The sequence below is a fragment of the Salvelinus namaycush genome, unplaced genomic scaffold, assembly GCF_016432855.1.
Source record: "Salvelinus namaycush isolate Seneca unplaced genomic scaffold, SaNama_1.0 Scaffold41, whole genome shotgun sequence".
Classification (NCBI taxonomy): Eukaryota; Metazoa; Chordata; class Actinopteri; order Salmoniformes; family Salmonidae; genus Salvelinus; species Salvelinus namaycush.
This window is the reverse complement of record NW_024061098.1, coordinates 76,998-216,063: the sequence shown is the minus strand read 5'-3', so window position 1 is coordinate 216,063 and position 139,066 is coordinate 76,998. Positions and strand designations below refer to the sequence as shown.

At 43.2% G+C, this 139,066-nt stretch overlaps 5 protein-coding genes across 6 annotated transcripts; 2 read left to right on the top strand and 3 right to left on the bottom strand.

The window, feature by feature from the left end:
• Positions 1 to 17,732: 17,732 nt before the first annotated feature.
• Positions 17,733 to 24,916, top strand: LOC120041140 (40S ribosomal protein S27). The gene is made up of 4 exons (XM_038986092.1): positions 17,733 to 17,782; positions 18,530 to 18,638; positions 22,243 to 22,353; positions 23,817 to 24,916. Exons 1-4 carry the CDS (start codon positions 17,777 to 17,779, stop codon positions 23,843 to 23,845), a joined length of 255 nt encoding a protein of 84 aa, XP_038842020.1. The 5' UTR covers positions 17,733 to 17,776; the 3' UTR covers positions 23,846 to 24,916.
• Positions 24,917 to 28,772: 3,856 nt separating this feature from the next.
• LOC120041138 (small conductance calcium-activated potassium channel protein 2-like) lies at positions 28,773 to 56,946 on the bottom strand. The gene is made up of 9 exons (XM_038986087.1): positions 56,116 to 56,946; positions 55,511 to 55,606; positions 54,927 to 55,208; positions 42,556 to 42,677; positions 37,980 to 38,121; positions 29,819 to 29,929; positions 29,452 to 29,579; positions 29,146 to 29,215; positions 28,773 to 28,997 (listed from the first exon to the last, which is right to left on the bottom strand). The coding sequence occupies exons 1-9, from the start codon at positions 56,944 to 56,946 to the stop codon at positions 28,773 to 28,775; spliced, it is 2,007 nt and encodes a 668-aa protein (XP_038842015.1).
• A 4,539-nt stretch (positions 56,947 to 61,485) lies between these two features.
• Positions 61,486 to 80,274, top strand: LOC120041151 (neuronal acetylcholine receptor subunit alpha-7-like). The gene is made up of 10 exons (XM_038986109.1): positions 61,486 to 61,537; positions 64,947 to 65,086; positions 65,308 to 65,352; positions 65,501 to 65,610; positions 65,720 to 65,799; positions 70,350 to 70,517; positions 70,662 to 70,856; positions 72,608 to 72,694; positions 73,697 to 73,806; positions 79,573 to 80,274. Exons 1-10 carry the CDS (start codon positions 61,486 to 61,488, stop codon positions 80,272 to 80,274), a joined length of 1,689 nt encoding a protein of 562 aa, XP_038842037.1.
• A 4,601-nt stretch (positions 80,275 to 84,875) lies between these two features.
• On the bottom strand, positions 84,876 to 127,316 carry LOC120041137 (sorting nexin-27-like). Of its 2 annotated transcripts, none has more exons than XM_038986085.1 (13): positions 126,973 to 127,316; positions 114,247 to 114,478; positions 109,125 to 109,317; positions 104,805 to 104,869; positions 104,618 to 104,722; positions 101,338 to 101,416; positions 100,850 to 101,016; positions 95,453 to 95,542; positions 94,978 to 95,127; positions 94,702 to 94,830; positions 94,396 to 94,455; positions 89,328 to 89,376; positions 84,876 to 88,722 (listed from the first exon to the last, which is right to left on the bottom strand). In XM_038986085.1, the coding sequence occupies exons 1-13, from the start codon at positions 127,281 to 127,283 to the stop codon at positions 88,655 to 88,657; spliced, it is 1,698 nt and encodes a 565-aa protein (XP_038842013.1). In that variant the 5' UTR covers positions 127,284 to 127,316; the 3' UTR covers positions 84,876 to 88,654. The 2 variants fall into 2 exon arrangements, with proteins under 2 accessions (XP_038842013.1, XP_038842014.1); XM_038986086.1 differs by having other exon boundaries at positions 88,702 to 88,782.
• Positions 127,317 to 134,484: 7,168 nt separating this feature from the next.
• Positions 134,485 to 136,693, bottom strand: LOC120041148 (ictacalcin-like). The gene is made up of 3 exons (XM_038986106.1): positions 136,626 to 136,693; positions 135,298 to 135,440; positions 134,485 to 134,853 (listed from the first exon to the last, which is right to left on the bottom strand). The coding sequence occupies exons 2-3, from the start codon at positions 135,433 to 135,435 to the stop codon at positions 134,713 to 134,715; spliced, it is 279 nt and encodes a 92-aa protein (XP_038842034.1). The 5' UTR covers positions 135,436 to 135,440; positions 136,626 to 136,693; the 3' UTR covers positions 134,485 to 134,712.
• Positions 136,694 to 139,066: the final 2,373 nt, after the last annotated feature.

The following is a 139,066-nucleotide window of genomic DNA, read 5'->3' as shown; positions in this document are numbered from 1 at the left end:
GAATTGGTCCACCCACACAAACAGCGTTGTGAAGAAGGCACAGCAGCGCCTCTCCAACCTCAGGAGGCTGAATAAATTCTTCTTGTCACCAAAAGCACTCACAAACTTCTACAGATGCACAATCGAGAGCATCCTGTCGGGGTGTATCACCGCCTGGTACGGCAACTGCTCCGCCCACAACCGTAAGGCTCTCCAGAGGGTAGTGAGGTCTGCACAACGCATCACCGGGGGCAAACTACCTGCCCTCCAGGACACCTACACCACCCGATGTCACAGGAAGGCCATAAAGATCATCAAGGACAACAACCACCCGAGCCACTGCCTGTTCACCCCGCTATCATCCAGAAGGCGAGGTCAGTACAGGTGCATCAAAGCAGGGACCGAGAGACTGAAAAACAGCTTCTATCTCAAGGCCATCAGACTGTTAAACAGCCACCACTAACAATTAGTGGCCGCTGCCAACATACTGACTCAACTCCAGCCACTTTAATAATGGGAATTGATGGAAATTATGTAAAAATCTATCACTAGCCACTTTAAACAATGCCACTTAATATAATGTTTACATACCCTACATTACTCATCTCATATGTATATGTATATACTGTACTCTATATCATCTACTGCATCTTGCCATCTTTATGTAATACATGTATCACTAGCCACTTTAAACTATGCCACTTTATGTTTATATACCCTACATTACTCATCTCATATGTATATACTGTACTCTATACCATCTACTGCATCTTGCCTATGCCGTTCTGTACCATCACTCATTCATATATCTTTATGTACATATTTTTTATCCCTTTACACTTGTGTGTATAAGGTAGTAGTTGTGGAATTGTTAGGTTAGATTACTTGTTGGTTATTACTGCATTGTCGGAACTAGAAGCACAAGCATTTCGCTACACTCGCATTAACATCTGCTAACCATGTGTATGTGACAAATAAAATTTGATTTGATTTGATTTGAAATAACTTCTATGCTCGCTTCGAGGCAAGTAACACTGAAACATGCATGAGAGCATCAGCTGTTCTGGACGACTGAGTGATAACGCTCTCCGCAGCCGATGTGAGTAAGACCTTTAAACAGGTCAAAATTCACAAGGCCGCAGGGCCAGATGAATTACCAGGACATGTACTCCGAGCATGCGCTGACCAACTGGCAAGTGTCTTCACTGAGATTTTCAACCTCTGTCTGAGTCTGTAATACCAACATGTTTCAAGTAGATCACCATAGTCCCTGTGCCCAAGAACACTAAGGTAACCTGCCTAAATGACTACCGACCCGTAGCACTCACGTCTGTAGCCATGAAATAATTTGAAAGGCTGGTCATGGTGCACATCAACACCATTATCCCAGAAACCCTAGACCCACTCCAATTTGCATACCACCCCAACAGATCCACAGATGATGCAATCTCTATTGGACTCCACACTGCCCTTTCCCACTTGGACAAAAGGAACACCTATGTGAGAATGTTATTCATTGACTACAGCTCAGTGCGTGTTCAGTCCCCTCCTGTACTCCCTGTTCACTCATAACTGCATGGCCAGGCACGACTCCAACAGCATCATTAAGTTTGCTGATGACACAACAGTGGTAGGCCTGATTACCGACAATGATGAGACAGCCTAGAGAGAGGAGGTCAGAGACCTGACAGTGTGGTGCAAGGACAATAACCTCTTCTTCAACGTGATCAAGACAAAGGAGATGATCGTGGACTACAGGAAAAGGAGGACCGAGCATGCCCCCATTCTCATCGACGGGGCTGTAGTGGAGCAGGTTGAGAGCTTCAAGTTCCTTGGTGTCCACATCACCAACAAACTAACATGGTCCATGCACGCCAAGACAGTCGTGAAGAGGTTACGACAAACCTATTCCCCCACAGGAGTCTGAAAAGATTTGGCATGGTTCTTCAGATCCTCAAAAGGTTTTACAGCTGCAACATCGAGAGCATCCTGACGGGTTGCATCACTGCCTGGTATGACAACTGCTCAGCCTCCGGCTACAGAGGGTAGTGCGTATGGCCCATTACATCACTGGGGACAAGCTTCCTGCCATCCAGGACCTCTATAACTCTAGGACCTCAATAACTCTACCTACATGTACATATTACCTCAATTACCTCGACACCGGTGCCCCCGCACATTGACTTTGTCCCGGTACCCCCGGTATATAGCCCCGCTATTGTTATTTACTGCTGCTCTTTAATTATTTATTATTATTATTATTCTTTTTTTTGTATTTTCTTAAAACTGCGTTATTGGTTAAGGGCTTGTAAGTAAGCATTTCACTATAAAGTCTACTACACCTGTTTTATTTGGCGCATGTGACAAATAAAATTTGATTTGATTTATGCAGAGGCTGCAAGGCAGATGGGTGGAACTATTAAGCAGATGGGTGGAACTATTAGGCAGAATGATGGAGATAATAGGGTCAGTCCTGGAATAAGTGGACCTACTGTAGGAAATGTTGCTGTGTTGGTCCAGATACGGATACGAGACCTGTTCAGAAATCTTGCTCTCACAAATGTCAGATTTTTTTTTATTGCCTTCATTGGAAAGGTTATCAACCTGACTGCGTTTGTGGAAAGAACTGCCAAGTGGAAGATCATTGTGGAAGCAGCAACAGACTTTTTATGAGTAACGGATGTTACTGTCGCCATGATTGTTGATATGTTGACAACTAATAATACTAATGATGGAATGTCTCAGTATGATGATAATTAGACTTAGGGTTTTTGTCATCCTTCAGTGGAACGCCAGAAGCATTACTGCTAACGGTCAGGAGTTTAAGAAATATGTAATAGATTTAGAGATCAAACCTGATGTGATATGTGTACAAGAAACATGGCTTAGACCACATCTTGATTGTATTATTCCTGGTTATTGTTCAATCAGATCTGATAGATCAATTGGACAGGGTGGTGGTTGTGCTGCATTCATAAGAGAAGGTCTTGTATAGCATAATATAACTGTCCCCTCTGAATATGAATGTGTGGTTGTGGAAATCTGTAGCGATGTTTGATGAAATATCAGGGGAATTGGGCTCTAGATGCTAATGGTACTATTGTGGAAGATATGATGGAAACAAAGAGCATTAGTATGTCTTAACGATGGATGTGGTACAAGAGTTGTTGTCACCGTTAGAGCCATCCGTCAGTCAGGAGCCGCCAGAGCCGCCCACCAGTCAGGAGCCGCCAGAGCCGCCCGTGTCGTGGAAAATCGTCTCAGAAATATAACACTCGTAAGAACTTGTGAAATCAAATAGACTTTTAATACAATGTATCACAAGCCGGAACGATCCGCGGATCCCACACCTTCCCAGAGCACTGGCTCGCTCTTTATACACATCCACACACATCAGATCATTACATACATTAATTAAATTACTTCTCCTATGGTCATCTGCCACCATTATCCTTCATTTCAGGCTTCCTGCTTGTTTACGCCCAATAACGCCTGTATCCGCTCTTGATTAGATTATAATGGAGGCAGGACCCTCTTGTCTCCTAAAATTAATAAATATCGATCTTACCCTAAGCACTTATGGCCTTTACCCTCCATTTTATCTCCATAATGGTGTCCTGGTCTTTCCATAAATGCACTGTAAAGCACGTATGACTTGGGCCATCTGTTAATCTTTGGTTTCCTGTATTTACCAGAATGGCAAATGCACTCATGTCTGCCTTCTCCTGTTTATATTCTAATGTACACTTTTATGTCTGTCCCTAAATGTATCATTCACTCCCACACCCGCCTGTCAGGAGCCGCCAGAGCCGCCCGCCAGTCAGGAGCCGCCAGAGCCGCCCGCCAGTCAGGAGCCGCCCGCCAGTCGGGAGCTACCAGAGCCGCCCGCCAGTCAGGAGCTGCCAGAGCCGCCTTTCAGTCCGGAGCTGCCCGTCAGTCCGGAGCTGCCCCTCAGTCCGCAGCTACCCCTCAGTCCTGAGCTACCCCTCAGTCCGGAGCTGCCCGTCAGTCCGGAGCTGCCCCACAGTCCGGAGCTGCCCCACAGTCCGGAGCTGCCCCTCAGTCCGGAGCTGCCCCTCAGTCCGGAGCTGCCCGTCAGTCCGGAGCTGCCCGTCAGTCCGGAGCTGCCCCTCAGTCCGGAGCTGCCCCACAGTCCGGAGCTGCCCCACAGTCCGGAGCTGCCCCTCAGTCCGGAGCTGCCCCACAGTCCGGAGCTGCCCCACAGTCCGGAGCTGCCCCTCAGTCCGGAGCTACCCCTCAGTCCGGAGCTGCCCCTCAGTCCGGAGCTGCCCCTCAGTCCGGAGCTGCCCCTCAGTCCGGAGCTGCCCCTCAGTCCGGAGCTGCCCCTCCGTCCAGTGGCGCCCTCTAGGATGGTCTTCAGTCCGGGACCCGCTGCAAGGGTCCCCGCTCCAGAGGCGCCACCAAAGCGGGTTATGACTAGGGTGGAGTGGGGTCCACGTCCCGCGCCGGAGCCGCCACCACGGACAGATGCCCACCCAGACCATCCCCTATAGGTTTAGGTTTGCGGCCGGAGTCCGCACCTTGAGGGGGGGGGGGGTACTGTCACGCCCTGACCATAGTTTGCTTTGTATGTTTTGTTTGGTCAGGGTGTGATCTGAGTGGGCATTCTATGTTGTATGTCTGGTTTGTCTATTTCTATGTGTTTGGCCTGATATGGTTCTCAATCAGAGACAGGTGTTTTGCGTTGTCTCTGATTGGGAACCATATTTAGGTAGCCTGTTTTGTATTGTGGGTTGTGGGTTATTGTCTATGTGTTAGTTGCTTGTGTCTGCACTATTATATATAGCGTCACGTTCGTTTTGTTGTTTTGTATTTGTCTATATTGTTTCTCTTCGTTTATTAAATAGAAGAATGTATTCACTTCACGCTGCGCCTTGGTCCTCCTCTATTTCTCCCGAAGACGATCGTGACAGAATAACCCACCATCAATGGACCAAGCAGCGTGAAATGGAGGAACAGCGCTTTGTGGAGAAATGGACTTGGGAGGAGATTCTGGACGGTAAGGGACCCTGGGCACAGGCTCGTGAATATCGCCGCCCAAAAGCTGAGCTGGAGGCAGCGAAAGCGGAGAGGCGGCGGTATGAGGAGGCTGCACGTAGCGCGGCTGGAAGCCAGAGAGGCAATCCCAAAAATTTCTTGAGTGGGGGCATACGGGGAGTGTGGCTAAGCCAGGTAGGAGACCTGAGCCAACTCCCCGTGCTTACCGTGGAGAGAGAGCGACCGGGCAGGCACCGTGTTATGCAGAGATGCGCACGGTGTCCCTGGTGTGCAGGCATAGCCCTGTGCAGTACATAACAGCACCTCGTATCGGCCGGGCTAGATTGGGCATCGAGCCAGGTGCCATGAAACCGGCTCTACGCATCTGGTCACCAGTGCGTCTCCTTGGGCCGGGGTACATGGCACAAGCCCTACGCATGGTGTCCCCGGTTCGCCAGGACAGCCCAGTGCGGGCTATTCCACCTCGCCGCACTGGCCTGGCTACGGGGAGCATTCAGCCAGGTAGGGTTGGGCAGGCTTGGTGCTCGAGACCTGTAGTGCGCCTCCACGGTCCGGTTTATCCGGTGCCACCTTCACGTACCAGTCCGCCTATGACAGTCCCTCGCACCAGCCCAGTACCACCAGTGCCTACACCACGCACCAGGCTTCCTGTGCGTCTCCAGAGCCCTGTACGCCCTGTTTCTCCTCCCCGCACTCGCCCGGAGGTGCGTGTCCCCAGCCCAGTACCACCAGTGCCGGCACCACGCACCAGGCTTATAGTGCGCCTCGGCAGTCCAGTACGCCCTGTTCCTTCTCCCCGCACTCGCCATGAGGTGCGTGTCCCCAGCCCGGTACCACCAGTTCCGGCACCACGCACCAGGCCTACAGTGCACCTCGGCACGCCTGAGCTGCCCGTCTGTCCAGCTCCGTCTGAGCTGCCCGTCTGTCCAGCGCCGCCTGAGCTGCCCGTCTGTCCAGCGCCGCCTGAGCTGCCCGTCTGTCCAGCGCCGTTAGAGCCATCCGTCAGTCAGGAGCCGCCAGAGCCGCCCGCCAGTCAGGAGCCGCCAGAGCCGCCCGCCAGTCAGGAGCCGCCAGAGCCGCCCGCCAGTCAGGAGCCGCCAGAGCCGCCCGCCAGTCGGGAGCTACCAGAGCCGCCCGCCAGTCAGGAGCTGCCAGAGCCGCCTTTCAGTCCGGAGCTGCCCGTCAGTCCGGAGCTGCCCCTCAGTCCAGAGCTACCCCTCAGTCAGGAGCTGCCAGAGCCGCCTTTCAGTCCGGAGCTGCCCGTCAGTCCGGAGCTGCCCCTCAGTCCGGAGCTACCCCTCAGTCCGGAGCTGCCCCTCAGTCCGGAGCTGCCCCTCCGTCCAGTGGCGCCCTCTAGGATGGTCTTCAGTCCGGGACCCGCTGCAAGGGTCCCCGCTCCAGAGGCGCCACCAAAGCGGGTTTTGACTATGGTGGAGTGGGGTCCACGTCCCGCGCCGGAGCCGCCACCGCGGACAGATGCCCACCCAGACCCTCCCCTATAGGTTTAGGTTTGCGGCCGGAGTCCGCACCTTGAGGGGGGGGGGGGGGGTACTGTCACGCCCTGACCATAGTTTGCTTTGTATGTTTTATGTTTTGTTTGGTCAGGGTGTGATCTGAGTGGGCATTCTATGTTGTATGTCTGGTTTGTCTATTTCTATGTGTTTGGCCTGATATGGTTCTCAATCAGAGACAGGTGTTTTGCGTTGTCTCTGATTGGGAACCATATTTAGGTAGCCTGTTTTGTATTGTGGGTTGTGGGTTATTGTCTATGTGTTAGTTGCTTGTGTCTGCACTATTATATATAGCGTCACGTTCGTTTTGTTGTTTTGTATTTGTCTATATTGTTTCTCTTCGTTTATTAAATAGAAGAATGTATTCACTTCACGCTGCGCCTTGGTCCTCCTCTCTTTCTCCCGAAGACGATCGTGACAGAGGGCTTCATTCAGTTCTTAATCTGTTACTTCATGTAACGGTGTTCCTCCTCCTCTTCATCCGAAGAGGAGGAGCATGGATTGAACCAAGGCGCAGCGTTGTGAAATGACATGATTTATTAAACAAGACGAAAAAACGAACTACACTTGAATAATTAACAAAACAAATAAACGATGTAGACAGACCTGGACGACGAACTTACATGAAACACGAAGAACGCAATAACAGGAAAACTGACTACACAAAACCCGAACGAACAAACATACCGAGAACAGTCCCGTGTGGCGTAACATACAGACACTGACACAGGAGACAACCACCCACAACAAACAGTGTGAAAACACCTACCTTAATATGACTCTCAATCAGAGGAAACGACACACACCTGCCTCTAATTGAGAGCCATATTAGGTACCCATAAACCAACATAGAAACAGAAAACATAGACTGCCCACCCAAACTCACGTCCTGACCAACATACAAAAACTAACAGAAAACAGGTCAGGAACGTGACACTTCAACAGACACATTACTCAGCACAACAGCATTGTGTGTAGCTACCTTATGCTCAGTGCAATCTCATCATTACAATCTCATCATCCTCCATGTTGTATACTCAATTAAGCAGGGAGGATTAGAAAACTAACAACTAGCAGTTTAGTACAGTGACTCAGAGTAAAAGCTTAGTATTTTTTATTAATATGCATGCAAAATGCACTGTATCATTCAAGGAAAACAAATAAAATAAAATAACATTCCGGACGAGCCCCTAAAATGTAACCCTCTCATCAAAGGCTCAGATAAATGCATACAGTAAGTATGATGAAAAGGACACTCAATATACAATAAAAATGGTATGACTTAACTCGCTAGTTTAAACCAAAGACCAGGGTTCTTACCTTCAGATAGAATGTTTAAATAGAAAATAATGAACGATAAATGATACACAAAATCTGCAATACACATGACACAATATAATTTTAAGACAGCCTAAACCTAAACCCGGGTGCTAAAATTAAAATGTTAATTGTTGTCGTTGGAGCTCAAAAACACATTAGGCTAACCCCACAGATACTCGCGGTTTTGTAGAAAAATCCCTTGAAAGCAACAGTTCCAAGGCCGTTACCTATTTATAATCCAATTGGCAGAAAGTGCCCTGCATGCATCCGAAAAACAATGTCCAGCGTCAACAAAGCCATCAAATTCCCTCAGACCAAGCCATTCTCTTCAGCTCTCGATCCAACAAACCCAAACTAGCTCCCGAAGCGTCTGGAACCTTTGTTTAGCCAGCCAAGCAGCAGGCGAACTGAGACAACTCTCTCTCTAAAATATTAAACTATACATCTTTTTTTTGTTAAGGTGAGTAAAGTAGAGCGCAGTTAAACCCAATTCACAAGAGCGCCTCTCATTTCTTTAAGCCCTCTGCACACCACCCATAGTCCATCTTGATTGGCCCAAAACGATCACACAACCTTCTGGTGAATAGAAACTGTCCGAACATATTTAAAGTAACAGTACATACAAATTTAACCAATATAGGTCCAACAGCGAAGGCTGAAGTAAAACGTAGAGCTTATGAAAATAAAACAAAACTTCTAATATATCAATCAGCTCCTGATCTGTCTTCCCCAGAATCTCTGCTCCGCTTTCCTTATCTTTTACATTGGGTTTTATACCCTTTAATTGCCCAAGCCCATGTCTCCTTTGACTATTCTTGGAATAGAAACACCATCATATTAATCAAATGAATTAAGCTAAATTCTTCTCAAAGATGCCCTCTGGTGGTCAAACTAGCACTAACTAGCATTAATGGCAACAGTGCCTGACACTTAAATAACGTGTCATAGAATTCTGCGGCAGCCCGCAAGCTTTGCTGCAGTATGACGCAACTTTTAAAGGAAGAACCACTGTACCATGCAACACTAGAGATGGGTCTAATGATGTCATAGCAGTGATAAATTATGATTCAGGCTGCGTTTGTTAATTCGCAGAATAACTGATGAATTTACGAACGCTCAAAACCCGTTGAATATGGCCGGTGTCAGTAAACCTCAGCAAAAAAGCGTAATTAAATGGTTGTCAGCAGCACAGTTATAGTCCCCAACTCTCTGTATAACATTAAAACAGCCTAACCAGCTCTGTTAGGGCGAGTAAAATGGTCAGAGTGAGGTGTTCTCTCATTTGTGTCTGGAAGTAGCTAGCAAGCTAGACAACATTAGCCAGTTAGCTTGGGTGCTTGACTGCCGTTGTGAGATCAGAACACTCGGATCAACCCTACTCCTCGGCCACTCTGAGAGTGAAACGCTCTGAATTTACAAATGGACAATCTGACAACGGTCTGAATTTACGAACGCCCAGAGCATACTCTGAGTGCACTCTGGCACTCCAGATCTGGGGACCCATGCCAAATCTTTTCAGTCTCCTGAGAGGGAAAAGGTTTTGTCGTGCCCTCTTCACAACTGTCTTGGTATGTTTGGACCATGATAGTTTGTTGGTAACACCAAGGACACCAAGGAACTTGAAACTCTTGACCCGCTCCACTACAGCCCCATCGAGGTTCCTTTTCCTGTAGTCCACGATCAGCTCCTTTGTCTTGCTCACATTGAGGGAGAGGTTGTTGTCCTGGCACCACACTGCCAGTTCTCTGACTTCCTCCCTATAGGCCGTCTCATCATTGTCGGTGATCAGGCCTACCACTGTTGTGTTGTTAGCAAACTTAATGATGGTGTTGAAGTCGTGTTTGGCCACGCAGTCGTGGGTGAACAGGGAGTACAGGAGGGGACTAAGTACACACCCCTGAGGGGCCCCAGTGTTAAAGAACAGCGTGGCAGACGTGCTGTTGCCTACTCTTACCACCTGGTGGTGGCCTGTCAGGAAGTCCAGGATCCAGTTGTAGAGGGAGGTGTTTAGTCCCAGAGTCCTTAGCTTAGTGATGAGCTTCGTGGACACTATGGTATTGAACACTGAGCTGTAGTCAATGAACAGCATTCTCACATAGGTGTTCTTTTTGTCCAGGTGGGAAAGGGCAGTGTGGAGTGCGATTGAGATTGCGTCATCTGTGGATCTGTTTGGGCGGTATGCAAATTGGAGTGGGTCTAGGGTGTCCGGGAGGATGCTGTTGATGTGAGCCATGACCAGCCTTTGAAAGCACTTCATGGCTACGGGGCGGCAACTTAAAATGTATCGTTTTGTTGCAATGTTTTCATAAACCATGTCCAATATTTGATTGGCAATACAAAAAGATGCTGTTGGTCACATTAATGCTAACAGTAACGCACACTGTGCAGTTCCAAAATAATCCAAATGGTGGCAGCCTAAACCACATTAATGTTTTTCATGAAAAAAAATGTATAGTTACGTGCAATTTAGCAGGATTGGGATTTTAGGCTGCCATTCTTGGGATTATGTTGGAACTTGTCGTGGAAATTCATGTACACTGAGAGAGACTTGGACAACTATTCAAACAATCAATCTTTATTTAACATTGATTAATTATTGCAAAAATGAAGCTGGTCGACAGCACACTCTGAAGTGCGTGTTGCCGAGAGCTTAACCTTTACAGAAATGCAGAGTTCTTTATATAGTAGATCTAAAAATGCTTAGTCTTGGCTGGTTCCACCCATCCCATGCAGATTGGGGCATCATAAGACACTCTGGGTTCATCCTGTCGTTATCTACACAGGGGGGTGTTGTTTTAAACCCCACCCAGTTTAGTCTCCCAGATGCAAGGATGATTTTGAGACTAAGGATTATGTTCTACTCCTCCAGGCTATCCCTATCCCGGTTACACCCACCACATTTTGTCTATGGAATGCAGTCTTTAACTCATTTGTCAGCTCAAGCCATCTGTAGTGACCATACACCCAGATTATCTGCAGGAAGCTAGAGTGAAAGCCATCCCTTTACAGAAACACAGCATTTAATAGAACAGAAATGTCTTACTATTTCTTAAGTATATAATTTAGAACAGAAATGTCTTACTATTTGTTAAGTATATAATTGTTAACTATTAATATCAAGCAAATCAGGTAAATATGTAATTTTTCGGTCACAAACTGCATGAACTCACATTAGCAATAGGCTTGTATTATAACTTAGAGTGGGGGCGGAGGGGACAACTTTTGCAGATAATATTTACAAACGCAGGCACCAAACAGGCTTGAAAATCATGATTTTATAGCATTTGTGGTAATAAATCACATATTCCAAGGTCAATTAGCTACAGGACAATATTTCTACCTAATTAATTACACAAAAACAAATACACACCCTCCAACACCCCTGTAGGAACAACACTTCACAATTTTACACACATGTACATACGAGCATGCAATCCTTTCTCCAACTAAATATTCACAATGTTTGTGAGTTATATTACACAGTACTAGGATGTTAGTCTATCCATCAAGATTAGAAATTAAACAAAATGAAACTGTAGGTGCAAACCTGTCTATGACTTCACTCTTTCCCCAGCGTGTAAGTATGTATATCATTGTCATGATGCATTCTATCTTGGGTCATTGGGCTCCTAAACCAGGTTTGTAGGCACTGAAAGATCTCTCACAGCTGCTAACTGGGATGGTCAGCGCGGCCTGTATGATTGCTTTCAGTGATAGGAACATATCAGGGTTTAACAATTTATATACACAGCACATGTCAGAAGTGGCATCTTTACTTTTTTTGAGAGGTAATGTTTAGCAAGGACTACTTCTTCTGGCTTGAGAGGAATATGCCATGTTTGTCTTGTGTGGGCCTCCCCTCTATCTTCTCCTGTGTTCTCACTCTGTCCTGTCTGCTCCCCTCTCTTCCTTGCTGTTTGATGTTCTGCTTTCCTGGATTTCCTATATTATTACAGAGACGACATAGTATCAGTATTGTAGCAATATGGAGTATTCTGAACAGACAAACACACACATAAGCAACATACGCACGCACACTTAGATTGTTGACATGAAAGCTATATTTCGTCCCCAATGTTTATTGAAAACAAATACATTTGCACAATGACCACTTGTGATTTCAAATACATTGTTTCAGTTGTCGGTTAGCTAGCTAGTGAATCTTAGCCATTTTAGCTAGTCAAAACACCTCAAAACAAGACATGTTATCAATAACATGATGAAACATGCTGAAATAAGCCACTTATGATTCCCACACATGGCAGTGTCATTCTTGCTAGCAATCTGACCATCCAGAATCACAACAGGCTGACTTATGACCCATGGAAGCGCGCACATCGTTTATGTGACGTTGTCAGCCAACCCATCTATGCAGCTAACGTTAGATGCTAAATAATTGTATATTGTAAACACACACATACACACACAATCTATTAATTTACTCCTGCAAATTTAACAACCGTCCCTGTGTTAGCTGAGCTGCATCTTCAATTCCGCATGTCCATCTTCTATAAATTAGAAAAAATGTTACCAGCTATCCAGCTTTGTTTTTTCAATAGATAGCGTAACGTTAGCTAGCTAATTGAGTTGACGTTACCAAAAGTAGCTAACGTCATGTAAGCCTTAAGTTAGCTAGCTATTTTTATTTGTAATTTTTAGCATATTTGGACAGTATTTGATTAGACAGTTATTGGTTAGTTAGTGATACTTTGAACAGAGCTCCAATAGTTGGATTCAGTGTCCAGATAGCTAATCGACAATAACTGTAACTTACTGTCAAAACCCTGCTCATAAAATTTGCTAGGTTTCTAATGAAGCAGCACTGCTAGCTAGACTGGGTAGTCCCTCACATTAGTTAGTTAGTTAGCTTAACGTTGTCTGTCAGTGCAGCTTTTGAGTCCACATCTTGAAATGTAAGTTACTCGAATCTGGCTTACTGTGAGGTCAATATCTCTGAATAATCATCAAATCAAAAATCAAATCAAATTTATTGATTATTGTTTAGCAGATATTATTGTGGGTGTAGCAAACTTGAAAATAAAGCCACACACTCTAGGAGCTCAGATGCAAAAATGTAATTACCAACGTTTCGACAGCCAAGCTGTCTTCATCAGGGTATAATCCTAGTGAAATGCTTGTGCTTCTAGCTCCGACAGTGCAATAATATCTAACACGTAATATCCAACAGTTTCACAACATATACCCAAAATACACATAAATCTAAGTAAGGAATGGATTTATATATATATACACATATATACATTATGTCAGAGTGGCATTGGACTAAGATAAAGTGGCATAGTATAGAATACAGTATATACATATGAGATGGGTGATTACACACAATTAAAGTGACTAAGATACCGTAGAATAGTATAGAGTACAGTTTATACATATGAGATGAGTAATGCAAGATACGGAGACATTATTCAAGTGGGTAGTGTTTCATTTCCTTAAAGTGGCAAGTGTTCCTAATCTATGTCTATAGGCAGCAGCCTCTGATGTGCTGGAGATGGCTGTTTAACAGTCAGTGGTGTAGTATAGAATACAATGCAGTATATACAGCTCTGGGAAAAATTACAAGCCCACTGCAAAATTTCTCTGGTTTTACTATTTCTAGGTATGTGTTTGGGTAAAATAAATTTTTTTGTTTTATTCTATAAACTACTGACAACATTTCTCCCAAATTCGAAATAAAAATATAGTCATTTAGAGCATTTATTTGCAGAAAATGACAACTAGTCAAAATAACAAAAAAGATGCAGTGTTGTCAGACCTCAAATAATACAAAGAAAATAAGTTAATATTCATTTTTAAACAACGCAATACTAATGTTTTAACTTATGAAGAGTTCAGAAATCAATATTTGGTGGAATAACCCAGATCTTCAATCACAGCTTTCATGCGTCTTTGCATGCTCTCCACCAGTCTTTCACATTGATGTTGGGTGACTTTATGCCACTCCTGGCACAAAAATTCAAGCAGCTCAGCTTTATTTGATGGCTTGTGACCATCCATTTTCCTCTTGATGACATTCCAGAGGTTTTCAATGGGGTTCCGGTCTGGAGATTGGGCTGGCCATGACAGGATCTTGATCTGGTGATCCTCCATCCACACCTTGATTGACCTGGCTGTGTGGCATGGAGCATTGTCCAGCTGGAAAAACCAATCCTCAGAGTTGGGGAACATTGTCAGAGCAGAAGGAAGCAAGTTTTCTTCCAGGACAACCTTGTACGTAGCTTGATTCATGCATCCTTCACAAAGACAAATCTGCCTGATTCCAGCCTTACTGAAGCACCCCCAGATCATCACCGATCCTCCACCAAATGGGTGCAAGACACTGTGGCTTGTAGGCCTCTCCAGGTCTTGCACCCACTGTGAAATTGTGTACACCAAGGAACTTGAAGCTTTCCACCTTCTCCACTGCGGTCCCATCAATGTGGATAGGGGTGTGCTCCCTCTGCTGTTTCCTGAAGTCCACGATCATCTCCTTAGTTTTGTTGACGTTGAGTGAGAGGTTATTTTCCTGGCATCACACTCCCAGAGCCCTCACCTCCTCCCTGTAGGCTGTCTCATCGTTGTTGGTAATCAAGCCTACTACTGTTGTGTCGTTTGCAAACTTGATGATTGAGTTGGAGGCATGCTTGGCCACACAGTCATGGGCGAACAGGGAGCACAGGAGGTGGCTGAGCACGCACCCTTGTGGGGCACCATTGTTGAGGATCAGCGGAGAGGAGGTGTTGTTTCCTACCTTTACCACCTGGGGGCGACCCATCAGGAAGTCCAGGACCCAGTTGCACAGGGCGGGGTTCAGACCCAGAGCCTCGAGCTTGATGATGAGCTTGGAGGGTATTATGGTGTTGAATGCTGAGCTATAGTCAATGAACAGCATTCTTACATAGGTATGCCTCTTGTCCAGATGGGACAGGGCAGTGTGCAGTGTGGTGGCGATTGCATCATCTGTGGATCTATTGGGGCGGTAAGCAAATTGAAGTGGGTCTAGGGTTGCAGGTAAGGTGGAGGTGATATGATCCTTGACTAGTCTCTCAAAGCACTTCATGATGACAGAGTTGAGTGCTACGGGCGATAGTTATTTAGTTCAATTACCTTTGCTTTCTTAGTGGCCATCTTTGTGGCCATCTTGAAGCATGTGGGGACAACAGACTGGGATAGGGAGAGATGTTTACAGAATATATCTGTAAACACACCAGCCAGCTGGTCTGCGAATGCTTTGAGGACATGGCTAGGGATACAATCTGGGCCGGCAGCCTTGTGAGGGTTAACACGCTTTAATGTCTTACTCACGTCGGCCACGGAGAAGGAGAGCCCACAGTCCTTGATAGCGGGCCGCGTCGGTGGCACTGTATTATCCTCAAAGCGAGCGAAGGTGTTCAGCCTGTCCGGAAGCAAGACATCGGTGCCCGCGACGTGGCTGGTTTTCCTTTTATAATTCGTGATTGTCTGTAGACCCTGCCACATACGTCTCGTGTCTGAGCCGTTGAACTGGGACTCAACTTTGTCCCTATACCGACGTTTAGCCTGCTTGATTGCTTTGCGGAGGGAATAACTACACTGTTTTTATTCTTCCATATTCCTAGTCTTCTTGTCCTGGTTAAATGCAGTGCGCTTTCAGTTTTGCACGAATGCTCCCATCTATCCACAATTTCTGGGTGGGGTAGGATTTAATAGTCACAGTGGGTACAACATCTCATATGCACTTCCTGATAAACTCATTCACCATATCGGTATATGTGTCGATATTATTTTCTGAAGCTTCTCTGAACATATCCCAGTCCACGTGATCAAAACAATCTAGAAGCGTGGATTCCGATTGGTCAGACCAGTGTTGAATAGTCCTCACCACGGGTGCTTCCTGTTTGAGTACCTGCCTATAGGAGGGGAGAAGAAAGATGGAATTGTGGTCCAATTTGTCGAATGGAGGGCGAGGGAGGGCCTTATATGCATTCTGGAAGGTAGTATAACAATGATTGAGAGTTTTAGCAGCGCGAGTACACCAATCAATATGTTGATAGAATTTTGGGAGCCTTTTCCTCAAATTTGCTTTATCAAAATGCCATCTTTCTAGAGCTCCGACTTTCTGACCTGAAGATTAATGATGTTATGATTTGACATTGCTTTTTCCAAGTTCCCAGCGGTCTTGAAAGCACCATAAATAGCTAAGGGCCAGCTGAAGTCTCCGCTCTGACAGGAGCCCATGCTGGGGATTAGCCTCCTCCTCCTTACCCCCAAGCAGCTTTGGGTAGAGTTGGAAGCAGGGACGTCACTAGACATTCCGAATATCCGAGGCTCAGCCCTGAAGACCTGGGGGGGGATTTGATCCCTGCGCAACCAATATGAAGCGCCCCGCACTCGTGGCCTCGCACTCTAGCAGTGAATATTTTGCAGAAACATAACGCTATGTTGCATATCTCACTGCTTTGTTCCATGCGCTGTGCTCTCCTGATGCCTAATAATTAACACCTTAATATTAATTCACTAGATTGTTGTCAGTAAACCCATGGAATATGGTGTCTATATATACATTTTAAATCTATTAGCAAGTACAAATTACAAATGCATTTTCCATTAAGAAAAATGATTGGAAAAAGCTGACCTAAGGTGACCTAAGGTGCAGTGGGCAGTTGTAGCCTATTACACTTAGTGTCGCCAGCGGTAGTTAATAACGTGGCCATTTTCCTCCCCTCACAAGGATTATATTTCAAGTAGGATAGCAGCGTACATAAGAAATAGCTAATATTGGTAGCGATCTAGATGTCACCGTGATATAGTCTACTACTCAACGGGGAGAGCATGAACGGCAACAACACCGGGACACAGTGAGTGTCCTCCTAGCTGTCACACAACCTTGTGTGATTCGGGTTCATTCTGCCCTCAGCTGCGACATAAGTCATTGTTTTGCAGGCCAGGAGTGTCCTTATAGCCTCTCCCCGCTAACCATTTGTTTAATTTAAACAACATTGTCCCATAATGTATTAGCTAAACCTGTTCACTTTACCAGTAGTATGCAAACATTTGGCGCCACAGAAAGAAAGGAAAAAGTTGAGTCTTGTAAAATTATCTGTGGTATTAGGCTATAGCAATGTTTTATTAGTTAGCTAATAAGGTCCCCTTGTCACCTGTCTTTTTACCTACAGAGTAACAGTCCTGGTGCTCTCTCTCTCTCATTCTATTCTTAATTTTTTAATGCTTATCCTAGGGGTGAGAAGAGATGACGAATCAGAACTGAGGATTGTTACGGAGCCCCATTAGGAACACCTGATGCTGCGCCGACTTTTCTCTCCTGGATGCTCTCCCTAACCCTAGCCTGTCTAGCTTCCGTAGACGCAGACTTCAATCCTACACTGTAAAACTTTCCCCTGTAAATGTACAGCATTCTACTGGCACCAGAGTTGCCAGTTTAATACTGATATTTTTCTTTACACCCGAGATGCTATAATATAATTTACAGTACTATTTTCCTTACTGTAAAACATTACAGCATCCCTGTACATTTACAGCAGGGATGCTGTAATATGTTTTACAGTAAGGAACATAGATTTTATTACTAAATCAATGTTCATATTTAGGGATGTAAACAGAACAGTCAGTGTCACAATCACTCATTGTGATGAGTGTAATCACTCACAATCATTATTTTGAATGTTATGTAGGGTAGGCCTATGGATTGTGACGTATTCTGTCATCCATGGGGCTGGGAATATGAAATTTCGAGAGAGGTCTGATCAATAAAATGCATCTGGTGGCTTAATATCTACCTTAATTGAAAACGTGTTATATCTGTCAATAAACTAGTTTTGACCTTACAAATATGTCCACCAACTTCATTCAATTCACTCACTTCCTGCCCGTGCACCAAAGTAGCGTCAATAGAAACCCCTTGTTTCCGATCATGCCTTCTTTCAGGCAACTGCTATTTCTTCGCAAACATGCCAGTGAGTACCGGAGCCTGACATAATCACACTTTTATCGTTAACATGGGTCTTTGAATGACAATCTTGGAGTCAGTCAATGCATAATTAATTCGTGTTTTGACTGTTGTGTGTTTGAGCTCTGTCGTTCCAGTCAGTGTCGAGGTATTATCATAATCTCTTATACGCGCTGATTAGTAGCGCAGTGTGATACAAGATGGCGGCGTACATATCGCAAACATGGAGATGAGTAACCTGAGAATGTAACACGAGCTACCATATGTCTGAATATACGTGCAATTGCATCCACTATATTGAATGATCTCGTAGAAAGTGTAGTGCAGATATAGCTCAAATAACAGGTGACGTGTATTTTATTTCCTCGGATAAGGAAAGGGAAGACCGTTGGTCAACGTTGACGATATCTAATCTAGTGAACAAGAAATCTAGGCAGTATGATAGGTTTTAGATTGCAAATTCATTGCAATTATCACTCGCAGGAAGGTCCCTGTTCTAATTACATTTTCTAGTTCGTGTGCAACTCATCTGGCTTTGAGCGAAACACTATCGCATGTGTTGTGTACCTATCTGACTGCATGTCGATATCATTCATAGTTTGCTCAGGATTAGGGTGTCAATTAATTGACTAAAATGTTAAATGCACTGCCTTATTGTCACTTGTAGGGCAACTGCTTACAAGTGACAATTGCTTATCTACTCAAACTAAATGTAATTTTCTAAGCAGTCTTGCTTGTCCACTCTATCCTGCAGCTCGCAAAAGACTTATTGCACCCATCCCCTGAGGAGGAGAAGAGGAGCCACAAGAAGAAGCGTCTTGTCCAGAGCCCGAACTCCTACTTCATGGATGTTAAGTGCCCAGGTAGGTCCCCATTGTTTCCTTCATTGCATTTATGCGTTTGAATCAGCCACCTTGTCTGTAGCATAATGAGTTCAGTACTTATGACTGTATTTACTGCGAAGCATATTTGCTGAAACGAGGGACCTAGTAGTATTTGTCCATTTAAGATAACCTTGTTTTTGGTCCTTTTGCTACTGTGTGCTGTCGTGAATACACCACAGGCACTAATGACTCTGGTTTCAGATGATGCAGTGTGGCATGTAATTGTACTACAAGTGTGCAGGACTCAACTGCGACCAGAACACTGGCATTTGGGACACTTTGACTTGGCAGTGCGACAAATCAATTTTGAATTGGCCGCTAGGGTGCCAGGGGAAAAATGTATCTGATCACGTTAGTTTTTGGTTCACAGTTAGCTTTTAAAAATATATATATATTATCAAGATTTATTCAATCAACAATGGGTATGCAGACCAAGTATTCAAAGTTTGGTCTGTAGTCTTGGTTTAATCTATGTGAAGCACAATTGTCGTCATGCGCTGTTTGAACATTTTGTAGAGGCTTTCCCAAAAAACCTTCCCAATAAATGTTGACTGCAAAGTAGGCCTCATGATGATCAAATTTGATTGGTTACATACACATGTTTAGCAGATGTTATTGCGGGTGTAGTGAAATGCTTGTGTTTTTAGCTCCAACAGTGCAGTAATATCAAAAAATGTCACAACAATACACACAAATCTAAAAGAATGGAATTAAGAATATATAAATATTTGGATGATGTCGGAGCGGCTTAGAATAGAATACAGTATATACATATGAGATGCAAAATGTGTTCCATTATTAAAGTGGCCAGTGATTTCAAGTATGTATATAGGGCAGCAGCCCCTAAGGTGCTAGTGATGGCTATTTAAGTCTGAAGAGGCGACTCCGCGATTCTGGCCTTCTAGGCAGAGTTCCAGTGTCTGTGTTCTTTTGCCCATCTTAATCTTTTCTTTTTATTGGCCCGTCTGAGATATGGCTTTTTCTTTGAAACTCTGCCTAGAAGGCCAACATCCCGGAGTCGCCTCTTCACTGTTGACGTTGAGACTGGTGTTTTGCGGGTACTACTTAATGAAGCTGCCAGTTGAGGACTTGTGAGCATCTGTTTCTCAAACTAGACACTCTAATGTACTTGTCCTCTTGCTCAGTTGTGCACCGGGGCCTCCCACTCTTTCTATTCTGGTTATAGCCAGTTTACACTGTTCTGTGAAGGGAGTAGTACACAGTGTTGTACAAGATCTTCAGTTTCTTGGCAATTTCTCGCATGGACTAGCCTTTATTTCTCAGAACAAGAATAGACTGACAAGTTTCAGAAGAAAGCTCTTTGTTTCTGGCCATTTTGAGCCTGTAATCAAACCCACAAATGCTGACGCTCCAAATACTCAACTAGTCTAAAAAAAGCCAGTTTTATTGCTTCTCTAATCAGGACAACAGTTTTCAGCTGTGCTAACAATTTCAAAAGGATTGTCTAATGATCAATTAGCCTTTTAAAATGATAAACTTGGATTGGCTAACACGACGTGCCATTGGAACACAGGAGTGATGGTTGCTGATAATGGGCCTCTGTACGTCTATGTAGATATTCCATTAAAAATCAGCTACAATAGTCATTTACAACATTAATGTCTACACTGATCAATTTGATGTTATTTTAATGGACAAAAATGTGCTTTTCTTTAAAAAACAAGGACATTTAAGTGACCCCAAACTTTTGAACGGTAGTGTAAGTATTCAGACCCTTTACATTGTTGAAGCACCTTTGGCAGCCATTACAGCCTTGAGTCTTCTTGGGTATGGCACTACAAGCTTGGCACATGTCTTTGGGGAGTTTCTCCCATTCTTCTCTGCAGATCCTCTCAAGCTCTGTCAGGTTGGATGTGGATCGTCGCTGCACAGCTATTTTCAGTTTTCTCCCGAAATGTTCGATCGGGTTCAAATCTGGGCTCTGGCTGGGCTACTCCTGCGTTGTGTGGTTAGGGTCGTTGTCCTGTTGAAAAGTGAACCTTTGCCCCAGTCTGAGTTCCTGAGTGCTCTGGAGCAGGGTTTCATCGAGGATCTCTCTACTTTGCTCCATTCATCTTTCCCTCGATCCTGACTAGTGTCCCAGTCCCTGCAGCTGAAAAACATCCCCACAGCATGATGCTGTCACTACCATGCTTCACCGTAGGGATGGGGCCAGGTTTCCTCCAGACGTGAAGCTTGGCATTCAGGCCAAAGAGTTCAATCTTGGTTTCATCAGACCAGAGAATCTTATTCTCATGGTCAGAGTCCTTTAGGTGCCTCTTGGCAAACTCCAAGTGGGCTGTTGTGCCTTTTTACTGAGGAGTGGCCAAGGCCTTCCTCTGCGGATTGCTCAGTTTGGCCTAGCGGCCAGCTCTAGGAAGAGTCTTGGTTGTTCCCAAATTCTTCCATTTTAAGAATGATGGAGATATCAAATGCGGCAGAACATTTTTGGTACCCTTCCGCAGATCTGTACCTCAACACAATCCTGTCTTGGAGCTCTACGGACAATTCCTTCGTCCTCATGGCTTGGTTTTTGCTCTGACATGCACTGTCAACTGTTGGACCTTACATAGACAGGTGTGTGCCTTTCCAAATCATGTCCAATCAATTGAATTTATCACAGGTGGACTCCAATCAAGTGGTAGAAACATCTCAAGGATGATCAATGGAAACAGGATGCACCTGAGCTCAATTTAGTCTCATAGCAAAGGGTTTGAATACTCAAAGAAGATATTTCAGTAAAAAAAAAAAAATACATTTGCAAAAATGTCAAGCTGTAGAAACATTTCAAGGATGATCAATGGAAACGGGAAGCACCTTTTCGAATCTCATAGCAAAGGGTCTGAATACTTTTGTAAATAAGGTATTTTTATTTAATACATTTGCAAAAATGTCTAAACCTGTTTTTGCTTTGTCATTATAGGATATTGTGTGTAGATTGATGAGGAACATTTTTTTTATTTAATCAATTTTAGAATAAGGCTCAAACTTTTTTTTTGATAAAAGGTTGAGGGGTCTGAATACTTTCCGAATGCACTGTAGGAGTACCTATTTCTTTAACTGCTCAACACAGAATAGCCTCATGTACGCACTCCCTCAAATCTTTTGGAGAAAATATCCTTTATTTTATTCAGCTTTGTTCAATTGTATTTTTCATACTATAAAATGCCACGGAATTCTAAACAAATAGTGTAGCCCACGGCCATATGGCATAGCCAGATTAGGACCTAACATAAGGACAACTCAGAGTATGCTATTCTGTTCATTTGAAATGGACTACTTTTGAAATGGGTCTAAATAAACATGAAAATGTAGTCTATCTAAAATAATGGATTTGTGAAGGTGTAGGCAATATTACAAGGATTTATTAGACTTCTTAAAATGTAAATGTTCCAAAGGTCTGCATCAGTGGCTTGTACGCTGCGTGTGGAAGCCAGGAGATTCTAAATGTGTTTGTTAATTAACGGTCAATTATCATGAGATGATAGTTATTTGCTTGACAATCACCGGCGGCTGATTGTGACCACCACAACCCTAGTCTAGAGCCCTGGTGTCTTAATGATTGTATTTTTGTTTCCCTCAGGATGCTACAAGATCACAACGGTGTTCAGCCACGCCCAGACGGTTGTGCTGTGTGTGGGTTGCTCCACAGTTCTGTGTCAGCCCACTGGAGGCAAAGCACGTCTCACAGAGGGTTAGTAGTCTCATCATTTTGTGTGGGTTCACCTGCACCCACTAGCAATTGCTAATAACCCGTCTGTAACTGCCTGATCTGTTAGAAAATCTGAAGCCCGCACCCAACCCTAACCCGCAAATATAGAAAATGCGCTGTACAGTTGGTTCCCTTGTGTTCTTTTTTTGCTTCGGTGGGTCGATTTGTAACTTTTTATTCCCATGTTTCAAAAAGCATTTGGCAAGTTGGAGCGTGTAAAATTAGGCCCTAAAGCTTAGGCTTATGCATTAATGCCAGATAAAAATATAGAAAAAAAAACTCTAGGTAGTCTATAGATATTAATCTCACAATTATACATTTATGGATTTTACTGCATTGTTTTCACTTCATTCAACCCGCCCGCCACCCATCTGCCTTTCATCCACACAATATTTCATGACCCTAAACCCGCGCGCCCCCCATATATAACCTAAGGGACTGCAGGTTGGGTAAATCCGCACATCACTAGTGTGTGTGCCCCCTTGTGTCTTTGGAGGGGTGGAGCGGTGTCTCCAGCAGTTTTAGGTACTGCAGCAATGTCTATTTATGTAGTTAAGGGCCTTCATGTGCAATCAGAGTTCCGACTGGAAAGTTACACTTGAGCGGTCCTCCAAGTCGTTATTACAAGTGGGAAACAGAGAAAATGTTACCTGAGTTGTGACGTTTCACCACTGACCTCGCACCCTTTAAACCAAAAGATGACAAAGTAGTTTTTGACAAACGTATTAATGTGGATAATGTAGCTAGTTTGAACATTGTCAATGTTAAGCAAGCTAGCTAACTGTATTATTAGCAACGTTAGCTAGCTTATCTTATCAAGCTAGCTTGAATTGTATTGGTTGAAGATTTTTTCTGACTTCAAAAGCACTTTAACACAATCATTTAAAAAATGTATATTAGATATAATTTTTTTTACTTGAATACCCCCTTTATTTCGTCATATCCAATTGGTGGTTACAGTTTTGTCCTATCGCTGCAACTTCACGGACTCGAGAGGCGAAGGTCGAGAGCCATGCGTCCTCCAAAACACAACCCTGCCAAGCCGCATTGCTTCTTGACACACTGCTCGCTTAACCCGGAAGCCAACCGCACCAACCCTCCCCTAACCCGGATGACGCTGGGCCAATTGTGCGCCGCATCGTGGGTCTCGGTTCACAGCCTGGGATCGAACGCGGGTCTGTAGTGACTCCTCAGACCGCTGCGCCACTCAGGAGGCCCAGCACCTGAACACAATCATGTCGGACAATTCCATTCAAACATTGCGTAACCTTACTATAGACTTAGAAGATTTTAAATGATTGTTTTGGCAGTGAAAGCTTTAGTGCCATTCAATCTGACAGTTTAGCACAAGGTGCTATAAATGTTCATTTGGTTTCACACTGCTCCCCGCAACTCTCTCCTCAGATTCTTAGTGGCCTGACTCTGTCATTTTCTCTTTCCATCAGGGTGCTCATTCAGGAGGAAGCAGCATTAGTTGTAAGAGAAGTGTAAGAGGAGGGGTTGGACATGTTGATCTCAGCGACTCCAGCCTCGATACAGAACCCACTGCATCCAAGAAAGACTGATCCAGAAGTGCTCATGATGCCTGGACACCAGATGGGATTACTCATTCAACAAAGTCCACTTTGTTGCAGTAACTGAACTCTTCAACCCAATCTCTTTTAATACAATTGTTTTGGCTAAAGAATTGGTGGTTTGTACTTTTTTGAATCCTTTTCAATATTTGTATAAATTGGGATTGAAATGTTTTAATCCACATCAGTTGGGTAATTCACATGAAACCAGTTTTTTTTATTTTTATTTTTTATAAATAAATATACATGTCTGTAGCAAATTGAGTTACAAAACCATGATGCGTTTGCAAAAATCAACTATCATTATGAGGACTAAGGTCAACATTTTTGTCAAAGTGTCTTATTTTGAATTGTACGTTCTCGCATGAATTCTGTACATTTTCAGTTTTCATTACCTTTTTCGGATTAAATTCTCGAGTCATTTAATACAATTTTACTTTAGAAAAACGTAATTTCTTTGAATAAAACTGCTGTAGTTTGTCCATAAATAACAAAACGATATACTAGTTTAAGTATACATTAAACGATAATATTATGTAGTGTCTGTCAACATGCATCTCACTTTGTGAGATCACACTTGTTTTTACAGGAACTTTAAAATCAGTTCAGGTTATTCACATATAATGCATGATCAAGAGGAGTAGTCCTTAGATGAACACAAGTAAATGTATTTGCTTATACGCCTTCAGAATGAGGTTCTTATTCTCAAACAACCCCTTTAACCAACTTGGTCTTCTCATTACTGAAACGGCAAGAAAAGCTCCAATTAGGAAAGTGATGTGAATTTTATTGTGTAATTAAAATTTCAATATTTGTATTTTCAGTTTAATTCTGGTCTTTTCACAAGGGGAACAATGTTCTATCCGAAGTTGATTTGTTTACTTTTATTGGACAAACTGTTGCGGTAATGAGAATGTTGTGGGAATTGTCAAATGCATAATCTGATTAAAGAAAGAAAAGGAAATGGATAAGTACGGATCCTAATCTCAGTGATCAATGAAAATTTGGTGAAATTACACTTGATCAATTTTGGGGTCAAATGTTAGTTTTGTGATAATTACCCAGTTGGGCTATTTGCATATGTTTTCATAGCCAGTTACAATTTGGTGAGTGCTTAATTTAAAGAAAATATCAAGTAACCATTTGTCATGGGCTACTTAAAGGGAAGCTTTTCAATTTCATTTTCATTATCCAGCACAAGTGTCAATGTGAAAATGGCACATTTCTAAGTTTTGTAGAAATAAATGCCAAGTTCTACCTGATGAAATCAAAAGTTAAGCCATTTTAAGAACTGATTTCCCAACTATGAGATTTGTGGTGAAGTGGGGAGCAAGAAAATACCCTCCATTGGCCTAGAAACTCATTGCAGGTTTTGAAAATAACTTTTTACTTTTAAGGTGTTTAAGACAACATGATGTCTGTGATCTCCAGGTCGGAAAGTCTGCGCTCTAGAAAGATGTCAGAGTTTCCGACTTGGAATTCTGAGTTTGCTGACCGTTCAAAACGATCCCCCCCAGATTTCCCAGTTCTTTTGAACACGGCATCTATCTTACCCCATTTTTTAAGACAAGAAATGCGCTGTTTTTACATATGTGGACACTGGTTTGGTGCTGGAGATGGAGTTTGAATACTGGTGGAATTGCCCTTTAAGTTGAACAATTTGACACCAAAATAGGACTTGTCTGACAAAGTGCATATAACTTAATTTAATGTTAGAAATAATTATAAAATTTTCAGTAAAAAGTATATATTTGGAGTTAATACGTAAACTTACCTTTCACTTACTGTGAAATTACAACTGAATACATTTTTCATAATTACAATTATGAAGCTCTGGAAAATATTCTATTTACAACCTATTAGTAGACACTCCGTGCACATGCTGGCTAACAAAACAATATACACTTGAGTTGTTATTCGGGTAATGTCAAGAGTAGTGTTTTTTTGTGGAAAGATTTCCAAAATGGGTGAAATATGTATTCTACAGTTAAATTCCATCCACTTACTGCTTTATTTAGTTACTCTTATGAAATTGCATAAAAATGTTCCACCTTTTAACATGTTACACCCATAAAATGGTATGTAGCCCAGGGATGCAAACTAGTCACCTTTTGACGAAATTCGCCGTTTTGAATAAAAAATAGGTGACCTACGTGGTTCGTGTAGATCCGACGAGAAAATGTTGGTCGTGGGGGGGCTTTAGATGACTACTGGCTGTAAGCGAACTAGTGATGTGCGTTTGGAGCAATACTGTCTGTATCCAAGGCTCAGCCAAGCGTTCACATAACAGAATGCAGCACGCGACTGAAGAGATTGGCTAGTTACAGCGCATCACCGCGCGCCGTGGAAAGACAGCGAGAGAGTTGAAAGGCAGTTAATTTACAACAGCCCGTCCCCTGAACGATAGCTAAGAGGTAGGTGAGAAGGTGATGAAGCATACTTCATGAGCTGTAACCGAAAAACAACTGGTATTTGGAAAGTTTGAGGTGAGGGAGAAAGTGTGGTGGAACAAGTATTGTTAACATTGTTAAGTATTTTGCTAGCTTCATGGTGTGAAAATAGTTAACGTTACATCAGATGAGCTAACGTTAGTAAACCAGACCAATTCGCTATAATATTAACTGGTAACATACGCCTCTTTGCCGTTCCTCAAGTTATAACGTGTTAGTTGCTGTGTGACATGTTAACTAGCTAACTACTAACGTTATCTGTGAACTAATGTTTTCCCTTTACAGTATGTGGTTAATTTTCAGAATGAGAATTAGGTGAAAATGAGACGTTGCTTGTTAAACAAGTGGAGCTGGAGCTGGGCCTGGCTTAAGCTGGATGCCACTAGGTGAAAGAAACACCACACACTTTCCCTCTTTCTCACTTTTTCAATACAGTGGATAAAAAGGGTTATGCCAGGTGTACTCTCTGCCTGAAAGAGATCAGTTATGCCAACAAAGGGTATCATGCTCTACTGGGACATTGTAGAAGAAACTTTCCACAGGCAGAAAGTGTACAATGCAGCAGTGGTGGGCCGTCAGGGCCAGCAAGGGCTTCTCTGCTAACCTAAACATCATCAGAATATATTTTTAAAATATATATATTTTCCCACATATATGTATTAAATTATTCGCCAGAGTAAGAGTTATACTCATCATTTCATAGCTTTCCTCTTGGTTGCACTGCTTCCAGCCCCAGGTTGAGATTTGGAGGGCTGGTCTTTATGTTAGATCTTTTATCCAATCATGTTCAGCCATCATGTGTTGCCAGGGGTCTAAAATCTGCCCTCAGGCCTTCAGAATCAACAGTGCGGGCGCTTGTAGCTTAAAGTGAATGGAAATGAAAATTTAGTGTCAACCAATCAGCTTCAGAGTTGGCTATTGTACGCCTGCTGGCTGGCTCCAGTGTTACACAGGAGCCAGCTAGCAGGTGTAGTGCGTGCACGTCTTTTGATTGGATTACCAATATTGAGAGGCAGGTCCTATGGGCAGGTCTATGCAGAACCTCTATGCAGAAACTGAATTTGATAAATGAATTAATTCGCGTACTACTAAGCTGTTTTTTCAACCCACAATGGCGGAAGGAGGAGAAGATATCGATTTGGTCGAGGATATAATTATAACGCCATTCTCAAGACGAACTTTTCAAGAAAAGTTAGACATTGTAAGGAGAGGTCGCCCGACGCCGACGCTACAAAGCCTGTCACAGGCGGGAAAGGGGTTCGTTCGCCACTTTCAAAGTTCCAACTACGAGCGCTATCAATGGCTCAGGCTCCGAGAAGCACTGCAAACTGTACTGCTGGGAATGCCTAGTCTAACCAAGGCAGCAACGAGACACCAAAGTACGGCTGGGCACTTACAAGCAATGGTGCTTTTGAAAACTTTTGGGGACACCCGAGTGGATCTACAGCTCAACGAACAAGCGAGCAGGGCAACGGAGCATCACAATGAAAAGGTGAAGGGAAATATTGAAAAGACTCATTGATTGTGTCATGTTTTTGGGTAAACACTGTTTTTAAAAAAAAATGTCAATTTTTGTCAATTTCAAGGTGACGCAACGCCTGGTTATACTGCGTTTCTGTCTAAATGTATAGTGTCTAGAGCCATGGCATCATAATGATGGTAATAAGAGGTGGATTAATTCGGGTGGGACTGTGTAGGACCTCACTGAAGGCCCCAGGCCCACGGCACGCCACTGCAATGCAGTGTAGCCCAAAGATATTGCTTTTGATGTGTTGGATTTGATAGTAGCACGTGTGAGGGGGGATTATTACATGTTTTACTCAGTGAATGTTATTTTTGCACACATATAGACTTGTGCCTGTTTGTTTCATTCTATTTCTACTTAAGATGTTTTTTTCCCCCCAAGTGAAAAATGTAGATGTGTGTTTGTGGTCACAAGCGTTCTGTTATAAAGGCTGTCATGGCTAACTGCAATATTAGTGTAATCTGTAATCTGCAGTAAAGTCTAGGCAACAAATAACATTGGATTGCTTTCTTTACATTTGTTTAGTTGTTAGGTTCACATTAACCACTATTTTACACACAGAGACCGATCATTTAGATCATATTCTTTGTTTAATTAGTTAAAACCTGCATTTTAACAAACATTTTTTTTTTTTTTTTACATGTTTCAGTGCAAAACAAAAGCGTTACCAATTTGTGCCCTCACCAGTTTGCATCCCTGATGTAGCCTTATTTCCTGCCTAAAATTAATCTAATTTCATTCTAGCCTGACCTAAATCCCATAATTATCCTGATCCCAACTGTTCCACATCACTCTCTACCTCTTCCCGTGATGATGCACAACCCATACCTGCCATCTGTCTTGCTATCTTACCTATCCTGCCCTCCCATTCTCCATGTCTGCCTGCTCTTCCCTCTCCCTTAGCAGGTGGCGGATGGAAGAGTTCTGTGTGGAGAGGGTGCTGGAGAGGAGGGGTATCAGAGTCCTGAAGCCTTCTCTCAGCTCCTCCACATTCTGCTGCAGACTGTTTATGTGTGTTTCCAGGTCCCCTCGTAATCCACTCACTTCTGACAGCATGTCATACATCAGATCCTGCATCTACATGGGAAAGAGGTGCAGAGTGGTCCAAGAATGAAGGGACAATGAGAAGATTTAGAAAGTTTATTGCTACTTTCTCTAGAATATTGGTCATATTTGGTTGATGCAACAGTAGCGGGTGAACCTATGGGGTGACTGCCCGTCTCACCTTGCAGAGATCCACAAGCGTGTTGGCCTGGTCAGCCAACTTCCTCCTCTCCATCTTCACATCACGCAGCCTGGGGAGAAGATATTTAACATTCGGAAATGATCACAGGACACGTACAACAAATTGAAAATACAATTCATGATGACCAGAGAATGACCATTTCTATATTACAGTTAGGGTTTCACAAGTTCTAGAGTTGTAACACCTGGGCATGTGATGTAATGTGTGACCTTATTGATATCTCAGGGGAATATCTAAGCTGATTGGTGGGTTACTTGGGAAAGTGTGTTCTGATTGGTGCCTTACTGGTGGATGGCGAGTAGCAGCTTCCTCTGGTGCATGCGTACTCTGCAGTGGTCTCTCTTCCTGGCAAGCTTGGTGTGTTTGTAGATCATCCAAGTCTCTCTCAGTACATTTGCAGCAGCAATTTTTATCTGGAAGAGAACAATTGTTTCCTCGTCCAACACTCAGTTTTCTATGCCTGCGTCCCAAATGGCTCCATATTCCCTACGTAGTGTATTACTTTAGATCGGTGCACTATTATATAGGGAACAGGGTGCCATGATTCATACAACTACAGGCCACCATTGACTGTATCTCACATCACATGTTAAGTCAAGGTTCCAAAGACCACTATTGAATACATTCACATGTTAAATCAGGTGAGTTTTACCCCTTTTGTAAAGTGGGAGTCCATCATGAAGTTGTGGACATGTTTCTCTGCCCTAGTCAGCTCCAGTTTCCTGGCAACCACGGCAACCACCAGCACTGTGCAACCAGCCCCCTGTGTATGTGTGTTTGTGCACGTGTGTGAAAGAGAAATAAACAAAGGTTAAAGGCCCAGTGCAGTCAAATATATTTCCATATTAGGAGGTTGGAATAATACTGTGAAATTATGACACTGCCCTCACTGGAGTAACACATTTTCTCTGGACCTCTGCAAGGTCTATGCGGCTGCATGCCTATTGAATCGATGATAGGCTTTCTGTGGTGCCAGGGCATGTATAGCATTGCTTTAGCTCATTGCTAAATGTTTATTGGTCGGCCTATTTGGTCATAATTTTCTCATGTTGAGCCTAACATTTCACAAAGCTATATATGGCGTCGCAATGCTGCCATTTTTAGACTGCTGGCTGATGGCAATAATGTAATTACTTATTCAGTAATTCAAGTTGTAAATTCAATATATTTTCGATGCAACAGTATACTAATCAGCTACCAATTAATTTTTTAAAAAATATACACCTACTGTCCTGTATAGGCTACCTGAACCTGCATGATATAAAGTTATTGTGTGTAAAACCAGTCTTAATGCCAAATAATAGTCAATCCACCTTCAAAACACTAGTTTACTAGGGATTGTTTAATTCTGCAGTGTAATAGCTATACCTATATACTGTATTTAGCGTCTGTTTATAAACTTTTTATAAGAATTACACATCAAATAGCCTAACAATGAGGAAAAAATTGCCCTGCACACAATTTAAACTTAGTCTTGAATGAGGCACGCCAAGATATATCAGACATAAGGGACTGTTGATATTGCAATCACACAACTCAACGCCGGTTCACCAGTATAAACAAAATCGCAAAACGCTTATTTTGTTCAAGCCCTCAAAAACCGCTCAAGATGATAATCTGTTTGAATATATCAATTTATTGGCTGTCCAGTATCCAGATGATCTGTCCCCAGAGCTTCCTATACAGTTATTCTCTTTCCGTAACGTGTTGAGGCCGGCAATTAAGGAGAATGAGAGGCTAAATTAAATATTTTGCAGAACTGCTGTATTTGAAGCGGCACTTGCTTTCTGCACAGTCCCTAATGTTGTTACGGCAATCAAGCTGTTATACCATCCCTGTAACTGTCGCTTCTAAACTAGAACTCTTAAAGAACTACCTAAGAAGCATTATGCTCTCGGTCTGACATGCGCTTTTGAATCAGAGTAAGCTCCCCTAACATGCTGACCAGACCGGACACGTCGCGTGTGCGAGCGTCGCAAAATAAATTTAGAAATCCATGTTATTCAATTATTGCACCCACACTGCTTGCGCGCGCCAACGAGCGTCTGCGACACCAAGGGCTAAAATAGATGTCGTTCCTATTTCTGACACAGATCGCGCTGCAAGTCCTGCCTCTCCCATCTCCTCATTGGTTTATAGAAGCAGGTACCCACGTGCCATCTCCTCATTGGTTATACCCACGTGGGTGATAGAAAGACGAACTGTTTTGCCGGTAGTCGTGGTAATACAATGAAAGTTTAGATGCGATCACCATATAATTTAAACGATGAAAAAGCCTGGAAGGAGGAGAGATGACCAGAAACGATTCGGTTGGCCGTGTTATGTGTGGATTAATTGTCGGAGTAGAGATCCTTGTGCATTTCAGGTAAAATAACAACTCAATGTTTATATCCCAGGACAAATTAGCTAGCAACAGCAAGCTAGCTAAATAGGACAAATTAACGTTAGCTAGCAAGTGCAAGCTAACTAGTTAAATTACCATACATGTTTAATGCTTTTCGACCTGTCCCCAAATTAATGTCATTGGTTCAGAGTTTGTTTTGATATTTTAACCTGTGTGTCGTGATCGCGTTTGGTGTGGGGGGGGCAAAATTAATTAATGCACGATAGCGCCTGATGGCGCACTGGCGCTGTCGTATCCTTGACCAAGGAATTTGTTCCTCTTTACTTTTTCAGGCATTAGGAACTTTTTCAGTCACATTCCTGAAGCCCAAGAATCAAACAATTAGCTTCCTCCTAGTACATATGGAAATTAAAAAGGTTTATGAATAACTTTTTGGAGGGTTACTGTCAAAATGATTTAAATAAAAAAGACTGATGACAGAGCTGTTTGAAAAGACCGCCTGAAATTTCAGCCTGCTTTGGTGGGATGGCGTTTTGGCCTGCCTGGTGAATTAGTTAATAGACCAATAAAAAAAGAGTTCCAAACCGCTCTGCCAATGACAGCTAGTTATCAGTTTTCCCCTCCCCTAAAAAGCTATTTTTGTTTATTTTTGACCATTTTAATTTAAAACAATCACAGTAAGGTACTTAATTGTGACACAGAAATTATTTGATATTGAGATAAAAACGGCTGCATTGGAAAAGAAGACTGTGCTAATGACCTCAATTACAGTGCTTTCAGAAAGTATTCACACCCCTTGATTTTTTTTCTCACATTTTGTTGTTACAGCCTGATTTTTTTCTCTCTTTTTAATTTTTTTTTTACCCCCCTTTTCGTGGTATCCAATCGCTAGTAATTACTATCTTGTCTCATCGCTACAACTCCCGTACGGGCTCGGGAGAGACGAAGGTTGAAAGCCATGCGTCCTCCGAAGCACAACCCAACCAAGCCGCACTGCTTCTTAACACAGCGCGCCTCCAACCCGGAAGCCAGCCGCACCAATGTGTCGGAGGAAACGCCGTGCACCTGGCCCCCTTGGTTAGCGCGCACTGCGCCCGGCCTGCCACAGGAGTCGCTGGAGCGCGATGAGACAAGGATATCCCTACCGGCCAAACCCTCCCTAACCCGGACGATGCTAGGCCAATTGTGCGTCGCCCCACGGACCTCCCGGTCGCGGCCGGCTGCGACAGAGCCTGGGCGCGAACCCAGAGACTCTGGTGGCGCAGCTGGCGCTGCGATGCAGTGCCCTAGACCACTGCGCCACCCGGGAGGCACAGCCTGAATTTTAAATGAAATAAATTGACATTTTGTATCACTGGCCTACACACAATACCCCATAATGTCAAAGTGGAATTATGTTTTTAGAAAGGTTTAAAAAGTAATACAAAATGAAAAGCTTTAATGTCTTGAGTCAACTTTGTTATGGCAAACCTAAATAAGTTCAGGAGTAAAAATGTGCTCATAGTGTTTTAATGACTACCTCATCTCTACCCCACACATACAAATATCTGTAAGGTCACTGAGTCGAGCAGTGAATTTCAAACACAGATTCAACCACAAAGACCAGGGAGGTTTTCCAGTGCTTCGCAAAGAAGGGCACCTATTAGTAGATGGGTAAAAAAGACAAAAGCAGACATTAAATATCGCTTTGAGCATGGTGAAATTATAAAATAAACTTTTGATGGTGTATCAATACACCCAGTCACTACAAAAATACTTCCTAACTCAATTGCCGGAGAGGAAGGAAACCGCTTAGGGATTTCACCATGAGGCCAATGGTGACTTTAAAACAGTTACAGAGGATGGATCAACAACATTGTACTTACTCCACAATACTAACCTAAATGACAGCATTAAAAGGAAGCCTGTACAGAATAAAAAATATTCCAAAACATGCATCCTGTTTGCAATAAGGCACTAAAGTAAAACAGCAAAATATGTGGCAAAAAAATGAACTTTATGTCCTGAATCCAAAGTGTTATGTTGGGGACAAATCGAACACAATACATCACTGAGTACCACTCTTCATATTTTCAAGCATGGTGGTGGCTGTATCATGTTATGGGTATGGTTGTCATCGGCAAGGACTAGGGAGTTTTTTTTAGGATAAAAATAAACGGAATAGAGCTAAGCAAAGGCAAAATCCTAGAGGGAAACCTGATTCAGTCTGCTTTCCAACAGACACTGGGAGACAGATGCACCTTTCAGCAGGACAATAACCTAAAACACATGGCCAAATATACACTGGAGTTGCATACCAATACAACATTGAATGTTCCTGAGTGGCCTAATTACAGGTTTGACTAAAATCGGCTTGACAATCTATGGCAAGACTTGAAAATGGCATGTAGCGATGATCAACAACCAACTTGGCCAGTGGCGACCTGTCATTCAGGGTACACCTGTTTAGCTACAGGTTTGTTGCCTGTTTTGCATGTTATATTGGCATTAATTTGTGTCACATGTTTGCAAACAATGTAAAAACACATTTATTGAGTGAATAAAGTCGCATACAAACATGGTTTCTTACTTGCTTTCTTGAGTAAGGCAGTTCCAAAATGCAGGTTTTTCAGCCTAGCTCAGTGCTTTCTGTGGTGGAGGGGCAGCCAGTGGAAAATAGGCGTTGGTAATCTTCTTTAGTTGTGCCGTGATTGGCTCAGTGTTTGGTAACTCATGGGGACACTACGTCACTGCAGAATCTACAGGGAGAGCTTGGCAGTTCAAGCCTCCTTGGGTGCTGCCATAGAAGTGTCTATCCAAGAACGCTAAAGGTTGTTGGCCACAGATAAAATTATGCAAAATCACGTTATGTCTACCGTAGCTTTGGACTGATCATGTCAATCATCATGAATCACGTCGACAATCTCCTGGCAAATCTTTTTCAATCCTTGTCATATGAAGAGACATTTTTAAACGTATCGGTGCTCAACTGCCATTGGACATAAACATTACACAACAATCATTATTTTGCTTCCCCTGCCTGCTATTCGGTTGAGAGGGTGTGTGGTCTGGGTTTTAAGGGTCTCTTTACCAAGCTTAAAAGGATAAACATTCACACGCAACACCATGGGCCAGAAAAGGTTGAATCCATTGGCCATGCTGTCAATCCAGCATGACTTCTGCCGCGTTCAAAACAACTGGAAACTTGGAACTAGGAAATCTCAGACTTATGAGTTTAAGATAACTGGGACTCTGAAAAAAATTAGCTCTGACTGGGAAAATACATTTTCAACGGTCATCCAACTCGGAATTCCAATTCTGGAACTCGGACCTCTTTCTAGTAAGATCACTGACGTCATGATTCAACCTTGTTTTTTTGCAGAGTTCCCAGTTGTCTTGAAAGCACAATAAATCCAGAGAATGACAGATTTTGATGACAAAATTTGCCCACAAGAAGGACCGCCGTGCCACCTTCCTGTTCAATTGAGCACACCACAACAATGGTGAGTCCAAAAATGTCTTGTATGCTGCTGCATAAACAATGTAATATGCCAGAGAGATATGTATAGCTAAGAAAGTAATACTAAGTGTGTGTTGTGTAGTAAGCTGTTAGTAGTCCATGTGCCTCACCCTAATAATTTGGTCCCTTTCCTTATTTAATTGTTTTGCTTACTTTGTGTATTATAATTAGCTCGTGCTTTTCTTGACGAGGAGGAGATAGTATATAATGTTGTTGGGTCTGTAACCATGTTTCCCATTCAAATACTTGTTTTCAACAAAAAGTTCAGTAATAGACCCATGTAATTCCATTGCAAGGGTTGTTTTGTTTGCACAATGCGCTGTCTGTGCATCGGTATATTGTATATAAAAGTGGATCTTCATGATTGTATTTTCCTTATCAACTTACACAAATCCACAAGGAGTCAGTAGTAACCACATTTGTTTAAGAACTAGGGGGCGACATTTTCACTTTTGGATGAATTGTTGCCCAAATTAAACGGCCTCGTACTCTGTCCTAGATCATATGATATGCATATTATTATTGCTATTGGATAGAAAACACTGAAGTTTCTAAAACTGTTTGAATTATATCTGTGAGTAAAACAGAACTCATATGGCAGGCAAAGTTCCAAACAGGAAGTGAAAATTCTGAAATGGGTCGCTGTGAAAGGCATCGCCTATTCAATTCTCCTATATTTATGGATCTGTATGCACTTCATACGCCTTCCACTAGATGTCAACAGGCAGTAGAACGTGGAATGAAGCATATAGCTTCATGTGGGACCGGATGAGAGCCTTTGGAGTGCGTGGTCAGGCAGATTTCCAGTTCTTGGCCACGCGCAGAGGGAATGTGATGTCTTTGTCTGCACTGCGTTATATAGACATGAAGAAATGCTCCGTTTGGGACGTTATTGGATATATATGAGAAAGACATCCTGAAGATTGATTCTCAACTGAGTTTGACCAGTTTATTCTATTTGTAATATCACTTTTTGAAGTTTTCGTTCATTCGCGTAAAGTTCTCTGGACACGTGAACGACACATGCTAGCCAAAGTTGCTAATTCGACAGAGGTAATGGACATTATAAAACAAAAAAACGATTTATTGTGGAACTAGGATTCCTGGCACTGCATTCTGATGAAAGTTCATCAAAGGTAAGGGAATATTTATGATGTTATTTCGTATTTCTGTTGACTCTGTTGACTCCAACATGGCGGAGAATGGCTGAGCGCTGTCTCAGATTATTGCATGCTGTGCTTTTTACTAAAGTTATTTTTTAAAATCTAACACAGCGGTTGCATTAAGAACCAGTGTATCTTTAATTATATGTTAAACATGTATCTTTCATCAAAGTTTATGAGGAGTATTTCTGTATTTCACGTTGCTATCTGTAATTACTTTCGCTATTTTGGAGCCATTTCTGAACATGGCGCCAATGTAAAACCACGATTTCTGGCTATAAATATGCACATAATCGAACAAAATATAAATGTATTGTATAACATGATGTCATATGACTGTCATCTGATGAAGTTGTTCAAAGGTTAGTGATTAATTTTATCTCTATTTGTGGGTTTTGTGAAAGCTATCTTTTCTGTGAAAAAAATGGCGGTGTGTTTTTGGATGTTGTGGCGAGCTAACATAAATATATGTTGTGTTTTCGCTATAAAACATTTTAAAAATCGGACATGTTGGCTGGATTCACAAGATGTTTATCTTTAATTATGTGTACAACATGTATTTTTTATCAAAGTTTTATGATGAGTATTTCTGTATTTCACGTTGCTCTCTGTAATTATTCTGGCTGTTTTGGAGCCATTTCTGAACATGGCGCCAATGTAAAACCACGATTTCTGGCTATAAATATGCACATAATCGAACAAAATCTAAATGTATTGTATAACATGATGTCATAAGACTGTCATTTGATGAAGTTGTTCAAAGGTTAGTGATTAATTTTATCTCTATTTGTGGGTTTTGTGAAAGCTATCTTTGCGGTGAAAAAATGGCAGTTTTTTTGGGGAAATGGTGGTGAGCTAACAAATATATGTTGTGTTTTCGCTGTAAAACATTTTAAAAATCGGACATGTTGGCTGGATTCACAAGATGTTTATCTTTCATTTGCTGTATTGGACTTGTGATTTCATGAAATTATATGATATCCCTGTGGCGCTAGGCTAGGCTATTCTAGTCAGCGTTTCTGATGAGAATGATCCGGGATGGGGGGTCCGTAGAGGTTTTAAGCAAGTCAGGCATATCAGCTATGATTTTAAAAAAATCCAGTAAATGAGGCTGATTGAACTGCTTCGCTGTCAGACAAGGCTCCACTGATAGCAAGGTGGTAAGGATTCAGTGCATGGTGTTGAAGAAAAGCTCTGCTGTTGGGACAGCTTTATGTAGGCCCTAACAGTTTGCGGGCACCGTTTGTCACCGTTATAGTGCAATTCATGTATTGTTTAGTGTTGTGTTGTGTAGTGGCTTTGCTGGCATGCATAAAAACAAATGGGGGGGGAGTGTGCCTCACCAAGATTGACATGCTAAAATCGCAACCGAACATGACAGAGCTTGAAGAATAAAAAAAAGTATAATTTGCAAATGTACAAGTGTGCAAAGCTCTTAAAGACTTACCCAAAGGTGATTCTATCATGTATTGACTCAGGGTTGTGAATACTTATGTAAATGAGATTTCTGTATTTCATTTTCAATAAATTTGCAAACATTTCTAAATTCTTTTTTCACTTTTTCATTATGGGGTATTGTGTGTAGATGGGGGAGATAAAAAAAAATATTTAATACATTTTGAATTCAGTCTGTAACATAACAAATGTGGAATAAGTCAATGGGTATGAATACTTTCTGAAGGCACTGTACCTGCCCATCCCTTTTTCTTCAATTTAAAAAAAAGATGTCATTGAATTATTCCCACGCACCTGCAACAAGTCGACTCAGCTGTGCGAGAGCTTTTCCTATTTTGCAGAAACTGCTTACCATGATGCCAGTGAGTAGACAGATGCTGCGGCCACAGTAGGTGTGGGGAACAACATCCCCGTAACCAATGGACAAGAAGGTGACCGAGACCATCCACAGGGCCTCCATGTAGTTACTGCTCAGGTCCTTATAGTTGTGGTGTCTATAGGACAGGGGAGGGATGATGGGTCAGCCTTTCCTCTGTCTTGTCCACTCATCATATTAACATTAACATTTAACAAATAAACTAGTTTCAGTCTAGGAGTATGATATTTGATTGTATTTGTTATATGATTGACAACTTATGATGGGCCCATCTTGTCAGACACAGCACAGATTGGTCCAAGTCATTATAGTCACCAAGGCCGGGATTCATTGAAAGGCGCGTTGCAGCATGGCCGCACTGTACTACCGACAATGCATCTTTTAAAGGTAATTTCCCAGACGTTTGCAGAGATTGCATTCACAGTAAACGTTGCGGATGTCGGCTGAAGTATAAATGACCTTTTAAAAGGTGCATTGTCTGTAGTGTAGTGTGCACTGCACCTTTGGAATCAGTGTTAATTTTGGCACTCTTTTTTTTAGATTTAGTCAAATTTTTACTAAAATATCATTAAGTCAAATTTTTGTCATTTGAATAATGATTAAGTCTAGTTATTGTAAAATGACAAAAACAGTGGGCAATTTTTCAACTAAATGCCCTTTCATTGTAGTCATTAACCTATAGTAAACATGAATCACTGAATTCCATGTGCACAAACATACATAGCCTTGTCCTACTACTTTTTTTTCTTCCTACATAACAACCCATTCTCCCCAACAGCAGAAATATGAAAAAACATAAGAATAATATTATATTCACCTATATAAGAATTATCTGGCCATGTAAATTCCTAATTCAGCCTACAGCACATTACATACAAAACAAACAGACACACACAAGCAGAGAGAGAGAAAGAGAGAGAATCACCAGAAGGTGCTGCAAAGTAGTATGGGTTTCACCTCCATCACTCGGTCGCGTCATTGCCATTGTTATCAACGTTCCACATGGATATCCAAAAGTAGAATGGGTGCTAATGACTTTGAACGGGAGCTAATGACTGTTTCGCCCAGTGATGTAGTCGAGTCACTGAACCTCAGGTCCCAAGTCCGAGTCACCAGTCCCTATGGCTAAAGTCTGACTCCCAGTGATCGAGTCCTGGTCCAAGTGCTCAAGTCTGAGTCACTGAGTCCACATTAAAGGTGGAATATACAGAAATCGCGCCGCCATTTCCTGGTTGCAAAAATTCAAATAGTTCGCCTAATTTCTGTTTATGTGACAAAACAAGCAGTCGTTATGTGGAAAATCATTGTACCATCTAAACCGCTGTGAAATATATTTTCTAGGGATGCACAATATATCGGTGAACATATCGAAATTGGCCAATATTAGCTAAAAATGCCAACATCGGTATCGGCCCGATGTCTAGTTTAACATGATGTTAAAAACCGATGTCAAAGCTGCCGTGCATACCTATATAACATACACTACACTTGCAACACAGCATCCCTAACCTAGCCCACAATGTCTGCTGTGTGGATCGAGCAGTCAACAAGTCGAGCAGTCATTTGAAAGAGTAAGAAAGCCAAGAAAATGGAATTCATTGCCCTTGACAATCAACCCTTCTCTGTCCTGGGTGATGTTGGCTTTCGCCGACTGGTCGAGCACCGGTACACACTACCAAGTGCGCTATTTTTCAGATGTTGCCCTACCAGAGTTGCACAGTAATAGCGTCACTGCTATTAGCTTCACGACATACATACTATGGAATGCCGTTTGGGTCAGTAGCACTGTCAAAGCTGTACACAAAAGTCTGCAAACACCAACAACGAACAATGTGTTTATAATACCGCGTTTGTAATAAAGCATAATTTGTTTGACCGCAACTTCTGGGGTAGCTAGCTTTAGCTTGGTACCTAGCTAGCACCAATACAACCAGCCTGAAAACAATGACCAGTAGAAACTGCAGTCATTTTCATTATTCTTAGCAATGATTTAGGAATCTTTGTGAGTAAGTATTAGCTAGGTTGCCACTTGTTGTTCGCCTATTGAAATTGAACTTCAGTTCATGAAAATAAATAGCTAGCCAGCTACTTAACCCTGTTGCCCAAAGCTAACGTTAAAATCAGCCTGCTAGCTTCATCTGGTTAGTGAGGAAATAGTAGAATTATGCCATACTTTTATTTTGAAGGCTAACCTCAGTCCACTATTGTGGCTAATCCATATTGTGGCTAGCTTCACATAGATGGGTCCGACCACCATTAATCAAATAAGAACTGGCTTATAAATTAGGGTTATTTTAGATGATGACACCTACATGATGATGACACCTACCTATACAGTTAGCTAGCTAACTATAGCTACTGAAACAGATCATGTCGTTTTGCTATGTTTTTGGGGAAGAACATTGTTTGCATCCGGGAGCTAGCTAGCTTTTTTTTATGACCAGCACTGTAGGTGCGCGAGACAATTTTACCAGCATCATAGCATACACAACGATTCATCGATACGTATGCTATGATGCTGGTAAAATTGTCTCGCGCACCTACAGTGCTGGTCATAAAAAAAAGCTAGCTAGCTCCCGGATGCAAACAATGTGAAATTGTTGAAATTGACATATGAAATACGAGTGATAGTGTAATCAATGTGTAATAACTACGCAAAAAATTTATGGATGCATTAAATTATTATGTGACTTGCAGTCATATTCAGGTCCTGATTGGTCAACAAGCTTATTTGGTGTATCGTTTTTGACACGCAAAAACCCAAATGGCCTTCCATAGAAATCCTGGTTGAGAATGAAACGACTGAAGAAATGAACAACGAAACAGCACAGCAAGTAAGTGAAAGAAATAGGTTTTGATTATGTTTTACTGGTAATGGGGACATACGTGAATGCCAACAAAAAATGTTTGGGGTCAGTGGTGTGTGTGTGTGTAACCTTTACTTAACTAGGCAAGTCAGTTAAATAACAAATTCTTATTTACAATGACGGCCTACCCCGGCCAAACCCGGACAACGCTGGGCCAATTGTGCGCCGCCCTATGGGACTCTCACTGCCGGTTATGATAGAGCCTGGATTCGAACCAGGGACTGTAGTGACGCCTCTTGTACTGAGATACAGTGCCTTAGAACGCTGCATCCATGTCTGTGTGTGTTAACTATTTAAATGTACTAGAATGCTTAAAAGACCGCAACAATTTTAAATATCGGTTATCGGTATAGTTTTGTTTTGCAAGGAAAATATTGGATATTGGTATCGGCCAAATATGTCATATCGGTGCATCACTAATATTTTCCATAACCAAAAAGATTGTATTTTCAGCTGTTTGGCGCTGGTATACAAAAACAACACTGAAGAACGGGAAGCATAGAAATAGCGCACATAGAACAGATCTTCCGCTTCTTAGACTTGATTTCAATGAGAATGACAGATCTATAACTCAACATTTCTATGTGCATTTAGTCGGGTCGCCCAAAGGGTTACATATCGCAGCTTTAACTCAAAATAAACTTATTTACCAATTCAGAAATAGCGTAGTGGTAAGATACATTTTGTCAATAAATTGTTTGCTATCCCTTTTCCTTTCTTTCTGTGCCACCAAAATGTTTGCATATAGGCTACTGGTAATGTTCCCACAGCCAGGTTCAGTTGAAAAGCGTTGTTGAACATTGCAGATAGAAATTCCATGAATAGAGCCGACATAGAGTATGTCTTTCTATTGTGCTGATGCACAATAGAAAGAAAAAAACGTAGCACCAGTATTATGAGTCATGTCTTTTCAGCAGTAGAATCAAACTGTTTTTTCTGAGTAAGAGTGAGACTTGGCAACATAATCTATATATGAAATGCAGTGGAAAAAGTGGGATGGTTGAGAGAGAGACAGACTACTTTTCTATAGTCTACTAAAGAGAAAGGAAAACATAGCTTGACTGTTATTTTACAATTAAACTCAATGCAGCTATTGCTTTTGATTTCGTAAAGCAGCTTGTGTTTCTTAACCAGGCCAAGGCTTGCTAATTAGAAGGCTGGTGGTGAAGCAAGAGAGTCGCCTGCGCAATGTGTAGGCAGGCTATAATCGGAGGCCGAGCCAGAGCAGAGCCTGGCTGGCTGCCTGTCTGTCCACAGTGATTGCTTCCCTGCAGCTCACCACTGAAGTAGCCTGTGTTTGCTGGTTGAGTCCATCCCACTGCTGAACAGAACTGCACTGTGCATCTGTCCTGTTATTTGAGCTTATCACCGAAAAGCTCTCAATCTCTCCAAAATCTCTTGCCCAGTCCATTTAGTAGTCAGATTTTAGTCACAGAGATAATTTTGTCTTGTCTCATTTTAGTCAACTGAAATTAAAAATAATTTTTGTTTAGTTATTTTTTTTCTAGGTCTATTTATTCAGTCATCAATTGCCACTGAAAAATAGGTGTTTGACGAATATTGTAGAGTACTATTTTAGTTGACGAAATTAACACTGCTTTTAATGAATCCTGGCAAAATCTGATACCAATTTCCCTATTTTCCTCCTTCCTCTCTCTACTCCCTTTCCCTTCTTAGTCACTTACCTCTCACAGACATGTAGGCCCCAGGCAGCAACTAGCCACAGAGAGACGCTGAAGATCATCAACACAGTGCCAGGGTAGATAGTCATCAGGGTTTTGACCACAAAACGGCTGTTGAAGTGGATCTGGATACAAGTCAAAATAATAATAATATTAATATCCACAGTGGTAGGGTTAGGGGGAAATAATAAAAAATAAAAATATATATACCCCTAAAAATATATTAAAAATAATATATTTATAAAAAATATATATATATGGGGGATTGGAAATGATGCAGACAATTACATTGATAGAAGTCACAATTTATTTGCAATATTAAAGCTGATCCACCCTTACATAAAAAAAGACTTACTACTTATGCAAGGGTTTTTCTTTATTTTTACTATTTTCTACATTGTAGAATAACAGTGATGACATCAAAACTATAAAATAGCACATGGAATTATGTAGTAACCAAAAAAGTGTTAAACAAATCAAAATATATTTTATATTTGATATTCTTCAAATAGCCACCCTTTGCCTTGATGACAGCTTTGCACACTCTTGGCATTCTCTCAACCAGCTTCATGAAGTATTCAACTGGAATGCACTGGTATGCATGTGTCTGTGCCTATGATTGTGTTTCTTCACAGTCCCTGCTGTTCCTTATTTTTATCTGTTTTTAAATATGATTCTACTGCTTGCATCAGTTACCTGATGTGGAATAGAGTTCCATGTAGTCATGGCTCTATGTAGTACTGTGTGTCTCATATAGTCTGTTCTGGACTTGGGGACTCTGGTGGCATGTCTTGTAGGGTATGCATGGGTGTCTGAGCTGTGTGCTAGACCGCTGCACCACTACTACATCTCAGTGCTTGAGGCGTCACTACAGACACCCTGGTTTGAATCCAGGCTGTAACACAATCGGCCATGATTGGGAGTCCCATAGGGCGGTGCAAAATTGGCTCAGCATCGTCCGGGTTTGGCCGGTGTAGGCCATCATTGTAAATAAGAATTTGTTCTTAACTGAGTTGCCTAGTAAAATAAAGGTTACATTTAATTACATTAAAAAAAAACAGACAGCTCGGTGCTTTCAACATGTCAATACCTCTAATAAATACAAGTAGTGATGAAGTCAATCTCTTCTCCACTTTGAGCCAGGAGAGATTGACATGCATATTATTAATGTTTGCTCTCTGTGTACATTCAAGGGCCAGCCATGCTGCCCTATTCTGAGCCAATTGCAATTTTACTAAGTCCCTCTTTGTGGCACCTGACCACACGACTGAACAGTAGTCTAGGTGCGACAAAACTAGAGCCTGTAGAACCTGCCTTGTTTATAGTGCTGTTAAGAAGATAGAGAAGCGCTTTATTATGGACAGACTTCTCCCCATCTTAGCTACTACTGTATGTTTTGACCATGACTGTTTACAATCCAGGCTTACTCCAAGCAGTTTAGTCACCTCAACTTGCTCAGTTTCCACATTATTTATTACAAGATTTACTTGAGGTTTAGGATTTAGTAAAGGATTTGTCCCAAATACAATGCTTTTAGTTTTTTTATATTTAGGACTAACTCATTGCTTGCCACCCATTATGAAACTAACTGCAGCTCAATGTTAAGTGTTGCAGTCATTTCAGTCTGTCACGTTCCTGACCTATTGTTCCTTTTTCTTTTATTTATTTAGTTGGTCAGGGCGTGAGTTGGGGTGGGTTGTCTTTGTGTGTTTTTGTATTGTCTAGGGTGTTGTATGGTTTAGGGGGTTAAGTAGAGTAGATGGTTTAGTGTTCAGTGTAGGTGTCTAGGAAAGTCTATGGTTGCCTGAATTGGTTCTCAATTAGAGACAGCTGGTTATTGTTGTCTCTGATTGGGAGCCATATTTAAGGCAGCCATAGGCTTTAGCTGTTGTGGGTAATTGTCTATGTGTAGTGTTTGTGTCAGCACTATTTATATGTATAGCTTCACGGTCGTCAGTTTGTTATTTTGTTAGTTTGTGTATAGTTGTTCGTTTCTTGTTTTTTCTCTCTTCTTTAATAAAAGAAGATGTATTTTGCACACGCTGCGCCTTGGTCCACTCTCTCACAAGAAGACGATCGTGACAGAATTACCCACCAATCTAGGACCAAGCGGCGTGTCAAGCGGCAACAGGACCCACCTACACAGGATTCATGGACATGGGAGGAGATACTGGATGGTAAGGGACCTTGGGCACAACCGGGAGAATATCGCCTCCCTCGTGAAGAGCTGGAGGCAGCTAAAGCCGAGAGGAGGCGATATGAGGAGGCAGCACGGAAGCAAGGCTGGAAGCCCGTGAGTACAACCCAAAAATTTCTTGGGGGGGGCCTTAAAGGGAGTGTGGCGAAGTCAGGTAGGAGACCTGCGCCTACTCCCTGTACTTACCGTGGAGAGCGAGAGTACGGGCAGACACCGTGTTACGCAGTAGAGCGCATGGTGTCTCCTGTACGCGTGCATAGCCCGGTTCGGTACATTCCAGCTCCACGTATCGGCCGGGCTAGATTGAGCGTTGAGCCGGATGTCATGAAGCCGGCCCAACGCATCTGGCCACCAGTGCGTCTCCTCGGGCCGGCTTACATGGCACCAGCCTTACGCATGGTGTCCCCGGTTCGCCTACATAGCCCGGTGCGGGTTATTCCACCTCCCCGCACTGGTCGGGCGACGGGGAGCATACAACCAGGTAAGGTTGGACAGGCTCAGTGCTCAAGGGAGCCAGTACGCCTGCACGGTCCGGTATTTCCGGCGCCACCTTCCCGCTCCAGCACCGTGCCACCAGTGCCTACACCACGCACCAGGCTTCCTGTGCGTCTTCAGAGCCCTGTGCCTCCTCCACGCACTAGCTCTATGGTGCGTGTCTCCAGCCCTTTACCACCAGTGCCTACACCACGCACCAAGCCTCCTGTGTGTCCCCAGAGTCCTGTGCGTCCTGTTGCTGCTCCCCGCACTAGCCCTGAGATGCGTGTCCTCAGCCCGGTACCACCAGTTCCGGCACCACGCACTAGGCCTAATGTGCGTCCCCAGGGTCCAGTATGCCCTGTTCCTTCTCCCCGCACTAGCCCTGAGATGCGTGTCCTCAGCCCGGTACCTCCAGTTCCGGCACCACGCACCAGGCCTACAGTGCGTCTCAGCCGGCCAGAGTCTGCCGTCTGCCCAACGGCGCCTGAACTGCCCGTCTGCCCAACGGCGCCTGAACTGCCCGTCTGCCCAACGGCGCCTGAACTGCCCGTCTGCCCAACGCCGTCTGAACTGTCCGTCTGCCAAGCGCCGCATGAACTGCCCGTCTGTACTGAGTATTCAAAGCCGCCCTTCTGTACTGAGCCTGCAAAGCCGCCCGTCTGCCATGAGCCTTCAGAGCCTTCCGCCAGACAGGAGCCGCTAGAGCCTTCCGCCAGACAGGAGCCGCCAGAGCCTTCCGCCAGACAGGAGCCGCCAGAGCCTTCCGCCAGACAGGATCAGCCAGAGCCTTCCGCCAGACCGGATCAGCCAGAGCCTTCCGCCAGACCGGATCAGCCAGAGCCTTCCGCCAGCCATGAGCAGCCAGATCCGTCAGCCAGCCATGAGCAGCCAGATCCGTCAGCCAGCCATGAGCAGCCAGATCCGTCAGCCAGCCATGAGCAGCCAGATCCGTCAGCCAGCCATGAGCAGCCAGACCCGTCAGCCAGCCATGAGCAGCCAGATCCGTCAGCCAGCCATGAGCAGCCAGATCCGTCAGCCAGCTATGAGCAGCCAGATCCGTCAGCCAGCCATGAGCAGCCAGATCCGTCAGCCAGCCATAAGCCGTCCAGCCAGGATCCGCCAGAGCCGTCATCCAGCCAGGATCCGCCAGAGCCGTCATCCAGCCAGGATCCGCCAGAGCCGTCATCCAGCCAGGATCCGCCAGAGCCAGCCAGCCAGGATCCGCCAGCCAGCCAGGATCCGCCAGAGCCAGCCAGCTAGGATCCGCCATCCAGCCAGGATCCGTCCCTCAGTCCGGAGCTGCCGTCCCTCAGTCCGGAGCTGCCGTCCCTCATTCCGGAGCTGCCGTCCCTCAGTCCGGAGCTGCCCCTTATCCTGGTGCTGCCCCTTATCCTGGTGCTGCCCCTTATCCTGGTGCTGCCCCTTATCCTGGTGCTGCCCCTTAGTCCGGTGCTGCCCCTTAGTCCGGTGCTGCCCCTTAGTCCGGTGCTACCCCTTAGTCCGGTGCTGCCCCTTAGTCCGGTGCTGCCCCTTAATCCAGTGGGGTTAATGTGGAGGGTGGTCATTTGGAGGAGGCTACGAAAGCGGGTAGTGACTATGGTGGGGTGGGGACCACGACCAGTGCCAGAGCCGCCACCGTGGACAGACGCCCACCCAGACCCTCCCCTAGACTTTATGCTGGTGCGCCCGGAGTTCGCACCTTAAGGGGGGGGTTATGTCACGTTCCTGACCTATTGTTCCTTTTTCTTTTATTTATTTAGTTGGTCAGGGCGTGAGTTGGGGTGGGTTGTCTTTGTGTGTTTTTGTATTGTCTAGGGTGTTGTATGGTTTAGGGGGTTAAGTAGTGTAGATGGTTTAGTGTTCAGTGTAGGTGTCTAGGAAAGTCTATGGTTGCCTGAATTGGTTCTCAATTAGAGACAGCTGGTTATTGTTGTCTCTGATTGGGAGCCATATTTAAGGCAGCCATAGGCTTTAGCTGTTGTGGGTAATTGTCTATGTGTAGTGTTTGTGTCAGCACTATTTATATGTATAGCTTCACGGTCGTCAGTTTGTTATTTTGTTAGTTTGTGTATAGTTGTTCGTTTCTTGTTTTTTCTCTCTTCTTTAATAAAAGAAGATGTATTTTGCACACGCTGCGCCTTGGTCCACTCTCTCACAAGAAGACGATCGTGACACAGTCGCTATAGTGTTGAGTCATCTGCCAGTGGCATGTCGTTAGTAAAGATTTTAAAAAGCAAGGGGCCTAGACAGCTGCCCTGGGGAATTCCTGATTCTTTCTGGATTATGTTGGAGAGGCTACCATTAAAGAACACCCTCTGTGTTCTGTTAGACAGGTGACTCTCTATCCACAATATAGCAGGGGGTGTAAAGCCATAACACATACGTTTTTCCAGCAACAGACTATGATCGATCATGTCAAAAGCCTCACTGAAGTCTAACAAAACAGCCCCCACAATCTTTTTTTATCATACATTTCTCTCAGACAATCCTCAGTCATTTGTATAAGTGCTGTGCTTGTTGAATGTCCTTCCCTATAAGCGTGCTGAAAGTCTGTTGTCAATTTGTTTACTGTAAAATAGCATTGTATTTGGTCAACACAAATTTTTCCAAAACTTTACTCAGGGTTGGTAATAGGCTGATTGGTCGGCTATTTGAGCCAGTAAAGGGGGCTTTACTATTCTTAGGTAGCTGAATGACTTTTGCATCCCTCCAGGCCTGAGGGCACACACTTTCTATTAGGCTTAAAGTGAAGATATGGCAATATCATCCACTATTATCCTCAGTAATTTTCTATCCAAGTTGTCATTGGCTTGTCATTCTTGATAGACAACAATAATTTTTTACCAAAATGTAATTGAAGGTGCTCCAAAGCTTTTTACTATAATTCTTTATGTAATTTATCTTTGTTTCATAGTGTAGTTTATTCTTCTTTTTATTCAGTTTAGTCACATGATTTCTCATTTGCAGTACGTTTGACAATCGGTTGTGCAGCCAGACTTATTTGCCATTCCTATTGCCTTATCACTCTCAACCATACAATTGTTCAAATCCTCATCAATCCACGGGGATTTAACAGTTTTTACAGTCATTTTCTTAATGGGTGCATGCTTATTAGTAACTGGGATAAGCAATGTGTCATGTGCAGCGTCTGTTTGCTCCTCATTACTCACCACGGACCAACACATATTCTTTACATCAGCAACATAGGAATCACTACAAAACGTATTGTATGACCTCTTATACAGGCCCAGCCTTTGGAACTTTGATTTTCCTAGATATGGCTACTATATTGTGATCACTACAGCCGATCTGTATACTGGATACTGCTTTCAAGCACATTTCTGCAGTATTAGTAACGACGTGATCAATACATGTTGATGGTTTCATTCCTATGCTGTTTGTAACTACCCTGGTAGGTTGACTGATAACCTGAACCAGGTTGCAGGCACTGGTTACAGTTTTAAGCTTTTTCTTGAGTGGGCAGCTTGATGAAAGCCAGTCAATATTTAAATCACCCAGAAAATATACTAGTGTATCAAGCATTTCACACATGTTATCCAGATACTGACTGTTAACACTTGGTGGTCTATAGCAGCTTCCCACAAGAATGGGCTTTATGTGAGGCAGATGAACCTGTAGCCATATTACTTCTACAGTATTTCACATTAGATCTTCTCTAATCTTTACAGGAATGTGGTTATGAATATAAACAGCAACACCTCCACCACTGGCATTTATGTATTTTCTGTAAATATTATAACCATGTATTGCTACCACTGTATCATCAAAGGTATTGTCTAAGTGAGTTTCAGAGATAGTCATATGAATGTCATCTGTTACTACCAAGTTATTAATTTCATGAACTTTGTTTCTTGAGCTACATATGTTAACGTGGGCTATTTTGAGCACTTTTCTGGGATGCTTGCTTGTTTTCATTACTTTATTGGGTAGCTTAGCAGAAGTAGATATTCTCATGTTATTTATGTTAGTGCAGGGTGAGCCGCACACAGTGGACTTCCTACTAGGGCACACCGCCTCAGTGCTAACAGAATAAATCTGGTTCATAGGCACATGATTGCTGCATACAATAGCTGTATGATCAGCAGAGGCATTCAGGGCAGTTAGGGGGACATAAATTAGGTTAATTACATTGTGTCTATCAATGCCCCTGGTGTAATGTACATTTGCTAAAGCATTATGATGACTCAGCGACACAATGGTAGCGATTAACTGAACTGGGCTTGGGCCATTGATAAGTCATTGTCTCAATGCAGCCTTATAATGCTGTGAAAGGATCCAGAAAAACAAAACACGTTTTATGAGGAGAATGGGATCCACCCAAATCAAGGAGCACAGCATCCCATTCTCCTTATAAAACATGTTTTGTTTCCAAAAGGTATCAAAATTGTCAACAGAAGTTAAGCTAATTCAGCTGCAATAATCACGTAGCCAGTTGTGAAGAGAAAGAATCATGCTAAAGCATTCAATGACATGATTCAGAGAGGGCACAGGGTCAGATAAGATGGGTCTTCTATTAGTGTCTAGCAGAGAGTCAATCAGCTCTTTGAAATCCAGTTTCAACTGTTCAGCGCTGCCCTTTATAATGTCATTAAAACCCACATGTACTGCAATAGAATCGATGTCCATGTCCTGGTGTAGTACATTCGGGTACAGCTTAGTAATGTCATTTACTCGAGCTCAGGGATAGGACATTGTTTTTGCACTGAGAACAGTCACATTTCTTACCATGGAGCTTCCCAAAATCACGGCTGGCAAGAAGGACGGGGAAATCCGCCCTCTCCCACGCTTCACAGGATGGTGTAGGCTTCCGGCAGATCGAGAAGCCCTGCTCGATCCAGAGCAGAGCAGAGCAGGGCTGGCAACACCGGCCAGTCGGATAACGACAAACGACAAGCCAGAGATGCGTCCAACATGCGCGAGCACTGTCCAGCGACCGGGATAGAAAAGATAAACATTCCACTCTGCTTTTCCCCCAGTTTCTTACATAGGCTGGCGACCTGCGTGATCAAGGAAGCCACCTCAAGCCTATAATCCTTGGCAAGCAAACAATTGCCGCATTGGAACTCTGAGTGATCCAGTTTGTCCTGAAACAAAGCATAGTAGATACAGTTCCTACAGCGCTGGAACCATTCATGTACTTCTCCAGACAGAGGGCTCCACTGGAAAACTCATCTGGGACTAACTTCGTTAGCTTGATGGCTAATGTTAGCATCTTAGCTAGGTTAGTGTCTCTTTCAAGTAGATTTTAACCTGTCAGTTAAGCGGGATTCTGGGACAATAAATAGCGATCCTAGCTGTTAAACGCAGAATCCATGCAAAAACAAGTTTGGTATTTATGTTTAACTTCATACGGCTGAAATCCCGTTAACGGGATCGATATGACAACAGCCAGTGAAAGTCCAGGGCGCCAAATTCAAACAACAGAAATCTCATAATTAAAATTCCTCAAACATACAAGTATTATACACTATTTTAAAGATAAACTTGTTGTTAATCTCACCACAGTGTCCGATTTCAAAAAGGCTTTATGACGAAAGCATACCATGCGATTATGTTAGGTCAGCACCTAGTCACAGAAAAACACAGCCATTTTTCCAGCCAAAGAGAGGAGTCACAAAAAGCAGAAATAGAGATAAAATTAATCACTAACCTTTGATGATCTTCATGAGATGACACTCATAGGACTTCATGTTACACAATACATGTATGTTCTGTTCGATAAAGTTCATAGACTGCCAAGATGGCCAGCATCCCGGAGTCACCTCTTCACTGTTGACGTTGAGACGGGTGTTTTGCAGGTACTATTTAATGAACCGGCCAGTAGAGGACTTGTGAGCGTCTGTTTCTCAAATTAGACACTCTAATGTACTTGTCCTCTTGCTCAGTTGTGCACCGGGGCCTCCCACTCTTTCTATTCTGGTTAGAGCCAGTTTGCGCTGTTCTGTGAAGGGAGTAGTACACAGCGTTGTACGAGATCTTCAGTTTTTTGGCAATTTCTCGCATGGAATAGCCTTCATTTCTCAGAACAAGAATAGACTGACGAGTTTCAGAAGAAAGTTCTTTGTTTCTGGCCATTTTGAGCCTGTAATCAAACCCACAAATGCTGATGCTCCAGATACTCAACTAGTCTAAAGAAGGCCAGTTTTATTGCTTCTTTAATAATCAGAACAACAGTTTTCAGCTGTGCTATCATAATTGCAAAAGGGTTTTCTAATGATCAATTAGCATTTTAAAATGATAAACTTGGATTAGATAACACAACGTGCCATTGGAACACAGGAGTGATGGTTGCTGATAATGGGCCTATGTAGATATTCCATAGAAAATCTGCTGTTTCCAGCTACAATAGTCACTTACAACATTAACAATGTCTACACTGTATTTCTGATTCATTTGATGTTTTTTCTTTCAAAAACAAGGGCATTTCTAAGTGACGCCAAACTTTTGAACGGTAGTGTTGTCACACCCTGATCAGTTTCACCTGTCCTCGTTATTGTCTCCACCCCCTCCAGGTGTCGCTTGTTTTCCCCAGTGTATTTATCCCTGTGTTTCCTGTCTCTCTGTGCCAGTTCGTCTTGTATGTTTCCAAGTCAATCAGCGGTTTTCCCGTTCTCCTGCTTTTTGCATTCTCCTTTTTCTAGTGCTCCCTATTTTGACCCTTGCCTGTTTCTGGACTTTGTACCCACCTGCCTGACCATTCTGCCTGCCTTGACCATGAGTCTGTCTGACACTCTGTACCTCCTGGACTCTGATTTGGTTTGGACCTTTTTGCCTGTCCATGACCATTCTCTTGCCTGCCCCTTTGGATTAATAAATATTGTAAGACGCCAACCATCTGCCTCCTGTGTCTGTATTTGGGTCTCGCCTTGTGCCTTGATAAGTGTATATTCCAATTATCTGATGGTCCGACCGCATTCTATCCCCTATCAACACTTTTTTCACTTTTGGTGCCAACGAGAATGGCATAAGAAAGAAGTCAAGATGACTAGCTTGATTGAGCCTCCTCCAGGTATATCTCACTAGGTCAGGATATTTAAGCCTCCATATATCGACTAGTTCCAATATGAAGGTTAATGAGCCATATCTGTTTATGGTCCAATAACATATTTAAAATCATCCATCTACCTTGCAGATCTGTTTGGACAATTTGCACATTCGGATCAAAATTACTGTTAATTAATGTCATCCCCCCTTTTGAGTTTCTTTGCCCATGAGAGAAGTATATTTTGCCCCCCCCAAGTCCATTTTCCACTCACCTTCATCTAAAATTGTTGAATGAGTTTCCTGTAAACAATATACACTGCTCAAAAAAATAAAGGGAACACTTAAACAACACAATGTAACTCCAAGTCAATCACACTTCTGTGAAATCAAACTGTCCACTTAGGAAGCAACACTGATTGACAATAAATTTCACATGCTGTTGTGCAAATGGAATAGACAAAAGGTGGAAATTATAGGCAATTAGCAAGACACCCCCAAAAAAGGAGTGATTCTGCAGGTGGTGATCACAGACCACTTCTCAGTTCCTATGCTTCCTGGCTGATGTTTTGGTCACTTTTGAATGCTGGCGGTGCTCTCACTCTAGTGGTAGCATGAGACGGAGTCTACAACCCACACAAGTGGCTCAGGTAGTGCAGTTCATCCAGGATGGCACATCAATGCGAGCTGTGGCAAAAAGGTTTGCTGTGTCTGTCAGCGTAGTGTCCAGAGCATGGAGGCGCTACCAGGAGACAGGCCAGTACATCAGGAGACGTGGAGGAGGCCGTAGGAGGGCAACAACCCAGCAGCAGGACCGCTACCTCCGCCTTTGTGCAAGGAGGTGCACTGCCAGCGCCCTGCAAAATGACCTCCAGCAGGCCACAAATGTGCATGTGTCTGCTCAAACAGTCAGAAACAGACTCCATGAGGGTGGTATGAGGGCCCGACGTCCACAGGTGGGGGTTGTGCTTACAGCCCAACACCGTGCAGGACGTTTGGCATTTGCCAGAGAACACCAAGATTGGCAAATTTGCCACTGGCGCCCTGTGCTCTTCACAGATGAAAGCAGGTTCACACTGAGCACATGAGCACATGTGACAGACGTGACAGAGTCTGGAGACGCCGTGGAGAACGTTCTGCTGCCTGCAACATCCTCCAGCATGACCGGTTTGGCGATGGGTCAGTCATGGTGTGGGGTGGCATTTCTTTGTGGGGCCGCACAGCCCTCCATGTGCTCGCCAGAGGTAGCCTGACTGCCAATAGGTACCGAGATGAGATCCTCAGACCCCTTGTGAGACCATATGCTGACACATGCACATTTGTGGCCTGCTGGAGGTCATTTTGCAGGGCTCTGGCAGTGCACCTCCTTGCACAAAGGCGGAGGTAGCGGTCCTGCTGCTGGGTTGTTGCCCTCCTACGGCCTCCTCCACGTCTCCTGATGTACTGGCCTGTCTCCTGGTAGCGCCTCCATGCTCTGGACACTACGCTGACAGACACAGCAAACCTTTTTGCCACAGCTCGCATTGATGTGCCATCCTGGATGAACTGCACTACCTGAGCCACTTGTGTGGGTTGTAGACTCCGTCTCATGCTACCACTAGAGTGAGAGCACTGCCAGCATTCAAAAGTGACCAAAACATCAGCCAGGAAGCATAGGAACTGAGAAGTGGTCTGTGGTCACCACCTGCAGAATCACTCCTTTTTTGGGGGTGTCTTGCTAATTGCCTATAATTTCCACCTTTTGTCTATTCCATTTGCACAACAGCATGTGAAATTTATTGTCAATCAGTGTTGCTTCCTAAGTGGACAGTTTGATTTCACAGAAGTGTGATTGACTTGGAGTTACATTGTGTTGTTTAAGTGTTCCCTTTATTTTTTTGAGCAGTGTATATTATATTCCTTCTCTTTGAGCCAGGTAAATATTGTTCTTCTTTTCTTATCTGCTAAGCCATTACAATTATAACTGGCTATATTTATTTCACCATTTACCATAATGAGATACAAGTTTCAAATCCATTCATCATATGTTTGTAAATTTACCATTAAAAAGTACCATAGTGATTGAGTGTCAATATACCGTAGCTGTACCATGATATTTGCATTGCTAATAAGTAACCCTCCAATTGTTCTCCACTACTCCACCCGCCAAAGCCCCTCCCAAGTTGGGTTGTCATCCCAGTGACCGGCAGACCACCCCCGTCCCCCTGGATCCCTAGGTCCCCCGAAAGGCCAGGACCCATCCTTTGAAAAGAGCACACAGTGCCACCCACAGAGTAGAAGCAGATCAACCGTTAAAAGTATTTCCAATGCTCTCACCTCAATTTGCAACCCATTTCCCCCACACTCAACCATAAGCTCAAATGCTCAACGGTTGTTACATCCTAGAGCCCAACTCAAGAAAGGACTACTTATTTTTTCGTCAGCATGCTCGGCTAGCCAATGCTAAAGCAGCACATTGAATTTCATGAATATGCAACACCTAGCGTTGGTGTGAGTATCTGCTGGAAGTGTTGTGGAATCCAATGGGCTGCTTTAGCATCGTTTCGACATGATGGAGAAGGTACTTACTACTGAATTTCAAGTCAAAACCATTCTGTTTATTGTACAACCTGAGTATGTACAGGTCCATTAAAGCAAGTAACTAAGATTTGAGGGAGAGGTTGCATAACTTGCATGGTGACAAATGTTGACCTCTGACCTTGTTGAGGGCGCCAATGCTGCGCGAGGCGGTGTCTGTGTAGAGTCGGCTGTGCAGCATCAAGGCACGACCCAGGAGGTAGAGTCGCAGGAACATGGGTAGAGCCAGCACGATCTCCAGCTCCGTCTCTGACAGCGTGGGGGACATGGCTTGCCATGACAATGGGAGACCCACTGGGAACGGGTGCACCGCCGCAACAAACAGCTCAAGGGCGATCAGGCTCACACGCTCCGTTGTCATGGCAATTTGCCAGTCCTCTGATCCGTTATCATGGATGTAGAGCTAACAGTGATGGGAGTATGGGTACACAACCATGTCAGAGTTAGAGCATATACGAAGTACAGTTCAATGAGAGTGTAGTCAAAGTGTAATAAATTATATAATGAGAAGTACCAGACAAGGTTGCCCTCTGTCACCATCTACTTTCCCCATTGGCAATAGAATCTCTACTATAGTCTGGTATATAACAAAATGTATTGTAGAGTAGAATGACTTCAAAGAATCTAAGCTGAGGGATCACATAAGCTAGTTTAAGATAGTGAGAGTATGGGCAGTGTAGTAAGTAGTCAGAGAGGTGAAATTACCTGCACCTCACAGATGTGGTAGGCAATGACCAGACACAGCAGGATGAGAGAGGACAGGCTGATAACAGACTTCATAGCCATAGAGTATATAGAGATCTGTAGGGGAAACATGTAGTGGACACACTTATCTTAACGTACAGTAAGCTTCATTGTGGCAAATATACCTTCTTTTAACATACAGTTGGGATTCAATTCAAGGCACATTATAGCACGCTTGACATTTAAAGGTAATTTCCGATTTATACGATCTCCGCGAACACATGAACATTTCCTTTAAAAGGCGCATTGTCCACAGCGCTCTACAATGTGCCTCTATTTGATTCCTGGCCACAGTAACCTTAAGTCAGCAACAAATACTGAAGGCCTTCAAATAATGTTCTGTAAGTTTGAACTCACTAATCACCCAGGTGTCCCCAGCAGACCTGGGTTTCAAATACTTGAAAAAGCATTTCAAATACTTGATCTGTGCCTGGTTGAACTTGCATGGCTTAATAAAGCCATAGAAAAGTCCCAAAACTGCAAACCCTGCCAATTTGGCACTCCAGGCAGACTCAGGCAACACTCAAAGTATATATTTGAAAAAATGTCTAGTCCCCAGTGCTGACCTTACTGTAGACGCTCCAGGAGAGCTCTATCTCGGTGATCATGACCACCACTCCAAACATCCCCACAGCGAGTGCACAGTCATTCAGCCTCTGCCTCCTCTCAAACAGCGCCCTTCGGCGGACCAGCCTACGACCGATGCTCTGGGTCTTCTTGTGAGGGCAGTCATGGACACCATCCTTGGGATGCGCACCACTGGTCTCCTCACCTCCACCATAGGCGCCCTTGGCCTCAGACTTCGGGTGATTCTTGTCAGAGCTGGGTGTTTGGTTGGGGGAATGTGGCTGGTAGTCATCTTTGGTTGTAATGATGATCTCAGGTAGACTCTGGCGGTCCTGCATCTTCATTGATGGGGCCTCTAGCCTTTGACCTCCTTCACTGGGTGGCCCACTTTCTGTCTCCCTTAAGTCCATTTGAGACATGCAGAGTCCTTTGTAGGGTGACTGAGTGGATGTCATGTCCTGCTGGTGCCTCTGTGGGCTTGCCTTTTTGGTTTTACTCCCCCAAATCTGATCCTTGTGCCCTGCATTCTGTTCATTCCCTGCTGGCTTCTTGCCTCTCTTTTCCTTGTGGACCTCCTTCCCCCTAACCTTTTCCTCATTGTCTCCCCTTCGGGGTGAGGAGCGGGGTGAGGGTGACACATATTGGCAGCCGTTGTAATATGAGAGGGTGGGTGATGACTGGGTTCCATCGAGCCACACTGAGTGATCTCCCCCTTTTTGACATGAGTAGTTTCTTCCGCACTGGTTGCCAAAAGCAGGAGGGGGAGGGACCACTTTTGATGGAAGGAGGGGATGTTGCTCCTCCTCCTCCTCCTCATCCCCATGCTGCATTGTCAAGTTCATAGAGGGAGAGGGCTCAATCTAGAGATTGTTACAGGTGTTGAGTTATTATGTTTGAATGATTTTATGGGGTTTGGAAAGAGACAACTGTGAGAGAGTGCAGCCAGTTTATGGAGTGAAAACAATAAAAATGTATGAGGGAAGCATATAAAAACACAAACTCTATTGTAAAAGAGGGGACGTTGATATGCCTGTGGAATGCTGATAGTTCACAGTAAACATGAACACAAACCCACTGGGCAAAAACAGGTTGAATCAATGTTGTTTCGATGTAATTTCAACCCCCAAAAACTGTGATGACATTGAATCAATGTGGAAAACTGATTGGATTTGCAAAAAGTCGTCAAAGGCATTTAGTATTTTTTTCACCCAACTTTTAACCTAAATACAATGACATAAACGTTGAACTGATGCCTGTGCCCAGTGGGAATGTTCCTCTGTGATAATGGTTGACATTATATAGAAATTTCCCTATGGGTTTTCCATCCAAGATAATATGATAAGACAATGGAAACCTGTTGGAAAAAAACAACGACATTCTGTCAGAAACATTGATCTAGAAACATTGTAGAATTATTGTATAAAACCCTCATTTAAGTTATTGCAACACCGGGTAATCTTCCAGTCATAAATATTCTTGCCAAATTTGCCAAATTACTGTTAAAACCTAATTGATTCTGCTCAGTCTTACCTCTCCACGTATTTCAGTTACTTCCAATTAAGTTTTCAATTCCACTGTTGTTGGTTAAGAACTCTTAAATGCCCCTGTTCCTTTTAACTTCCTCAGATTGTCCTTTAGTCCATCTCCTTAAAGTCAACACAAATTAAATGAAGCATCAGTTAAATAGATAATGGTTATTACCTTAGGATAATTAGGTGACAAAACTACTTGTATTCAGATCAAAATATATTCAGTCTCTCTAGTCTCTCAGAAATAACTTTATAACAATCCAGCTCCCTTCCAGTAGACATAAGTAAGGGTTATGAACTATAATCCACATAGCAGCATATAAACCATATGTCCATGGATATCAATTGTATTATGACTCGTTTATTAAATTATTTTCCAGTATTAAGTTGTCCATCATGACGTCTTTGTTTAAGCTGGGTTTATTACTGTAAGATCCACAGCTTCAGTTGTCTCTGGTTACATGGCAAAGTTTCATCTGACATCATTTTTCATCAAGTTGGACAGCTCTTTTGCCTCTCTCTCCTTTTGCATGTGTGTGTGTGTGTGTGTGTTGAAGAATAGTTGACATTTTGTTTTATTGTTTTATTGAGGGATAGGCATTACTATTTTATTGGGTTTTATTTTTATCCAAGGGAGCTCTCCAAGCTGGCAATTTGGATCTTTTCCCATTTAATCTAAGAGAGTGAGTGATGGTCCTGCATATCAATGCAGGGGAGGAGATTATAGAAATATGGCAGATTAATCAAGTTGGTTTGAGAGTCAGATATCTGATACTTAGTGGCTTATGAAATATTAAATATGTCACCCTTTAGCCTGACAATGTGGAGAGGGAAATGGTTTTGGAATTAAAGTCATAACAATGACATTCACCAACATTTATCTCTATCTTTTAATATTTGACAGATGGGGCTCCAGTTAACAGAGGAAGTCAAGGAGGAGGGGTAGAGTGAGGAGGATAAAGACAGGTATTGTGTAATTAAAATACAACACATACTCAGAGAGAGAGAGAGAGAGAGATGCACACAGAGGTCTAATCATCTAGCCCGTATTACAGTTACACAGCTGGGTGTAAAATAGATGAATTAGGGTAAGTACTCTGTTCAAGGGTACACGGCCAGGGTATGCAATCTGGGACTGGGAGCTGAACCCCAAAACACTACAGTTCACTTCCCATCGCTCCATGCTATGCTGTGACTAAAGAACAGGAATCCAACAGCCACACCAAAGCAAAAGACTCAACCTCACTTATTATAGCCATCCTTAGTGAAGAAGATAGGAAACATGTCACGCCCTGACCTTAGAGAGACTTTTTATGTCTCTATTTGGTTAGGTCAGGGTGTGATTTGGGTGGGCATTCTAGTTTTTCTATTTCTTTGTTGGCTGGGTATGGTTCCCAATCAGAGGCAGCTGTTTATCGTTGTCTCTGATTGGGGATCATACTTAGGCAGCCTTTTTTCCACCTTTAGTTGTGGGATCATGTTTGTGTGTAGTTGCTTTCTGCACTGCATGTAGCTGTACGTTCGTTTTGTATTTTGTTGTTTTTTCGGTGTCAAAGAAAGATCTACGCCTACCACGCTGCACCTTGGTCCAATCCATCTCTAAACGAACGTGACAAAACATTAGAACAGGAACCTCTCAAATGTAGATAGTAGCCTACCAGAAGAATGCAATGGGACAGGTGAAAGGCATTCATCGAGAGATAATCCATCGGGAAAAGGCTACTTTGAAGTGAGAGGTCAAGGCCACAGATACATGATAATATACTTGTTGCTGATAATACCCTATTAGGTGGGTGAGGTGTTAGCGTAGTATAACGCCCTAATCCAATCAAGAGAGTAATTAAAAACCCAAAGCACAGCACAATGACTAATGGTGTGGCGCTGGAAGTAGGGGTGCTGAGGGTACTGCAGCATCCCCTGAAAAATCTGAATAGAGAAAAAAGTTATTTAAGTAAATGTCTGACAAAAGCAGTGCACTGGGCCTTTACTAGTCCTGTATTAGTAGACCGATATGTTTTTCTTAGCCCCCCCCTATGCCCTATTCCCTATAGTGCACTACTTTTGACCAGAGCCTCCTCTCCTTTACCCTCACCTCATCACAGGTCGATCAGAAATAGTTATCTTGAATGTAGTTTTTGTACAAACCACCAGATGTCAGCCACACCCCAGTGGCTGCCATGCATATTTTTTTATAGCTAAGGTGTTATGGTTTTGATTTTGGCACAATATAATAGTACGTAATAGGACAGACACCATATTTTAATCAGACTTTAGTTAATTTTGTACACATTCAAATGATGGAGGTATGTAGTTTCAACAGGATTCATCTAACATTATCTATTACAGGTAACTGACAAAATAAAGGAAATACTTAAGTAAATTCGGGATTTAAAGTACATTGAATGAAGGTGCTTCCACACAGGTGTGGTTCCCGAGTGAATTAAGCAATTTCAATTAAAACATCCCCATCATGCTTAGGGTCATGTATAAAAATGCGGGGCTCAAAGGAGCATAGGGGGTTTAAAGGGTGTGTGTGTGTCTCAGCCACCAGACTCAACCCAATTGAACACTTATGGGAGATTCTGAAGGGGCGCCCTAGACAGCGTTTTCCACCGCCGTCAACAAAACCCGTGGAAGAATGGTGTTGCATCCCTCCAATAGAGTTCTAGACACTTGTAGAATCTATGCCAAGGCGCATTGAAGCTGTTCTGGCGGCTCGTCGTGGCCCAACGGCCTATTAAGAAACTTTATGTTGGTGTTTCCTTTATTTTGGCAGTTACCTGTATATCCTTGTTGTTTCATGCTTGGTGCAGTTTTCTTTACTTCACCGATACCGATGCTTTCTCCCCCCATTCCACAGGCCATTCTTCATTGTGTGCACCCATGAGTCATGAGTGAATCTGTGCCTCTAGGGCACACGGGATGTCTGACAACCCCCCATGGGCCGTGGATAGCAAAGGGCAGCAGAAGTAATAGTGTAATCTATTATACGGTCCCTCTCTTTCTCTCCCTGTCTCAGTTTCTCTCCTCTCCCCTTCCCTGCATCAGCACTTCATGAGAACGAATGAGGAGTGGAGTTTAACTATGCACATTCCTGGGCCCCCATGCAGAGCCCAGCACTTTCTCAATTAGACGAGAGACCATCTGTCCTGCTGATTCAAACCCCCCCCCCCCCCCAACGGAGCTACTTCCCCACCACACACATCCCAGCCAAAACCAACCTCACCTATCTATCACCTCGCTCGCTCACTCACACACAGACTAGTTCTCCCCTCCATCAACTCTCTGCTCCAGTAGACTGTGTATATCACTGTGCGGCACAGACAAATCCGGAGATTGGACCCAAGAGGCATATTTTTATGCACGCACGCACACACACACACTTTGTCAATTAAGATGTTTACACAAATCAATCAGGTGGGGCTATTTTTCTTAAAAAGGTCCCCATCCCTTTTTGTCCTCTCATGCTTTCCTCCTTGGCTCCACCTCCCAGGGAAGCAGAGGGACACGATTAGGGAGGGGGATAAGGAGAGAGAGAGAGCAAAAGAGAGTGGGGGAGAGCTGACTTGTGTCTAGAATCAATCAGTTGTTTTTTTTCTTCCACTCACTCACTGCATTTTTCCAGACGGCATGTGCGAGCTTAGGCTCTGGACCTCATTTCCTACCCCCTATCTCTCTGTCCTGCTCTTTCTGACTAACTCATTCATACCTTCTCATGCTTTGTGGATGTGAATCAGGGGAATTCCTGCCTCTGAATCCAATCTTCCTGTCCGTGCTGCCTCTCCTCTTATCCCTATATCCAGGACCCTCCAAAGCCGGTCTGTCTCAGCTCCATTAGAAATGTGGTGCTCTGTGGCACTGGTTGTCTGTGGATTCTCTGCTTTGGTCCAGGGTAGGTCTGCCTCTCTATTTACTCTCTCTGACTACATTGCAAGATTAGAGTTACAAAGCCAGAGGGAAAGACTAGGAAAGGATCACTGGAAAGGAGGAGAGGAGGATTGAGAAGTGTCTGTGTATTTTTGTGTTCTCTCAGTATTTGTGCTCTTGTTTTATGTTGGTCTGTGTGTATATGCCTACCTGTGTGCCTAGTGAATACAGAAGTCTACAGTTATTCAGAACCTGATGTGATGTGGTCCTCAACGTAAAATACATGTCTGTTGCAGGGACGGACAGAAAAAGAAAGAGAGAGAGTTGGTATATAAAGCGAGAGAGATGGGGAGACTTGCTTTATTAGAGAAAACGCTGCAATCATAAATGTCACAACCTCCCTCACTCTTTCACCCTCTATTTTCTCCAAAATCTCTGTGGACAGAGTGCAGTATCAATGGGATTGAACCAGCAGGGAACAGACAATTATCAATGGTGGCACGTCAATTGAACACCATTATAGATCTGGTTCGATCTTGCTTCCTTGTTATGTATGGACATGTTGCTGCAACAAAGAGAGCAGAGTAGCTGTAAGCAGCAGGATAGATAGCTTGCTAAGGGAGAGGAGAGTTATTACTACATATCAGAGGCTGCCTGCCCTGCAACTATGTAAAGAGCTACTGAACTTTCCTCAACGCAAAATCGTGAATCATTTCCTGACCGTAACCTTTTGTAGAGATTCTTGTTACTTTCCCGGTGAAAAATGGTTAAAGTCCTCTTGACACACAGTGGTAAAGGATAATAAAACAGCTAGAAGTACACAGACCACTGACAGAGCGCTTAATATCTGTTTGTACACCAAATGGATCTGAAATGACACGCAACAACTAAACACATATAGGGCAAAATAGTAGGACTAAAGTTATGGGCTAGGTGGTTAAAAGACAAAAGCAAATACACTAGACAAGACAATACCCGAATGGAGCAGCGGTCTAAGGCACTGCATCTCAGTGCTAGTAGGCGTCACTACAGACCCGGTTTTGATTCCAGGCTGTATCACTAGCCGTCATTGGGAGTTCCATAGGGCGGCGCACAATTGGCCCAGCGTTGTCTGGGTTAGGGTTTGGCCGGGGTAGGCCGTCATTGTAAATAAAAATGTGTTCTTAACTGACTCGCCTAGTTAAATAAAATAAAAATGTAATATATAAAAGATGCTGACAAGAATATGCTAAGTCACATCTAAAATATTTAAAATCCACTGACTTTATAGCTGACACACCGGATTGTCAAACGTTTGCCTGCCGACAGTACTTACTTTAGCACCTCTGAACAGTGTCGACAGTCAATCTCTTTTGTGTTCACACAGCATAGACCTTGACGTCGTCAGCCACTCAGCCTCGTTAAAATACTCCAAACCAGAAGGTGCTGCTTAGTTTATGGTCTAGATTTCAATGTTAGCTAGCTAGCTGCACTAATGTTACTATTTTGTAGAAAGCCCTTGTTGATACTAGCCATATGGTCACAGCTAGGTAACTACCTAGCAAGATGGCGAAGAAACTATTTAATTCACTCTCCATAATCCCATACTGCCAGTGCTAACCCATAGCCAAATGTTTAACTAGCTAGCTAAGGACACTGCTCTAACTCGGAAGCCAACACAGGCAGCTGTTTCATGGAAACTAATCCATTGGGATTTAATTATAATGTCAATACTAGCTAGAGTTGGAGATTGGAGAACACATCGGGAGGGATCTTAGACCATTCCTCCATACAGAATATTTCCAGATCCTTGATATCCTTCATTTGCATTTATGGACTGCCACCTTCAATTCAAACCACAGGTTTGTTCGGAGACTGTTGATTTTGTGGCCAATTAATACTTTTTTTTGTGGGTTTTGATGTCTGTTTAGTGTCAGTGTCTTGCTGGCAGAAGCAACCAGGACCTGGCAGAAGCAACCAGGGTTTTGACAAAAATATCCTGGTAATGTGTAAAGTTCACGATGCTGTTGACCTTAACAATGGCCCCAGGACCAGTGGATGCAAAATAGCCACATAACATTAAAGGTCCATCCAATTTGACAGTAGGTATAGGGTTAGTTTCTGCATATTAACCTTTCTTTGGACACAAAACCTATCACTGGTGTGTGTGGCTAAAGAGCTCTATTTCCATGTCATCCAACAAATGTAAATGCCTGGAGTATGCTAAATGGCATTGGAACTTGGATTGGAACTGGTGCTGTGGTCAGATGACATGAAAATAGAGCTCTTTGGAAAGATTCTGAATGGAGGAATGGTCTAAGATCTCTCTAAGATGTGTTCTCCAATCGAATGAAACATTTTAGAAAAAGGCTCATTGCCGATATCCTCGCAAGTTGAGCTATTGAAAGGTATTGAAAACAGGGGTGCTAATAACTATGACCCCTATCTTTTTGAGAATTGTTTTTATTACTTGTTAAACAAAATGTCCCAATTTTTGGGAGAATACAATATATCTCAGTATTTGTATTATGTATTTTATACATTCTTTTTTGTTATTTTTTTTATCAAGGGTGCCAATAATTTGACCTGACTCTTATCTAAATGAGTCTCCACAACACTATTATGAAGCAGATCCTTTGAACATCATGCCTTATTTAATGATTCACCCACGCTTACTTAAATTTGTAGTGCTTCACGGGTTTTACACTTACGAAACTGCTTGATTATTCATTAGTTAAGCATTGATAAGGTGTGCCTACAACTTTCGCTGAGGTTCCTCTCATCCTCCACTAATTTCCCCGATTCCTCCTCCGCTATTCTTCTTCATCTTTACTTAACCCACATACTTTCCTCTCCTGTCCATGCCCCCTCTTTTGTATATCACCTCGCTTCTGAAATCTTCTACTCTCCTTCTCCCTCTTTCCTTCCATCTCTCTCTGCTCCATTCTTCTCTGTCCATTTTCCTTTCTCCTCCCGCGGGGCAAAAACTGGTTGCATCAACGTTGTCTTCACATAACTTCAACAAAAACATTTAATGTGATGACGGTGAATCAATGTGGAGAATTGATTGGATTTGCAGAAAGTCATCAACGTAAGGGGATTTCGCATTTTGTTCACCCAACTTTTAACCTAAATTCAATCAATGACATGGTGACATTTTTTGTTGATTTCCCGTTGCATTCACGTTAGTTGATAACTCAATCAAATGTAAATCAAAACTAGACGTTGAAATTACGTCTGTGCCCAGTGGGCGGTCCTCTTCACGCACCCTTTTTTTTCTCTTCTATATCGCCTTTTCTGAAATATTTTCTTAAATCTTCTCTCTCTGCTCCCTTCTTCTCCGTACATTTTCCCCTTTCCATGGCCCCTCTTGTCTTCATCACCTCTATTCTGAAATCTCCTACTCTCCTTTTCTCTCTTTCTTTCCATCTCCCTCTCCTCCCTTCCACTCTCAGTGTCGGTTCAGGGCCCTCACCAGAGGACCTTGTTGAAGAACCTTCTGAAGGACTACAATCGAATGGAGAGGCCGGTGGGCAATGATTCACACTCCCTCACAGTCTTCTTCACTATCAGTCTGATGCAGATCATGGATGTGGTAGGGACCAATGTTCATATTACATTTATGTTATTTTATCCGTCTGCTTGTCAGTACGTCGACCTGTCTGTTGGTGTCTTCGTCTATACCTGTGCAAACTCTGCTCTGTTAAAGTAAATATTCCACTGCAACTTCAAAAATGACACAGAATTCTTTGAGGCATGTCTCTCAATATAGCTCCTTGGAATAAGAATTGACTCAAAATGATTTACATATTATAGGATGAGAAGAATCAGGTCCTCACCACTAACATCTGGCTTCGGATGGTAAGCACAGCACAGCTTCAAGTGAACAGCTGTCGGAGTGAGAGTGAATGTATTGTATCCTTCTCAGTGGACCTTCTTAGTTATATATTCAGTTGAAGTTGAATTCAATTGCCATGTCCAATATATCCAGTCTGAGTCTGTCTTCCAGAGCTGGTTTGATCATTATCTTCAGTGGAACCAGACTGAATACCCTGGAGTGAAAAACCTTCGGTTCACAACTGACCAGGTGTGGACGCCAGACGTCCTCCTCTACAACAGGTATACCTATGGTCCTATTCATATCGTCATGCAACACATGCATGTGTTTTATGGTTTTAAAACACTACTGTCCAGAGTTTGATCCACCCGTTCCTTTCTCTATCCTCAGTGCAGACGATGACTTTGACTCCTCCTTCAAGACCAACGTGTTGGTCAACTCCAGTGGCTTCGCGGAGTATCTCCCTCCAGGTGAGTCCCTTTCTATCTTTCCTACTCTGTTGATGTTACATACAGTATCAGTCAAAAGTTTGGACACACCTACTCATTCAAGGGATTTTCTTTACTTTGACTATTTTCTACATTGTAGAATAATAGTGAAGACATCAACACTATGAAATAACACATATGGAATCATGTGGTAGCCAAAAAAGTATTAAACAAATCAATATATTTGACATTCTTCAAAGTAGCCACCCTTTGCCTTGATGACAGCTTTGCACACTCTTGGCATTCTCTCAACCAGCTTCATGAGGAATGCTTTTCCAACATTCTTGAAGGAGTTCCCACATATGCTGAGCACTTGTTGGCTGCTTTTCTTCACTCTGCGGTCCAACTCATCCCAAACTATCTCAAATGGGTTGAGGTCGGGTGATTGTGGAGGCCAGGTCATCTGATGCAGCACCATCACTCTCCTTCTTTGTCAAATAGCCCTTACACAGCCTGGAGGTGTGTTGGGTCATTGTCCTGTTGAAAAACAAATTATAGTACCACTAAGCGCAAACCAGATGGGATGGCGTATCACTGCAGAATGCTGTGGTAGCCATGCTGGTTAAGTGTGCCTGGAATTCTAAATAAATCACCAACAGTGTCACCAGCAAAGCAGCCCCACACCATCACACCTCCTCCTCAATGCTTCACAATGGGAACCACACATGTGGAGATCATCCGTTCACTTACTCTACTCTCTGGTTTCTTTGCAGCAATTCGACCATGAAGGCCTGATTCACGCAGTCTCCTCTGAACAGTTGATGTTGATATGTGTCTGTTACTAGAATTCTGTGTAGCATTTATTTTGCCTGCAATCTGAGGTGCAGGTAACTCTAATGAACTTTTCCTCTGCAGCAGAGGTAGCTCTGGGTCTTATTTTCCTGTGGCGGTCCTCATGAGAGCCAGTTTCATCATAGCGCTGGATGGTTTTTGCGACTGAACTTGAAGAAACTTTCAAAGTTCTTGAAATTTTCCTGATTGACTGATCTTCATGTCTTAAAGTAATGATGGACTGTCGTTTCTCTTTGCTTATTTGAGCTGTTCTTTCCATAATATGGACTTGGTATTTTACCAAATAGGGCTATCTTCTGTATACCACCCCTACCTTGTCACAACACAACTGATTGTCTCAAACGCATTAAGGAAAGAAATTCCACAAATTAACTTAAAGACACACCTGTTAATTGAAATACATTCCAGGTGACGACCTCATGAAGCTGGTTGAGAGAATGCCAAGAGTGTGCAAAGCTGTCATCAAGTGTTTAACACTTCTTTGGTTACTACATGATTCCATATATGTTATTTCATAGTTGTGATGTCTTCACTATTATTCTACACTGTAGAAAATAGCAAAAATAAAGTAGGTGTGTCCAAACTTTTGGCTGGTACTGTATATATATATTTTTTTTTTTTAAACTTTGGTAGTGTCCTTTTCTGTATCAGTGGGTATGTGTGTCTCCCTATCTGTTTTGTATAATCTCTCGTGGACAGGCGCACGTAACATAAATGGTATCATAGTGTCTGTCAACAGACTGTGGAATCACACAACTAACGGAGAACTTTGTTCCGGTGCGCAGATTTTGTCACTGATCATTTGGAAAAATCCCGATTTCGCAGGTGTTTGCATCTTTTGAATTTCTGAAGGGGAGGGGACATTTGGCCCATAGACTTGTCCATAACTTGCAGACGGAGAGGAGTGGAGCTACCGATCTGCTTCTGCTGTTCGTTCTAATATCTTTTCTAACACATCTGCACCAAGAACTTAATTTAGCATCTGACGCAATTACGCAAGATTTTAGTTCTGGGTTTCCGATTATTCTTAATTATGACATCAATATTTGAAGGAGCATCCTCAGCTACTGTAGCAACAAATCCCAATGTGCAGTGTTTCTTCTATATGGAAGATATTTACCCCTCTCATATTTTAAGACCACATTGGTTGAATCCTCTCAGACCTCCCCCAACCCCACATTAAAGACTTCTGGGATCCAGTCCCTTGTGCCAGACTAAACCAAAATGGCCTTTTGAAGTCAAGTCAAGGAATGGGTGCAAAGAAATTCCATAATTTCTTATTCAGTGGATATGTTTATTTATAAGGTGTTGTATGTAAACATAGTTGGCTAATTAAATGTTGTCAGAAGGGGTGATATGGGGCTGTGTCCCAAATTGCACCCTATTCCCTATATAGTGCGCACATTTTAACCAGGTCCCATAGGGCGCTGGTCGAAGTAGCGCACTACGTAGGGAATAGGGTGCCATTTGGGATGAAATCATGATGATGATGTGCATGGAGAATTGGGACTGCGACACACACAGGAATGCTATACTGTACAGAATATCAAAGATCTGATCTGGCCTCTCATCATAAAAGTAATTACTGGGGTCCATTTGGCCTCCATTTGGTCTGGAGATAAAAGACTATGGGCTCTGTATGCCAGGGAGGGTTTGGGAGCTTGACTCCTGGGTAAATAATTAAAAAGCAGCAACCCTCTGGAGCTCTCGTGGTTTTTAAAATGTTTAGAAATTGTTTTCATAGCTCAGATGAGATATATGATATAGAACTTTAGGTGGATGGTAACGTTTGGAAATAGTTTTCATATATAGCTCCGATATGATGCGTGGTGTATTGGCAGGATGGTGTCTTAGGCTTGTTCCCAAATGGCACCCTATATAGGGAATACGGTGCCGTTTGGGACAAACACTAAGGGAACGAAAATAGATTTTGAATGCTGAGGTGATCCATCTTGTTTCCTGTGCAGAGGTTGTTTTTCAGGGAATTCTCCAGAGATTTAAGATATACTGTATTTTTTTAAGTAAAGAATCTTGAGATATTGGTTGCTGTTTTAGAGGACATTTTGGTCAACGATTGTTGCTTGTCGGATCAGCTTTTAGAGTAACCTAATTATTAGCTTAGAGGATCTGTTACAGAGCTGCAGGAGAGCAGTGAATTACAAATGGAAGTAAATGTAGCTTTTAGCTAATCAGTTTAGTTTTAGGTTTAATGAATCTAGAGAAAACAATAAGTTATTACAGAGCCCTTACCACAGCACAAAGAGGTGAATTGTATATTGGACTGTTCATTGTTGACAATTTCACGGCTCAGAGACTATAAAGCAATGCCATTATGAGCGGGAAAAAAACAACTATTGAATGAAACTACATTTGAAATCTTGCATTGTGAATTTGATATGTGAAGTGACTAAGTTTTATAATTAATGCTGGATTTAATTTGGTTTGATTGTCAACTTCTAAACCATTAAAATAGCTTTTCAGACCCTTCTCTGTTTTTCTAAAGCTTAATTTGCATGTCTTGTGACTCATAATGAATATTTTTGTGTGCTGTTTGGAAGACTACTTTGGCATTTTGGTTGTGTGCACTACTGGAAAACTCTACAGGCTTGATTTGTTCATTTCAGTTTTTACTTTGCCAGCGATCTCTCTGTGCATCGATTGTGTAGTACTTTGTGTGTCTGTGTGTGTGTGGTTCTGTATAATGAAAAAGTTGATCTGATTATAGTCTGAATAAGCTGTCTGCAGAGTCGAGATCAGTGTCACTTTCTATATGGCACTCTCTGGGTACGTCCCACCAATATATCTCCTTTCTCCTGAAGTGTAGACTCATTCACTACTTCCCATAAATCTAAAAGCATTGGATTGGTGGAGGCAGGGGCCAGGCTAGAGGGAATTTACACAAGTAATTTCCTTTAAAATCAGTGAAGGGAAGTGAACAATTGCAATATGGTAAGAGGGAGAGATAATTGGGACGTAGTCATTCACTCTTGTACTGTTGTCATGTTTAACTGTTGTCATGCTTAACTGTTGTCATGTTTAACTGTTTAACTGCACTCCTCCAGAGTGCTTAAAAATAGGTGCCAGAACAAGAAGATACAGTATGTGCAAAGTAACATTTTTAAAAGTGTAAGTGAACAACAAGTAAAATGGCTATAATTTGCTCTCACAATCTCCCACTGTATGGATGTCTACACAGTGTGCGAAACATTAGGAACACCTTCCTAATATTGCCCTCAGAACAGCCTCAATTTGTTGGGGCATGTACTCTACATGGTGTCGAAAGCATTCCGCAGGGACGCTTCCCACAGTTGTGTCAAGTTGGCCGGATGTCCTGTCCGGGTGGTGAACCATTCTTGATACACATGGGAAACTGTTGAGCGTGAAAAACCCATCAGCGTTGCAGTTCTTGACACACTCAAACCGGTACTACCATAACCCATTCAAAGGCACTTCAGTCTTTTGTCTTGCCTATTCACTCTCTGAATGACACGCATACACAATCCGTATCTCAATTGTCTCAAAGCTTAAAAATCCCTCTTTAACCTGTCTCCTCCCCTTCATCTACACTGATTGTAGTGGATTTAACAAGTGACATCAATAAGGGATCATAGCTTTCACATGGATTCACCTGGTCAGTCTATGTCATTAAAAGAGCTTCTTAATGTTTTGTACACTCAGTGTATATCTCCTACATGTCACTCTTTGCATCCCTTTTATCAATCTCTTTCCCTGTACGTCAGGGATTTTCATGAGCACATGTAACGTGGACGTACGTTGGTTCCCCTTCGACATCCAAAAGTGTGAGATGAAGTTTGGCTCGTGGACGTACGATGGCTGGCTGATGGACCTACAAATGAACGAGGCCGACATCTCCGGGTACATGTCCAACGGGGAATGGGACCTAGTGGGTGAGTGGGATTGGACTGCCCTCCTACATTTCTGTTATCAATTGCTCAATTTAAATTGTCAACTAAGCTAGAACTTTTATGAAAATTCCCACTTTATTCTGTCCCTTACTTTTTTCTCTTTTTTTCTCACCTCACTCACTCAAGGAGTGCCAGGCACTCGTAGCGAGGTGTTCTATGACTGCTGTAAGGAGCCCTACCCCGATGTGACGTTCGTTGTGACCATCCGCCGGCGCACTCTCTACTACGCTCTAAACTTGCTCATCCCCTGTGTGCTGCTGTCCTCCATGACCCTGCTTATCTTCCTACTGCCTGCCGACTCTGGGGAGAAGATCTCTCTGGGTGAGCAGAGAGGATAGGGTGGATGATCCAAGAGTGATAGATATTTTTCTAAAAGAAACAGAGACGAGAGGATGGAGGACAGCAGCATAGAGAGGAGGAGAAGGGGAAAGGCATTAGAGAGTGAAGGGGAATAAGAAGAGGATGGGAGGGGAATAATGGTGATGGGGAAGAAAGGATGACAGGGGAGAGAGAGTAGATTGATTCTAGTAAAGGGTGAAAACTAAAGAGTGGAGGAAAACAAAGAAGACCTAGAAGAGTTTTGGGGATGTGTAAAACGTTTAACCTGATTTGAGGATGCATTATAGTGCATTGTATTACTGGAAAAGATGCATAATCCCTCACACACCACAGCCAATTAACCTATTGATGTAATTAAGCCCAGGAATCGATTAGGGAGAGAGAGCTTACATACACAGCCTTCCAGGAATTCAGCTTGACGCCATGGTTGATGAACAGGTTTTAAGGAATTCGGTGCCAAGATACAGCCTGGCTGATACCCGGTTATGTTGTACAACACAAGCTATGTACCCAATACCCACCGTGGTGTGGAGAGGCAGTTTTCTTTTAAACTCTCATCGAATCTCAATGTTAAGGGTAGAAATGCACCCAGTTTTGCCTTGGCGCTGATTGATTATCACCCCAAAAAATATTCCCCCAGGGAAGTTGAGACCTCTTTCTGTTTAGATTTGAAAACTAACAGTTGTAAAGCAAGAGGGCAGCGCTCACAGGCTATTTGTATGTGTGGGTGTTTCAGCGAGACAGACGTAGAGGGGAACCAACCAGTGTAAAAGCACAGCCCCCTTCATTATTGAGGCACTATCTGCGGCCCAAATGGCACCTTATTCCCTTTATAGTCTACTACTTTTGACAAGGGCTCTGGTCAAAAGTAGTGCACTACATGGGGAATAGGGTGCCAACATCAAAGGAGCCTCTCCAGATGCTGAAGTCAGGAGGACTTAGAGTTTGGTATCAACCAGGCTTGCCAAGATAAGCATATGGCCTTAAATGAGAGCCACTGTCCATCTCTTCTGTGACATTCTTTAAAGTTAAATTCTACATTTCCTCTCGACCCTTGAAGTGACACTTGTTTAATCTATTGAGCGAACAGGGCCGACTCACTTGAAAGATGTTTGTTTTATCGGCTTGCTTCTGCACGGTACCAGTTATGCCAAGAAAGCACTTGGAAAATGTGGGGGGAAAAAAGAAAGTGGGACAGAGGTAATGGGAGGAGATGAAGATTAGATCTGGTGAATGAAGAGTGAGATGGGGAAGAGAGAGGGAGCATAGACAGCCGGGGTAGATGGATTGCTAATATAGGGTAAGCATATGTGTGGGTTAGAAGTAAGGCTCTACTAAGGGCAATTGAAGAAGAGGAATGGTCCAAAAGTAATTCACTTTGAGTATATTACTCTGTCACACTTTGCAATTTGCATCAGATCGAACCAAATCTACTCATATGAAGTTGAAATCAATTACGTTGGCTTGACTGGCAAAGAACATAAAATATTTGCCAAGCGAGATGCCTATAAGGTTTATCTTTTCAAATGTGGATTTCTGGAGGCTCGCCCGGGATCAAACCTGATTGAGGCACAGATGTTAATAAATGTGTGATAAGTGTGAAGAGTGGTGTGTGTTATAGTTGTACTGAGTAGCACACAGATTTTATTACCCCATGTCAGTTAAAATGGAGATTGTGCTCAGCAGCCACTCACGGTTTTATACATTTTCAATATCTTCCTCTCTCTGTTCAGGTATCACTGTGCTGCTCTCGCTCACGGTCTTCATGTTGCTGGTGGCAGAGATCATGCCAGCCACTTCAGATTCCATCCCTCTCATAGGTGTGTTCTCATACAGTTTGTTGTTTTGACTCTGTACTCCAGCACTTTGGATTTGAAATGATACAATGACTATGGGGTTAAAGTGCAGACTGTCAGCTTTCATTTGAGTGTATTTTTATCTATTTCGAAATTACAGCACTTTTTGTGCATAGTCCGCCCATTTTAAGTGGACCAATACACTTATATATGTATTAAAGAAGAAAGAAATTTGTTGGATGCATTTGCTGTTTGTTTCAGATTATTTTGTGCCTAATAGAAATTAATTCTAAATAATGTATTGTGTCATTTTGGAGTCACTTTTGTCAATAAGAATAGAATATGTTTCTAAATACTTCTACATTAATGTGAATGCTACCATGCTTACAGATAATCGTGAATGAATCATGAATAATGATGAGTGAGAATGTTAGAGGCACAAATATCTTATCCCCAAGACATGCTAACCTCTCACCCTTACAATAACATGGGAGGTTAGCATTTTATGGGGGTATGATATTTGTGCGTCTGTAACGTTCTCACATCATTATTCACGATTCATTCAGGATTATCCGTAATCATGATAGCATCCACATTAATGTCGAAGTAAATCCAAAGTGCTGGAGTATATAGCCAAAACAACATGTAACTGTCATAATACTTTTGGAGCTCACTGTATGTGTGTTAGAGTGTAGTGTGTGTGTGTGTGTGTTTGAAATAATTGTCTCAAATGTTGGTTAGGCACTGGTGATCTAACCATCTGTTTGTCCTTAATTGTAATTGACTAAATAAATCGTAAAGATTCAATGCTGGAAATGATGTACGGTGAGCTCACTGCACGGTGAGCTCACTGCAGCCAGACAGATGAGTTGCACCCCTTTGACTACTAAAACACAAATCCAGCCCATTAAAGCCCAAGAAAAATGTCATGATCAGCAAGAAAACCACTGTTAGCATTATTGTTATTACAAATGGCTTCCTCTCTCTACTCTTAATTGTTTTCTCTCTTTCCTGCCCCCCTTTCAGGACAGTACTTTGCCAGTACTATGATCATTGTTGGGATGTCAGTCATAGCTACAACAGTGGTGCTGCAGTATCATCACCACGACCCAAACGGAGGCCAGATGCCCAAATGGGTAAGGCCAGACCTCATACTGTCCAAAGACAGTTATATTTGACATTTTAGTCATTAAGCAGACGCTCTTATCCAGAACAATTTTGGTGGGGCTTTACCTAGCAAAGACTTGTAGATGACCTGGAGACAGTGGGTTTGGCGACGAATATGTAGTGAGGGCCAGCCAACGAGAGCATACAGGTCGTAGTGGTGGGTAGTATATGGGGCTTTGGTGACAAAACGGATGGCACTGTGATAGACTGCATCCAGTGGGCTGAGTAGTGTTGGAGGCTATTTTGTAAATGACATCGCCGAAGTCAAGGATCGATAGGATAGTCAGTTTTACGAGGGTATGTTTGGCAGCATGAGTAAAGGAGGGTTTGTTTACAAAATAGTAAGCCGATTCTAGATTTAATTTTGCATTAGAGATGCTTAATGTGAGTCTGGAAGGAGAGTTTACAGTCTAACCAGACACCTAGGTATTTGTAGTTGTCCACATATTCTAAGTCAGAACTGTCCAAAGTAGTGATGCTAGTCGTGCGGGAGGGTGTGGGCAACAATCAGTTGAAGAGCATGCATTTAGTTTTACTAGCATTGAAAAGCAGTTGGAGGCCATGGAAGGAGTGTTGTATGGCATTGAAGCTTGTTTGGAGGTTTGTTAACGCGGTGTCCAAAGAAGGGCCAGATGTATATAGAATCTTGTCATCTGCGTAGAGTTGGATCAGAGAAACACCAGCAGCAAGAGCGACATCATTGATGTACACAGAGAAAAGAGTCGGCCCGAGAATTGAACCCTGTGGCACCCCCATAGAGACTGCCAGAGGTCCGGACAACAGGCCCTCCGATTTGACACACTGAACTCTATCTGAGAAGTAGTTGGTGAACCAGGCGAGGCAATCATTTGAGAAACCAAGGCTATTGAGTCTGCCGATAAGAATGCGGGGATTGACAGAGTCGAAAGCCTTGGCCAGGTCGATAAAGACGGCTGCATAGTACTGTTTTTTATCGATGGCGGTTATGATATCATTTAGGACCTTGAGCGTGGCTGAGGTGCACCCATGACCAGCTCGGAAACCAGATTGCATAGTGGAGAAGGTACGGTGGGATTCGAAATGGTCGGTGATCTGTTTGTTAACTTGGCTATCGAAGATTTTAGAATGGCAGGGCAGGGCAGGATGGATATAGGTCTATAACAGTTTGGGTCTAGAGTGTCTCCCCCTTTGAAGAGAGGGATGACCGCGGCAGCTTTCCAATCTTTGGGGATCTCAGACGATACGAAAGAGAGATTGAACAGGCTAGTAATAGGGGTTGCAACAATTTCGGCAGATAATTTTAGAAAGAGAGGGTCCAGATTGTCTAGCCCAGCTGATTTGTAGGAATCCAGATTTTGCAGCTCTTTCAGAACATCAGCTGTCTGGATTTGGGTGAAGGAGAAGGGGGGGGGCTTGGGCAAGTTGCTGCAGAGGTTGCTGAGCTGTTGGCCGGGGTAGGGATAGCCAGGTGGAACGCATGGCCAGCCGTAGAAAAATGTTTATTGAAATTATCGATTATCGTTGATTTATCGGTGGTGACAGTGTTTCCTAGCCTCAGTGCAGTGGGCAGCTGGAAGGAGGTGCTCTTATTCTCCATGTACTTTTGGAATTAGTGCAAATTTCTGTTTGAAAAAGCTAGCCTTAGCTTTCCTAACTGACTGAGTATATTGGTTCCTGACTTCCCTGAAAAGTTGCATATCGTGGGGGCTATTCGATGCTAATGCAGAACGCCACAGGATGTTTTTGTGCTGGTCAAGGGCAGTCAAGTCTGGGGTGAAGCAAGGGCTATATCTGTTCTTAGTTCTATATTTTGAATGGGGCAATGCTTATTCAAGATGGCGAGGAAAACACTTTTAAAAGAGCAACCCGGCATCCTCTACTGACGGGATTAGGTCAATATCCTTCCAGGATACCCGGGCCAGGTCGATTAGAAAGAACTGCTCGCTGAAGTGTTTTAGGGAGCGTTTGACAGTGATGAGGGGTGGTCGTTTGACCACGGACCCATCATGCATGCAGGCAATGAGGCAGTGATCGCTGAGATCCTGGTTGAAGACAGCATAGGTGTATTTATAGGGAAAGTTGGTCAGGATGATATCTAAGAGGGTGCCCATGGTTACGGATTTAGGGTTGTACCTGGTAGGTTCCTTAATAATTTGTGTGAGATTGAGGGCATCTAGCTTAGATTGTAGGACGGCTGGGGTGTTAAGCATATCCCAGTTTAGGTCACCTAACAGCACGAACTCTGAAGATAGATGGAGGGCAATCAATTCACATATGGTATCCAGGGCACAGCTGGGGGCTGACTTGTTTCTGGAAAGGTGGATTTTTAAAAGTAGAAGCTTGAATTGTTTGGGCACAGACCTGGATAGTATGACAGAACTCTGCAGGCTCTCTGGAGTAGATTGCAACTCCGCCCCCTTTGGCAGTTCTATCTTGCCGGAAGATGTTATAGTTAGGGATGGAAAATTCAGGATTTTTGGTGGTCTTCCTAAGCCATGATTCAGACACGGCTAGGATATCACGGTTGGCGGATAAATGGACAGTTAATTGGATAATCACAGCTGAGTGAAATAGCACAGAATTGCAAACATTGTTAATCTCCAATCAACATTTAACCTGTTTGGCGTGCAAGCCCGACGTCGGTACACTTATGACAACAGCCACTTCAAGTGCAGGGCGCGAAATTCAAAAGATATTTTTTTTTAAATATTTAACTTTCACACATTAACAAGTCCAATACAGCATATGAAAGGTACACATCTCGTGAATCCAGCCAACATGTCCGATTTTTAAAATGTTTTACAGGGAAGACAAAATATGTAAATCTATTAGCTAACCACGTTAGCAAAAGACTCCACTTTTATTACTCCATCAGTTTTTGACTCCATCAGTAGCTATCACAAATTCGGCCAAATAAAGATATAAATAGCCACTAACCAAGAAACAACCTCATCAGATGACAGTCTGATAACATATTTATTGTATAGCATATGTTTTTTTCGGAAAATTTGCATATTTCAGGTATAAATCATAGTTTACATTGCAGCTACATTCAGAAATTGCACCGAAAGCAGCCATAATATTTACAGACACCAACGTCAAATACCTAATTACTCATCATAAAACATTTCTGAAAAATATATAGTGTACAGCAAATGAAAGACAGGCATCTTGTGATGCCAGACAATATTTCCGATTTATTAAGTGTTTTACAGCGAAAACAAAATGTAGCGTTATATTAGCTTAGCACAATAGCCAGAAACACTTGGGCGCCGGCGACTACGACAGATATATGAAACAACATTATAAAATGGGTCTTACTTTTGCTGATCTTTCATCAGAATGTTGAACAAGGTGTCCTTTGTCCAGATGAGTCGTTGTTTGGATTCAGAATGGCAACTTTCTCTCTCCATTTAGCAAGCGCGCTAGCCGGGTTGCACGGATCTCTCCATGTAAACAAACGGAAGAGAACGGAACACGGCAAAACTCCCGAAAAAAATTCAATAATCTGATGAAACTATATTGAAAAAACATACTTTACGATGATATGGTGACATGTATCAAATAAAATCAAAGCCGGAAATAATAGTCGCCTATAACGTCAGCAAAACAAAAGGCAACCCCACTGTCCAAATCGCGTTCAGAGTACCGGAAATGGGGTACACGTCATTCCAAGAGGATTTATTCCATCCCAGATCGAGATAATCACCTCATTTCTTCTCTCACAGCCTTCTTGACACCCAGAGGAAGGTGTATGACGTGCATGTATACTAATAGCTCTTGTGCCCATTTATAGGCAGGAAGAGGAAGAGAGCATCGATTTCAGACTTTGAACTTCCGGGTCAGGAAAAGTGCTGCAGAATGAGTTCTGTTTCACTCAGAGAAATAATTCAAACGGTTTTAGAAACTAGAGAGTGTTTTCTATCCAATAGTAATAATAATATGCATATTGTACGAGCAAGAATTGAGTACGAGGCCGTTTGAAATGGACACATTTTATCAGGCTACTCAATACTGCCCCTTGCAGCCATAAGAAGTTAATAACCCTAAACCGAGGAACTGTCTCTCTCGCCATCTCTCTAATAGGAGTACAATCTCCATAACTTCACCTACTCAGTGTATAAATTCCACCGGCATAACCCTCTAATTCAATTAGGCACACCCATTTAGTAACGGGTCGGACCCCCCCCCCCCCCCCTTTGCATCCTGAACAGCCTGAATTCTCCTGGTTATGGAAACATTGCTCAATAGGTATCATGGGACCTAATGTGTGCCAGGAAAACATTCCATATACACCTGTATCGTTGACACCAGGCAGGATGGGGACATGTTGCTTACGCCAAATCCTGACTCTGCCATCAGCATGATGCAACAGGAACCGGGATTCGTTGGACAAGGGGATGTTTTTCCATTCATCAATTTTCCAGTGTTGGTGATCGTGTGGCCACTGGAGCTAAAAACAAGCTTCTTGTTTTTAGCTGACAAGCGTGGAACCCGGTGTGGACGAGTTGTGCGTTCCGAGACGCCGTTCTGCACCCCACTGTTGTACTACGCCGTTTTTTTGCCTGTTTGTGGCCCGCCTGTTCGCTAGCACGATTCTTGCCATTCTCCTTCGAACTCTCATCAACAAGCTGTTTTTGCCCACAGGACTGCCGCTGACTGGATGTTTTTTGTTTGTCGCACCATTCTCGGTAAACCTTAGAAACTGTTGTGAGTGAAAAGCCTAGGAGGCCGGCTGTTTCTGAGATACTGAAACCGAAGCGCCTACCACATGCTCAGTCACTTAGGTTACTAGTTTTGCCCATTCTAACGTTCAATCGAACAGTAACTGAATGCCTCGATGCCTGCTTTATATAGCAAGCCACGTGACTGTCTGTAGGAGCGCGCCACTGAGTGTATATAAATCAAGGAAGCAGCGGAATTGTCTGTGTTCTCAAAACTTGCATTCAGAATGCAGATCGGCATTTCATATTTTTTTCCTAGCCGCTCTCCACTTTAAATATATTATGCACATTGATAATGGCCGACCAGATAATGCTAGAAAACGTCTTCGCCAACTAATGTATAATAGTAGCAGCAGACAGTAGCAATTGGAGCAAAACATGCAAGAAGAAATTATCAAGCGATAAAAAGCAAGTGAACCGAGAGAATACATGTCAAAGTATTACTGTGAAGCTTTGTGATGGGTTCACCCAGGTGAGCGTCGTCCCAAAGCTGGGACTTGTTGCACGGCTGGCTCGGTTTTCACAGAGCCATAGGCAGAATTTAAGAAAATACCACAGCAATGACTAGTTCTCGAGGACGGTTTTAATGTACCACGTTTTTTACCCCATAGCCCTTTCAGATATAAAAAGAAAAGACGGTATGTAAGACTGGTTTTGGTTAAAAGGATAAAAGATATGTAAGGAGGAGACAGATGCCGGTGTCTAACTTTAATTCCGTGGTTAGAATTTAAATAAAGCTTTATATCCCCCAAAAGGTAATTGAAAAATTCCTGCCTTAGGCAATTTTCTCATTCTTGTGCTCATGAAAGTAGCGTTGAATACTAAAGGTCAAGTTGAATATACCAGCATCCGCACACACAATCCACTGTGTCAAGCTTTAACTGGCTGAAAGGTTTTCCCCCAAGTGTATTACCAAGTGCACTACTCTTTGTAAGTGTAGGTGTATTCCTCACTAGATGCGTTTTCCTCCCTTGCTATGTATCTATATTATAACATCCTTCTCTGATTGATTCTCCCTTTTCTTCCTTTCAGGTTAATGTGGTCCTACTGCAGTGGGTAGCATGGTTCCTACGTATGAAGCGCCCAGGGGAGAGTGATGACCCAGAGCGACCACCCTGCACCCCCCACCTACGGCGCTGCTCTTCAAGCTCCCAGAGCGGTAGCATCCCTAACCCTCCAGACCCCACGCTCAACCCACTGCACCCCCAGAACCTGGCCCCTCTCCAGGCTGGCCGCCTGCACACGGGTCAACCCCACCTTCACGCCCAGTCCAGCGCCAACAACAACGGAAACCTGCTCTACATTGGCTTCCAAAACCTGGACGACCCCCCACTGCTCCCAGACCACATCCAGAGTTACAGCATCTCAGCCGGGCCTCCTCGAGTTGCAGGCAGCCCCCCTCCACCACCCCCCACCCCCAACGAGGACACTGTGGGCTGCCCTAGCACCATTTCCAGTGGCGGTACCTTTGGAATAGGGGTTGGAGGACAGTACTCGGGAGGGGGTATAGGTGACCCCCAGCTCCAGGCTATTCTGGAGGAGGTGCGTTACATGGCGGACCGCTTCCGTGAACAGGATGAGACAGAGAGCGTGGCCGACCAGTGGAAGTTTGCGGCAGCTGTCATTGACCGGCTCTGCCTGGTGGCCTTCAGTATGTTCAACATCATCTGCACCATCGCCATCCTCATGTCCGCTCCCAACTTTGTCGAGGCTGCCTCCAAGGACTTCTTCTGAGGAAGAAGAGGATGGGGCAGAGGAGAAGAGAAAGAATGAGGGAGAAGAGATGTAGGGGAGAAAGAGCAGGATGTGGAATGATTTTGGGCTTAGTCCAAGAGGGCTATTGCCTGTCAAGATGAGGGGGGTTCTTTGGAGATGCCTATAGAACATCTCAAGACGTTCTCTTGAAGTCTATCAATGACCTCTGATGAAATGGAACAGGATGGGGTGCGATGAGTTTATGGGCGAAGAATCCAAAAAGGCATGGTTCAACGACTGTACAGGGTGAAGTAAATTGTACTGAATTATGAGGCTTTTTCAAAGACCTTTAAGAAGTGAAGGTGAACAGGAAGGGCAATAAGAAAAGTGGAGCATGGGATAATTCAACCTGAGATTGGGAAGATTGCAGTACTTACAGAAAGAGAGAGAGGGAAATAGACAGATGGATAGGGCTGTTTTATTTGATGTCAAATCCCAGAAAAGAAAAAAAGGCAAAGAAAGACTGCATCATTTACTGAAACGGGACCAGGAGGGAGGGGGAGAGACCGACTTTTACAAGGAATGAGTGTGTGAACAGACAGAGGTTTTCCCTGGTGACAGTGAAGGCGGGAGGGTCAAACAAACTGAACTTGGCCTTGTCTCTGAGATAGACAGAGGAACAAAACGGATTAGAGGAATGAAAATAATCTCTAATCTTTCATTCTGTCATTTGTTTCATGGGCATCAAATTGAAAGGCCTTAAATATAAAAACATGCAGCCGATTTCCGATCAGTTGAGGCACTAAATGAATTCCCATTTAACAGCCCCATTTCCTTCCCCAGGCCTTATCTTATCAGTGGGTTGCTAGTGTATACCAATCTCCACTTTTTGTCCTACGGTCTGTAGCGCTACTTGTGATTGGGCAACTGCATTAGTGTGTAATCAGTGTAATTGCCAGTAATTGTGTTACAGTGGAGGGTCGATCCAATAATGACCCATCAAACAGTCACCTAATAGAATTTGGCAGGTCCTAATAGAGAAGGCTGATCTCATTGAGCTCCAAAGTGAAATCTTAATATACTGTATGTGAGGTCAGCAACTTTAAGAGGAACGTGAAGGAAAGTGATCCTCAAACCTCAAGATGAACACACAAATGACTTGGATGATTGGAATGACACTCATTTTTATATTGCACAATATGGTTGACAATTGATGGGAGTTTTATTTTTCGATATTTTCATATTTTCCAAATTCAACATATACTTACTAAAATATATTTCCTATCGTTATTTTAAAGACCTGAGACAGCTCCCTGGAAGATCTCACATCTCTCGCTCGCTCTATAAACTTGACGCATCACCTCCCTTCAGTGGAAACCTCAAGCTGGGAGTAGGACCGACTCTCTGGCACACACATGTATAGAAACATTTCCCATCCCGAAATAAAGTATTATTTTTTTACCATCCTTGCCTTCCTCAACGGACACTGGTGCTGATATACGCAAGAGAAAAATGACAGGGGGGCAGAGAAAGTGCTGACATGCAGCGCGCGCCGGACAGGGTTTTAATTGATTACTCCTTCAGGAAGAGAGGAGGGAGGAAGGAAGGAGGGGGTAGACAGGCCATGCTCGGTAATTCAATGGATTTATAAGAGAGGACCAGGGAAATAGCCGCTCGACAAAGCATAACTCAGTCACACAATAACGCAAAATATGTAGTATATTAATAGTACATTTTGGTAAATGCACATTTTCAATGTCAAATGGGTTAGCATCTATTGACTGGGATGCTCATTATGTGTCTCTGACATTGTGTAAGTTTCAGGCATATGTGGTTCTCTCTCCAGTCCATACAGTATCTGTTTTTTTCTGTCAGTATAATCAACACTCTTGTTCTCTTTCACTCACTCTATTCATCTCTTTCCCCCTCCCATACATCTCTATTTTTCTTTCTTTATCTCTCCCTCTGTGTGTGTAGTCAGTGTTTGAGTTTTAGCATGTTACTCAGTGTCAGACGGATGGAGAGGCTATATTTATCGAGGCAGTTCTCCTACTGCAGGTTGTCTGACTGGGTAATTCTCCCTTTCTATCCTCTTTCCGAGGCACTGGGGTCGGCAAATGTGCAGCGTTGGCACTCTGAGCTCTCAGATTTACTGGGTTCACTCAGATGGAAAAAGAAGAGAGTAGATGAGGGGAGAATGTGTGTGTGTGTGTGTGTATCCGTGCTGTTTGTGTGTAGAGGAATGTGTGCTTGCATGTGTAAGCTTCGAATCAGTTGTTTTTTCTGTCTCTCAGTTAATGAGCAGTTGGAGCCAAGGCCCTCTCCGCGGCGAGAGATTTTTCTCAAGGCGGCCAATAGAAGTGTACACGCCTGGAAAGATTGTTTTGAGTATGTGTGAATGGGCGCTGCAATTTCACATTAAAAAGGCACATTACTGCAGTGCACGGGCGGAATGAAAACCTACAGCTTGAATAGAGACCTAAAACACATGCCTGTGGCAGGCACACTTTGATAAACACCAGTCACACACAACTGTTAATACTGCACACACCATTTACATAGCACACAAACACATCCATTACACACACACACTGAATACACAGGGCTTGTAGGTCAACAACCTTATAAATTGCACCCTCTCAGCACCCCCCACCATTTGCTCAGTTTCCCTAAGACAGTTCTGTATAATACGGCCATATTCTCAATGTTGTGCGGCTGATCAATGCCTTTTCATTACCGGCCGGACGGAAGCGCTGACGTGAGGTAGAGAGCAGCAGACCTGCTCAGGACCGTGATTAATGCTTGTACCCGCCCAGTCCCACCTGGGGATGCATCGTTAACCTTGATTAAATATGCGTCCCAAATTTCAGCCTACACCCTCTTTGGGCCCATATGGCTCTGGTCAAAAGTGGTGAACCATATAAGGAAAAGGGTGCCATTTGGAATACAACCTAAGCCTGCCAAGCCACATTCACTCACCGAGCTGACTGTCATTCAGCTGTCCCAGACCTCTGCGGTCACAAGGTTAAGTGGCCAGCTGGTCGCGGGCGATTAGTGAGCCAACGAAGGGACTGTAGTCTGGCCGTAAGTCAAAATTGGGCAGTTTCCGAGGTGGACTGAAACATGGGTCAGTTGATTTTTATACTGTGTCTTTGTTGATTAAGTCCGGAACATTATTCTTTAGGTAGAAATGGACTTGCAGATGGAGAGAATCTCACCTGGAACAGCTAGGTTGGTCAGGGTTTCAAAGTGTACGTGGGTTGAATTCAATTGTAGCTCAGACTTCCATGATCAATGTGAAATAAATAAAACAGAAATCAAGAGAATCAAATGAAAATTGTTCATGAACTAATGAAATGTTGAACTCCAACTGAAGACAAAAGTACCTGCTTTATCACCGATAACCTAAAATGTACTGTCAGGTAAAAACATAATTCCCTATATAGTGTACTACTTTTGACCAGGGCCCATTGGCCTAAAAAGTACTGCAAAATGGTTTGCCGTTTAGACAGGCAGCCCAATATTTTGCCCAATTATTGGCAAAAGACCAGAATTGGCCTGCCTGAGAATGCAGCTTTTGTAGTGAATAGTGCCATTTGGGACTCAGTCGGGGACTTCATTGGTGTCCATTACCACTGGGGTGCCAGGTTTGACATACAGCTGCAACCTCTCGATTAGAGCCGCACTGTGGGCTGTTGTAATCTCCTAAATAATGTCCCGAGCCCTATATGAATCTACCTGAACAAACCAAATTCCTCTACCATAATGACAAATTCAAATAAGCCATTTGTTAAGGCTAAAGGGGAGCGATCAAGGATAAATTCCAGATAATTTATGTAACCTTTTATTTTGCTCAGGTAAGAGTCCATTTCACCTTTGCTTGTGCTAGCAGACTGACTGACAGCACAATAAAGACCTTTGCATGGAGTGCCCATTGGACCTTTATTATTTGTCAGTGCTCTTTAACTATAAGTCTTTTTGCCTCTTCAGTCCAGGGTGCATTGCATGGTGCCGTTGCGAATGTCAGGCTCCACTCTGAGAGGCACATCGATCTGCAGGTTGAACATGGTGAGATTGTAGACTCCTAAATTGATAATTCAGTTTTAGGCGATATTACAGTTAACTAGTCCCTTCACATGGTGATATTGACTTTGGTATTATTGTGTGTAGCTACATTTGCCCATAAAGAGAGCATTGCATTGTGGGTTTTGTAGTGGACTTGAGCTGCAACAGATTTTCACATTGCTACCAACCTTATAAACAACAAATTTAAACATTTGTTCACAAATATTGTTCTCACATAGGAATAGGTTATTTTGGGTGGATTTTACCTTTAACATTCAGTGTGCGTGCACGTGTTTAACCATACTTGTGGGGACCACAAGTACCCACAAGAATAGTAAACGAACAAATATTAGACCAACTGGGAAAATGTTGTCGGTCCCCAAGGAAAACTACTATTTCTATGGGGTTTAAGGGTTAGAATTAGTGTGGAGTAAGAATTTCGGCTAAGTTTAGGAAAAATAGGATTTTGAATGTTCCCACAAGGTTAGTAAAACAAGACTGAGTGTGTGTGTGACCACAATCAATTAGTATTTCCCCTAGGGATGAACAGGAAGTACAGTAAACAAAACATTTGGAACACTTTTCTTCAATATATCATTTATTTAAAATAACGTTACAATTTATTACTCTACATTACATTTTCAAACCAGTTTTTCCTTTTTTACATTGGTTAGTAAACCTTCATATATTGTGAGATATATAAAAAAACTTCCCATTTGAGTTTCAGTATCAGTTGTTAATTCATGTCTTTAGTTTGAGTAAATGCAACACTGCTTTACTTCCAGAACTTGACTTAATGTATATTTAAGTTAGCTCTTGCTTCGCCAAATACCCTACACAAAATAACTGACCAACAGTGGTGCTAGCACACAACACTATGATTTCCCACAACTTTAGTAATTTGCTGAAATAAATTATACGTTTTCAATCAAGAGAAAGTGCATTTTTATCCAAATTACAATTTTGCAATAATTTACAAGTTATGCTGAAGAAGAAACAAGTCTCGGTTTTAATGTGCCTATACTTGCCATCGAACAAAAGCCCTGCTCACCTGAAGCGTAAGGTACAGAAATAAAATGTTTTAACTACATAAAGGCCTACCATGTTATTCTTTTAGAACGTCTAGCAGATATGGAAAGAAGTGTGTGATGTCCTTTATCGCTGGGGTGCGTTCAGCAGGGCAGAACATTTTGGAACGTTCAGATAGAAATACAGCATGTAGAACAAACACCCCTCTCTGACATGCAGAATAAGGAGTCATACCAGCTCAATTCATGACTTTTCTATCCTCAAAGTTTGACATGGTTTGGCTACTGAAAGTAGCCCCGGAGTGGCGTTGTTCCGTTCAGAAGGGTGGTGTAACTGGACTACATCAGTGTCAAGCTGCTATCAGAGGAGGACACTGACCTTTTAATAATACCGCAACAAAAAAGGTACAGGGGTGACTGACCTTTGAAATCCATTCGATAGGGGAGACATGATAATTCTCTTAAAACGGACATTATAGAGATAAAGCAAAGTATGTGCAGGTGACTAGCGTTATTGTCGCTCGGAGCAAATTAGACAAAGACATCTTCTTAGTATCACTGGCATCTTGCCGGCTCCTGCTCCCTGTTACCATGACGATGGACCACTGATGACAAGGACACCCCACTCTACATACAAGTGTGCACCTGTGTATTTGTATGCGTGTCTGTGCCTCTGTATTCCCAGGGTATAAAAGCTAAGAGAGCACCTGCTACAGCCTAGGGACGTACACCGAAGTCTGTCAAATGCTTTATCTCAAGGACACATACCATTATGATGACAAACATTAAAGAACATTAACATGAATACGTTATAAGTGTGAGTGAGTCAGTTACGTGGTCTGGGGCGATGTTAGACTGGGCATGCTCAGACAGCGTAGTGCTGCCAAGGCAACCACATCTAGTCTGATGGCAGACCAACCTGGAGTGGAGGAATGGAACACTGGCACACTGAAAGGAGGCGCGCGCACGCGCTAGTTGTCGCTCTCCCCTCTCTCAAAACCACACACACGTTCTGGTAGAGCATCTGCTATCTTTATGTCATCCATCTCTAAATTGGCTATTACTCTGCCTGTCAAAACGAATAGGCAGCACCTCAATTGCACATCTTCAGCACTCCTTTCAGAATGCAGCAGTGGCATTTATAACGGACATGCTAGTGTTACGTTCTGTCATTGCCAATTCTCCTTTCGGGAGGCAAGAGTGCAGAACCATGCAATTAAGAATGGTACAATTTTACACCTGTCAAACCTCAGTAATAGCCTTCATTTCAACAAAGTTGAGGCATGGAAGGGATGTGGGCTAACCTTACACAGCCTGAAGACGCTGCAAGGCATAGCTCGCTAGGGGAGGGGAAATGCCACCCATCCATCTCTATCTGCACAGCTGTCACCCTGCATAACCCTCTCTGGGTTGCATCCCAAATGGCACCCTATTACCTATGTAGCCCTATGGGCCCCGGTCAAGAGAAGTGCACTACCTCGGGAATAGGGTGCCATTTGGGATGCCGCCTTGAGTCTTTATCTGCTGCCTCAAAACCTAAACCCCCATGGCCACGCCCCAATCGGGCCTACCGCCTTAACAATACTGAGGAAAGACTGGAGACGCATGCTCACACCAGCCTAATACTATAACCATTTGGTTAGGCAAGGTGCAATGAGGGGCAACAGAGAGACAACCTGCATCATAACTGTACCTGCTCGGGCTGCTGTGGCCACGCTCCTACTTGTTAATGCACTTACTTCTACGCAGGAACACACGCAGACACAGGTGCACACACACGCACCATTTGTCCTCCTGACACAGTTAAACAAACTGCAGAGCAGTACTCAGTGGTGAGTTACAGAGCCCAGGGAAGCAATCTCTACGGAAGGTCCTGAAAGACCTTTCCCTCGCTTGGTCCGCTCAACACTGACTCAGTAGTACTGAGTGGTACTTTAGTAGTACTCTACTGCTCTCTGCTGGTTGCGCTAAGCACTGCACCCGAACACAAACACAATACACTACTTCCATCCCTTTCTCCCAGTCTGTATGCGTAGATCAATACTCAGAGTGGGGGGAAATATTCACTTCGTTTGTAGTTTCTCTGAACGTTAAGTTCAAGGTCAAGCCCTGACTTCACTGAGTAGATGCAAACACCACTGATGAAAAACCACATTTTATCTCTGAACTTGGAGATTCTACTGAATTACCACAACAATTTTAAAGGGATAAATGTGCACACTTTCAGTGGTAGTGAACTGCCAACAGACATTCTAAACAAGAGTGTATTAGATAGGTTGGAAAATGTGAAAAATAGAGCAAGGATGAGAAGCCAAGGAGGAAGCTCCACTGTCAACTTTCTACACGGTTAGAATAAGAAAGTCATTTCTTGAGCTCTTATATTAAATCAATCACTAAAGCAGGTTTTCCTAAAACATAAGTGTACTGTTTTTATGAACATAACCCCTTGCATCGGTTACTTTTGTCTCCTAATCTTTTGAAAAGCAATGAGCTGGCGCACACCCCAAAAAAGTTAGAGGTGCTGACTAATGCCGAGTAAACTGTAGACTATAAAAATAGAGTTGCATACACACACTCCCAGTAATTGATTGGGTAAACCACCCAATTCATTACTGGGAGCTTATATACAGATTGTGTGACTATTTTTGTAGCCTACAGCCTCCTTGGCTTTTGACAGATAACCTTTTGTTTCTTACCCCCCTTGTCCAAAAAACATAATCTGATAATGTCCTGCGTCAGTGAAAACAATGCTATATCCCGTTTAGCATTGCCAGTGACAATGGTGTCCCGCCCACCCTCTATCATGTTTCCCAGCATGTCATCTTGTAGTTCAGCAGACCAGAGGCACATTGAAAGCATTGGCCCGGACCAAACGTGTTGCAGAACTGGCCTTCACAATCACATCGCAGATGCCGGCTGGCTTCCTGGCTGGCGTGTGTCATCTGTTGATCACGTCAAGGTGTTCCCTTCGTCCAATGGTGTCGCAGGCTGCTGTGAACATTGACCAATCGCACTGTACTGTTCGGTTTCCTCAACCAGTGGGGTGGAAGAACTCAGCTAGTGTCCCGCCCCATGTCAGGGGTGATGCACGGAGGGAAAAGTATATGCTGTTCTATGAACATCTAGTAATGACATGTTTTTTTCCCCCTTCATTGCTCGTCGTCTATCTGCGAATTCCTGGGTTTGTGTGATACATTAAAAAACAAAAATAAATATAATTGGTTTCCAGTTTCTGGAGTGAATCGCCTCAGTTGTCTTTTGTTGTTTCTTTTGCAGATGGCGTTCTCGGCTGTGACGGCGTGAGTGGACCGATTCTGGTGGGGTATTTAGGATGTGGCGATCTCGCCCCCTAGATGGCGCCACCCCTTCTGTGTCTCCAGAGCAGGGAGATATTCTAGAACAGAGAGAAGGTTCAAGAAACCATACTCAACCGCTCACTTCCTGACCAGTAAAGCTGCAGATAGAAATGGAACAATCAGAGCAGACGGTGTCCAATGTTCACTCTACACTTTCTGCCTTTGCTGTTCATTTGCCTTTGATGCACTTTACCTTTACTGTTCATTTGTCTTTACTGGTCACTTTGCATCTGGCATTCATATTCCCTTGCTCTTCATTTGCCTTTGCTGTATCAGACTCTCCCACAGGGTAAATACCTATCAGTCTGTGTCTATTCATCTTTGTGAAGTGACCTTGATGTGGATCACATGGCTGCTGTTCTTTTATGCCCATAAGCATACACCTGTATTTGTGCTCCTGTACACCTCACCCCAGAAGATGATTAACTTTGTTCTGTTCTCACTCATTCTTACCTACTGGGAGTGTTGGACTTGGGTGCTTTAAGCTTTTATGTCACTGAGTATAGTGGACTGTTAAAACTCATAAAATCTTTATCTCTCTCACTTCCTCTCATATCCAACATGTACTTACTGGAAACTGCAGCATTGTGAAGGGTTCATGTGGTTTATGTTGGACAACAAGATCTTCCCAGACCACACTTACCATTGTTACTGCAGTTCTGGTTGTCTTTGTCAGAGGCCTCTTTTTCAACCTAAAATGTGGATAGGGAAAGGAGAAAAGTGTGAGACAAGAACCATCGGCAGAGAGAGGGGTTAAATTAACATTTAGACAGCCTAATGTCGTAAATTGTCTAAAACTCTTGGGCCAGTAACTGAAAGGTCGCTGGTTCGAATACCTGAACCAACAAGGTGAACAATCTGTCTATGTGCCCTTAAGCAAAACACTTAACCCCGATTTTCTCCAGGGATGCCGTACTACTATGGCTGACCCTGTAACACATTTCACTGCACCTATCCAGTGTATGTGACAATAAAACATGTATATTTATATAACATTGTAAGACAATGGCTGTGTCCCAAATGGCATCCTGTTCAGGGATTTTGCATAATTTAGTGAGTTTAATTGGTGCATGGGTATTCGTTAGTTGTTATGTATCGTATTTATCACACGCACAGCATACAGAGCCTAATTCGAGAAGCGGGAAAATAGCCTATCACCTGTCAGACAACGTGAGAGCGCCTAAAAAAAGACAGTACTGGAGTGAAACGTGCTTTTATAAGCCTAACAATTCTAAATGCAGTCGCGTGTTGAAAACGTTGATGGCCACGATTAAAAAGGACTACAATTTTTATGTCTCAATCTCAAAGATAGGCACCACTGTGAAATGTGAACTTGACGCAGTATAATAATTTAAACCCTGAACGTTTTACTTTACTTAATGAGGTATGTCTTACCTTGCTTCAAAGTAGCCTAGCAAAAACGTGGAGGCAATTCTTTTATAAAAACTTCCTTATGCCATTAACCATAATTTGTCTACTGTTCTATTGGTTTTCATATCAACTTTCTCTCGTTGTCCAGAAGCCAAAGGCACAATCCTAGTCATATTAGCAACCAATCCTAGTTGTTACATATTTAGATTCCCCCTTTTTCTGAGTTTAACAGATTTTCATCTGTCACATTTTTTCAATTTAATTGAACCTTTATTTACACATATGGAACCTCTCGCATTAGGTGCGCTGAATAAAACAGCGCTGTCCCACGAATCGCATTTTGGCAAATGACGTTTAATTAGCTGCTTCATTACAGGAGTTGCATGTACAACAATGTTCCCTCTAAACTGCGTGCGGTTCCACCTCGGACTGCCTCGTAGAAGAAATATGAGCCCGCGCAGAGAAGCACGAGATTGAACTTCACTCAACTTTTCAACAGTTTTCCCCTTTAGTTAACAATCAACGTTTCGCTCTTCTGTGGCAATTGTGAGCGAATCAACGCAATATTAGCCCGTTTCAATGTAACATACTGAAACAAAACGAACTACGCAAGATTTAGGATGCAAAACTAACTGCAAGAGATTTTCTTGTAGGCAGAGCACATTGGAGTACTCTACACAGACCTGTGTGCCATAACCAATCAGAGCTGCAGTAGGCCTCTATATGCAAATAGCCATGTCCATATATGAATCTGTGCCATTCACATTGAACTGGACTGTGTTTAGGCTACAGTATGAGTGATCTCGAGTAGATGCCTTGTTTCGAGATCAAAGCGAGAGCTGCATGTAGCCACCTGTGCAAATTTGTTCATATTCTTTGCTAGTTAGTGAGTTATTAGCCCAGTTATAGTTCATTTCTAGTCAACAATGGTGGAGTGGTTGCTTCCAACAAGAGCACAAAATGTGTGCATTTCTAGACATCTTAGAAAGCCAGTCAGGTAAAGAGCTTTTTTATGTCTTAAAAGGGAAGTGTTGTATTTCAGACGGTCTTGAATAAGCTAAGCAGCCAACAGGCAGAGGGTAGCATCATTTGATTTTCTGTAATAATGGTATGGAAATAATAATAAATGGTATTTTGTAAAGTGGTTTCTTGCATCAAACAACATTTTCAGTCACCTTGTCTGAAGAACAAGTGGATAAACAAGATAATGTCAAGCCCTGCATGTTTTTTTTCTCTCAAAAAATTCTGATGGAATGTAGGCACTGAACACCACATATTGGCTGCTACTGTAGGCTGAATGATAGAACAGCTATTTCCAAGTTAAAATGTAATGGGATGCATTTTTCTCCATTGGTTTTTATGGTACGCCACTCCGGTAGGCCGACATTATGATCAAATAGCCACAGTAGCATAGTTGGCCACTGTTAAAACTAACTTAAACAATAAACGCAAGCCGGAAGTGGCACAGAATTTTCACAACGTTCAAGTTTTCGCTCAGCAGACTGTGCCTCTTTTTTGCCTCTTTTTTTGAGTTAACATTTATGTTCAATAATAGGCTATAGCCTTTTTGACTGTAAGACTTGCTATTGTTGCATGTTTCCATTAAGCTCGTAATGAAAAATGGCCATTCCTTGTATGAATAGTATTTTCCCGACTGTGCTCATTGCCACACCCCCTGCCTAAACCCCTTTTTGATGCAGAAAAAAACCCTGTTATTCCCTATTTTAGTGCACTACTTTTGACCAGGGGCCTCACTTATAAACCGTACAAAATATACCCCAAAATGTGCATGCGCCAGTTCACACACAAGTTGACATTTTAACTTTACGTATGTGCTCACCTCCCTGCAAACTTTAGACCATGCGTACGCACATTTGCTAGTGGTTGAAATATTGCATTGCAAGCTGGCAAGTAAGTATTCTGTGCAAATGGAGGATATGATGAAAACGTTATCCATAAAAAAATAAAACATGAACAAGAATGCAACCATTTGCCATAAGAGCAAAAATCTGTGTTTTTATATGTAGAATCAACAGAAGATCTCGATATATTTTGATTCGTTTAAGACGTGATTCCATAAGTGTTATTTCACGTCTTCGCTATTCTACAATGCAGAAAATAGCATAAATGAAAACCCTGGAATGAGTAGATGTGTTCAAACCTTTTATAATTCATATTCTCGGGCCGTAATGGGTTCATATTTCCGAAGGAGACATACAACAAATCACCACGCACATCTTATTTAATTGTAAATAGATAGAGTAAATAGATAGGCTATATATATTTCAACTTTTGCGTGGTTTATAATACCAGTATACATTCGAATTTAACAGCTGATCTTTCACATTAAAGTAAGTTTTTAATAGTACTTTTCCAGATACAGCATAAATTACTGCTAAAGATTAGAACTTTCTGCCAACACAGTCAATAGACCAGTAGCTTATATAAAATATTTGACCGTACTGGTAGGCAGTATTGCTGTTCGATAGGAGCGCGACATCATTGCCCAATTCATCTCAGAGCCTAGACCAAGGCAGGACATATCAACCCAATAATAATCTATTGATAAACTAAATTTTGAACCACAATTCGTTTTTTTGCACACAGCAAATAAAGGGCGTTATTGTCACCGCGAAAGGTGAACGGAGGCGTTTTCCAGGCGGAGTTTTAATGCTCGTTCACAGTTTCACGACAATGCTGATTTAGAACGGGAAACATGCGCATGTATGGCATGCAGCAAGTTTCTAAATGTAAATTGTGAAATTCACGCAACAGTTATGAGGCCCTGTAGCCCTTACGGGCCCTTGTCAAATGTGGTGCACAATAAAAAGTATAGGGTGCCATTTGGGATTGTCATGACGTCGCCTGCTTGGGTATTGCAAACCCCATCCCCCTCTCCCTGCCCCTTCAACCCATGCTGTGGTCACAGAGAGACGTCGTAAATTCCTGAGAATCTCCTCATGGCCCAACAGTATTAGACAGAGGGTAAACTTTCAGGACAAAGGAATTTTCTCCCACCTCACAGAACTTGAGGTACGAACATATTTCATGTTCCTGCAAAAGTATAAAAGATCGGTGGAGAGTCCAGCTATTAACATGCCCATTGGTCACCATGTGGGAAACTCATGAGAGACTGTGGGACTACATTACCATACCGCTGTTTATATATTAACCTCAGATATGAGGTTTACATCTGTTTGTTGTATAAAATGAAAGAGTGAGTATGATACTGTTTGTATAATTGTGTAATATGATTTTGGACTGTTTAATTAAGAAAAATACAAATCCCTTTTTGATTTGAACTAAACCCGAGGACCCGCCCCTGAGCCAGTTGGGTCAGACATCCAAGGACATCCAAGGACATCCAAGGACATCCAAGGCTATCTGAATAAAAGTCAACTCTGAGAAATTACCATTAGACCATGTTTTCTCTCCATGGGGAGAACGAAGGTTAAGTACAATTGCTGAATCTTTAACCATACCACGTGGTTAAACTCTTAGCCGAATAAGAACAAGTCTTTGATATTGACTACTAATCTGCAGCTAGGAATTCGGTATCATTGAACGCGAAGAAAGACAACTGCCGAAACATCCATTCTATAACGAATGTCACTGAACTATCCACAATAACCGAGACAGAAGGAACTCCAACAGAAACTAACTTTACTCCAACAGAAACTAACTTCTCTCCAACGATCAAGACGACACACACTGAGCGTAAATATATATATATTGATTGCAATTGTTCCCGAATGAGTGAGCGTTCATGTGTAAGGATTAGCATGTCAATTGTTATAAAGAGTATACTCTGTAGTGACTTCTGAATCGACCCCCCATTCTCCCTTTTGTCTAACGAGCCGCCATGCCGGTTCAGCCACTAGGGCATATTTCTCCCATTTCATGTAACCCTTTTTAAGTTTGTTTGTTTGTTTATGAATTTCTGTGAATTAATTAGTTAGTAATAAATAAAGGATTTAAGACAATTGATGTATGGATGACTCATAGTGAAGACTGGGTTCGTGCAGATAATCAACAATTTACGACGTTTGGAATGAGACTAACGTGAGGTAAAAATAAATAAATCATTAATCAGAAGACTATTGATCAGATATGAAAATATCTGAAAGGTTATATTGGGAAATTATAACTTTGTAATCTAATAACTTTCCCTGGTGCCCTCGAATTCATAGTTAATTAGTTACGTTATTTCTCAAGTGATCGCGTAATCCCTAATTACAGGAATCTTTGATAAAACTATAAGTCTTCAATTTAATGATAGCAAAGACACGACACATACAATTAGTTGTGTATTGGAGGAGAAGGAAGGGTGTGACTCGTACCTGTTTCCTCCACTTGAGCTCACAGAAGACCCTCTCGAAGCACTCGTGCATGTAGTTGAACTGGGGAGAGACGACACTCACTTTGTTAGAAGAAACTGATCCAAATATATATTTTTTATCAACAATGTCTACGTCCCAAAAATTGCACCCTATTCCCAGAGCCCTTGTCAAAAGTAGTATGCCATTTGGGACAGACAACACTCAATTTCTATATCCTGTTGTATTCCATTAATAGCGGGCTATCTTAACCCAGCGTTATATGTGAGCTGTCCGAGTGTGTTTGTCTGTTGCGTTTTGTAGACTCACGTATGGTGTGAAGATCTTGACCCAGCGAGGTTTCTTCTCCCCCCTGGCGTACTCAAAGCAGAACGCCATGCCCTCCTCGTCGGTGTCCCAGCGCTGCATCTCCGCCCACTCAAACGATATCACCTGGTTCTGATAAGACAGAAGAGAGAATGGTAAGTACACACACAGTATGAGCCAGCGTGTACACACTCAAATGTTTTTGCTTTTGTTCTGTGTGTGATATAGTGTGTGTGCGGCGCTTCTAAGTCAGTGTACTCATACTCCAATCTCACTCACCTCAAGCGTGCCGTCCTCTGTGCAGGCGTGCAGTTTGAAGTGGTGCATGCTGATGGCCGTGATGACGTGGCCCTTCCTCCGGGAGTCACAGGAGCAGTGGGGGAACATGACCTCATTGTATCCCTCACAGGAGCGCAGCAGACTCAGATACTGACAGACAAGATAGACCGCCATCAACCACACAGGTAGGCACCAAACAGGAACGTACACGTACAATATACACATTAATACACCTACACATTATGTCAGCAATGGACAGATAACAGCGAAAAGGAAGGCACACTCACACTGTACGTTATGAGATGCTTTTATCGAAAGCGACTTAGTCATCTGTGCATACATTTTACGTACGGGTGGTCCCAGGAATCGAACCCACTATCCTGTGTTGCGAGCGCCATGCTCTACCAACTAAGCTACAGAGGACCACTTGCAATGGGAAGAGAAGAGGAACAAGAGATTAGAAAAAGGGACTAACCATGGCCATCTTGCGCTGCTCTGCCAGTTTCGTCAGCTGGTACGACTTGTCTTCAGTTTTGATGAATCCCTTCTTCACGTCATCCAATGCCTTAGCAGACAGAGAAAGGGGCTTTTGTTAGAGACCACGTTTCATCTAAACTAGCAAAGAGCAGGGGCACGCAGATGTAATCTCATTCAAACTGACCACAGATCAGTATTGACACAGTAGGCTACCACTGACTCAGGACCAGTAAGAGTCACCCAGAAATGTTTCAGCTACAGACAGAAGAATCTTAAAGCTACTGAGTGCAAACCTGAACTATGTGAAAATTCTGTGCAACTTCTGGCACGCATTTACTGTGAACACCAGAGGCTGTACCCGCTTTAAGTTATAGTTAAGTTGGCTACGGTGGATATTTAATCAATGTAGATCTACCAGTGGCCTACCATCAAAAACAATGGAGAAAAATGCATCCCATAACATTATAACATGGAAATAGCTGTTCTATCATTCAGCCTACAGTAGCACCAAATGCGTGGTGTTCAATGTAGGCCTATATTCCATGCAACTTTTGAAAAAAATGACCATGCACATCTCAATTAATTGGACCTAGTGTATATATATATATATATTTTTTTTTAGTTTTGCAATATCATAGACAGTGTGGTTTATAATACCGGTATAAATTCAAATTTAACAGCTGAGCCTTTACATTGAATTAGGCCTATGTATCAAGTTTTTAATTGTCATGTAACCTACAGTGAAATGCCTTTGCTTGCCCTATCCCAACAATGCAGTAATGAATATCAGTAGTACTATAAAAAAAATGCATACAAATGTCAAGTAGAACAAAAACACAAGAAATAGAACTGTAACTAATACATATAAACTCATCAAAAAAAGAAATGTCATCTCACTGTCAACTGCGTTTATTTTCAGCAAACTTAACATGTGTAAATACTTGTATGAACATAACAAGATTCAACAACTGAGACAAACTGAACAAGTTCCACAGCCATGTGACTAACAGAATTGGAATAATGTGTCCCTGAACAAAGGGGGGATCAAAATCAAAAGTAACAGTCAGTATCTGGTGTGGCCACCAGCTGCATTAAGTACTGCAGTGCATCTCCTCCTCATGGACTGCACCAGATTTGCCAGTTCTTGCTGTGAGATGTTACCCCACTCTTCTATCAAGGCACCTGCAAGTTCCCGGACATTTCAGGGGGGAATGGCCCTAGGCCTCACCCTCCGATCCAACAAGGCCCAGACTTTTCAATGTGGGATTGAGATCCGGGCTCTTCGCTGGCCATGGCAGAACACTGAAATTCCTGTCTTGCAGGAAATCACGCACAGAACGAGCAGTATGGCTGGTGGCATTGTCATGTTGGAGGGTCATGTCAGGATGAGCCTGCAGGAAGGGTACCACATGGAGGAGGATGTCTTCCCTGTAACGCAGTGTTGAGATTGCTTGCAATAACAACAAGCTCAGTCCGATGATGCTGTGACACACCGCCCCAGACCATGACGGACCCTTCACCTCCAAATCGATCCCGCTCCAGAGTACAGGCCTCGGTGTAACGCTCATTCCTTCGACGATAAACGCGAATCCGACCATCACCCCTGCTGAGACAAAACCGCGACTCGTCAGCGCAGAGCACTTTTTGCCAGTCCTGTCTGGTCCAGCGACGGTGGGTTTGTGCCCATAGGCGACGTTGTAGCCGGTGATGTCTGGATAGGACCTGCATTACAACGGGCCTACAAGCCCTCAGTCCAGCCTCTCTCAGCCCATTGCGGACAGTCTGAGCACTGATGGAGGGATTGTGCGTTCCTGGTGTAACTCGGGCAGTTGTTGTTGCCATCCTGTACCTGTCCCGCAGGTGTGATGTTCGGATGTACCGATCCTGTGCAGGTGTTGTTACACATGGTCTGCCACTGCCACTGCGAGGACGATCAGCTGTCCGTCCTGTCTCCCTGCAGCGCTGTCTTAGGCGTCTCACAGTACGGACATTGCAATTTATTGCCCTGGCCACATCTGCAGTCCTCATGCCTCCTTGCAGCATGCCTAAGGCACGTTCACGCAGATGAGCAGGGACCCTGGGCATCTTTCTTTTGGTGTTTTTCAGAGTCAGTAGAAAGGCCTCTTTAGTGTCCTACGTTTTCATAACTGTGACCTTAATTGCCTACCGTCTGTAAGCTGTTAGGGTCTTAACGACCGTTCCACAGGTGCATGTTCATTAATTGTTTATGGTTCATTGAACAAGTAGTGTTTAACTTCTTCTCAATAGGGGGTGCTGTTTGCACTTTGTAATAATTTCGTTCCCAAATTAAACTGCCTCGTACTCAATTCTTGCTCGTACAATATGCATATTATTATTACTATTGGATAGAAAACCCTCTCTAGTTTCTAAAACCATTTGAATTATATCTGTGAGTAAAACAGAACTCGAGTTAGAGCATTTTTCCTATGAGGATGTGAGAATGCAGAATTATGCAAGCTGTTCCCAGGTCAGTTTATTAATTTGCCTGTCTTCTATTGGTTGAGATGCACTGCATACGCCTTCCCCTGGATGTCAGCGAATAGTGAGATTTGAAATGGAGTCTCTAGGCAGATCTGAGAGGTTATAAATCGCTTGGGAACGAAGAGTCTTTGTTCACTTCGCTCTGACGCAGGAAGGACCTTGGCATGTCGTAGTAGAAAGCTCCGGTTATAGCTCTTAGATATATCCGGCTCTGTTTTTATTCGATATAGCTGTTAAAGACATCATAATGTTGTTATTTTAAACCGAGTTATATCAGTTTATGTCAGTATATTGCGATTTTCAGATATTTATTAGTGTTGCGTTCTAGGGAGTTGGTGATGTCTGGCCCACATGGCTAATGTTTACTGCTAATTGCAACGTTGAAGACTACATTCTACAACCGAGCAACGATTCTTTTGGACAAAGGACAACTTTCCCAAGATTCTGATGGAAGCACATCAAAAAGTAAGAACTATTTATGCTATTAATTCGTTGTTCTGTTGAAAAATGTAAAATGCATAATCCGCCATTAATTTCCGTGCGGTCTCGCTTTAACGCACGCTGTATGTCGTAGTAACGTTCATTTTAAAAATGTGACACAGCGATTGCATTAAGAACTAATGTATCTTTCATTTGCTGTCCAACCTGTATTTTTTAGTCAAGTTTATGATTAGTTATCGATTAGAATAGGTGCCTCTCCCAAGATTTCTCCTGACATTTTCTTTGCAGCTTGGCTACTTTTCTCATTGTATAACCACGATTTGTGCCGCTAAATATGCACATTTTCGAACAAACTCTATATGTATTGTGTAATATGATGTTATAGGACTGTCATCTGAAGGATTCTGAGCAGGTCAGTGAAAAAATTAATATATTTTGCTGGGTTATACGTTATCGCTATTTTTGGCTTGAATCAATGCTGTTGTGTGGTTTGCTATTGTGGTAAGCTAATATAATGCTATATTGTGTTTTCGCTGTAAAACACTTAAAAAATCTGAAATATTGGCTGGATTCACAAGATCTTTGTCTTTCATTTGCTGTATGCTGTGTATTTTTCAGAAATGTTTTATGATGAGTATTTAGGTAATTCACGTTGCTCTCTGTAGTTATTCTAGTCGCTTTGGTGAGAGTTGTGATGGTGGCTGCAATGGTAAACTATGATTTATACCTGAAATATGCACATTTTTCTAACAAAACATATGCTATACAATAAATATGTTATCAGACTGTCATCTGATGAAGTTGTTTCTTGGTTAGTGGCTATTTATATCTTTATTTGGTCGAATTTGTGATAGCTACCTATGCAGGAAAAAAATTGTGGAGTAAAAAAAGTGGTGTCTTTTGCTAACGTGGTTAGCTAATAGATTTACATAGTGTCTTCCCTGTAAAACATTTTAAAAATCAGAAATGATGGCTGGATTCACAAGATGTGTATCTTTCATCTGGTGTCTTGGACTTGTGATTTAATGATATTTAGATGCTAGTATTTACTTGTGACGCTATGCTAGGCTATGCTAGTCAGCTTTTTTACTGATGGGGGTGCTCCCGGATCCGGGATTGGGAGGAATTAGAGGTTAAACCCTTTACAATGAAGATCTGTGAAGTTATTTGGATTTTTACAAATTATCTTTGAAAGACAGGGTCCTAAAAAATGGACGTTTCTTTTTTTGCTGAGTTAAATATATATATATGCGTCTCCTTCCTGAGCGGTATGACGGCTGCTTGGTCCCATGGTGTTTATAATTGAGTACTATTGTTTGTACAGATGAACATGGTACCTTCAGGCGTTTGGAAATTGCTCCCAAGGATGAACCAGACTTGTGGAGGTCTACAATTTTTTTTCCTGAGGTCTTGGCTGATTTCTTTTGATTTTCCCATGATGTCAAGCAAAGATGCACTAAGTTTGAAGGTAGGCCTTGAAATACATCCACAGGTACACCTCCAATTGACTCAGATGATGCCAATTAGCCTATCAGAAGCTTCTAAAGCTATGTCATTGTTTTCTGGAATTTTCCAAGCTGTTTAAAGACACAGTCAACTTAGTGTATGTAAACTTCTAACCCACTGGAATTGTGGTACAGTGAATTATAAGTGAAATAATCTGTCTGTAAACAATTGTTGGAAAAATTACTTGTGTCATGCACAAAGTAGATGTCTTAACCGACTTGCAAAAATTATAGTTTGTTAACAAGAAATTTGTGGAGTGGTTGAAAAACGTGTTTTTGTGTATGTAAATTTCCAACTTCAACTGTACAATGACGGCCTTCCCCAGCCAATCCCGGACAACGCTGGGCCAATTTTGCGCCACCCAATGGGACTCCCAATCACGGCCAGATGTGATGCAGCCTGGATTCCAACCAGGGACTGTAGTGATGCTTCTTGCACTGAGATGCAGCGACTTAGACCGCTGCGCCACTCAAACAGGCCTACTGCAACTCTGATTGGTTATGGCGCACCAGTCTGTGTAGAGTACGGGCCTGAGTCATGCCTGTCAATGCAATAGAATTTTACTCCAATGCGCTCTGCTGACAAGAACATCTCTTGCAGTTAGTCTTGCATACTAAGGCTTGCATACTTCGTTTTGTTTCGGTATGTTACATTGAGAGTGGCTAATATTGCATTGATTCGAGCACAATTCCCACAGTAGAGCAACATGTTGATAGTGTTAACTAAAGGAGAAAACTCTAGAAAGTTGAGTGAAGTTCAATCTCATGCTTCTCTGAACGCGCTCATATTTCTTCTGCACGGCAGTATGAAGGGGAGCTGCGCGAAAGCGCACAGCTTAGAGGGAACATTGGTCTGGACTACAACAATTGCCAGCCAGATTTGAAAGTTTAAAGTATTTTAAGCCTCCAACAGATAGTTGGAACGACAGTCAAGAGAGAGCTCTTACCTGGTGGAAGCAGTAGTGAACGGCCAGAGGTTTGTCCCTGAGCAGCTCCTCCTCCTGATGAGAGGTGAAGAGCCACTTGCGGAGGGCCAGACAGGTACCCGGCACGGCCGATGTGTAGTTCTGCACATACAACTTGTGGGGGAACTCGTTGGGGGCCAGTTTTCTCACTAGGGAAAGGGGGAGAGGAGGTTAAGGGCGCGTCTCAATAGACTAGAGGTTTCACCTTCCTGTCATCAGCACAGATCTGGAGAAACACAGGCTGTGAAGAGACGGCATGGCGGAAACATGTTTCGGTGGCTACTTTCATTTCAATTTCTCTGTGTTTGAAGATCAATGCAGTTGAAGGGAAGGAGACATGGAGAGGAAGCCACTTTAGACTACTTGAGATGCAACTGTACTGATCAGAAGAGTAAAGGTGAAAGGGGTCGGTACATGGACTAGCTGTGGACTCCAGAGGAATGAATGAATAAACAGATGAATGGTCTTACCAAAGGAGTGGTTGATGACTTCAAAGAGGGCAAAGTAGCTGGCCATGATGCTGTCCATACCAACCTTCATCACTAAAGCCTGGGGGATGGAGAGAGGGAAAGTACAGTGGCGGCCCATCAGTTATTGATAGTCAAGCACCATTCAGTCACATAAGAGCTATGCATGCATTGATATTGATCTAGTGTTATACACTCTGGTCCTATGAGTGCAAACTTTGTCCCAGCATTAACCCACCAGATGATTCAACTAGCCAGGGTCTTGATGATTTCATTAATATCTCCATTGTTCGTCTGTCCTTATGTTTAGTGTACTTCTATGTACACTTATTTTAATGTGAGATTTAATTATTTTTATCCTGCAGATTTTCTTGTGCATATAAAGTGACTTTGGGTGTCTTGAAAAGCGCTTGAAATAAAATGCATTATTAACATAGAAGTTGATTGGTTGAATCAGGGGTGTATTCAGTGGTGTACTGACGTTTAAAATTAGAAATAGAATGAAGAGCTGACGAGTCCCCATCATATCTGACACAGCAATCATATCAACATTTCTATCTGAAAGTTCTGTAATGTTACGGTCACCTGAACACGGCCCAAGTGTCTCAGCGTAGGAGCGCTGATCACGGATCAGTTATGACTTTCATATCATAATAAGACAGGTAAGGACGTGATCCTAGATCAGCACACCTACTTTTCGATGCTTTGTGAATACAGGCCACGCAGGCCCCAGGTATTGCAGTGCTGGGCTGTAAAGAAAGCCAGTACACACTGTTGCCCTCTAGGCAGGACTTTCCTTCTTTTTTCTTTCTCAATGTCATTGGTAGCACAGGTGCTCACGACTTAAAAAAAAAAAAGCTAGGAGCACAACATAAAATGTACAAGCACCAGAAAATATATATTTTTAATTGACATCATAGCCTATATGAATTCTAAATACTTCTGGACCACGTTGTACACTAGAAACTAATACGTAACCTGTAAAGACATTTGATTATTATAAAAAGCTAAAATGTTGATACAAAAACCTGTCATTGAAATTACAAAGTCCTTGGTGGAATACTAGTTTCTACATTGTGTAAAAGCACTATTTAACTATCGAGTTGAATCACATTGAAAATGATACACTCTTTAAAAGGGTGTATATATAAACGGTTTGTAAAGTACTGCAGCATATTACTGTAGCAGAGGCCATAGAAATAGCCAAGAAAAGGAGAAATATTTTGTATGAAACCGATAGCCCATTGCATAATACCAGATTTAAGATGGACCTGCTTATTCATTAATATAGGTATCTGCTTCAAAAATAAAAATAAACATTTTTTGAGCATCCACATGTGATAGGCCTGTATGATCAATGGCTTGTGCTTCACATTTCCATGCACAGTGGGGGCTAAATTGGTGGCTAGAACCTTACCTACTTTGTTGGATAATAATCCCAGTTGAAAAAAGCAATCATAATCCAATTTAATGGAACATGACAGCCAGCCAAAGGTAGGCTACTTCATTTTAAACTACTTATTGCTGGTTATTGATTCATTTAAATGACTGTAGCATTTCTGTTGTCAACACTGCCGACCACAATAGTCTAGCCCAGTAGTTGAAGTTTGGCTGTGGCACTGAAAATGCGGAGATGAGGGCTCGCAAGTCTATTACAAGCAGCACCAGCCCATCAATCAAGAGAATGGCGTATAACATATTTACCAGCATTGCAGTTTCTGTAATCGTCATCATTGCATCTACAGTGCCTTCAGAAAGTATTCATACCCCTCAACTTATTCCACATTGTTAGCCTGAATTCAATTGGATTAAATATATATTTTCCCCCTCACCCATCTATACAAAAGACCCCATAATGACAAAGTGAAAAGTTTTGAAATGTATGAAACATTTTCAGAAAGAAATCTAAATTGATATAAGCATCACAACTCTTTGTTTTGACATGACACATATTGCTCAGGTGCATCCAATTTCATTTGATCATACTTGACATGTCGCTACAACTTGATTGGAGTCCACCTGTGGCCAATTCAATTGTTTAGACATGATTTAGAAAGAAACAGCGGTCTATATAAGGTCCCACAGTTGACAGTGCATGTCAGAGCAGAAACTAGACCATGAAGTCCAAAGAACTGTATACAACTATTTCTAAAAAGTCTTGAAAGTTTCCAGAAGCACAGTGGTCTCCATCATTGTGAAATTGAAAAAAATATGGAACTACCCAGACTGCCAGTCCAACCAAACTGAGCAACCAGGCAAGAAGGACCTTGGTCAGAGAGGTGACCAAGAACCCAATGACCACTGACAGAACAACATAGTTCATTTACTGAGATGGGAGAATATGCCAGAAGGACAACAGTCTCTACAGCACTTCGCCAATCTGGGCTTTATGGGAGTGGCCAGACAGAAGCCATCCTGAGAAAAAGGCAAATAACAGCACGCCTGTAGTTTGCAAAAAGTGACGTGAAAAACTCAGAACATAAGGCAAAAGATTATGTGGTCTGATGAGAAAAACTTAACTCTTCGGCCTGAATGCAAAGCGCTATGTCTGGAGAAAACCAGGCACACCTCATCACCTGTCTAACACCATCCCTACTGTGAAGAATGGTGGTGGCAGCATCATGCTATGGGAATGCTATTCAGCAGCAGGGACTGGGAGACTGGTAAGGATAGAGGAACGACGAATGGAGCCAAATACTGGGAAATCCTTGTTGAGAACCTGCTTCAGAGTGCACTCCAGACTTGAATCCCATTGAAAATCTGTGGAAGACTGCTGTTCACCGCTGCTCCCCATCTAACGTAACAGAGCTTGAGAAAATCTGTACAAAGCTGATAGACAAACCCAAGACGACTCAAAGCTGGAATCGCCACCAACGATGCATCTACAAAGTATTGACACGGGTGTGAATTATGTAAATGAGATATTGCTGTATTTCATTTGGCCCCCAAAAATCGAATGTTTTCACCTTGTCATTAAGGGGTATTGTGTGTAGATGGGTGAGAAATCAATTTAATCAATTTTGAATTCAAGCTGTAACAAAATGTGTCAAAATAAGTCAAGGGGTATGAACACTTTCTGAAGGCACTGTAGCTAGCTAGCTAAACTAGCAAGGGCTTTGTTAACTTTATTAGCACCATGTTTTGAGAGGTGGAAAATGCACACACCATAGCCATCTGGGGCTGCCAAATCCTCTCCCTCTCTGCCTTATTCGTGCTTTGTGCTGTCACACTTTAGAGCCCTGCCTCTAGGACTAGAAGTGAGGAACACAGCACTGCTCTATACCTGGTAGACTTGGTCAGTCGTGCTGTTCTTGCGCACCCTGACCGAGATGGTTGTCTTGTCTGGCAGAGATATCCGCAGCTCCACGTCTGACACACCATTGTCATTCTGACAAACAGAGAAAGGAAGGGTGAGCATCAGTGTGTGTGTGTGTCACACACAGCTATGGAAACTGCCTGCACAAACATACCTCATCTGATTCAGACAGGAATTCCTGCATGATGTCACTCTCCCCAATCACCCGCACAGAACAAACTGCAGAAGGAGAAGAGAGCAAAAGGTCATCTTAACATATTGCATTCACATGCACACTTTGAACATACACATACATACAGTTGAAGTCGGAAGTTTACATACACCTTAGCCAAATACATTTAAACTCAGTTTTTCACAATTCCTGACATTTAATCCAAGTAAAAATACCCTGTCTTAGGTCAGTTAGGATCACCACTGTATTTTAAGAATGTGAAATGTCAGAATAATAGTAAAGAGAATTATTTATTTCAGCTTTTATTTCTTTCATCATATTCCCAGTGGGTCAGAAGTTTACATACACTCAATTAGTATTTTGTAGCATTGCCTTTAAATTGTTTAACTTGAGTCAAACGTTTTGGGTAGCCTTCCCACAATAAGTTGGGTGAATTTTGGCCCATTCCTCCTGACCGAGCTGGTTCAGTTCTGCCCACAAATTTTCTGTAGGGGGATCTTTGTCCCCATGTGCAGTTGCAAACCGTAGTCTGGCTTTTTTATGGCGGTTTTGGAGCAGTGGCTTCTTCATGCGGCCTTTCAGGTTATGTCGATATAGGACTCGTTTTACTGTGGATATACATACTTTTGTACCCGTTTCCTCCAGCATCTTGACAAGGTCCTTTGCTGTTGTTCTGGGATTGATTCGCACTTTTCGCACCAAAGTACGTTCATCTCTAGAAGACAGAATGCGTCTCCTTCCTGAGCGGTATGACGGCTGCGTGGTCCCATGGTGTTTATACTTGCGTACTATTGTTTGTACAGATGAACGTTTGGAAATTGCTCCCAAGGATGAACCAGACTTGTGGAGGTCTACAATTTTTCTTCTGAGGTCTTGGCTGATTTCTTTAGATTTTCCCATGATTTTCCCATGATGCCAAGCAACACATAATTAAATAGACAATAATAATAATAGCCACCGGATATACAAAACATTAAGAACACCTGCTCTTTCCATGACAAAGACTGACCAGGTGAAAGCTATGATCCCTTATTGATGTCACTTGTTAAATCCATTTCAAATCAGTGCAGATGAAGGGGAGGATACAGGTTAAAGAAGGATTAATAAGCCTTGAGACAATTGAGACAGGGATTGTGTATGTGTACCATTCAAAGTGTAAATGTAATTGTCTCTGGTAGTAGGTGCCAGGCACACTGGTTTCTGACCATAAATCTATCCTCCTGATTCCTGCTTACAAGCAAAAACTAAAGCAGGAAGTACCAGTGACTCGCTCAATAAGGAGGTGGTCAGAGGACGCAGATGCTAAGCTACAGGACTGTTTTGCTAGCACAGACTGGAATATGTTCCGGGATTCTTCCGATGGCATTGAGGAGTACACCACATCAGTCACTGGTTTCATCAATAAATGCATCGATGACATCGTCCCCACATAGACCATACGTACATACCCCAACCAAAAGCCATGATTACAGGCAACATCCACACTAAGCTAAAGGGTAGAGCTGCCGCTTTCAAGGAGCGGGACTCTAACCCGGAAGCTTATAAGAAATCCCACTATGCCCTCCGACAAACTATCAAACAGGCAAAGCGACAGTAACAGAACTAAGATTGAATTGTACTACACCAGCTACGAAGCTCGTCGGATGTGACAGGGCTTGCAAACTATTATGGACTACAAAGGGAAGCACAGCCGCGAGCTGCCCAGTGACATGAGCCTCCCAGACGAGCTAAATAACTTCTATGCTCACTTCGAGGCAAGCAACACTGATGCATGCATGAGAACATCAGCTGTTCTGGACGACTGTGTGATCACGCTCTCCGTAGCCGATGTGAGTAAGACCTTTAAACAGGTCAACATTCACAAGGCCGCAGGGCCAGACGGATTACCAGGACGTGTGCTCGGAGTACACGCTCTCGGAGTGTCTTGACTGACATTGTCAACCTGTCCCTGCCCCTGACCGAGTCCGTAATACCAACATGTTTCAAGCAGACCACCATATTCCCTGTGTCCAAGAACACCAAGGTAACCTGACTATATGACTGCTGACCCGTAGCACTCAAGTCTGTAGCCATGAAGTGCTTTGAAAGGCTGGTCAAGGCTCACATCAACACCATTATCCCAGAAACCCTAGACCCACTCCAATTTGCATACCGCCCCAACAGACCCACAGATGATGCAATCTCTACTGCACTCCACACTGCCCATTCCCACCTGGACAAAAGGAACACTTACGTGAGAATGCTATTCATTGACTACAGCTCAGCGTTCAACACCATAGTGCCCTCACAGCTCATCACTAAGCTAATGACCCTGAGACTAAACACCTCCCTCTGCAACTGGATCCTGGACTTCCTGACGGGCCACCCCCAGGTGGTAAGGGTAGGTAACAACATCTGCCACGCTGGTCCTCAACCCAGGGGCCCCTCAGGGTGCGTGCTCAGTCCCCTCCTGTACTCCCTGTTCACCCATGACTGCACGGCCAAGCACGACTCCAACACCATCATTAAGTTTGCCGATGACACAACAGTGGTAGGCCTGATCACTGACGATGAGACAGTCTATAGGGAGGTCAGAGACAGTGTGGTGCCAGGATAACAACCTCTCCCTGAACGTGATCAAGACAAAGGAGATGATTGTGGACTACAGAAAAAGAAGGACCGAGCACGCCCCCATTCTCATCGACAGGGCTGTAGTGGAGCAGGTTGAGAACTTCAAGTTCCTTAGTGTCCACATAGCCAACAAACTATCATGATCCAAACACACCAAGACAGTCATGAAGAGGCCACGACAACACTTATTCCCCCTCAGGAGACTGAAAAGATTTGGCATGGGTCCTCAGATCCTCAAAAGGTTCTACAACTGCACCATCGAGAGCATCCTGACTGGTTGCATCACCGCCTGGTACGGCAACTGCACGGCCTCCGACCGCAAGGCACTACAGAGGGTAGTGTGTACGGCCCAGTACATCACTGGGGCCAAGCTTCCTGCCACCCAGGACCTCTATGCCAGGCGGTGTCAGAGGAAGGCCCAAAAAATTGCCAAGGACTCCAGCCACCCTATTCATAGACGTTCCTCTCTGCTACCGCACGGCTAGCGGTACCGGAGCACCAAGTCTAGGTCAAAAAGGCTTCTTAACAGCTTCTACCCCCAAGCAATAACTCTTGAAAAGTTAATCAAATTGCTACCCGGACTACTTGCATTGTCCCCACCACAGATTGTCATGCTGCTGCTACTCTGTTTATTATTCATGCATTGTCACTTTACCCCACTTTACCACTGTTCAAAAGTTTGGGGTCACTTAGAAATGTCCTTGGTGTTTGAAAGAAAAGCAAATTTTTTGTCCATTAAAATATCAAATTAATCAGAAATACAGTGTAGACATTGTTAACGTTATAAATGACTATTGTAGCTGGAAACGGCTGATGTTTAATGGAATATCTACATAGCCGTACAGAGGCCCATTATCAGCAACAATCAGCTCCTGTGTTCCAATGGCACGTTGTGTTAGCTAATCCAAGTTTATAATTTTAAAAGGCTAATTGATTATTAGAAAACCCTTTTGCAATTATGTTAGCACAGCTGAAAACTGTTGTACTGATTAAAGAAGCAATAAAACTGGCCTTCTTTAGACTTGTTGAGTACCTGGGGCATCAGCATTTGTGAGTTTAATTACAGGCTCAAAATGGCCAGAAACAAAGAACTTTCTTCTGAAACTCGTCAGTCTATTCTAGTTCTGAGAAATTAAGGCTATTCCATGCGAGAAATTGCCAAGAAACGGAAGATCTCGTACAACGCTGTGTACTACTACTCCCTTCACAGAACAGTGCAAACTGGCTCTAATCAGAATAGAAAGAGGTGTGGGAGGCCCCGATGCACAACTGAGCAAGAGGACAAGTACATTAGAGTGTCTAGATTGAGAAACAGACGCCTCACAAGTCCTCAACTGGCAGCTGTAATAAATAGTACCCGCAAAACACCAGTCTCAACGTCAACAGTGAAGAGGAGACTCCGGGATGCTGGCCTTCTGTTCTGAGGGCAAAATTGGGGGGGTGCAAGTCAATATTAGGAAGGTGTTCTTAATGTTTGGTATACTCAGTATATATGTGAAATATACGTCTGCGTAATATGATGCCTGTGGTGCTGGATCTATAGGCACTATCCGCATGTCAGCGTTACAACATTATTGAATGGAATTAAGTTGCCATCCTGAACCTTGAGTATTTTCCTTATTTACCTCTCCTCAATTCTCTACAATACCTCCTTCACTACCTTTGCTCCCTTATTCTCCTCGAACACCTCACCTCTCTCCAGATACTCCTCCAGGCCCCTGCGGCGTGCGTCCAGCTGCTGCTCAGACAGGGAGAAGGGCCACTTCCCGGGGATCTTGGGGAAGGTGTAGCTGGCAAACTCCCTCTTTAGGTTCTGGTTCAGGATAGCAAACTCTCGGTAACGCTTGGCGCACAGCTGCCTGCCCGACATGTACACGTTGTACACCTGTAGGGGACAGACCGAGGTGAGCTGGAAGGCATCATATGACAGAGCACTGGGGAAATGATGCACCGTATTCACTTGTAAAAGATTGGACATGTACACAGGACTCTTAAGTGCGACCATTTTGGTTACATATGCTCCTACATTTTTTGCCGTGCGACATGAGCTGTGTTCGAATACTCATACTAACCGCACGAATCATACTATTTGTGTCGTAAATTGAGTATATATTATGCTTATTTGTCACGGTATGGATATAGTTAGTATGCCAAAAGTTCCCTGATGTCGTACTACATTCGTCAAAATACGAAGTATACAATCATTATTTCCATGCTTTTAGGGCCAACAATGCAATTCTTCAAAAAGTGGGCGTGGCTTCACATCGTTTTCAGATTTTAATAAAATCCCACGAGAGCGGATACAAATGCAATGCTTTAACTAATTATGACAATGTTAAGAAAATGTTGAGCAATGTAATAAAGTAATTACTTTTCAAATAAGTTACCTTACACGTTATGTTGGCTGACAATTTGTTAGCTACGCTATCCTTACAAACCACATAGCATATCATTACAGCAGTATGTACCGGTTTGTAAGCTAGCTACCTAACGTTAGTTGCCTACTAATACATTGAACTTGCCAGTATATTAACTATGCTATCTAACTGCCCAACGTTTATTGACTTGATTATTCCCGTCATTCTTAGCTTAGCTGTATAGTCGCGCGTTCTCAATGGTCATTTGGGTGCTTTCTTAAATTTGCTCTGGCTATCTACTCCGATTTCAGAGCACTCTCGTCTGAGTGTACCAGAGCGGAGAATAACTGCTGAATTTATAAACGCTCAACACCCTTGAAAATGGTGTAATGAAATTGTTTCCAGCAGCACAGTTGCAGTCACCAACACTCTGGATAACATGAAAACAGCCTAACCAGCTCTGTTAGGGCGAGTAAAATGGTCAGAGTGAGGTGTTCTCTCATTTGTGTCTGGAAGTAGCTAGCAAGCTAGCTAATGTTAGCCAGTTTGCTTGACGACACAATCACAATTGCACTGCCCTCACCCACCTGGACAGAAATAATGAATATGTGAGGATGCTATTCATCAACTACAGCTCGGCCTTCAACGGGCCGCCCCCCTGGTGGTGAAGGTAGGCAACATTACCTCCTCCACACTGATTCTCAACACGGGGTCCCACAAGGGTGCGTCCTCAGTCCCCTCCTGTACATCCACAACTGCGTGGCCTTACAGTTCCAACGCTATCATCAAGTTCATCTGACGACGCGAAAGTAGTAGACCTGATTACAAACAACGATGAGACGGCCTATAGGGAGGAGGTACGCACTGACGGCGGTGGCAGGTAAACAACCTCTCCCTCAACAAAACAAAGGAGCCGTTTGTGGACTTCAGGAGGAACCAGGCTGGGCACGCCCCCATCCTCATCAACGGGCCGACGTGGAGGCGGTCCAAAACGTCAAGTTCCTTGGCGTGCACATCTCCGAGAAGCTGAAATGGTCAAACCACACGGACACCGTGGTGAAGAAAGCACGTCAGCGACTCTTCAACCTCAGGATGCTGAAAGAATTCGGCCTATCCTACTGGGACCTCAGAATTCTACAGGAGCACTATAGAGACCATACTGTCAGGCTGCATCACTGTCCTGCCCATCAGGACACCTACAACACCAGATGTCGAAGGTAGGCCAAAAAGATAAATCATGGACCCCAGCCACCCAAGCCATGGCCTGTTCGCCCATCTTCCTTCACTCAGATGTGGGCAGGGCAGAAGCATGCGGGCTGCTACAAGCAAAAACTAAAGCAGGAAGTACCAGTGACTCGCTCAATACGGAAGTGGTCTGATGACGCGGATGCTACACTACAGGACTGTTTTGCTAGCACAGACTGGAATATGTCCCGGGATTCATCCAATGGCATTGAGGAGTACAACACCTCAGTCATCGGCTTCATCAATAAGTGCAACGATGACGTCGTCTCCACAGTGACCGTACATACATATCCCAACCAGAAGCCACGGATTACAGGCAACATCCGCATCGAACTAAAGGCTAGAGCTGCCCCTTTCAAGGAGTGGGAGACTAATCCGGATGCTTATAAGAAATCCCGCTATGCCCTCAGACAAACCACCAAACAAGCAAAGCGTCAATACTGAATTAAGATTGAATCGTCCGATGTGGTAGGGCTTGAAAACTATTACGGACTACAAAGGGAAACCCAGACACGAGCTTCCCAGTGACGCGAGCCTACCAGATGAGCTAAATGCCTTTTATGCTCGCATCGAGGCAAGCAACACTGAAGCATGCACGTGAGCACCAGATGTTCTGGAGCACTGTGATAACGCTCTCGGTAGCCGATGTGAACAAAACCTTTAAACAGGTCAACATTAACAAAGCTGCTGGGCCAGACGGATTACCAGGACGTGTAATTAAAGCATGCACGGACCAACTGTCATGTCTTCACTGACATTTTCAACCTCTCCCTGACCGAGTCTGTAATACCTACATGTTTCAAGCAGATCACCATAGTCCCTGTGCCCAAGGAAGCGAAGGTAACCTGCCTAAATGATTACCTTCCCGTGGCACTCACGTCAGTAGCCATGGAGTGCTTTGAAAGGCTGGTCATAGCTCACATCAACAGCATCCTCCCAGACTCCCTAGACCCAGTCCAATTCGCATACCGTCCCAACAGATCCACAGATGATGCAATCTCCATTGCACTCAGCACTGCCCTTCCCACCTGCACAAAAGGAACACCTATGTGAGAATGATGTTCATTGACTACAGCTCAGCGTTCAACACCATAGTGCCCACAAAGCTCATCACTAAGCTAAGGACTCTGGGGCTAAACACCTCCCTCTGCAACTGGATCCTGAACTTCCTGACAGGCCGCCCCCAGGTGGTAAGAGTAGAAAATAACACGTCTGTCAAGCTGATCCATAACACTGGGGCCACTCAGGGGTGTGTACTTAGTCCCCTCCTGTACTCCCTGTTCACCCACAACTGCGTGGCGAAACACGACTCCAACACCATCATTAAGTTTGCTGACGACACAACGGTGGTAGGCTTGATCACCGACAATGATGAGACGGCCTATAGGGAGTAGGTCAGAGAACTGGCAGTGTGGTGCCAGGATAACAACCTCTCCCTCAATGTGAGCAAGACAAAGGAGCCGACTGTGGACTACAGGAAAAGGCAGGCCGAACAGGCCCCCATTAACATCGACGGGGCTGTAGTGGAGCGGGTCGAGTTTCAAGTTCCTTGGTGTCCACATCACCAACAAACTATCATGGTCCAAACATACCAAGACAGTCGTGAAGAGGGCATGACAAAACCGCAGATCCTCAAAAGGTTCTACAGCTGCACCATCGAGAGCATCCTGACTGGTTGCATCACCGCCTGGTATAGCAACTGCTCAGCATCTGACCGTAAGGCGCTACAGAGGGAAGTGCATACGGCCCCGTACATCACTGGGGCCAAGCTTCCTGCCATCCAGGACCTATATAAAATAGCCGGTATCAGAGGAAAGCCCATAAAATTGCCAGAGATTCCAGCAATTATAAACTGTTTTCTCTGCTACCGCACGGCAAGCAGTACCGGAGCGCCAAGTCTAGGACCAAAAGGCTCCTCAACAGCTTCTACTCCCAAGCCATAAGACTGCTGAACAATTAATAAAATCGCCAAATAGTTACATTGACCCCCCTCTCCCTTTTGTACACTGCTGCTACTTGCTGTTTATTATCTATGCAGTCACTTCACCCCTACCTACATGTACAAATTACCTCAACTAACCTGTACCCTCACACACTGACTCGGTACCGGTACCCCCTGTATATAGCCTCGTTATTGTTATTCTTATTGTGTTACTTTTTATTATTAGTTTTTACTGTAGTCCATTTGGTAAATATTTTATTAAATCTTCTTGAACTGAGCTGTTGGTTAAGGGTAAGCAAGCATTTCCCGGTAAGGTCTACACTTGTATTCGGCGCATGTGACAAATAAGGTTTGATCTCTACTAGAAGGTTATCATTAGCATAATCGCTAACTGCTACACAAAGTGTAGATCTACACGCCCTGCATACACAAACAGGGGCATGCCTATGCAGTTTCAGAAATTTGCACAAAAATACAATTCACTGATGGATTTTATTCATGTCTTAACATTAACTTGGTTCAATACATTTTAGTTGACTCCATACTAAATTCAATACATTCAGTTTTAATGTCTGGAGTCTGTGATTATACCGCGTTCTCCGAAACACAGATTTTATAGTTCCCCATTTTAGCTTTGTAATGCTGTGAACTGTATGTCTCAACTCCCAGTATTAAGGGAATAACATCCTCTTAAAACGTGAGTAAATAGTGAACATTGAGAAAGACGCACCTGTTTTCAGTAGCGTGAGTGTCGGCTCAAGTTGCTCTTGAAGTCCTTCATTTAGCAAATCGCCACGCAACTCAAGTTTTGATTTAGTTGTCTAGTGTGTTAACTAGCCAATGTGTTTACAGTTTCATTATGAACATACCATGAGAAAAAGGTTTGTGAAAAAAGCAAGTGTACAATTTATGTAATGCATCGCAGTGTGAAAATATTGCTTTTACATAATGTTGAAACCTAATATTCCACAAATGACTTATTTCAATGATTAGGTATTTGTATTAACATTTTAAAACAAAACATGTATTTATAGGGTTATATATTTCTTTGTAGGGCACAACATGTGTTTCAGAAGTAGGCAGAAGCATATTTTCTGGTACTCCTATATATTATACTGTGCTCCTACATTTTTAAGTTAGGAGCAGCAGTGCCACCAATTAATGTATTTAATTTAGAGCCCTGCACGTACACATTCTTTAACTGGGAAGGGATACATATAGGTTGCATTGTACATGTGTTAACTGTCACTGTAATACATTTTTTACTCACCACAAACCTCTCGGCGTGCTGCTCCACGTGCTTGAAGGTGGGGATGGAGATGGGTACGGCCTGCTTGTCGCTGTAGTCGTAGCTGAGCTGGGCCGCGCTCTCGTCCCCAGCCTCCAGGCAGTCTGCCTCCTGGAGAGGCACAGACAGCACGGACAGCACCAGCTCCCTCTCTCCGGCCCGGATCAGATCCACCACCTGCTTGTGGGTGGCCCCTTCCACGCTCACTCCATTACTGTGGGACGCATAGATGGCAGAATGGAATCAGTTGTGCTCATGTTATGCCCATTCATGGTGGTAGTTTTTGGTGACGTTTGAGGCGGCTTATGGTAGAGAAATTAACATTAAATTATCTGGCAACATCTCTGGTGGACATTCCTGCATTCAGCATGCCAATTGTGTGCTCCCTCAAACCTTGAGACATCTGTGGCATTGTGTTGTGACAAAACTGCATATTTTAGAGTGGCCTTTTATTGTACCCAGTACAAGGTGCACCTGTGTAATGATCATGCTGTTAAATCAGCTTCTTGATATGCCACACCTGTCAGGTGGATGGATTATCTTGGCAAATGAGAAATGCTCACTAACAGGGATGTAAACAAACATGTGCACAACATTTTAGAGAAATAAGCTTTATGTGTGAATGGAAATTCTGGGTTCTTTAATTTCATCTCATGAAACATGGGACCAACACTTTACATGTTGCATTTATATTTTGGTTCAGTGTACATTGTGAATTGACGTGCAATTGTATGATTTGTTTTGTTTGAATGGAAACACGATTTAAAAAGCAAAATTGTCAATTTGTCACATCCCTACCGTATACCGTCCAAGGCTAACTAACAGTACTGAGGCCAGATGGCAGCAGCATCAGGTGTATTGGCTAATCTGCTTATCAAAACAAAGGGGGTGGAGGGAGGGAGGGCAGGGGAGCACCTGCTTGCCATACACACTGTTTCCATCATTACTTATTCATTTCAGTAATACCAAAAAAAAGAGTGAGAGAGACAGAGGCTGAGAGGTGGGGGGGAGATGGAAGAGAAAGGAGTTTAATATGAAAGAGAAAGCAAAAAGCAACAAGACTTGAGGGGAAATTGGATCTTTCCTCAAGCTTATTCAGGGGTACTCAAAAGAATGGGAGGCAAAAAGGGCTAGAGGGTGTAGGCCAGGGATGGGCAACTGATGGGGGTGGGTGCCACAAAATCTGAACTCATGAGGGGCTGATGCACAAACACATTTTGAATTGATCTGAGGGCCACCAGTTGCCCATTCCTGGTGTAGGATAACCCCTCTCCGCAACACAGCTTCAATGTAGCCTTGATCCTTCTATCAAATCAGAAATACAATTCAGTGAAGCACCAAATTCATCTCACGAATACCCTAAATAGAAACGAGAAGGTAGGGAACTGAATAGTGATGAAGTTGAGTTGCCCAACTTCTTGATACTAGGCTACTTCATAAGACATTTTTCACTCATTGACAAGGGTGGATCTAAATGAATTGAAATCGCGAATTAAAACATTGCCTACATTTTATGTTTTGCACAATCAATAGTGGCGATTGACATCAGCCTAAAGCCATCTGGTAAAACAGAGAATGTGCATGCGCAAATAAAACAACTTTGGTCAACCTATAGGCCTGATCCACTGACATGTGAGCTAGAGGTGGTGTCAGCACCGGGGGAATAACTTGATGACTACAAAGTTTATTTCCAATCGTGGGGAAAGCAGTAGTAGCTGGTTAATGTGTCACATGAACACTACCGATCATATGACACAGGCAGAGTGGCAAGTTGCACTAGTTGTTGATAAAAAATATAGCCTAGCGTTAGGAAGGCAATCCCAACGGCACCTCATGTTCTATATATTGACCAGGGCCCGTAGTGCACTACGTAGGGAATAGGGTGCCATTTGGGACGCAGAAAAATGCTGATGACTCAAGTTGGGTCTACCATGTTCCTCATTCTTTCTCTCGCTTTTTCGTTGAGAGAGAAAAGTTTGGTATCAATTCCATTTTCCACTCATGTTCTTCAAGAGTAAGGGAAACTAACATTTCATATAAAAGCAGAGACTGCACCGCTTCTGCAATGACATAAATCGAGTAACGTGGTACAGAAAGACCATATCCTTTGCAGCCTTTACTTTTTTAAAGGATGGTATGAAAAGTTAATTCTCTCCTCTGAGGTTGATTAAAATAGGCTATTTATGACTTGAGGTGTTGGCCTTGCCAAAAAAACATTGCTGTAGTACAGTGTCTCAAGGGTCCAGCCATGCCTGTTTCAACTCCACCCAGACACACGGACTTACACTACAAACAACCCATAGGCCGGACACACACACACTTCAAAGCATGATTTACTGGCTACATAAATAGACTGGGGTAATTAGCATGGTTATGGTAGACCGTCAGACAGTTCAAGAAAAACTATTGAGTTGAACTGTCTACAGCTGGTTGAGTAACACGTTGAATAACTGACCTCACTGTCATTATACTGAGGACACTGGAGTGAGAGAGCGCCCTGACTTTATAATCTAACGCCATCCTTTTATTATACTGATGTTAGCAAGAAACCAATGACAACTGACACTCAGCTCATGATCATAGGATTAAGATCACCTACCGACTAATTATTGAATAAGATTAGGGTTGGAGTGAAAACCTACAGGATGGTAGCTCTCCACGAACAGGGTTGGTGAGCACCGTCCTATGCAATAGATTGCAAAGCTGGACATCCGCGCTAAACTTTTTGGAAATGGCAAATTCACTTTCTCATCCATAAACGCATCTCAAGTGAAAATACAGTTCAGAAGCTCAAATCAGCAAGATTGAGGGGGGGTTTATATGGAAGGATGTCTACCATGGATCGCTAAAATAATGATTATGATCACACTTCAATTGAAATATTATGGATGGGGACACCTACACATTTGGCAGCCAAGCATGAGTTAGTGTAGCCTATTAACTTCTAGAATGACTGAAATATTTTCCCGTCTAGAAGAAAAACCTCCATGATTCCATCAATTCAATTTGAAAGAATTAAGAATTACAGGGGGGGCAGTTTGAAAAAAATGAAGTGTGTATTGTCCTCTTAAATAATGTGCATGCTTGGATAATAATTACATAACCAATGTCTCTAGTAACACCGGTCCGAATAGGGCTATAAAGTGGCAAAGAATAGACTTAGAGTAGAGTGCGCCACATCATCCCATGGGATTCGTCAAGGCTGCGCAGAGCAGAAATATCACCAAAATATTCTAGTTCCTACAGATCAGCTATATTCAAACAAAATAGGCCTTTTATATGCTAAATTGATGAGCAAATGAGCAGCATTATGCTCATGTCAGTCCTCTAGAATGCAAATGTAGTCTTCCTAGTAGGACTCCGCAATAATTAGGTAATGTGTGTGTGCTCATTCATTTCTCCGTGTCGGAGTTGACTCCAAAAATCCTGTTGTGCACCACGAGCTAACGTTAGCTAACTAGATTTGATTTTAATGCTGAAGGGTATTGACACACCCGTGTATCAATCTAAGTAAAATATACACTACTGTTCAAAAGTTTGGGTCACTTAGAAAGGTCCTTGTTTTCCATGAAAATATACATGAAATGAGTTGCAAAATGAATAGGAAATATAGTCAAGACATTGACAAGGTTATAAATAATGATTTTTAATTGAAATAATAATTGTGTCCTTCAAACTTTGCTTTTGTCAAAGAATCCTCCATTTGCAGCAATTACAGCCTTACAGACCTTTGGCATTCTAGTTGTCAATTTGTTGAGGTAATCTCTAGAGATTTCACCCCATGCTTTCTGAAGCACCTCCCACAAGTAGTATTGGCTTGATGGGCACTTCTTACATACCATAAGGTCAAGCTGCTCACACAACAACTCAATAGGGTTGAGATCCGGTGAATGTGCTGGCCACTCCATTATAGACAGAATACCAGCTGACTGCTTCTTCCCTAAATAGTTATTGCATAGTTTAGAGCTGTGCTTTGGGTCATTGTCCTGTTGTAAAAGGAAATTGGCTCCAATTAAGTGCCGTCCACAGGGTATGTATGGCATGGCGTTGCAAAACGGAGAGATAGTCTTCTTCTTCAAAATGTATTTTACCCTGTTCAAATCTCCCACTTTACCACCACCAAAGCAACCCCAGACCATCACACTGCCTCCACCATGCTTGACATATGGCGTCAAGCACTCCTCCAGCATCTTTTCATTTTTTCTGCGTCTCACAAATGTTCTTTGTGACACGAACACCTCAAACTTAGATTTGTGTGTCCATAACACTTTTTTCCTATCTTCCTCTGTCCAGTGTGTGTTCTTTTGCCCATCTTAATCTTTTATTTTTATTAGCCAGTCTGAGATATGGCTTTTTATTTGCAACTCTGCCTAGAAGGCCAGCATCCCGGAGTCGCCTCTTCACTGTTGACGTTGAGACTGGTGTTTTGCGGGTACTATTTAATGAAGCTGCCAGTTGAGGACTTGAGGCGTCTGTTTCTCAAACTAGACACTCTAATGTACTTGTCCTCTTGCTCAGTTGTGCACTGGGTCCTCCCACACCTCTTTCTATTCTGGTTAGAGCCAGTTTGCGCTGTTCTGTGATAGGAGTAGTACATAGCGTTGTACAAGATCTTCAGTTTCTTGGCAATTTCTCGCATGGAATAGCCTCCATTTCTCAGAACAAGAATAGACTGACGAGTTTCCGAAGAAAGTTCTTTGTTTCTGGCCATTTTGAGCCTATAAATCGAACCCACAAATGCTGATGCTCCAGATACTCAACAAGTCTAAAGGCCATTTTTATTGCTTCTTTAAATCAGCACAACAGTTTTCAGCTGTGCGAACATAATTGAAAAAGGGTTTTCTAATGATCAATTAGCATTTTAAAATGATAAAACTTGGATTAGCTAACACCACGTGCCATTGGAACACAGGAGTGATGGTTGCTGATAAATTGGCCTCTGTACGCCTATGTAGATATTCCATTAAAAATCAGCCGTTTCCAACTACAATAGTCATTTACAACATTAACAATGTCTACACTGTATTTCTGATCAATTTGATGTTATTTTAAAATGGACACAAAATGTGCTTTCTTTGAAAAATAAGGAAACTTCTACGTGACCCCAAAATTTTGAACGGTAGAATATATATATATATTTTGAAATAACCATCAAAATCTGTCCGTTTAAGCTAGAGTTATTTTGGCATGGGCTGCATCTCGGGCTGCATCTCAATCCGCATCTGGCTATGTGGGCCTTCTGCATCTGCAGTGGAAGATGGCTGAGCTACAACTATGTTTGACAGACCATGAGACATACCAGATATCGGTCTTCTCACAAAAATGTCTAGAGTCCAAGCCCCACGGGACTCATCTGAAGTCGGCAACGTGTATCTCACAATGTATTGTAATGCCTCGTAAATGCACAAAAAGTTTAGATATATATTACACACACAGATTTCTCTTTATTTTTTACTATGTTCTACATTGTAGAATAATACTGAAGACATCAAAACTATGAAATAACACATATGGGATCATGTAGTTACCAAAAAAGTGTTAAACAAATCCAAATATATTTTATATTTGACATTCTTCAAAGTAGCCACCCTTTGCCTTGATGACAGCTTTGCACACTCTTGGCATTCTCTCAACCAGCTTCATGTGGTAGTCGCCTGGAATGCATTTCGATATACAGGTGTGCCTGTTAAAAGTGAATTTGTGTAATTTCCTTCTTAATGCATTTGAGCCAATCAGTTGGTGTTGTGACAAGGTAGAGGTGGTATACAGAAGATAGCCCTATTTGGTAAAAGACCAAGTCCATATTATGGCAAGAACAGCTCAAATAAGCAAAGAGAAACGACAGTCCATCATTACTAAGACATGAAGGTCAGTCAATCAGGAAAAATTAAGAGCTTTATTCTTAAAGTTTCTTCAAGTGCAGTTGCAAAAACCATCAAGCGCTATGATGAAACTGTCTCTCATGAGGACCGCTACAGGAAAGGAAGACCCAGAGTTACCTCTGCTGCAGAGGATAAGTTCATTAGAGTTAAATGCACCTCATATTGCAACCAAAATAAATGCTTCACAGAGTTCAAGTAACAGACATCTCAACATCAACTGTTCAGAGGAGACTGTGAATCAGGCCTTCATGGTTGAATTGCTGCAAAGAAACCACTACTAAAGGATACCAATAATAAGAAGAGACTTGCTTGTGCCAAGAAACATGAGCAATGGACATTGGACCAGTGGAAATCTGTCCTTTGGTCTGAAGAATCCAAATGAGATTTTTGGTTACAACCGCTGTGTCTTTGTGAGACGCAGAGACGCATGTATGGTGTGATGGTGCCTTACTGGACCGCAGAGTGAAGGAAAAGCAGCCAACAAGTGCTCAGCATATGTGGGAACTCCTTCAAGACTGTTGGAAAAGCATTCCTCATGAAGCTGGTTGAGAAAATGCCAAGCTGTCATCAAGGCAAAGGGTGGCTACTTTGAAGAAACTCAAATATAAAATATATTTGGATTTGTTTAGAACTTTGTTACTACATGATTCCATGTGTGTTATTTCATAGTTTGTCATCCCTATTATTCTACAATGTAGAAAATAGTAAAAAAAAAAAAAAAACCTTGAATGAGTAGGTGTGTCCAAACTTTTGACTGGTACTGTACATATTTACAGCAAGTAACAATGATAATTGTCCATTGAGAAATGTCCTCCCCAGATACATACACTACATGGCTAAAAGTATGCGGACACATGCTCGTCGAACATCTCATTCCAAAATCATGGGCATTACTATGGAGCTGCTATAACAGCCTCCACTCTTCTGGGAAGACTTCCACTAGTTGTTGGAACATTGCTGGGGAGACTTGCTTCCATTCAGCCACAAGAGCATTAGTGAGGTCGGGCACTGATGTTGGGCGAAAGGACCTTCCCCAAACTGTTGCCACAAAGTTGGAAGTACAGAATCATCTACAATAGGGGTAAGTAACCCTGTTCCTCGAGTGCCTCAGGACCAACTAGGCACCACACCTGACCAACTGAGCTAATTGATCAGTTCAGTGACTGACTAAATTCCACACACCTGGTCCAGATTGGTTAAATCAAGAACCATGAACATGCTGCAGCACTGCAGGACCAGGGATGCCTACCCCTGTTCTATAATGTTATTGTATGCTGTAGCGTTAAGATTTCCCTTCACTGGATCTGAGGGGCCCGAACCATAAAAAACAGCCCCAGACTATTATTCCTCCTCCACCAAACTTTACAGTTGGCACTATGCAATGGGGCAGGTAGCGTTCTCCTGGCATCCGACAAACCCAGATTCGTCCGTCGGACTGCCATGGTGAAGCGTGATTCATCACTCCAGAGAACCAATTTCCACTGCTCCAGAGTCCAGTGGCGGTGACCTTTACGCCACTCCAGCCGACATTTGGCATTATACATGGTGATCTTAGGCTTGTGTGTGGCTGCTCGGCCATGGAAGCCCATTTTATGAAGCTACCGAGGAACGGTTCTTGTGCTGAAGTTGCTTCCAGAGGCAGTTTGGATCGGTGGTCCCGTTCTGCAAGCTTGTGTGGCCTACCACGTTGTTGCTAGACATTGCCACGTCACAATTACAGCTGACCAGGGAAGTTTTAGAAGGTCAGAAATTTGAGGAACTGACTTGTTGGAAAGGTGGCATCCTATGACGGTGCTGTTACGGAGTCTAGTTGATAGGTAATCGACTAGTTGGACTGTTCCCCAGACTCCAGGCGTAGGGATTTGTACAATGCTTAACAAGGCTATTGAACTTAACATTGGTGTCTGTCTTTATTCCTTAATCCAACTTATCATACAGAAACATGGTATCAGAAGTGGCTCGGAAAACACACGTTTGTTATTTTTGTAGCTAAGTACAGTATAGGCGCAGTTACGTTCCATATGCGAACACAAGCCGTTTCCTACTCACAACACTGATCAACTCGTTGTTAGCTGGCTAGCTAGCATCACTACCTACCTCCATGACTGAAGGCAAAGAAATCTCCTATTCCATTGCTATGGCAGCGAACATTCCGCCACCAAATCACATGGTTCTCACAGGGGACTGGAATACTAATTGGGACAACTTCAGGGATGAATTCGAGGACTATGCGCTGGCGACCGGTCTACATGAGAAACCCAACGAGGTACAAGCGGCAACTCTGAGGAGTTTAATGGGCAGCGAATGCAGGCATATCTACCGGCACAATCTCACCCTCACGGCACGACAACAGTGTGATGCAAAGGCTATATTGGATGCATTGGAGAATTACTTCAAACCCGCCAGAAACGTAATTTACGAGCGGTTCGTTTTCGGAAGCTGCAAACAGGAAGAGGGTGAGTCAGTACACAACTTTGTAACCCGTTTGAGAGAGAAATCCGCCACTTGTGAATACGGGGGATTGAAAGATGAACTGATTCGTGACAAAATAGTACTGGGAATTGCAAATGAGAATACGCGCCGGCGTCTACTGAGAGAGAGAGGCTTAACATTAGTAACTGCCATCGAAATGTGCCGCACTGCTGAAGTCACTGACATGAGAATGAGAGCAATGGAAACGGAAACCCCACGCTCCGACGTTGATACTGTTCACGCTGTTGCTAGGCAGACATTCAGACAAAACCAATCGAGGCAGAGTAATTCACCACGAACGGTGAACACAGAGAGCCCCGTAGCATGTAAATACTGTGGGAATACACACACACGTGGCAAAGAGCACTGCCCGGCCTATGGAAAACCATGCAGAGCTTGTGGAACTAATAATCACTTTGCAAAAGTGTGTCTCAAAAGCAAAAGAAGGGTGAGTGAGGGCAAGATTCACTGTGTTGATGATGTTACTCAATGTTCAGAGCTGAACAGTGAAAGTGACATTTACATGCATGAATCCATTGGGGCTGTACACTCAAGAGGGAAGAAATGGTTTGTGACACTACGATTACACAACAAGCAACAACAATGTCAACTGGATTCGGGTGCTACATGCAACGTAATGAGCTACAAAGACAAAATCAATCTGGCACCTGACACACATCTATTTCCCAGCGATACTAGACTAAAGCTGTACTCAGGAGAACTAATGAGCTCTATGGGCACCTTTGAGACCGAATGTGTTATTCGGGGACGCAAACACAAGCTGGAGTTCGAGATTGTGAAAACCAGTCAAAATCCTCTCCTCTCAGGCTCTACATGCGAACGCCTGGGACTGATGCAGTTCACTGTACCAAATGACCTGCACATTGTGGATCATGTCCAGCATGGACCCCTGTCCAAAGAACAACTACTCAGCAGATATGACGATGTATTCAACATGCCCGTTGAATCAGTGCCTGGGGAGGTACACTTTGAAGTGGATGAGAGCATTACTCCAGTCCAGTGTGCTCCTCGCAATGTGCCCATTGCAATGAAAGTGGCTGTGAAGGCCCAGCTGGACAAGTATGAGGCCGATGGCCACATGACATCTGTGACTGAACCAACTGACTGGATCAGCAATATGGTCATAGTGAAAAAACCAGAGAAGCTGAGGGTCTGCATCGACCCAAAGCATCTGAACCAAGCACTGAAACGATCCCACTACATCATGCCGACACTAGAGGATGTCCTCTATAAGCTTCCCAAGGCCAGGATTTTCACCTTGGTGGATGCCCGAGATGCATTCCTTCAATGCAAGCTGGACGAAGAAAGCAGCTTCATGACTACCTTCTGGACCCCCTGGGGTCGGAAACGCTGGCTCAAGCTCCCGTTTGGTGTCTCAGTGGCGCCTGAGGTATACCAACGCAAGCAGCACGAGTTACTGGCTGGGCTCAAGGGCATTGAACCCATCGCCGATGATATCCTGATCGTAGGCTGTGGTGAAACAGACGAAGAAGCAGAACGCGACCACGATGTGAAGCTCCTGGCACTGATGGAGCGCTGCCGATCAGTTAAGCTTCGTCTTGGCCTGAAGAAGCTGCAGTTCAAGGTGAAAGACGTCCACTTCCATGGCCACATTCTCTCGGCAAAAGGCCTGAAGCCGGACCCAGACAAGGTCCAAGCGATCCTCGACATGCCAAACCCGTCTGATGCAAAAGGAGTACAGCGTCTCATCGGCTTTGCAAACTATCTTGCAAAGTTCATGCCACACCTATCAGCAGTCTGTGAGCCTCTGCGCCGGTTGCTGGACAAAGACACACCATGGCACTGGCTACCCAAGCACGAGGCCGCAGTGCAGGAGATGAAATCTCTGGCTTCATCCATGCCAGTGTTGCGCTACTACGACGTCACGAAGCCTGTCACAATCCAGAGCGACTCTAGCCAAAGGGGACTTGGATGCTGCCTTATGCAGGAAGGCCAGCCCGTTGCGTTTGCCTCGAGAGCGCTCACCCCCACCGAACAAAACTATGCACAAATTGAGAAAGAGTGCCTCAGCATCGTCTTCTCCTGCCAGCGATTCCATCACTACTTATATGGTCGAGAGCTGGTCACCGCTGAAACTGACCACAAACCACTCATTGCCATATTCAGTAAACCTCTCCTCAACGCGCCCAAGAGGCTTCAAAGTATGCTCCTGACTCTGCAAAACTACAGCCTGAAGGTCATTTACAAGCCAGGACCTGAGATGTACATCAGCGACACACTGAGCAGGGCAACAGCACAATGTACAGGTAGAGGCACTGCCTATCAGCGGCAGGCCATCTGTTCGCTACAGCAGGAACAACAAGATGTTCAACAGATCAATCAGGCAGACTACTTAAACGTGACAGATCACCGCCTAGCCCAGATCAGGCAACATACTGACAAGGACGAACACCTACAGTCACTGAAGTCCATGGCTCTCGCAGGTTGGCCATATCTGAAAGAGGAGACACCTTTCACAGTGAGAGAATACTGGACCTTTCGAGATGAGATCAGTGTGCAAAATGGCATCTTGTTCAGAGGTCAGAAGGTCATTATTCCCAAATCACTACGTCCAGAGATGCTTACCCGCATACACTCCAGTCACGTTGGAGGTGACGCATGCTACCGTCAGGCTCGTGAAACATTATACTGGCCAAACATGCAAGCAGAAATTAAAGACTTTGTCAGCAACTGTACCACATGCAACGAGTACGCTCATGAACAGCAAAAGGAAACCATGATGTCACACGAACTGCCCACAAGGGCCTGGCAAATCATCAGCATGGACTTATTCAGCCACAGACAAAAGGACTATCTTCTCCTCGTTGATCATTATTCTGACTTTTGGGAAATTGAACTGCTCCCTGACTTGTCTGCAGAGACGGTCATAAAGCGCTGCAAGGCGCAGTTTGCAAGGCAAGGTCAGCCTGACAAGGTAATCACGGACAATGGCCCACAATTCACTGCACAGTTCAAGCGTTTCGCCTCAGAATGGGAGTTTGACCACGTGACCTCCTCTCCAAGACACCCAAAAGCAAATGGCAAGGCAGAATCAGCTGTCAAGATTGCAAAAAACCTGTTAAGCAGGGCCTTGCGCGACAGCAACGACCCATGGAAAGCGATCTTACAGTGGAGGAACACACCCACCGAAAACATGGACAGCAGCCCAGCACAACGCCTTCTGTCCAGACGTCTGAAGACTACTATCCCCGTAGCTAACAAGCTACTTGAGCCCTGCGTCATGGTTGGCGTCACGGACAAACTGCGTCACAGAAAGCAGCTCGCTAAGTGCTTCTACGACCGGACCGCTCGAGACCTACCAGAGCTGGAGGTGGGTGAAACTATAAGGATGAAACCGCTGCCGGGAGACCACACAGGACTTTGGAGGCTGGGCACATGCCTACAGAGAGTTGCACCACGTTCTTACCTGGTGGATGTTGGTGGCTCCCTCTATCGTCGCAATCGGGTGGATCTGCGCGTAGCAGAGCAGACAAACCAGAACATGCCATACACTCACCTAGATGAGCTGGATCACAGTCCAGGCCTAAGGGTAAGGGGTGCAGAATTGAGACATGAGCCAACTGAAGGTGAAGCTTCTACCCCACCAAACTCTCCAGCTCGTGGCCCTAATCCTACCCCTGTCAGAGCCAATACTTACTCACGGGTGGGTCGGCTGTGCAAGCCACCGGACAGGCTTACTCTGTAAGCAAGAGACTTAACTTGTTGTCTGTTAATTAAAAAAAATATTTCAAAAATTTAAAAAATTTAAAAAAGGAAGATGACAGCTGAAGTAAAAAGAAAATGTCATGCTTTTCAATTGTTATGACTTGACTGTTAAGAACTCAATGTTATGCCGTTATGTTTGCACTTTCTATTGAAAAGGATGATGTTACGGAGTCTAGTTGATAGGTAATCGACTAGTTGGACTGTTCCCCAGACTCCAGGCGTAGGGATTTGTACAATGCTTAACAAGGCTATTGAACTTAACAGGTGCCACTAGCTACTGCCAATGTATGTGTATGGAGATTGCATGGCTGTGCGCTCGATATGCTCGATTTTATACACCTGTCAGCAACTGGTGTGGCTGAAATAGCCGAAACCACTCATTTGAAAGGGGTGTCCACATACTTGCCTATATATAGTATATATTGACTCTGGACAGCTAACTTAGCTAGCTAGTTTAAAAAATCTGAGGTAGAGTTGACAATTAACCTAGCTAGCTAGGTTAGACGTAGCTAGATAGCTAGCTTGCTAACGTTAACTAGCCAGTCTTGGTGGATATGCCAGCTAGGAAGCTAACGACCGCTATTATGGGTAAAGAAAGCCGACTTACACCTCAAGAATCCTATCACCCTTTGATATGCCAGCTCGGTCCGCCGCCCCTCCAGGCAAAACAGCACTGACATGCTGAAGAGGGGCGTACAATTCCCCATTAATGCTTCGCAGTTGTCCTCCTTCGCTAACTTGTCCACGAACGTTGAATCCATATCCTGATTCCGACTTTACAATTCTAACCATCCGTGGACCTGACGTCACCTGGGTAGCATTTTGGCCTCCGGTACCGACTACCGAACCTGCAGCGGGTCCATTACTGGAAGCCGAAAGGAGAGCCGACCGAATTTCATCGCCTTCAACATCCGCCATCTTCTACTCAAAGTCGTACCCCCTCCAGCCTGTGTCTAGCAGATTCAAAACAACAGAGAGTTCGATTAATCTCGCCCGTGTACGCGTGTTTTGCACCGGCTGAAAGATTTGGAATCGGGGCGGGCCACCTCCCGGGCGTGAACCAAGTGCCCCCCACTGTTATATGGCGAAGTTGGCTCAAAACCAAAGTGACGTAGAAGCATTATGTTTTCCCCTGGTTATAATGCCTATGGTTTTCCTATGCAAACGTGATTACAATTCAACCCGGCCAGCGTAAAATAACTCCCTCAGAAATACACTCAGACAAGCTCCTTGTTATTAATCCACCCCTCGATCGCATCACGAGACCCCATACGGAGATATGGGGAGACACATTTGTGAGTACAACTCAAAACAAAACAATGTACAAGTATAATTTACTATCCACACACAACCTCTTGAATTGCATTTTTAATTTTTTTTAATAAATGCAAAATTATTTGTAAATATGGATACAGGTGTGAGTAAATGCTCTCACATTACTACTAAATTCAATTTCAAGCCAGTTAGTGAACATCCTCTAGATGTGCTTTATTTTTGATGGTCATAGTCTTGACAGGGAGACCAATTCTGATGCAAAATGTTCACTAAATTGGCATTTTGACCAATCAGCTCAGCTCTGAAAAAGATCTAATGTGAAAAGACAATGTGATTGGTCAAAAGACCAATTAGTATAAAAAAATATCTGAATTGGGCTGCCTGTCTAAACCCGGCTATAGTGCAGCATCCTCTTCTAAATTAGAAGATTAGATGGTATTTACCCTCTGATGTACTCCCATCTGCGCACAACAGTGACCCTCCCCTCCCCAGTCTGAGTGTAGACTGCTACTGCCCGATCCCACACCTGGGGAGTAGGAGTAGTACTGAGGCATGGCTGGAAAAGAGAAACACAAGACAATGGTTACTCTACTGTTACCCCTTAGAGAACAGGGCCATAGCACCTACTATAAACTAGATTTAGCTTGCGGTGTTGGGGAGTAGTGAAATACATGCAGAATATGCATATACTATTTACTTATCTCCAACATAATAAATGGGCACTTTCTCACACCACACAAAAAGAGAGGAAGGAAAAGGGCCGCCCGTGAGGTCACCAAGGATGAACTAGTGCTCTTCTTCATTATTATGGCGGTACGCAAACAAATTGTTACAGGTGCATGTGCCACCTAATGTATTGAATGTGTATCAGCCTACTATTCTTTAGTAGGAATTCATTACACTATGGAGAGAAAAAAAACAACTACACGTACATACCGCAACCAGAAGCCATGGATTACATGCAACATCCACACTGAGCTAAAGGGTAGAGCTGCCGCTTTCAAGGAGCGGGACTCTAACCCGGAAGCTTATAAGAAATCCCGCTATGCCCTCCGACAAACCATCAAACAGGCAAAGCGTCAATACAGGACTAAGATTGAATCGTACTACACCGGCTCCGATGCTCGTCGGATGTGGCAGGGCTTGCAAACTATTACGGACTACAAAGGGAAGCACAGCTGAGAGCTGTCCAGTGACACCAGCCTACCAGACGAGCTAAATAACTTCTATGCTCGTTTCGAGGCAAGTAACACTGAAACGTGCATGAGAGCACAGCTGTTCCAGACGACTGTGTGATCACGCTCTCCACAGCGCGATCACACAGGTCAACATTAACAAGGCCGCAGGGCCAGACGGATTACCAGGACGTGTACTCTGAGCATGCGCGGACCAACTCACAAGTCTCTTCACTGACATTTTCAACCTTTCTCTGTCTGAATCTGTAATACCAACATGTTTCAAGCAGACCACCATAGTCCTTGTGCCCAACAACACTAAGGTAACCTGCCTAAATGACTAACGACCCATAGCCCTCACGTCTGTAGCCATGAAGTGCTTTGAAAGGCATCAACACCATTATTCCAGAAACCCTATACCCACTCCAATTTGCATACCGCCCCAACAGATCCACAGATGATGTAATCTATATTGCACTCCACACTGCCCTTTCACACCTGGACAAAAGGAATACTTACGTGAGAATGATATTCATTGACTACAGCTCAGCGTTCAACACCATAGTGCCCTCAAAGCTCATCACTAAGCTAAGGACTCTGGAACTAAACACCTCCCTCTGCAATTGGATCCTGGACTTCCTGACGGGCCGCCGCCAGATGGTAAGGGTAAGTAACAACACATACGCCACGCTGATCCTCACTCAACACAGGGGCCCCTCAGGTGTGCGTGCTCTGTCCCCTCCTGTACTCCCTGTTCACTCATGACCGCACGGCCAAGCACAAATCCAACACCATCATAAAGTTTGCCGATGATACAACAGTGGTAGGCCTGATCACCGACAATGACGAGACAACCTATAGGGAGGAGGTCAGAGACCTGACCATGTGGTGCAACAACCTCTCCCTCAATGTAATCAAGACAAAGGAGATGATTGTGGACTACTGGAAAAGGAGGACCGAGCACGCCCCCATTCTCATCAACGGGGCTGTAGTGGAGCAGGTTGAGAGCTACAAGTTCCTTTGTGTCCACATCACATACAAACGTTTATGGTCCAAGCACACCAACGCAGTCGTGAAGAGGGCACGACAAAACCTATTCCCCCCCCGGGAGACTGAAAAGATTTGGCATGTGTCCTCAGATCCTCAAGAAGTTCTACAGCTGCACAATCGAGAGCATCCTGACTGGTTGCATCACAGCCTGGTATGGCAACTGCTCGGCCTCCTACCTCAAGGCACTACAGAGGGTAGTGCGTACGGCCCAGTACATCACTGGGGCCAAGCTTCCTGCCATCCAGGACCTCTATACCAGGCGGTGTCAGAGGAAGGCCCTAAAAATTGTCAAAAACTACAGCCACCCCAGTCATAGACTGTTTTCTCTGCTACCGCATGGCAAGCGGTACCGGAGCGCCAAGTCTAGGTACAAAAGGCTTCTCAACAGCTTCTACCTCCATGCCATAAGACTCCTGAAAAGCTAATCACATGGCTACCCAGACTATTTGCATTGCCCCCCCCCCCCCACCCCCCCCCCCCACCACATTTTACGCTGCTGCTATTCTCTGTTTATTGTCTTTGCATAGTCACTTTAACTTTACCTGCATGTACATATTACCTCAATTACTTTGACTAACCGGTGCCCCTTCACATTGACTCTGTACCGGTACCCCGTGAATCTGTCACACGGATATCAAAGCTTACTCTAATTTCGAAGTTACACTCTAGATTGCGCTTTAAGCCAATCCAAATAGAGTATTCAACAATACCGCGGGTTCCATAAAACATCACAGTCATTTTAGGCCACTTAGCATCACAAATTACAGTTAAACGGTAATGAACCTGCATTTTAGGGTGTGTTCGTAATTTCAATCTGGAGTGCCCTCTGGGCTTTTGTAAATTCAGAGCATTGTCTGATTGGCCGTTCGTAAATTCAGAGAGTTTCTGGCCTTGCAACGGCAGTCAAGCATCAAGCTAACTGGCTAAAGTTGGCTAGCTTGCTAGCTACTTCCAGACACAAATGAGAGAACACCTCACTCTGACCATTTTACTCGCCCTAGCAGAGCTGGTTAGGCTGTTTTCATGTTATCCAGAGCGTTGGTGACTGTACTGTGCTGCTGGCAACAATTTAATTACGCTTTTTTGCCAATGTTTACTGACACCGGCCATATTCAACAGGTGTTGAGCATTCGTAAATTCATAAATTATTCTGCGTTCTGGCACATCGGAGTAGATCGCCAGAGTGAATTTATGAATGCACCCTTAATGTTCAATGTCTTTAGGCTACTATTATAAATACAGCATCAGTCAAAAGTTTGGACACACCTACTCATTCAAGGGTTTTTCTTTATTTTTACTATTTTCTACATTGTAGAATAATAGTGAAGACATCAAAACTATGAAATAACATATATGGAATCATGTAGCAAGCAAAAAAGTGTTAAACAAATCAAAATATATTTGAGATTCTTCAAAGTAGCCACCCTTTGCCTTGATGACAGCTTTGCACACTCTTGATTGAGGTTTTGCTATATGTTGGGAATGTCAAATATGGGTCTGGATGATGAGGTTGAGACCTGTGCTCCCGAGTGGCGCAGCGATCTAAGGCACTGCATCTCCGTGCTCGAGGTCTCACTACAGACCCTGGTTCAATTCCAGGCTGTATCACAATCGGATGTGATTGGGAGTCCCACAGGGCGGTGCACAATTGTCCCAGTGTTGTCTGGGTTAGGGTTTGGCTGGGGTAGGCTGACTTGCCTAGTTAAAAAATAAAAGGTTCAGATCATCCACAAAGGTCCAGGAGTTTGAGAGGGTGCCCTCTGATGCACCATGATGTGAGCCACAATACAATTGGACCAAGCTGTGTGACCTGGGGGAAGCCACAAGAGAGTGCTTGGGATAGAGTCTTTTGGTATCTTGTTACCTAGCTCTGGTAGGAAAAGGAAGTAAAACATCCTTGGTCTCTGGTCGGACAGATAATTGCAAAAGGTTTCATTGCAATGGTGTGATCCACAAGATCAAAGGCCGTGCTGTAGTCTGTCAGGACCCAAGTGCTTCTGGTGTCAGCTGGTCTGCCATGCTTACAAGGCAGTGGGTGGTTGAGCTACCCTTGAAGCAGCTGAACTGTTGGTTGAAGATGTTCTTTTGGATATCCTGTTTTACCCATTCAGCAACAAAACCTTCACATGATGAGGCCTGGGGCTTTTCTGAACGGAGAGTTGTCTCATGTGCATTTCCCATGGTTCAACAGTAGCTGGTAATAATGCATGTAAGTCTGAAATCTTTAGTTGTGGTAATGATGTGGTGACAGATTAAAACTGGTAATTTATACACTCTTAGAAAAAAAGGTGCTATCTAGGACCTAAAAGGGTTCTTTCCCCATGGGAGAACCCTTTTAAAAAAAGTTTTGGTTCCAGATAGAGGACAAAACGTAAAGCTTAATAAAGAGCAGTGATACTAGCAAGAGCAGTGTGTGGGTTTCACATTTTTTCTCATCTTGTTCAACTGTTACCATGCACCTGCAACAAAGATAGCTCAGATGTGAGTGCCTTTTGAATTTTGGTTCCAGGTAGAACCTTTTGGAGTTCCACAGAGGGTTCTACATAGAACCCAAAAGGGTTCTAGCTGGAACCAAAAAGGGTTATCCTATGCGGACAGCCGAATAACCCTTTTTTATAAGAGTGTAGCAATGGCAATAGCAGAATGGTTTTCTGGGTCGAGCCCATCAACTTTGATGGAAATTGTCTTTTTACTGCTGGTCAGAGATTCAATTTGATGGTACCATGTTGCTGGGTTCTCCCTCTTGTTTTTCTGGATTTCGGTGTGGTAGAACGTTGATCTTGCTGCCTTGATCTCTCTCTTGAGTTTTGTTCCTCAGAGCGTGCCATGAAGGCCAGTCTTTTTCACTGAAGGCTTTCTGTCTGCTTTTTATCAGCTCTTTGATTCTAGATGAAATCCACTCCTTATCCTGTGCATGCATCCTAGCCACCTGTTTTGGGAAGTAAGCTGCAATGGCGTGATTGAGGGTGTTATAGAACTTGTCTGTTTTCTGCTGTGTGCTCTCCATGGGAACCATGTGTTTGATGTATTTGATACCATTTCATGTATTACCCTCCAGCTACTACCACGAGCCCGTCCTCCCCAATTAAGGTGCCACCAACCTCCTATGAGGGAAAACCACTAGCCACATCCTCTGATGCTTAACTCTTTCATTGGTTGAATTACTTTCTTGATGATTGTGTTAGTGACAGAACTACAATATTATGATCACTGAGACCCAAAGGTGACATTGTTGTAGGGGTACTATAAAAGTCCGCAAAGTTGGTAATGACAAAGTATATGATGGAATTCTGTCTAGTTGGAATGTTAACAAATTGTTGTAATCCATTTCCTGATAACAGTCCCGACACACCTTAACATGGTCAAAATCACCCATAATAAGGATCCCAGCACCAACATACTTTGCTCTGATATCACCAAGGCTAGGAGTGGAACCCGGTGTGGTTGTCCGCTGCAAAAGCCTATCAGTAAAAAGGACTGACGAGTTGTGCGTTCTGCCCACCACTGATGTACCACATTATTTGCCATTCTCCTCTGACCTCTCTCATCAACAAGCTGTTTTCGTCCACAGGACCCCTGCTGACTGGATGTTTTTTGTTTGTAGCACCATTCTCTGTAAACCAGAGAACCTGTCCTGCGTGCCCAGGAGGCCGGACGTTTCTGAGAAACTGGAACCGGCACGCCTGGCACTGACTATCATAACACACTCAAAGTCACTCATTTTGCCCATTCTAACATTCAATCAAACAGTAACTGAATGCCTTGATGCTTGCTTTACATAGCAAGCTACACTGTCTGTAGGAGTGAACCATTTCAACAGACTTTTATTGCTTTGAAAGTCATGCCACTGCAGTAGGCCTATTGTTTTTTTTTTGCAGTTAATTCTATATGTTTGGTGAGATGTTGATGAGGGTCCAAGTATTTTTTATTTTACTAGGCAAGTCAGTAAAGAACAAATTTTTATTTACAATGACAGCCTAGGAACAGTGGGTTAACTGCCTTGTTCAAGGGCAGAACAACATATTTTTACCTTGTCAGCTCAGGGATTTGATCTAACTGCCTTGTTCAGGGGCAGAACGACAGGATTTTAAATTGTCAGCTCAGGGATTTGATCTAGCAACCTCTCGGTTACTGGCCCAACGCTCTAACCACTAGGCTACCTGCAGCCGTATACAAAATCTGTCCTCCATTGTCTTTTTGTGTCGGACTGAACAGAGTCATTTACCTGTGATACCTGTGATACCTCTTCTCAGTGAAGACAGAGAAAGAGAGGTTTGAGGACACATGCCCTGATTCTTGAGGGGTCTAACAAGTTACACATGTGCTATACCAAACCCTTTGGTGGTGATTAAACAGATCCACTGATCTCTTGTTTAGCTTAATAGTTATACCATTCACCAGAGGCAGATGTCTCATATCATATGTACCCAATAGCATGTAGGCCTAAGCCACTGCATATGCATAGAAGGAACCCAACTATTTCCCGTTGTGTGAAATGGATGCACATTTTCATACAAGAATGGCTTTAAACATAATCTTAGTAAGAAAAACCTCAGTAAGAAACATGTGATATGAAGAAGTGACAGCAGCACAAAAAAATGACACCACATCAGACCAGGTGGAACATACTCATCTAATTTCTTTATCGATGGCCTTTGCATTACAAGGACAACTTCCCAGATTCAACCTGACTATTATATATTACTGTAATATTACTACTCTAGACTGCTTCACTGTGTTTGCATGTCATTGTCCTCCAAATGTATCTCTTCCCTGTTAAATCTCTGTTAAATTGAGTGGTCTCCTCCTGCAGTTTTGTATTACGGCCACTAGGTGGTGTACGTGCTCTACTTCTTTACGAAGAAGTCATTGCACATCACTGTGAGGCAGGACACGAGGGTGACATACTCCTTGAAGTCAACAGTGTTGTCTTTGTTAGAGTCCAGATCCTTGAAGATTCTGTCCACTGCTGACTTGTCACTGGCTTTCTGAAAACAGACAGAATGCAGAAGAAAGAAGGGGGAGCTTAACAAGAAAACTGTCTTGATTGCTCTATCTGTTTATTTTGATCATGGAAACACATTGCTGTATTTCTGGCCAAAGGTGATATACATCTTAGTGAATTTAAATATTTTGGGATGCCATTTCTGGAGTTAGCAAGCATTGTTTATTGTATTCAAAAATGGACCCAATCTTTCCTGCATTCCAATTTTGCCCGACCCAACGGATCACTGACCCAGCCTCTAGAGCAAGGGGTGTCAAACTCACTTCCTGGAGGGCCCTCACCTGGATCTCTCAGTCTTAATTTAAGGAAATAACAAAAATCTGCAGACACATGGCCCTCCAGGAATTCAGTTTGACACCTCTGCTGTAGTGCAACAAAAAAAATCTGATCCCAGATCATTAGGAATTGTATGCTCAGTCTCACTCACCCCCAGCATCTCCCCTAGTTCAGCCTGGAGCAGCTCTTTCAGCTCGGCCTTGCTGAGGGTCAACTTGTCCCCCTCCTTCCCAGAGTACTTGTGGAAGGAGGCGATGAGGAGAGACATGGCCTGCTGGATCCCAGACATGGTGACTATAGTTGAAGGGGAAAACAGAGAGGGACACAGAACCTAGTGAAGCACTAAATAAAAAATATTTCTGGACATTACTGTTCTTGCTCACTATAGGTAAGAATATTATTATTTCACTCTCAAAGTATGAAAACTAAATTCGGTGGGGCATTAAACCATTTCAATGAATTCACTAAAAGCATATGGTTGTTGCATTGCATGATACTGTAGCTTCGTCATCATAGCTTTTGTCTCTTGTGTGTTTCTCTGTATTTTCCAATTAAAGGAATCAAAATAAAACCTGGTTTCCTCTGAGCCATTGGTAGCACCCTATTCCCTACATAGTTCACTACTTTTAACCAGAGCCCTACATAGTGAACAGGGTGCCATTTGGGAGGCAACCATGGTCTCTACCACAGGTTCTATGGTGAAAAACACAAGCACTGTTATGGCAACGCCATGCTCTCCTGGTAATTAACATGGCTCCAGATGAGGAAACATGTAATGGTCTGGGCAAATCCCATCTGTGGATTACTCTTCTACTGAATAACACCCCACCATATTTTTCCATATGCTGTGTGTTTACCCCAAGTGTCACTTCTTTAATCTTCTTGTCTTCCTGTGTGTGTGTGTGTGTGTGTGTGTGTGTGTGTGTGTGTGTGTGTGTGTGTGTGTGTGTGTGTGTGTGTGTGTGTGTGTGTGTGTGTGTGTGTGTACTCTTGAGGATGTGGCTGAGGGAGCGAAGGGTAGAGCCAAGGGAATGTTAGCCAGATGAGACAGAGAGCGAAGGAAATAATGAAAGAAGGGAGAGTAAGGAAAAGGGAATGAGAATAGGAGAACCACAAACTGCTGCGATATTACAACTACTGACTAGTACACACAGCGATAAGTTAAACCCAACCTGTCCTCCACAATGCAAAACACATTGGTACAGAATGACTGGTTTGCAAGCCTCTGTTACAGAATCAATTCCTCATAATAAAATCAACCACATTTGGAACCAAAGAAGGACATTTTGTTTAAAAGTGCAAAACTCTGAAACAGAAGTCAAGTGAGCGAAGGGTTAAATCCAAAAACCAAGAGAAAAATGTAAGTGCACAAAACAAAACATACTAAACAGGGATTACATTTAAAACCACTACAGTAACATTGAAGTTTAAACATTAGGGAGCACAATTAAGAAAACCAAGATTAAAGTTACTACTCACCGAGATGTAGGAAGAATTGTAGGGAATGAGAAAGCAAAGGAAGAAGTGAGTGTGAGAGAGTGGTGGAGGTTGGGATGTAAGAGATGTTTTATGCATCGCCACACCCTCCATCCCTCCCTCTTTTGTTCCATACATTCTCTTCCCTCTCTCTCTTTCGCTTTCTCTGGTACATTAACTATTTTACTCTTCAACTATTCTCCTCATTCATTTATCATATCCAACCATTAATTCCCCTTGACTTTAGATGCAATACAATACATTTAGAATTCACTGCCCTTTCACAATACAGGTGAAACAATGCATTTAGATGATGCTTACTTTGAGCTTATGACCAGTATTCTTTAGTTGTATTGTACGTTTACAGAGAATGGATTTGCTTAAGAAATCATTTGATTGCAAAGTATTAAAGCCCATAATGTATTACTGGCTTCCAAATAGGCCTACTGTTTTAACTTGTTTATAATGAATTAGATGATGCTAACATTGAATCTGCCAACTCATATGTCTTAATGCACTGCATTACGTACAACACGTTATTGATACTGTGCACTGGTGGTTTAGTTCACATACAGTGTAACGTCCTACAGACTTGTATTACATTGTACTTATGGATAGGATAAACACACTCGTAAATATACTGTTGTTTACATGTAATATGAGTGTCATTCAAAAAGTAAAGGTAGCACATTGCAAAGTAGACTTTATGAGAAAACATTTCACTTATTTAAGTGTAGTATTCCAGCAGATCTTGAATTTAATTTCACCACAGGTCTCCGTCCCAAATGGCACCCTATTCCCTACATAGGATATGTGTTTGACAGAGGGAAATGAACATGGCTTCACACCCCTGCTTGTTTGTGTGAGTCATGCAGTATCATTTATATAATTAACAACATGTCCCAAAAGCCTGCGATTTCCTTGGTCTTGATTAACTTCAGTCACAAGTTAGATTCTTAGATGCACTTATAGGAATTGCTTCACAATTTGGCCAACATCTTTTACAAAGCTTTTAACTGGGAGGCATGGGCTGTATTGACTGGAGGATAATAGTCTCTGTATCAATAATGTAATTGATTGTGATTTGTATCAAATGTAAGGGCATAACATAAACCCTGTAAAGCATAGACTTGTTTAGTGCCATTTCCATCACATTTGTGTGTGTGTGTGTGTGTGTGTGTGTGTGTGTGTGTGTGTGTGTGTGTGTGTGTGTCTTATTACAATTATGTGATGAGGTAAACTGTAATAAACCTATACTACTGTATTTACAGAGCAGAAAATAGTATTTACTCGCCAACACATATTACATCATTTCTGGATTGTAGCACTTTGTGCAACCTTTCATTTATCTCTGCTGTTAATTACACAAAGATATGCCACACACACACACATACACACAGTTAGTCCTAGGCAGTGTCCCTGTCCCGTGCTCTTTCTTTGTTGCTTTGAGCAATTTATCATCAACTTCATCTTGTGATACTCTTCTTAAGCTTGCAAGAAGAATAGACACCCTGACCCAAACACTATAAAAGATTCTAACAGATTATTGAGTTCAGCATTTCGAGTCAGACGTCTTCATCAGGCTCTTTTACTGTAAATCTTGACTTGGAGACAGAGAAAGATGGTGCATGCTTTGCGTACCTGTCACGCCCTGACCTTAGAGATCCTTTTTATGTCTCTATTTTGGTTTGGTCAAGGTGTGAGTTGGGGTGGGCATTCTATGTTTTGTGTTCTATGTTTTCTATTTCTGTGTGTTTGGCCGGGTGTGGTTCTCAATCAGAGGCAGCTGTCTATCGTTGTCTCTGATTGAGAACCATACTTAGGTAGCCTTTTCCCACCTGTGTTTTGTGGGTAGTTGTTTTCTGTTTTGTGTCTGCATCAGACAGAACTGTTTCGGTTTCGTTCGTTCTCTTGTTGTTTTTGTTATTCAGTGTTCAGTTTTATGAATAAATCATGAACACTTACGACGCTGCGCTTTGGTCCACTTCTTCATGCAACGATGTCCGTTACAGTACCACTCCCATAACTCCCTGCCTTTATACCTAAAAATCTGTATCTAGATTACTGTGTGAGGGGCTGGTTCTCCTTAAAATTAGTTCTGAATGTGTGTGTCTGTGACTCAGTCAGGAAGCTTAATGTGCATGTATACTAGTTCCAGTCAAGCTCTGCAAATGGAGTTCCTCCTGACTCACTGCATAAACCTGGGAGTGTTATGGTAGTGAGTGGGTCCACTCTTCCTCCACAGCTAATGAATTCCACATTTCTGAGGTTGGGATTGTGACTCACTGACATGGCCATGAGTCAGACAGGAGCCTGACTGAACATAATGATAAACATCTCGGGACCAGGGCCTTCTCCATAGCAACCAATGCAGTTTTGGTGGTTGTGTGTGTGGTCTATGGTTTAATAAGGATCTGACACTTTTTTTCAATTTTCGCTTAAAA

Coding starts and splice junctions, on each gene's coding strand:
- LOC120041148 (XM_038986106.1), bottom strand. CDS start 135,435: ATGTCTGGGATCCAGCAGGCCATGTCTCTCCTCATCGCCTCCTTCCAC. Junction 134,854..135,297: donor AACTAGGGGAGATGCTGGGG/GTGAGTGAGACT, acceptor GTCTGTTTTCAG/AAAGCCAGTGACAAGTCAGC.
- LOC120041137 (XM_038986085.1), bottom strand. CDS start 127,283: ATGGCGGATGTTGAAGGCGATGAAATTCGGTCGGCTCTCCTTTCGGCT. Junction 109,318..114,246: donor AGCACGCCGAGAGGTTTGTG/GTGAGTAAAAAA, acceptor TGTCCCCTACAG/GTGTACAACGTGTACATGTC. Junction 88,723..89,327: donor CCAGAACTGCAGTAACAATG/GTAAGTGTGGTC, acceptor TCTCTGTTCTAG/AATATCTCCCTGCTCTGGAG.
- LOC120041138 (XM_038986087.1), bottom strand. CDS start 56,946: ATGCAGCATGGGGATGAGGAGGAGGAGGAGGAGCAACATCCCCTCCTT. Junction 55,607..56,115: donor CCTGGAGCGTCTACAGTAAG/GTCAGCACTGGG, acceptor TTTCCCCTACAG/ATCTCTATATACTCTATGGC. Junction 28,998..29,145: donor CGCTTGTGGATCTCTGCAAG/GTGAGACGGGCA, acceptor TTTCCCATGTAG/ATGCAGGATCTGATGTATGA.
- LOC120041151 (XM_038986109.1), top strand. CDS start 61,486: ATGTGGTGCTCTGTGGCACTGGTTGTCTGTGGATTCTCTGCTTTGGTC. Junction 70,518..70,661: donor CGGGGAATGGGACCTAGTGG/GTGAGTGGGATT, acceptor CACTCACTCAAG/GAGTGCCAGGCACTCGTAGC. Junction 70,857..72,607: donor TGGGGAGAAGATCTCTCTGG/GTGAGCAGAGAG, acceptor CTCTCTGTTCAG/GTATCACTGTGCTGCTCTCG.
- LOC120041140 (XM_038986092.1), top strand. Junction 18,639..22,242: donor CATGGATGTTAAGTGCCCAG/GTAGGTCCCCAT, acceptor TGTTTCCCTCAG/GATGCTACAAGATCACAACG. Junction 22,354..23,816: donor CAAAGCACGTCTCACAGAGG/GTTAGTAGTCTC, acceptor TCTTTCCATCAG/GGTGCTCATTCAGGAGGAAG.